The 144179-nt window shown below is 43.6% G+C and overlaps 5 protein-coding genes across 11 annotated transcripts in view; 2 read left to right on the top strand and 3 right to left on the bottom strand.

Moving 5' to 3' along the window:
• The window catches only part of klhdc3 (kelch domain containing 3), a 25892-nt gene extending 24151 nt beyond the window's left edge, over positions 1–1741 (bottom strand). Inside the window, exon 1 of the mRNA XM_084561980.1 lies at positions 1470–1741. The gene's annotated coding sequence lies outside the window, so the exon portion shown is untranslated. The remainder of the gene's footprint in view (positions 1–1469) is intronic.
• A 12082-nt stretch (positions 1742–13823) lies between these two features.
• On the top strand, positions 13824–41163 carry mymx (myomixer). 5 transcript variants are annotated; one of them, XM_084562347.1, is made up of 33 exons: positions 13824–14474; positions 14954–15043; positions 16343–16486; positions 19160–19306; positions 19754–19945; positions 20641–20727; positions 20987–21105; positions 21213–21327; positions 21412–21489; positions 21586–21701; positions 22923–23085; positions 26763–26908; positions 27010–27106; positions 27835–27984; positions 28246–28395; positions 28854–29110; positions 30184–30319; positions 30633–30827; positions 31274–31426; positions 32365–32582; positions 32918–33101; positions 33199–33354; positions 33554–33916; positions 35941–37872; positions 38377–38511; positions 38625–38699; positions 38780–38866; positions 38960–39051; positions 39163–39248; positions 39329–39386; positions 39493–39710; positions 40153–40293; positions 40401–41163. In XM_084562347.1, exons 1-33 carry the CDS (start codon positions 13971–13973, stop codon positions 40652–40654), a joined length of 7038 nt encoding a protein of 2345 aa, XP_084418473.1. In that variant the 5' UTR covers positions 13824–13970; the 3' UTR covers positions 40655–41163. The 5 variants fall into 5 exon arrangements, with proteins under 5 accessions (XP_084418473.1, XP_084418470.1, XP_084418472.1 ...); XM_084562344.1 differs by having other exon boundaries at positions 20644–20727; positions 21213–21489; XM_084562346.1 differs by having other exon boundaries at positions 21213–21489; positions 22968–23085.
• Positions 41164–48062: 6899 nt separating this feature from the next.
• On the bottom strand, positions 48063–52856 carry ntpcr (nucleoside-triphosphatase, cancer-related). Its single transcript, XM_084561485.1, has 5 exons — positions 52780–52856; positions 52236–52398; positions 52043–52145; positions 51242–51451; positions 48063–49172 (listed from the first exon to the last, which is right to left on the bottom strand). The coding sequence occupies exons 1-5, from the start codon at positions 52811–52813 to the stop codon at positions 49095–49097; spliced, it is 588 nt and encodes a 195-aa protein (XP_084417611.1). The 5' UTR covers positions 52814–52856; the 3' UTR covers positions 48063–49094.
• A 900-nt stretch (positions 52857–53756) lies between these two features.
• map10 (microtubule associated protein 10) lies at positions 53757–56439 on the bottom strand. The gene has a single exon (XM_084561356.1). It carries the CDS (start codon positions 56297–56299, stop codon positions 53807–53809), a length of 2493 nt encoding a protein of 830 aa, XP_084417482.1. The 5' UTR covers positions 56300–56439; the 3' UTR covers positions 53757–53806.
• Positions 56440–57885: 1446 nt separating this feature from the next.
• Positions 57886–139357, top strand: LOC311500482 (signal-induced proliferation-associated 1-like protein 2). Of its 3 annotated transcripts, XM_084561912.1 has the most exons (22): positions 57886–58149; positions 89599–91408; positions 94614–94747; positions 95907–96095; positions 100610–100784; positions 101027–101130; positions 103076–103233; positions 103826–104402; positions 110240–110514; positions 115578–115832; positions 118702–118848; positions 120290–120393; positions 120499–120587; positions 121839–122212; positions 124438–124713; positions 125807–125860; positions 127437–127575; positions 131045–131264; positions 132692–132823; positions 135051–135168; positions 136390–136468; positions 136883–139357. In XM_084561912.1, the coding sequence occupies exons 2-22, from the start codon at positions 89869–89871 to the stop codon at positions 137027–137029; spliced, it is 5286 nt and encodes a 1761-aa protein (XP_084418038.1). In that variant the 5' UTR covers positions 57886–58149; positions 89599–89868; the 3' UTR covers positions 137030–139357. The 3 variants fall into 3 exon arrangements, with proteins under 3 accessions (XP_084418038.1, XP_084418039.1, XP_084418040.1); XM_084561913.1 differs by lacking the exon at positions 125807–125860; XM_084561914.1 differs by lacking the exons at positions 124438–124713; positions 125807–125860.
• The last annotated feature ends 4822 nt before the right edge of the window (positions 139358–144179 follow it).

Genomic DNA, 144179 nt, shown 5'->3' with positions numbered 1-144179 from the left:
TCACCATATCTCTACACCCTCCCACTGCATTACAAAGCTTTTAAATGCAGAATAAGATAAATAAATAAATATGCACTCCCTCTGGGCAGTACCATATCAGTATCTTTGCAATCTAGCAATTAATGTAAAGTCAGTTTCATAGGTACTAGGTATTATGAGTGTAAAAGAAAAAAAAGAAAGTAACACTGGCAGTTGGGATTTCATTATTCTCTTGACATGAAAAGCCAATATTTAAGATGTTTAAAGAAAACTAAGAAAGCCTAAGGAGAACATGTTTAAAAGCAGCTGCAGCTGTCAGTTCAACACCAGCTTGCAGCGCAACAATAATTCCAGAGACAAGTTTGAAATTCAGACTGATAAAACTCATTAAAATAAAAAAATAAAAACTCTTAAACACATAGCCCGCCTCTTGCTAGCCCCTTGTAACCCTGCTGGCTTATTTTGTCTCAATGACTCACTTTCTCACTGACCTCCAACCTTTGTTTTGCTCTTAAAAATACAAGCTCCCACAAGAGCATTAAACATAGGCCTTTCTATTTTAAGCAAACATATCTCTGTGGAGCAACACAGTCCGGGTCAAGGCAACAGGCAGATCGTAGTCTTAACTTAAATTTAAATATTGTTTTGCCTGCATCCTTATCATTGTTTTGGTGCATATTTTACAAACTGCAGAGTAACTTAAAACCCCAACCTGAAGCCAGCACATCTGCATGTTTCTGCTTTTGTTTGCTGCTTTACATGTTTCCAAAAAGGGTTCCCTTCATAGTTTAAGTTTCACAGTTGCCATGCTGTTTGTTTTCACAAACAGGGACCTTTTTTTTTTTTTTTTTTTTTTGGTGAGGGCTGGGTGGAGTGCAGCTCTTAGCCTCCTGACAGACTGAACAGGATATTGTTGATATCAGATGACTAGTCCTGGCAGTGACAGTCTCGAAAGGCACACATCGGTTTAGCAGAAATGGCACTCTGTTGACAGACAGGAAAATCGATGCACGCTGCCGCACAGATCTCATCTGGCCGTGTCGAACAGATCACTGATTGATAAAGCTAATCTAGACCCGGTGACATTGAGCTTTAACACAGTAAAGGCTACTACACTACAGACCAGTTAACGCCTCACACACCAGCAGCTAGCCGTCGCTAGCTAACGTTATCAGACAGAGATAACCCAGGCGTGTACAGGACAGAGACCAACAGCCACTGTCGCTTTCAATGTCAACTTTAACAACGACAACAGCGTAAAGAATGAAGCACTACTCAGTCCAGCTGTTTAACAGCCAGCAGCAGAAGCTAACGTGGCTAAAGCTAATCAGTAGAAGCTAACTGCCTAATTTAGCTGCTAGCTAGCTAACGTGAACAGCATAGAAACGACCGGCAACATTTAACACAGCTGCGGTCATTTCCAAGCTCGTAAAAGTTACACAAGGGTTCGCCAACAGACAATAACATGAGCAGGTGTGTAATTTACCTACCTTTGAGTCGATTCGGCTGTGGTCGACTGGTGTTTGGAGAGGCAGGGCTGTCCACTGAGAGACTCTAGCGAGACTTCACGTGATAGCAGGAGAGGCTGCCGCTATAGCGCCCCCTGTCGGCTGTTTGCATCCTGAGGAAACACATAGTGAATATACACTTAGACTTAGATAAACTTTATTGATCCACAAGGGAAATTGCTTGGTCACAGTAGCTTAGTTGTACATAAAAAAACACACTCTTAAGAACCTCAGATAAAAAGAAAAAATTAAATTAAATAAAACAGAAATAAAAAAATAAGTACACAACAAACCACAGCAAAGTGCAGGGTGCTCGCAACAACAGACTGGTAGAACACCGATCAGCCACAACATTAAAACCACTGACAGGAGAAGTGAATAACATTGACCATCTTGTAACAATTCAGTGTTCTGCTGGGAAACTTTATGACCTGGCATTCATTAGTGTGGATGTTATGTCTGTGAACAAAGGTTCAAAAAAGGCAACTGGAGTTTTTTGACAAGATGTTTCACCACTCATCCGAGTAGCTTCTTCAAACATGTGGATGTTACTTAGACATGTAGCACCCAACTAGACCAGACCAGGCACCCCCACCCCATAGTAATGACACTCCTTGATGGCAGCAGGATGCAGCCTGACACAGACACACACACAAGAACAACTCGAAAGACGTGAAAAACAGCACAAGGTGTTGATCTGCTCTCCAAATTCCTTAGATCGCAAACTGATGAAGTATCTGTGGGATGGGGTCAGTAGGTAGAGCGGGTTGTCCACGAACCAGAGGGTTAGCGGTTCGATCCCCGGAATGTACCACGTGCCGAAGTGTCCTTGAGCAAGACACTGAACTCCCAGTTGCTCCCAGTGCGTGGTGTGTGTGTAAATGTGTGAGTGCTTGTGTGAAAGAATGGGTCTGTGAGTGACTGTAAAGCACTTTGAGTACCAATAGGTAGAAAAGCGCTATATAAAAGCAAGGCCATTTACCATTTACCCAACCCCTCAACCCATAGGACCCAAAGGCCCCTCACTAATAGCATCCAGTTGCCAGACACCACAGGACACCCTCAGAAGGCCCATGACCATTCTCTGATGAGTCACAGTTGTCTTGGAGGCACAAGGGAGATTTACATGATTTTAGGAACACTAAGTACTCCTTCCTCTGAGATCCTCTAAATATCCTTCAAGATTCTTCTCCACACCTTCAAGACCATTCATAACCTCGCCCCTCCTTATCTCTCGGATCTCCTCAATATTGTCACCCCCTCCCGCTCCCTCAGATCCTCCTCCTCTATCCACCTCTCTTTGCCCTCGGCCTGCCTCAGTACCATGGGGAGCAGAGGCTTCAGTTGCTCTGCTCCCCAACTCTGGAACTCACTCCCACCGGACATCTGAAATATTGACTCTTTCCCTCTCTTTAAATCCAGACTCAAAACCCACCTGCTCCAGAAAGCTTATCCACCGTGATTGCACTGTTCCATTTTTTTGTATTGTTTTGTGTCTTTATGTTTTTGTACAGTGTCCTTGTGAGTCTTGAAAGGCGCTTATAAATAAAATGTATTGTTATTATTATTATATCCTTCAAATGAAAATGTAATCAATTCACAAAAATGTGCAAACCGCTCATAATCTCACAACTATACCAACGCTCTAGTCTGTGATGAGGGCTTAAAAGTTTATATTTTGAGGTGTCAGAGCTCAAGAAGCCTGGAAACCACAGATGAAGCTGATCCATCCCTGATGCTGACGCCTAATCCAGGTGACTGTTTGTGCCTGGTACACACTGACAGCAGTAGATGGCGCTCTTGCACTGCTGAGACCCCCAAAACATAGTGAAGCCTCTTGCCCAAAATGTTCCTCAGTATATCATCTGAACCCCTTTATTACTGGTCAAATATTAAGACCAGAGTGCACGTAATAATCCATGTTGGCCCCTTGCATCCATAAAGACTTGCATGATTATTTAGTAAGAAGAATCTATGGAAATCTCTGTGTTATACTGTCAAGTTCTTTAAAATAAAAAAAAAAGTACACACACATCATCATGGTAGATGCATACTGACACATGCTGGAACCGAGCTTGTCTGGTACTAGGCCAGCGTGTTTCCCCACTAAACAAGCTTAACAACCTCAGCTTATTTCGGAGTAACATTGTGGTCAAAAGGGTAAGTTCTTGGGTATGTGTTTGTGTTTAATATAAAGAAAAGGCTTTAATGTTACGAGCTGCACTGCATCCAGCTCACTGCCGTCAATAAATAAGAATGTGCTCTTGGGCAGAGTGCCTGGGCCGGAGGACAATATCGCCTTCATCTGAGGCTAATATGGTCACGGCTGACCTAATCCTACTGTAACTAAGGTCCAGGTGATGGGGCCGCCGATTAATGTGAACAGCTCTGTTGGAGCTTTCTATTCTATTGTGTAGCATGTGAAGCCTATCCCATATACGAGCGAATTTTACTGGAACCCCTTAAAACAGCCAGTTTCACACGTCTAGACTGTAAATGGGACGCACCATGCAAGTTTATTGCACAGCCTAATTTTTTAAACGGATTGAATTACAGGGGTGGGTTTTAGCCTGATCAGCTTGGTTTCAGATATTCAGGCTGAAGTGAGAGTAAAGCCTCGTAAAAGGATTATGGCACTGAGGATCCATATTACAGCTGCTATGGATCTGCCTGTATCGCTGCCCAGGTCTGGTCCGCTCAGGAGGGGCTTTGATTGATTCATTGTGTGTCGGCATTCCAACACCACGCCAGCTGCACGTCACGCACAATGGTGAGATTGTGCTTGTGGCTGCCCAAACGACAGCTGGCCATAGCTGCCCCTTGGAGCTCCTTTAGGTGATTAGACGGACACTCACTGGATAATAGTGCAGATAATAGTGCAGTACGTTGTAAGTTCAGCAGTTCACAATCTTAAAAACAATCTTTTAAGATGTAGATAAAAAAAAATTTAAAAATGGAGCAATGGCAGCCTGATCTGTAGATTGCGAAAGCTGTCTACTCTGCAGTTTACTCTCGTACAACAGTGACATGACACAGTTGCAGTTGGATGATGTTATTGTCTGGAAGCAGACCCAGGAATTTCTGGAACTGGCTTGGATAAGTTTATTTAAATGATCACATGGCTGCAGCACAGGATGTTATTTATGGTATTTTTCTTTTTGCACTCCTTCTTGCACATTCAAACCCTGTATTTCATGTTGTGGGATATAATACACCAGTATAATATTCAGGCATCCATACCTTCCTTTTTATTAGATTCTGTGCCTGGCCTCAGTACGATATGCTGTAAATTCACTCCGGTCACCGAATAGAGAAACTGAGCAGGGCTGCCATTATTTAATCATTCCAGCGTTTGGCAATCTGATAAGCATTCAGAAATATTTCTATCCCTTCACCTCATTTTTTGACACGTGAAATTAGTTTCTGTAGAGTTTCTCTACGCACAGGAACAGTGAGGCCAGCCCATCCCAGTGAAAGTCTTTGTAATCTCTCGCAGTTACACCCTGTTCTCCCTGAAAAACTCATGCCTGCCGTCGCACCTGTCGGCATTTGCGCACATTGCGTCACCCATCTGCCCCGCCGGGCCACTCTTTGACACATTTGCTTCGTGGTGTGTTTTACAAACTTTATAGCCGACACATGTGGTGCCTGCTTTGACATCGAGAACAGGAGTTGCCCAACTGCAGCATAGCTCCGCTCGAGTCAACAACAACTGCTGAAACCAACTGTTGTTCGGTATTCTTGGGCAGGCCCCGGTGATGGAAGAGCTTAGCAATGCGTTGTGGCAGAGCAAAACACAGCCTCTACTTAGAAATGGCTCGTTTGGTTAACCTATTTCTTTACCATGCCACATAAAACCCTTAAGAGTGCTGTTATTATGAACAGTAAAACCAACTCCATGCAAAATAAACCAATATATAAAAGGAAAAGGAAAGGAGTGTTTGTTAATGCTGACATGAAAAACAAGCACCTCAGTAGTTTAGTGCACTTTTTACAGGATTATTTCCGCCTGCTTCTCTATTGTCTATAATTACTGCATGGAAATTGCCCGAAAATGTTGTTATTATGGTTTACATTATGCTCCTGAGGTTCTTTCATAGTTTCCACTACGTGTGTTCATTGCATGCGCCCTAAAGTAACATTCTCACTGTGGAAGCACATTTGTGGTGCTGTTAATGATTTCAAACCGTCCTAATGTCAAATTCTACTACAAACACACACATAAACAAGCTAAAGTCAGCGTCTGTCTACACTGTGCAGAGATATTCCCCGGATGTTTAAGGTACGGATTTGACTTCCGCCATAGCTGGGTTAGGTCAGCAGCATTAAGCAGTCCAGAATGATGTCATAGAGCGTGATCTAACTCTGTGGCCAGAAGACTGAATCATACATTTTCCTTTAATTTGGGGGGTTATTAAATGAACAGAGCTCCTCTCTGTGAGTTGCTAAAGAAGATGATTGGTATGCGCCTTAGCTCATTTTCTCGCTTATGGTTCATTTGATTCGCTCTGAATTAGGAGTAAAATTAGTACTTTGTAGAATCTTTTATTGGTCAGGCTATGTTTCCAATTACCAATTAACCAACAAGCTGTATTTTATAAGCAAAGTCATGTGGTGGCACGGGGAGGCGGGTTATTGGACAAAGCTTAAAATCCTAAACAGATGAATGATTTAATGGAGTATTATCATTTCCACTCTCGTCATGAGACACGCAAAAATGCTTCGGCAGATGTCGGGACTGAAGCGCAAACCCCTTTTGACTGTTCTGTACCTTTGAAAGTAATCTAATTTTCTGCCGGTTGATTTATTATCCCTGCAGCCTGCACCGTGTATGATCTTCTGAGAATTACAGCGAGTTCAGTTTGGTAAAAGACACACTTGAACATGAAGTGTTCGCTAAGCTTCATAAAAACCGGAGCTCTGCGGCTTGTTCTTCTCTTAGGAGGTTGGTTAGAGGGCTCCCATTAGACTGGGGCAGGGGAGACGTTTTTAGTGTTTGCGGCTCTCTCACTCCCAAACTATAAACCAAATTAATCCTGGGGAATGTTCCTGGTTTCAGTGCAACTGCACAAAACAGGGCAGGTGTGAAAGCGCAGGTTTTAAAGTGCACCTCAGCCCCCGTAAAAACACTTTTAGTTTTGTGATTCACACTCTTTCGACTATGCATGATGGTGGTACTGGTATTTATTATCACATACAGCGGGATATAATAATTATCATTCCACAGGGTCTCTCAGATTGACTGCGACAGACGAGAGAGACAAGTGGCAGCTAGAGGAGTTTTCATCTGTACTTTAATTATCACTTTCTATTTTTACCCTCAGGCAGCCCCCACCTCACCCCTCCTCCTTTTCATACGTTTGGGACAGTTGTTTCGAAGACTGCGGGCCACCTGTTCTAAACCTCGTTGTTTTCATCCACGGAGGGCTGATGGATAAGGCAATGCCTGCTGTCAGTCACTGAGCACAATTGTTATCCCACACCCCGTCTGAAGACGCTCGAACCCCCTGGCATTCCCTTAGGATGAGTGAATAAAGTTGGATACCCTTTTCTTTTATGCCATTTAAACATGCAGTGTGTAAAATACAGATGGACCAAGTGGCCAAAAAATTTACACTATGCGCCTTTCACAATCCTGGCATGCATACCAAAATCACTGCCAAAAGATACAACGGTCTGGGTTATCAAGGATTTCGTAAACACCAACAGCCAGCCAGTGGTAGCTCTGCAGGCAAAGACTAGTTGAACAGTAAAATATTTGCAAGTACTTCAAGAAACCATGAAAGACAACCCAAGCTCTTGTCTTTTTGGTGACCCCATTATGAAACTAGTCAAAAATGCTCTTTGAAATTCAATTTGACTTTTTCTGTGCAGCAAATTTTTAGTCAAATCTGACCCGGAGATAAATAAAATAATGCTTTACATGTAAAAGCGTACCACATAGTGTTGCTTTGTCAGTATGTCAGCTGATTTTTAGCGTCAGCAAACCGCGCACGGCTCAGACCGGTGTCAGCAATGAGCTCATTCATTCCACTAACAGGAGGTGACATGAGCGAGGCAAACAATAATGCAGAGCTTTCAGGTAGGTCCAGCTTGTTATGTAAAGGCCTCAAGGCCACGTCATATGTCAGTGCAGGAGCGGATCACGTTTGCCCGTCCTGTATTGAATCCAGACTCTTTGAGGTAATAACTATAACGATGCCTTCATTGTAAGTGTAATGAGTGCCAAAAACATCTGTTAAAGTTTTTCCAAGTAGTCTGTGTATTTATTGGTACCTTTTTATTTACCTTCTATTAGAAAGATACAGATAATAAAGGCAGAGAATAAAATTACCTCAAGCAAAACATTAAACTCATGTGAAGCACAATGGCGGTGGTCAAAAATGACTCAAGATGTACTTTGGCTTGCCAGTATTTTTCCATTTGCCCGAAGCACTCAGATGAAACAGTTTTCTCTTTCTTCTTCTGTTTCTCATGTTAGGTTTTGAAGTTGATCGTGTTTAAAGAGCAGATCCATCAAAAGGCCACACATGTAAATGGATAAATGTAAATATATAGGTTTATCTCTTCCTTGATTCATCGTCTCCGGACTGAAAATGTTTAACAAGGCTGTCCACTTGGCTGCACTTGCCTTTTCAGATGTCAAGCACCGAGGCTAGCAATATACCGCAGGCAGGCTGCGGCACATGATTAAAGTTCCTGTATGTGATTAATAAATCACACAGGCAGGTCAACAGAGTTTCCAAATAAAAGCTTGACAGCACCCAACTTGCTGCTGGAATGACATCAGAGGTCAGATGTTAAGTCTCCCTCTCAAGGTGATTGATACTTTTGGAGAGGGCAAAAATAAGGTACAGCTTTTTTCTGTTATTCAACCTTTGATATGGGAAAATTGCTTCCTGCTGCCGGAGCGCAGTTGCCATGTGAACTTATGATGTCACGTAATGGAGTGACCTCATCTAGCCACTCAGCCTGACTGCCACCTGAGGGTGGCTTCAAATTGCACCGAGAGAAAAGTACAATAACAGGCTGTATGACGTAGTGGGGCCCTGCGTGTTGTGTTCCTCACACTGGAAGAGCATGGCTTTCTCTAGAGCTCTGTTTTATTAAGCTCCATTACAAGATTAAAATGAAAGGTAAATGCTAATGTCAGCATGCTAACATGCTCACAATGATAGTATTCATTCATTCAATTTAGCGTTTCAATGCTGTTATTTGCAAATTAGCACCAAACACAAAGTTGCTAGTTTTGCAGCTATTTGCAGAGAACATTTCTGACCTGATGACAGTTACTACAATTTATCCTCAGTGGGAGAGGAATTTGTTTGCACGGCTATCGATCCAGCAGCTGTTTCTGTTACCAACTGACTAACAGAGCAACACAGCTTTCCCTAGAGGCATGCTCGCAGCACGGATAAAATTTAACATATTCAACAAATTCCAAAGCTATTCTCACACAGCCAAGGAAAGTGCGTTCATTGCCGGTGACCTTTACACTTACTCGATGAGAGCGAATAGTTCTGTGGATACCAATCGTCAGTCGTCAGTTGGGCTCCGGTCCGGAAACAGAAACACAAACTCACTGAGAAGCGGATACATTTGATCATCTGCAAACTCCCTTGCAAATCTGTTAATTCACTTGGTGAACAAACCTGAATGTTGACTTTGAATGATCAGCTTTCCTGAGGAGCCAGTGAAAGCCTCTTTAGATCTCGAACTTTATATAACTTCTCCAGAGCTGCCGCTTCCAAACTCCGCTGCGTGATGTATTTATCTAATGTCATGGTCAATTGTTATGGCAGGACAAGAAGTCCATTTAGGAGGACTGTGTTAAAACAAAGGCCCTCTTGTTTTAAAGCCGGGTCTGGCTTTATAGTTTTACATACAGTTTTACTTAGAGGCTCCCAGACACTGTTTTTACTCATGATACAACACTGCTGCCAAAGTTGGTGGCTAAATGGAACTAATATTACATGTTTGTATGAAGGGAAAGGAGGCCAGAGATCCTGGTTTTATTCATGTCAGTACAGGCAGTTTGAACAAGAAACAACCTACAAAGGAAAATGTTGGAAATAAAGGTACTGTCTTTTGGAACAAAGCTGCTTCAGTTAATTAGACAAAAAAAAACAAAAGAAAAAACACGTCACAACAGACGGTTAGGTTTCGCTGTCTCTGCTTGCCTTCTTACTCTGAGTGACAAACTTGGCACTGACTCTCCCTAAACATTGACTGATGAAAATGGCATTTTATTGCATGTGATGTCATCCACCAACCCAACCTGCTCTTTATGTTTGTGATAAGAGTGGACATGTTCAAAAGCAACGTGTGAAACAGGACTCCCGGGATGATGTACTGCAGGTGTGTGCCAGCGTCAGATGATAAGCACGCAGTCTCATCAGGTCAAATATAGCCTCAGGTGAACCTCACAAAATCGATGACTAAAAGCTTTGGTACTTCAGCTGACAGACTTCAAGCTTTTATGTTTTTAATAGGATTTGATGTGTCCTGAACTACACTCATTCCAAGAGATCTGGGGTGGGCAAAACCCATGTGGACGCCATGTAGCAAATGCTGAAAATGTGTCTTTTGTAATGTGTTTATATTAGGCTTCGTCCATAAACTGCAGATGTCATATTGTTCTATTCAAGCACAAATCATTTCACTTTCATTTAGCGGCCGACGCACAAAAGCCCTCGGGCGACCCAGCTGAGACAAGCTAGGTCATTGTCAAGATGTGGCTTCAAAGTTGTGAGCTCATAGCAAATGAATTTAAGGCTGTTTGGATCGGCAGATAAGCATCAGTACAAATACATGAGTTCACAATTTCACTGGCGCTCTGCCACACCACCATTTAGATTGTGTGTTTCATTTTCATTCACAGGCTTAACAGAGAAAACAGACATCTATAGTTTGTTGTTCCTTCCATTTAAACAAAATGAGGCTGTGTTGATTTAAAACTTGAACTGCCAAAGACTTGATGATGTGTTTTATGGTAACTTTAAAGCCTAACTCTAAAAAATAACAGAGACTTTAGAGAGACTAATGGCTGTAGGTTTTGAGTAAATGAAACTGATCAGGTTTAATTTTGTGCAAATCTAAGTTCAATGTTGCCTCATAAGGCCTGGCATGACACAAGACCTTCATTTTCTTTTCATATCAGCCATTTTTAAAACTCTCTTTTCTTTTCTGATCATGATCCAGAGCAAAAATTCAACCTTATCTGTACTGAAACTTGACCAGGAGGCTGATCATGCCTTTGTGATGACATACACCAAGTGGAAAAGTACAGACCCCCCTCTTGCTCCCATGCATATTCTCTCCTCCGCCGCAGCTATCACTCTCCTTTCATGCGGGCAGCCTCGCTGACATCACCCCTTGAATAAGTCTTCCAAGCCCTATTTACTGACTGTAGTAAAATGGAAGATATCTAACAAGGGCGATCACGAACCAGGCCTTGTGGTAAGAAAGCATCAGGTTTATATTATCCTCTTGGGAGGCAGTGATATCAGCCATCAGACCAGAACCAGCCTGTCTTTTAACATCCACCCTCGAAGGTGCACACAAAGGACGGTGGCACATTTAAAGTGCAATCAGATCAAGGCTGAGGTTTCAGTTATTTGCAGCGGATGTGGGCAGCACAGTTAACACAAGATGTGAATGAGAGCTGTGGGGAGGGAGCGAGGGAGCACTTCCAGGGTAAACAACATACGGAAGGTGTTACAGTAGCCTAATCTGACTTGGTTGGCAGAGATGGGACACCTGGTTCAAATCTAATCAGCCACTAACTCTCAGCAAACAACTTTCCATCCTTTTTAAATGTTTATGGTCTAAGTGGAAAACAGAGGTATTACACAGAAATCTTTCAATTTAAAAACATATATTTATATAAAATGAAATAAATTAAATACAGATTAATAAAAAGAAGGCGTGTATGGCAACTTTTAGCAACTCATAAATAATGCTAAATGTGTCTGGAACACACCATGCAAACTGAAAACGCTAAAAGTACCCTCAGTCACGCATGTTTTCCTGCATCCCTGCACAATTATTGTATTTTTTTTTAAAAGAAAAGTCAAAAGTAGTTGTAAAATTTTGACTTTTTGTGCAGAGAGTTACATGAGCTTGAGTCAGAAGGAAGGTTAGCTTAGGTTAGTTGAACTTAGCAGAAAGACTGATAGTCTTCCCACACCAGTAGAGCTCATTCGACATGTTAATAAGTGTCCTTTAAAGATGCTGCTAGGTCCATTACATTTGAAAATATACTTCAACATAGGATACTTAATTTATTCAGACTTGAGGTATGAGCATTATGTAAAAACTGAAGTACCTGCAAATGCAAAACACTTGAATGTGCTATTTTTAGTGGAGCTAAAACACATTTTCAACTGCATACAGTTTTTAATTGCATACCCTGGGTGACTTAGTGTTTTGGTGTAAATCTTCAATGTTATAAAAGTTAATTTAAAGGAGGAAATATGTGCGTTATGCAATTTTGATTACTCAATTACAGCTCTCAGTGGACTGTTTTGTCTTTGCAAAGTGTGGCTCGCTAAAGAACTAGATTCCTACTGAACACGATCAACAGTTCATCTTAAGGTGGTGTTACAGCCCCACAGGGCACCCACTGCACACATAAATCAACCACTTCAAGAGCAGCTCACCCGGCAATTGAGGAAATGTCATTTTCAACTGAGCCAAACCCCTTGAACTTCACCCATCCAGCCTTCCGTGAGCACCGCCCAGCCTACGCAGAATTTATCTCTGATTTCAAGCTGCAACGCATTAAAACTCTTCCTTAGATGACTTCATCGTGAAACCAGAGCTCTTTTTAAAAGCATCATTAACCATGCCGACTCCAGTCCTACGTCTGTCATGTGGAGCCCTGCTGCGATGGAGCCCTGCTGGGAGACTCTTGTCCGGCTGTTGGCCCAGTTTTGCCTTCCTCAAACAGTACAGAGGACATGAGAGGAAGTGAATGAATGTTTTTCTTTAATGTTTCTATTTTTAAATGTTATATAACTTAACTGCTTGTGTCACTCCTCTGTAATTCCAAAAAGCTCTGTGTTACAAAAGGCATAAGCTCAGTTTCATTATATTGCCTGAGTTTTGTCGTAAGTGGCCGCACCAGGTGCTGGGGTCAAGTCAGGGGGCAGCGGAGCGAAGAGTGAGAGTTCCTTTTTTGGGAAAAGCTTTCACCAGTGGAAGCAGATTCTCCCCTCTGCTCCCTGCAAATATTTTCTCTGCTGTTTGCACTCCTCAATAATCCTCCCCACACTGACACAAGCACGCCACCCCGGCCATTCCCATCAGTCAGCCTAACATTTGCTCTGTTGAACCTTGGCCACCATCAAGGAGTGGTAGGGGTCATCATCTGCTTGACTGCTTTTTGCTAACCCCCTCACCCCCCCACTCCACACTTGTGATGCCAGCAGTTATGAGGTTTAAGGAGCAGAGCAACAGGGCTGCTCTGTTCCATTCAGCTGTAACCTGTAATGTGGCAACTGCTCCTCACTGATGGAGATAGAAAAGGCTCAGAGCTAAGGAAAGCACTCTCACTCCTGGACAGACGGCGCTCTGACATGAACCTCTGATGCTGCTCCTTTCCTCGCCTCACATTTTTAAAAAAAAAAAAAAACGTTTTGTCTTGGAATTTTTGAGCTGGAACAAAGCCTGACACCTTAGGGCTGGATCTGCTCCTCTGCGCTTCAAAGTGGAGGTAAGGGAGAGGCGGTGTGGGCGAGTGTATGAGTGTGATTCAGCTGAGGATATTACCTCACTGAGGATAAGCTGTGGTTGAAGAGGTCTGACAGAGGTCTCTCCCTCTGACTCCATTAGTCCCGGCCTCTTATCTGGGCAGATTTTCTTTTCGGGTTCAGAGGGGAAGTTTTGACAGCCAGGCTTTACAGCCCCCTCTCCGCTCTGTCGCTCCTGACAGAGAGAAAGAGACAGAGAGAGAGAGACAGAGAGAGAGAGAGAGACAGAGAGAGAGAGACGAGGTGGTGACTTCATCCCTCTCTTAACCAACCCTCCTCTTTCCCCCTCCTTTTTCTGCGCTTTCGTTTTTTTCAAAACTTCAGCGCAGCACAGTGAGGCAGCATGCCAGCAGTTTTCATCTTGCTGCGGTCCCTGGTTATCAGGCTCCTCAGTAGCAGACTGGCAGGCTCAGTGGCACAGTTCCTCAGGAGAACCCTCTCGACGGGCGCTGCCCACCTTGGCACGGCGCTGCGCCACATCTGGGACCGCGTTCGATCCCAGGAGTCCAAGGAAGCCATCCTGGGCTGTGTGCTTTGCATTCTCAACATGCACAAGAAGGTGGAGAACTGATCTCTCCCTCCACTTGCTGTTCAGCCCTCCACTTCACAGAGACTGGACCACTGTTTAGTGAGGAGTGTGCACCAAGGGATGTGACAGACTTTTTTTTTTCTTTTCTCAGAGATTATTTGGACTTCTTTAATTTTGTTTTTCTTTCTTGGGACACTGGTCATGTCTGAAAGTATTGTGAGGAAGGTGCAGCCTTTCACCATTGGGACAAGGCTGTCAGTTCCCACTGTGCCAAAATGCCAGGACTTTTCTCAGAGTTATCTGCCCAGCGAGACTCTGGATAACTGCGTGTTACAGCACAACCTGAACTCGCTCTACCTCAGTCGGTCCCAGGTCTGTGCACATGGCCCCCGTCTCGTCCCACCGATTGTCAAGCAGGTAGCCCCCGTGAAACAGGACCAGGAGCACATGGCCGAAGAGGACCACCTGAACGAGAACGTGGCCTCTCCCTCCGCTGTCTCCAGATCCATTAAGAAGATCACAATCTCTGGGAGTAAAGACAGATCAGAGAACGAGACAGTGGCGGGGCGCCCAGAACAGCTTTCAATCACAGGGTCCACGTCTGAAAACAACAACAACAACAACAACATCACCAGCACGTCTGATCCACATCTGCCCAGGATTGTGGGAGTGAGCTGTGAGAATAAACCCAAATCTCAGTTTAAGGTACGAGACACCTGCAAACATTAAAATACAGAAAACTAAAGGTGAAGTTAGATTAAAAATTAAAAATTTCAAAAATATGTTTAACATGTTTTTGTATTAAATCCTTCACTTTTAAATGCTTAATGAAAAATAAAATATAACGTTTATACAAGCAAAAAAAATTAAATTTTTTTTGTTTACAGTTCAGTTATTTTTCCGTTTGAGAAAAATATCTTCATAACATAATGTTTGACGAAAATCTATCATAATAAACTGTAATTGTTAATAAAATTAATAAAAATCGCAGCTAACGGTCGAGATATTTTTATTATTGAATCTTAGCAAATTTGAATTAGTAACAGTCAAGGCACGTGCACACTCTGTACAAATGCTAACTGCAATTGGTAGCTTTCCTCTCTCCCCCTTTTCTCTCCCCGTCAGGCTTGTTTAAATAGTTTATGAGTTATTTCCGACTGCTTATTTTATCTGTGATATTTTAGGTTTTACTCAGAAGAGAGAGCACCGAGGAATTTCAGCCCACGCAGGAATTAACCAGACCGAAACTGAACGGAGAGAAATCCGTCCAACAGGTAAGACGTTAGCTAAATGAATGCTAAATTAGAGATAGCATAAGGTTAGCTTCAGATTTCAGCAAAGTCGGCGCTTAAAGTTTAGTGGAAAGAATAAAATTGCCTTTATTATAGTTATCATTTGGGGTCGTTGATGATAACTTTACTTTTCCCAACTTTTTACCCACTTTTTTTTTTTTTTTTTTTAAACTATACTTCTGTTGTCTTGTTGTGCGATGTCTTTTACAGCAGCTGCGTGTTCATTAATCTCTTGGCGTTTAAGGAAGTGAAGTCATGACTATGTTCGCCAAAAATTAAACAGTTACTATATTATACTTTTGGAGCAAAGTTATTCAGGGCTGGAAAAAGAGTTATGGGAGCAACATGTCTTTGTTTCAATACCTCACGGTCACCCAAAACACCCCTGTTGCTTCCTCTAGTTTATTAAAGAAACCATATACAGAACATAAACAGTAAAAGTATATCGTAGGATATGGTTTAAAGTCTGTTGGGCTTGGCCGCCTTGCTTCTCGTTGAAGTCATCAGTGTGTGTGCTGCGGATGAAGTGCTGTGTTACACCAGACCTTGCAGAGAGAGGCAGGGCTCACTGGAAAACATGAAGTCAGGGAGGATGTTAACAAAAGAAAAAGGCTCGCTGAAGTCCTCCTGGACTGGAGGCCAGTTACAATAACACACTGACACAGCAGTCAGTGGCCTCATTTCCCCTTTTAGAACTCTAAAATCCACACCAATATTTCATTTCTTAGTCTGTATCCACAACAAATACATTATCATTTCCCCCACTCATATATTAATCATGACATAAAATGGTTTACATTACATGCGAGAAGGTGGTGGTGACTTTACCTGTGCAGGTAAGAAAGAGTGAATATGATCCACCATTTAATGGTGATATGCTTACACGTAAAGCTGAAAAAAAAAACGTCCGAGATTCACGGATCTGTCTGTTCCTGCTTCCTTCTTGTGCCCAGATGTTTCCTGATTGGCAAGCAGCAGGAATGCCCGTCTATTAGTGAAGTTGTGCCAGTCCTGCTCATTTCATCTCACACAGTGCTGACAGTAGATTTTTTATTTTTTGTTAAGGGACCCCAGGGCCTTGGATGGTAAACAAAAAGCTGTAATTGACATGAAACAACACTTAGACGCTCCCTCATTGTGAGGTGATTATAGCTGGCGAGCTGTTCCTGTAGGGTTTTATCAGAAACAAGCATCATCTGGTGTTCTTATTAAAAAGGCCAGTGTTGCAGCCAAATTGCCATCATGCTTTCAACACTCTGTCTGTGCTGTTTGCTCACACAGCTTTCAGTGCCTGAGTTGCAGAGGAAAGAGCCTCAGAGGAAAGAAAGTCATCTGCACACACACAATGAGGCGTTGGCAGCTGTTACGTCCCAGAGTGACTGCTTCACTCAGCGCAACTCGCTTTTCAACAAGGAAGTACTGCAGGTAAAATGTAGCTCGCAATATCAACATCAACAGTTTCTTGTGGTATTTCAGGGAGTTCGACACGAGCTCTGTTTGATCTCCTCCTCATGAAAAGCTGCCCTTTTCTGCTTTCTGTATTTCGTCATATCAATGAATAAAATGTTTGAGGAGTGCTTTTTCCACATTTTCAGATTATGGATATTTAAGACAGAGCTGTTTTAAATTATTTTAAATTGAAACCTCAGTCACCATCTTATCCGAATCACTCATCTCTTCTGTAATAATCAAAAGAAGCTGGAGAGGGTTCAGCTGAAAAGCAACAAGTTATGCTGTTGATGAAATCAGAAAGGAAGCTGTCTGTCGCATGACCCTCCAAGGAGAACAAAATATGTATTGGTTCTTATTTTGTCCCAGCAACTGTGTGAGCTGTGTTCGGCTGAGGGAAGAGAGGGAGGGGAAACCGCCACAAGCAATTATTTAGGGATGAGATCATTGTTTGGCTCCATCGCTTCACGCCTATGGCCCAGAGAGACTCAGCCAAGCAGCACAACTGCTTGTGTTATCTCATCGCTGCGTCCACCCCGACGCACCAGGACATATTTCAGCGAGTTCGGCTGGGGGACATTTTGTCCAGTGGTTGGCTTTGTCATCAGACCTCTGTTGTGTAACCATTCAAGTGATAGTTTACTTCCAGGAGTCAGAATTTAATTTTGGATGTATCAGCCGAAGGAAAAAATGTGATGTATCTACAAGTATTTGTTGAAAACAGTTCTGTAGCATGTTATTAACATTCACAAGCTTAGCAGCCCTGTAAAGTGGAGCTTGGGTTTCTGTTACTTTTAGAGGAAACCGCCTTTTGTGTTAACTCTTTTTTTTAAAAATGGGTTTTAAATAGCCAGAAGTTTTAGAATCTGGGGACCCGCTTGTTTTACAGCGATTTGGTTGACTGCTGTCGCTGATGAAATTGTATTATTGCAGTATTACATTGCTGCGAAAGTGGAAGTGAGCTTTCCACGGAGAGACTTTTAAAGGCCTCTAATGGTTCAAGTTAAGAGAGCAAAGCAGGTCACCACATGGAGAAGCATGGCTTTGTCTAGAGCCATCTGTCTCTGAGGCTGCTCTGCGAAATATCTCGCCTTTCACCATTTCATTTTCGTGATAGAGAAAGTAGAGAAACTTTGACTCCCACTGTGTTTGCATGCCAAGTTGCATTACTGGAGAGCCTAAAAATTTGGCATGTTGAATAGACATTTTTTTTTTTTTTTAAAGTGTTAAGAAATAGTCTCATTTTTACTTAAAATGCCAAAATTGTGAAACTTGTAAAAAATAAAAAGAGATTTAAATAACTTCCAGTATCTGCTGCAATATTTAAAAAGGCGTTTTGTGTAGACTGCTGTAATGGCCACAAAAAAATCCAAAGCGGCATGCATTAACTGTCTGTTCTCTGTGGCTAGACTAAGGCCCGACTGTACATTTTGATAAACAGGCCATTGTTGTGGAGGGTTGACAGGAAGAAACAAGGGAATCTAGACTTCCTGTATGAGGTCATTATAATGCCATGGGAGCCAGCGAGAGGAGATAGGGGCAGGCCTTTTTTTGTCAAGCTCTTTTCCTTCTGTTCAAACCAGAAATACCTCCGCTGCCCCGGGGGCCTTGTAAAGTTAATGATCTGCCGCTCTGTTGAGAGGTGACATCACATTTTAATCTATAACAAAAACTTGTTTGGTGGTTGTCCTGTGTGGTCTTGATGTTTTACTGATTCAAACCTCTGGTTGCTGTAGAGTCTCTCATTTAATGTCAGTCACACTGAAATCCTTGGGAAACAGTAGTTTTATGTAATGTTACAATCACTTGTTTGTGTGTTTTACTGTTATTTGACTTTCTGCGATGTACACAAGAGGAACACTGCGAAAAATAAAGTTCAGTTGATTTCATCAGTTGTATGACTCATTTAGGATCACTCTGACAAGTGGAAGAAGTTGAGTTGATTTATTTATCCATTCAATTTTTGTGAATTAGGAGGTTCACTGACTTCCATGCTGAGGTATTTGCAGAAAACAAACATGTTCCTTCCAACACTTTCTGATTTTGGCCACCTGGTTTGGCCTTCTCTCCCGCATATTGGAGATTGCCAGAAAAGGCAGCTCTGCAAGACAAAGACTTATGCAATGAAGTCCAGACACTTGCCAAGAGAAACTTCTGCTCTGCATAACATGACACTGGAGAACAAAGAGCTGTTCTCGATGTGTGCCTTTAGCTCTGTATTGCCCTAAGGCAGGGAAGAAAACTTAGCCCTTTTCGCTAGATAAGTAAAATGAGACAGTGACGACCACTCTGTTGAGTGTACCGTCATACATCAGATATCACGCTACCCAAAGGGTGTAGACAAGCTTCGAGTGTGAGTGTCTTGAATTTAAATTTTATTGCAAAACACTGCGAAAAATCTAAAACCAGTTTCAGCACATTGCTTTCTATAATTTCACCAGTTGCTCTTCACTTTTTAGTGCAAACTAAAATATGCAAAATTCAGTTAGGGACAAATCTGTTCTCACACATTGTTACTTGATCGCGCTTTCTTACTGTATTGTTGTCTGAAGTGGATAAATTATTAAATCAATGAGGTCTATAAATTGAAAAAGTAGTATACACACTGTAAAGTGTATCTTACATCTGTCTGTCTTAATTGTCATGTAGGCAGAGGCATGGATCAAAGGCAAGCTGCAAGACTTAAAGGATGGATGTAATATTCAGTGCTGCCCCCTGCAGGACTGGGAGGAAGCCTCACAAACGCTTCAGAGGGACTTAAAAGACTTTGAGAACACCCTTATTCAACTAAACCAGGTAACAAAATGATCTGACATAACGATCCGGCTGAACTCAAACACACGAGAGCACACCACGTCCAAAACGAAATGTTTATTTTAACTTTTTAACACATAACGGAGATCAGAATGCAAACATTAATCACTGTCTTTGGTGCTAAAATAGTATGTCAGATCACATAACACATAACATAATGGCCCTGTAGCTACTTCCAGGCAAGAGGAAAGGAGACCATTAGTGTTCCAGACAGTTTTGTCAAGAGAGTTTATACTCTCCCTCAGGAGAAATGTTTGGAAATTGTACATTGGTCATAATTAACCTTCCTCGAAACTCAGGGTAGAAGCAGAACTGGGAGCTTTTTCAAGGTTATATCCAGACATGAATGTGCACTTTGAAGTGTCAAGCGTTTTCATACACTGTTCTATGGAATAATAAAAGAGTTTATGTTTCTTTATGTGTCAAAAGATGGGTGAGCAGTTGATCTGCAAGCTGAACCCCACATCCGATCTGGTGAAGAAGCAGCTCAGCCAGCTCAGGGAACAGTGGCAGACCCTGAAGCAGATGGCTGCGAATCAGACGAGGGCCCTTGGTGGAGCCAAGAACCTGCAAGAATTCAACAAAAAAGTGGATAAGCTGGAGGCATGGATTAAGGAGAAGGTAGGAAACTTTTCTGTCTTGCTCATTCACAAGACTTAACGCAGAGTGAAATTGGAAAACATAAATCGCTACTTTTATCATTTGTTTTCTTTATAACTTATTTTCTTGCTCCTCCATTTAAAGCATCAATAAAGCTCTCCAGCGGTAACAATTCTACTACAGATAGTTGGCACAGACGTAAATCTGGGTGCACGGACAGCTGTAATCAACAGTTGTCAAGATAATTGGCACAAAAAAAAACAGCACTTACTAATACAGGAAATTAGCTCAGCATCCTGAAAACATCTCTTGTTTGTGTACATTTGCCGGTGTAAAACATCTGCCCGTCATTATCAAAAAGCAATCATCTAGTGCATCTTAGGCCTGTGTTTATCTCTGTTCATGTCGGTGTCTGGCGCAAGGGAACAGATGATTGATAATAGACCTGTGGGAATGCAATGGAGGATGTTGCTTATGATGTCCATAAAACATCCGTGTTTGGAGGAGATGTATTCTCCATTTAGTTCCACTCATCCTTTCCTCTGTGCATTAGTATCAAGTTCAAAGTTTCTCTCCTCATGCTGAAGGCTATTTCTGTTTAGTGTCCTCTATGGCAGAAGGGCTGGTGTGGTTTAGTCCTGGTGGCTCTGAAAAGAAATAATGGTTGGGTTTGTAACAAATGAGGGGCTATAAACACCGACTTGTATGTGTGCCAGCAGGAAGAGGAGCAGTCTCTGGTGAATGTCCTGGGGGAAAATGTTGACAAAATGCAGTTGACCAGGAGAATTTTAGATCTGAAACAGGTGAGCATTGTAAAAGAAGAAGAAAAAGAAGTATTAATAATCAACAGAACTCTGATAAAAGCATTATACCTGCTAAACGGCATTCTTGAGGTAAATATATAAATATTTATACATCCCCATATGTTAATGGTTTAATTTACAACTTCTTAGAGGTTTCCCAAGTCATTTATCTATAGCTGACTGTAATTTGTCTCTCAGGGTATGTGTGGTAAAGATAGCTGAGGTCATAGTTGGATTGTGATCTCCTGTTTCCCTACAGGATGAGCAGCTACACAGAAACCTCCACGAGGAGATTAACAACTTGGCCCTAAAACTGGAGAAACAAGGGAAGACAGATGGCAAAAACATCTCCACCAGGAGGAAACACATCAATAAAATGTACATATTGTCCCTTATGTTGAACTACAATCATGCAAAAAACATCTTCAATCTATAGATAAAATGAAGACTGAACTTCTTTGTGTTCCTGTGTGTTTTCTGTGTAGGTGGCTGAAGGTCCAATCTCACCTAAAAAACTACCATGAAAACCTCCATCTGGCACTGGAAGTGTCCTCGTTCTACCAGCAGGCCGATAATACACTGTTTGCTATTAACAACATGGTAAAACTCCCTGAAAGCCTAATTATATGTTTCTGTTTTATTAGTCCTGAGATTTCCTTCCCCTCACTGTGTGTATTCTTTCAGAGGAAAAGCATATCTGCATCCAAAGAGCTGGACGGCTTTGGAGACAGAGAAATACGCGACATTGCCAGCCAAATCATGGTAAGAATGTTCACTTAAATCAGCACTGCTTGGTCAGATCCTGAGAGTGTGTTGCAGAAGCCTTCTCTACCTAACCTACAGGCCTGTGTGTGGTAGATGCTAGATGTGAGTGTGTCCCAGCTGTCTAATCTCCATCCTGCGCTGGCCGCCAGCGTCTCCCAGAAGCAGAGTGAGGTGAAGGACTGCTGGGCGCTTCTTCAGAAGGTTTTCAGGTATGTCAACTGGCCAAAGATACTACCAACAACTTTGGTGGCCCTGCATACATGGACCATTTCAACTAATAATTGGGCCTTCCAAGATTTCTATGGAGCTGGAACTATATTTTTTTTTGTTTTTACTCTACTAACACCCAACATTTAAAACATGCACTGGCAGGAGTGCACACAGAAGACATTTTCCAAATGAAACTAAGCTTTTATGAAGAGTTTTCTCGCTCTCTTGATTAACCTTGTTTAAACTGAGTTTGAATCTGCGAAATATTATAAGCAAAGAGAAGGACTGGTGAGTCTGGATGTTTGGAGACCAGCTACCACCCATAGCATCATTCACCAGCCACTTTTTGGTTTATAATATTCTGCTTTCTGCACTGCTTTGCAATTTGGACTGCAATAGTAGGTGAATAATGTCTTGGCAACGTGACAAGTTGGCAACGCAGTTTGTTTTCTTCTCACTGTTAAAATCCTGACGTCATGTGAAACAGTCTGCTGAATCTGAGATAGAACATGTTTACAAGAATATTTTTGCCATTTTTATGGAATTTGTAAAACAAATTTATTGTTACTGTAATAGCCTGCAGTAAGTATCCAGACGTTTACAGCATTAGACTTTTTAGGCTATCAGAAGCTATATGTTCATAATAAGTACAGCCACATTTAATTGGTGTGGTAAAATGGGACCAAACTGGAAGAAATTCTTCAAGGATTAGGACTTTGTTGCTCTGTTTTAACAATTGGTGTATAAGCTTATTAGTGTATGTAGTTAATTATTGTCAATATTCTGCCAACTGTGAATTTTCATGGCAAATATCACATTGGTCCATCACTTAGATAGGCAGGTCAAAGTGGTGGACTAGCCAGTTGCCAATAACATGCTTAATCTCCTGCCTTCCTCCCGCCCACCGAAAAAAGAAAAAAAAAGTTGTTCATAATAATAAATGCTGTTGGGAGTAACTCAAGTCCACAGTCCTGACATCCATCTCCAACATCTCTTGCCTTCCAGAAATGTCTTGGGCTGAGAGCCTCTCATGTCGGTGGCCTATCTTTAGATCCAAGTATTACATCATCTCTTTAGTCTTATCAGCTGCTTTTATAACTATTTAAATCAGATAACACAAACATTGGTCTGAAACTTCAGAGCCATAATTGGAGTTATAGTGTGCCTCTGAAACCCTGCTGTCAGCACCACAGTAATCTCCTGCTCCGTTCACCCTGCAGGAGTGACAGGACCACACTCTCTCCCTCTGGCTCCACTTTCACCAGGGAAGATGCTGACCTCATGACACGGGCTCGAGAAGCCCAGTGCAGCATGGGAGCGGACACACATGGGATCATGGGAAAGGAGGTGAAGGAGGAGCAGAATCGTCTGAAAGGCTGTGTGGTTAGTAGCTTTGGTATTTCATTCTTATACTGGAGAAACCACACTGTGGCTCGAGGAGAGAACAACTCCATCAGTGCTGGCAAAAGATGAGACCAGCCCCTTCTAGTCCTACGAAATCTGTGGCCGCAGAAAGTGACGCACTTTGTCCTTTGGTTTGGAAAATGCCTGATTTACAACTTAAGCAGGTTTTTCCAAAATAGAGTCTGACAGATGTACTTTAGAGCGGTGGCTTCTGGATTTGGCACCCAACATTCTCTTAGTTTTCCACCCTACCAGCTAATTAGTTCAACTTACTAACATAATCTGAGGATGTGAGGAAACTCCTAATATTAAAATGAGCATAGATACCAACTTGGTTCTAAAAGTTAGAGACCAGGGCTTTAGAAAATAGTGGAATGTGTAACTTTGCTCTCTGATTTCTGCCTGTCTCCTGTATCACCGAACAAGTACCCCAGTCTGAGGAATAGTGACCTGTAGGAGTCACGGGAAGAGCTTTTATAGGTGTTATTTGTCCTGGCACATGAATGACATAAGTTTCCATGAAACATGTCAAGTCGTGACTCTACAACATGGCTGAACTGTGGGCCAGAGCAAATAGTCTTTCCCTCCGAACCAAAATTTCACTTTATGGTAGAAAAAATATCTTGGCTTTCAATCATTCTTCAGCAAAAGTGCAGTCATTGTATTAGTACTATATTAATACATGGTCTGCGGTTGAGTTGAGGGTGAATGAATAATCTACAGAGCATGCAGATTCCTCAGACAGGACGTTCCTCATTTTGGAGGCCTACTGGATCTTTATTGAACATGTGGGTGCTCCTATATAGCAACCCCACTGCTCATAAATCTACAAAGAAATACTCTCAGCGTGTTTTGGAAGATGGAGTATCCTGAAATTTAAGTGTGTGGTATGTTAAAAACAGTAATTATGTGTATATTTAGTTTTTTAACTTAGCACATTAAATCTTTTCGTAATACGTAAGTGAATGCACAGTGGCAATTTGTGTTCACTGTACCAGTCTAGAGGTATCCCATTAACTAACACTCCTCTCCCCTTGGTGACCTTGAGCACTGCTGAAGCCCCTGCTCGGCTACGGGCCTCATGTCGCTTTAAGAGAAAGTGCCCAAATGCTTGAGGAGAGAAAACTTAACTGTTCTTCATTCAGTTTCTGGTTCAGTTTATTTATTTGCTTTTGTCTTTTGTATTTTTCTGGCTCTTTGGCTTCACCACCTGCGACAGGAGCCCAATGAGAAAGGCAGAACAACAGATGCATTTGGTTCTTTATCACTACCGGCGCTGAGCTTGCTGTCCCATCTGCCCTGAGTCCTTTCAGTTCAATGCAGTTAGTAGTCTTTATTGCAGTGGGAGCTGGGAGTTGCCTGGGTGCGCTGCCTGTGGGAGCCATGCTTGTTACTATTTATGGAAGGGTTAATAAGACACTCCAAACAAAACCCTGGAGCCCAAAGGCCGATACCAGTGCCAAGCACAAGCACCAGTTGAACAGTAAAAGTAATTTGTCACATACTTTCTCAGCACTTTAACTCCAGCTCCCAAGTGTGCGGAATTGATTTAGTTAGTTTTAAGTGTATAAGACACAGCTGCACAGGTCTGTGGGCTGATAGTGGCTCTGAGATATTTGCAAATGTGCTGGTAGGCGTGTGGTGTATCCGCTGTGTGCACATGCTTTCATTGTTGCAGTCTCTCCCCTTGGTGCAATTTGACTCAGTTGATTAAAGATAACTGTAAAGGTTTTAGTGTCTTGTATGCGTATGAATACATACATTATAATCTAAGCATCCATGTCTTTGTGTTAGCAGGAGTAAGGCCTCTTGTTTCTGGAGGTAAACATGGCTATCGTCTGTTTCTTTGGCTAATTGTAGCCAGATGCTGGGCCTGGAGACCAGATGGGCTTGGTGCTAAGTGATAGTTCTTGGCTGACATCATCTCATAGCACACTGCAGAAAGACACACAAGGGAAGAGAGGATCAGTAGAAAACAGATAAGAATGAACTGTACCCAGATAGGGAGAAGTTTGAAGAAATGGGAAATGACTGGCTGAGGCCTAAAAACATGGAACACTGTTGAATATGACAGGATTAATCAGTGAACATCTATTTTTTTATGAAGTTGACATTATTCTTTCTCATATGGCAGAAAGGGATGTTGAGTGTGTGCCTCGGCAGTTGTTTATAGTGGAAGCCACTGTGAAGGATGAAGGACAGGAGCAAATATCTAGGGAGGACACGTCAGCGATGGTTATCAACCCTGTCAAATGAATCACACCAGTTTGTTAGTTCAGCAGCTTTAGCACATAAATGGGCCGATAATGTGCCTCTGTGAAACTCAGGCGGGCCTATAAAATGACTGGCATGTTAGTAAATGATGTTAGACCCCTTCAATTTACTGCATCTCTCTCATGATTTGGGAGGCGACACTTTTCTCCAGCTCTCTGACTCACTTTTTCTCCAAGCCCAGTCAGAAAATAACATGGTCAAATTAAAACTACTCCATAAAACGCTATTATTATTAGCTGTTTTTTTGTATTTGGCTGTCGTTCAGTTTCAAATGTGAAGGCAATAACAGACACTTCTCTGTTGATTATTGCACATACATTACCTCAGGATTATATGTGAAATTAGACAACATAAGACAGTGTTTTATATTGTTTTAAATGATGATAGAGCAAATAGACTCAATATTTTCCAAGCTGTTTGGTTACGCAAAGCACATAAATCCTTAAAAATCCTTAATAATCCTTAGAAACAACACCAAGTACAATAACAAGTACTTACCAGAAAATAGCCAGTAAAACAACCAAATATAAGATAATAAATATAGGCACTAAGTCTTGTATGTGTATTCTTGCACTGATTGTCTTGGATCCTTGGAAAACAGGCAGGAACACCCCACTGTGCTCTCTGTAATGGTCCGGATGCATGTAGCTCTCGTTGGAAACCCTTCTGCAGAGTCCTTTGGCCAACCTTTAAAGTACTCACATGGTTGTAAAAGTGGCTTAGTGGCTGTTGACGTCTTTAATATATTTCTGCACATAGACAGGGTCTACAGCTGTGACATTGACCTTGCTAAAAAAAAATCAAAAAAAAAAACTGCTGCATAGTTCTAAGCGGAGTCGGGGTACATGGGCATGGAAATCACCTTCTAAGGCTGAAAAAATACTTTAATGAGAGGATAGGGGATTTAGTATTGGTTATACTTCCAACTACAATGGCTCTTTTACATCATCGGAGTGTTATAGCACATATTGCCAACCTTGTTAGACTTAATGTTTCATTCATAAAGTAATTTTAAGTTTTTAACTTTTTCTGCCGTTTATTACGAACTGCGACACTGTCAAACCGAAATAGCAGCTATCTTCAGCGTGGTCTGGGTTGTTTCACTGAAAAGAGGCCAACCTTTGTAAATATTCTTTGTGTCATTTACAGGAGACTCTGGGCAGCTGTCCATATTTTCCAGCTTCCAGCTACTTTGTAACATTAGCAGTGAGCTAGAGCAACGCCTCATTGTCTACTGGCTGCTCACGACATAAAATCTTCCTTTCTGTTCAATGTTTATGCATTCAGTCAACATTTATTTGGTGGATGGCTGGCGGGAAAAGCAAAACATTACTCACTTGACATGTTGCTGATCTTTTGGAGTTCTACTCTTTTGTCCACAGAGTACTGTTGACTGTGGGAGTGGTAGGCGAACACATAGCAGCCAAAGCCAGGAGCAAAAATCAGTGAACCACACCTCTTCACCAACGGGAGACGGCCCCGTCTTTGCAAATAATGCCGTCGTCCGGCATCAACCAAAAGGGGAAAGGTGACATTTTAGCCTGGCTTCTCTCTCAGTCTGTGACTTACATAATGAAAGGTCTTTATGTAAGTAATAATTGGAATCACATGTGTGTGTTTTCATTGCAGCAGTAAGCCCAGAGCTGAGCCCAAGCTTGCCACCGCCCCACGAGGCCACCCACAGCTTCACATTCAGCTTCAGAAGTTCACTGTGTCTGCTGACAAGGTGACCTGACCCCTGACAGACACACCCACATTTCTCCTGACACCAGAAAATCAATTTTCAAAACACGCCTGCGTACTCTGCACAACATATGTGGACATGATGTTGACAAATGGTCCATCTTGCGTTAAATCTTGTGACCTCAACCTCAGAATTCGTTACTGTGAATTGCCAAGTCAGCACTGCATTTGCACTCATGAGTTGTTACGCCCATTTCTTGTATTATGTCATGTTTTTAAAGAGACTAAATGCAATGCATTCAAGTGCAACATTTCTCATTTCCAGTCGAGATGCTCTGATATGGAATACAGTATATTAGAATAACCTCAAATAATCTTGGACTAATTCACGGTCGAGCCCTTAGCTCTGCTGATAGCCAGACAGGCTGCTACTGCATATAATATTTTCAACTTCACCTGAGATTCTGTTGCTCCGTCCTTCTACGTTTGCGTGACGCAGCTCAAGAGCTTCATGACAGAGCCGCAGTAATTCTGCGACACGAATTAAACTGTTCTTTAGTTCTTTATTGGCATATTGTGTATCCCTAACTTTCAATAGCTGCTGTTTGGCAGGTTTAAACGTCAGGATAAATAACATCACTTGGGTACTTATCACTGTGCTTCTTGTAGCTTTGTCAACAAAAAATACATCTATAGTGTGTTGTACAATCAGATGCTTCCCTTTTAAACTTTTAACCCATTTATTTTTTCCTCTTTTGTCTCCTTTCTCAGACTTTGTCTTGGCTCAAAGACAACGTCTCCATGGCTACACAGGTGTGTTCAATAGCCAGCTTTGAGGGGCTGGAGGCAGCCAGGAGATGTCAACACACTCTCGAACAAGAAATCCTCAAAAACAGAGCCAGGATAGAGGTGGTCAAAAGGGTAAGCCGAGACACACCGTCACATTCACAGTTTCTCTTAAAACATAAATACTGGATGAATGCCTTGAATGAAAATACCCTCCACATTTTGCCGACTGGGCAGCTTGGCAGGTCTGGTTTGTGTATTAATCAAATAATGAACTGACATCTCATCTGGGACTGCTTTACTTACCCAAAGCTTCAGATTAAATCTGTATTTCACAATATAAATTCCAGTTCTTAGTCATCACATGCTCTCATCAGTTTAACGCTCCTTCCTCAGGAGGGCCACGGGCTGGTCCGTGCACAGCACCCAGGCAGCACCAGGATTGAGGAGTTTCTCAGCCAGCTGGAAGTCCTGTGGGAAGAATTGAGGAGGAGGCACCAGAGGAATGCCGTGTTTCTGCAGGCCTCAGAGGAACTGGGTTTTAGGGTGAGATTTGTAAAATGTCTCTCAAGTGATGAGAAATTTATGGTTATGACAGATAATTCCTGATCAGTTCTCCCACTGTTCCTACTAGAACCATTATCCTGGGTCAGTGCCTAGGTTGTATGCATACACTCATGGTTAGATACTCATTTACTTCAGCAAGCCAAGTATTCAAGGTCAATTTAGGGTAGCTAAAATAACTTTTGCTTCCATATAATTTGATTACAAATTTGAAAGAGGCTGCAAATCCAGACTAACGAGTTACTTGGAAACCGTGAGTCTTTTATTACAAACTGTGTAGGTCGAACATAGTCTCTTTCTATTAAGTATAACTATTGTTGTCTTCTTTCCTCTGGTTGTTTTTATTTTGCACTAAATCACTTGAAAATCAGAGCAGGAAGATCTCAGACCATGACACATACCATGCACTTCCACAACCTCTCCGATTCTTTTCTGTATAGGTCGTTAAAGTGCTCCAGGCCCTTGGCAGCCTGGAAGCCTGGCTGGAGTCAGTGGAGCTTTCCATGAAGGAATCTGCAATAGCCGGTGACCCTGAAACAATGAGCATGGCTGAGAGGGAGAGCTGTCTGCTGGAGAGAGAGGTGGCAGCACGCAGCCTGGAGCTCAACACTCTGAGGCAGGAGGTGGACCGCCTCCATGGCCACAGTCACCCGCACACACGAGGCCTGCCAGCACGCATGGAGGAGGTGGAGAAAAAGTAAGTCAGAGGAGAGAGATAGGTCTGGGGTAGCCTCCAGTCTTTGTCATCATGGAAGATTTATGTTATATATCTGAACTATCTCACTCTGGGGCTTTTGCTCGTCATTGTGGTCAGGAAATAAAGTAAGTCAGTGTTTCCAAGAGGTCACAACTTTGGGCTTGCCATGTTTGTAATCCAACATGGAATAGTTTATTCATAAAGGCCCCAGTTTTTACTTAAGACAAACAATTTCACTCCATAAACCACAAATATATACTGTATATGTGTAAACATAGATCTCATAAGTTGCCTTTTCCTCCAAGTTGGCAAAAAACACTCTCCATGTGCTCATTAATTGCGCAGCACAAGTTTATTCATTTGTGATTCATGCAACACTTAATGAGGTCTACCCTGCAATTCTGACATACACTTCACCCACAGCTTGTCAGCGTTTGTCAGAGTCACCAATTCCATGTTTGCAAGATGACGTCTCTCTCTTTGGTTGGCCCTCGAAAGACAGGTTGTTGCCACGGACTGACGTTGGCTGGTTTACTGAATATACCTATGTCTATAAACAGAAGTTCAGGAACACCAAGCTGACCAAAGAAAATAAACACATGGAAAGGTCTCAGTTTAAGTGTTTCCAGGATGGTGGTGTTGGTGGTGGGGGGGAGATGGGGCAGAGATGGCCACTTGTGCAGTCTGAGTGACCGTTGTTGCAGGTAGAGACTCTCACTCGGCAGCTGTAAGACACTTGGGATGATGTCATTATTTAACACTACCTAGAAGCAACTTAAGGCTCATTTATTCTGGAAAAAATACCCTTTCAATTTGATCCCTTCACCATCACATATATAAACTCTGCACAGATGAGGTACCTTCATGCCCTGAAGTACAGGATATGTTTACTTGACACATGATATATGATAACATAAACAGGGCTCTAACATGGTAACAGGCCCCCAGTAAGCTGCTTGTGGCCTCTGTAATGTGGTTCTGCTAAAGGATGCGGGGTTGTACATGTGGATGTGGGTGACAGTTAAGGTGTAGCTTCTGGTTAAAACAGTCCTGCTGGTGTTTGTGCTTCGCAGATACCACCGTGTCCAAAGTGCCCTGAACCAGCAGAGCTCAGAACTGCAGGACACGCGCATGCTGACTGAGTTCCTGGAGCGTGTGGAGCTCGAGGAGAGCCAGGACCTGAGTGGTAGTCAATACGACCTAGGCCAGGTGAGAAAAGAAAAAAGTAATAATTAAATTAAACATTTAGCTATAGCAGCAGAGATAGGTAATTCAATTTTTAAACAACCTCTCCATGGAGACATTGAAAGGGCTGTCTTGTGTATATGGAATGTGCTGCAAATAAGTGAGTAACAAATGAAAGAGCTAGACACAGCTGGCCACGGGTGCAACCATAAATAGATATCCAAGTACCCCCTCTGTTGGAAATATATCAATAAAGCAAGATACCATGAGTCAGATATCATCGAACCAGTCACCAATCAGCTTGTCTAATACATCTTTCTCTCTGTGTACCTAACAGCATCTCCACGGTGAAATTGCCTCAGCAGCTACTTTGCTGGGACTCAATAGCAGTGGAAGTGGTGAGCCCCTGATAGAAACCATGGGAGACCCTGTGGAAGAACTGCGAGAGGCTGTAGAGATGCTGAACGACACGGTGAGGGAAAGAGGCCGATCGCAGAGCCACGACCAGGCCATCCAGGAGCTGCTGAGTAAGGTAAAGGAGATGGGAGTCAGTTTAACATGAACTCACCTGAAAGCATGTTTATATGGGAACTCTAGCTCTGGTTAATTATGTCCACTGATGCCTGCAGAGTTAAGTTTTAATGATCTTAGATGGTTCTGAATGGTAAAGTACGTCCGCTCGTACAATAGCCACATCTGGTTTCCTTTTTTCTGTGACTGTGTACTTTAATGGGCCCCAAACAAGCTTCCACTCCCCCTCGCATGAGTGTTTTTGTGTTAATTCGATTTATTTTTGGTCACAGAAAGCAGCACATATGTCAAAATACCACATACACAGATGGCTAGAGGGGACTCCATGACACGATTTCAAACACTAATTTGAAATGTGGCTCTCATTGGAAAACAAATAATTCACAGGGTAATATAATGACTTAATGACATCCGATGAGTACTCATGATGAGTCTGTGCCTCCCCAGCATGCCAGCCTGGCGGTCCGTGTGGAGGAGTGCTTATGCAGCAGCAAGGAGCTGAGCTTGGACATCCTGGAGAAGGAGACAGACATGGCCATCCAGTGTGAGCCAGACCGCTGTGGTCTCGAGGCTCTGCAGGAGAAGCAGGACCACCTGGAGGTGAGAGCAAGATGCCGGCAGATGATGTGATTATGGTGTAAACATCTGACATGATTCACTGATGTTAATACAGCCCATTATTCCATTCCTTCGACTTTGGATCGAGGACTTTTTGCCCAGCGCGATGAAAAAGGGGAAGCCCCCCTGTCTGCCTCGCACTCGACTCCAACACATTGTTCCACAGTCTGTTTCCTGTTGTGCCAGATTTTTTAACAACACAAAAAAGGCCAGCCCACCCCGCTTTGTGCTGTGTTTAATTTATTATATAAACTGCACTGTGCAATCACACACATACACACAGAGCGTGCAAAAGTTTATTATTCACACAGGATATTTATTTATGCTTGTGTGAGTCACTGTTCTGTTAGCTTTCAAATTGTGTGTGTGTGTGTGTGTGTGTGCGTGTTTATGAGTAAATCTGGTAGGGTGTGTGTGAGCGTCCAGGGGTTGCAGGGTTGGAGATGTGAAGCTGGGGATGGTAAAGTTTGGTGTGAGTCATTTTTGGGCAGTGTTATGTTTATCGCGCGCGCTCACACACACACACACACACACATACATACACAGCTGTCTGGACTTGATACCATTGAAGAGCAGAAATGACCTAATCTCCCAAACTGAAATAACTGTGCCGTCAGCAGACAGGCATCCACAACTCAGTGTTCTTGAAGCTTACTGTAGCTGAGAAACATTATGAAGTATTGCTCCCAGAGAACCCTGAACGCTATTAATTACCGACTCGTCAAAAGCAGAAAAAAAAGTGGTCAAGATTGCAAGCTTGCTATAGTGTGGCAGCCCCATATGTAGACCATATGGGCCTCTAACTGAATAATATGCATAACGCTATGGAGATGAGGTCATAGTCAGAGATACAATTGGTACAGGCTGTTTGAGTGATACTGGGGTTGATGGGAGATGATAGATACTGTGATTCTCCACAGATTGACTGTGAAGTCATCAGGGAGGAGGTAAAGGAGATGGCGGACCAGGCTTCGCGGTTGGAGGAGCTGTGCCCAGAGAGGGTGCACATTCTCGGAGTGAAGATCCAGAATACGCTGCAGGCCTGGAGCGAGCTGGGAAAGAGCGTGACAGAGAACAAATCACGTCTGCGAGAGTTTGTGCAGCTCCAAGACTTCTTCAGGAGCTACCTTGGCATGATGTAAGCTGGGCGTGAGGATGTTATGACCCGTTTCGGGGCCAGAAGTTCTTTCATAATCCACTTTGTGAAATCATCTACTCATTACAATATCATTCAAGGAAAGAACAGGACGTTCTCATTGTCAAGCACAGATCCCTGGTGAAATATATAATTTAAGATGTGCTGAGAAGGTCAGAGCAAGTTTCCTGGGCCGAATGTGACAAGCCGATGAATGTGCGTCCTGTTAGGCAGAGTCTGGTAATTCTCATGTTTGTGAATGTATGTTTTAGCTCACGGCCCTGTTCCTTGTCTCCTCCATCACCTCTTACCCCCCAACCCCCAAAACCTCTGAATAGCTCATGGACTGAAGACACCAGGTCAAGCATTTTTTCAGATACCGCCTTGCATCTTGGGAGAGATGGCCAGAGGCCACTGGCCGCAGAGCTGGACATGCAAATTGAGCAAAAGTTTGAGGAGTTCGATACGCTGGCAGCCACAGGGAAGAATATTTTAGACAAAGAGCACCACCTTACGCAGATGGTGAGCAGGGAAGACACACTTCTGACTCAGTGTGATCTTTGAATATATTGTTGGTTATAAATGAAACATTTTTACAACGTTTTTTTTTGTGTTCTAGGTAAAAGAACGCATGGAGGAACTGAGGAGTATGCTTGGGTGGATCTTGGTGCACTGGAGGGCTCAGAAACAACAGTGGCTTCACAAGAGGAGCAGAGAGGAGACTCCACAAGATAACATTTATTCTGAGGCGACTATGTGCCTTCCAGGAACCGAGGTAAAACGAATGCCCTTATATCTGCTCCTAGATGTGCTGTTTGTTTGCTCAGTGTACCAATCAGGTGTTTACAAAACCTCAATTAAGTGAGTGAATGGTGAGTCAATCTGTGGTGAAAACAATGCTGGTACTACTGCAGCATGTTTCCTGCTATTGGGAATAAGTATGCAAGTATAAAATATCCTCTCCTCCCACACAGAGTTTGGCTCCTGAGCTAGAGGCCGTCCAGTCGCAGCAGCCCCAAGTTATCAGCCCCTGCGAAGACACAACAAAGGCAGCAAGAGATAACCAGCCCTCACACGTGCTGCCCAGACATGTTGAGGAGCACGAAGACACGCAGTCAGATGACGGATATGAGATTATGAAAAGTGTCGGACCCCAGGATGAGTCTCCCAAGGCCAACATCGTGGTGCTCAAAGAGAGTAACAGCCCTCCTATAGGGGGCACGGTCAACCTCATCCTTAGCTTTGGAAACGCAGGGGACACCCAGGTTGAGGTGCTGGACCTTCCGTCTCAGACAGATGAGGTAGAGGAGGAGGAGACGTCTGAGCCTGTCCACAGGGTGAGAAGCACACAAAGCACTTCACACTAGCAGTCACCAAACATGATTATGGAATGCCACTGTTATTGGCTACACATATTTCTTCCTAAAATCATTGAGACAAATGATATGTTTATGCGTTACTGTTGCTGAAAGTCAGTGCAGTAACATTCACTCCCTGTAATGACACTGCATGGGATCTCCCTCTGTTCATTCCTCTCTCTCTCCTTTGGCCTTCACATCTCCCTTTTTCCCCGTTTTCTCCCTCAGCCCGCTATGCCTCAATCTTCTGCTTGTAAAAACTTCTGGAGGCGCTGCCAGGGGCTTTTGGAAAATACTTTGGGTAGTTTAAAGCGAAAGAGAAAGATTTATCGGCAGAGTGCAAATGAGGTAAATTGCGCTGTGTGAAACTGGACTTGCATGCTGCATCTCAAAGTGTGCCGGGACTGCATGCTGTGTGTAGCGGTTTTCTCGGGGGGCAGCATGCTCCACTAACCCCTTTACAAGGTAAAGAGCGAACCTGCAGCTTCCCCGGGCTGTTGCCTTCTCTGTAGGTCGGGCGTAAAACGAAAGAAGTCCTTCCAAAGTACTATCGCATTTGTACGGACACCATCTCCTTAATCCCTGTGGTTGGAAAATTTACAGCGAACATGAGAAAAGTGACAAAAGACAACAAACCATTTTACTGTTAAAACTCACAATTTCCTTCTTAGCCGCATTAAAAGGAAAAACCAAATAAATTCTTATTTTAATGAAGTACATTCTGTCATGATATTTAATGGGATGTTAAAAGAAAGGCGATATTTTTACTGTCCATCGATCGGATCTCCAAAACAAACATCTCCTCTGTTTTCAGAAAGAAAATGAAGAACTAATATAAACTGTTATGTCAAAACTATTTTTAATTGGTAGAAAATTACATATTTAAATATTTTTTTTTATATGCAAATTAAAAATTTAATTAAAAAATTGCCTTTTAAGGGATTTTATTTTAAAAAATAGACTGTTTATGGACCACCATATGGAAAGTCACGTGACCCGTCACACAAAAAGAGGCTATCTAAATAAGCCTGAAGCACTGAAAACAAATGTGTATATTTTGCCAGAGTGAATGTAAATATATCTTTACAATAATCTGTCAGCAGTCATTTTGTCTTTTCAGCTTTCGTCTTGTGTAAACTCAGATGAATGGTTAAATTCCCACCAGACAATGAATCACCCCCAACCTTTTCTGTAACTTTTCTTCGGATCTCGACTTGTGAAATGAGGCAGGATTTAAAAACTGCAAAGCGCCGATGACAGAGACAGAATGAGGACGATGAGTAAGAGAAGCGCAAGGAGTCTTCTCCCTGCTGTGAATGTTGACAGAAGCTCTCTCTTCTCCTTCTGTCAAATTCACCGCAAGCCCTGATGCAAACCTGGTCATGTCTGGCTCTCCGTGTCTGCGCCACGATTGTGTGAAATGAGTGACCTCACTTCCTATGAGAGTGGCTCCCAGCGGGAGTGCGTCCCAAATGTTCGCAGAGGTGCAGCCGTTAGACGGAGGACTGGTGCTGAACTTTCAAGAAAGTTCCCCCCAGACTGCACACAGTGATTTATAGTCTGAGGTTTCCACAGAAACAAGAGATTAGTCACAGAGTTGAAAGGTCAGGACGTTACAGCTGCAGATGACGACATGTGCAGCCGCATATGACTTTGATTAAGTCCTGCTAGTGTGCATTTTGCGGTCATGTCCGTGTTTGTTTGTCCTTTCATCTAATTGTTTTGTCTTTCGTTATTTTATTTATACATTTGCATTATTCCGTGGGAATCATATGTGCCAGTAATCCATTGTTTTCTTGGATGTGTAAAATGATTGTCTCATGTTGTCATCCATCTGTAACACATAAAACAGCTTTTCTCCTCACAGAGGGCTGCGAGGCTTCAGCCTGCAGCACGCATGAGTCTCTCTGGGGTTAACCATTTGCGAGTTACTATATACTGTACAGCTTCTGAAAAAACGAGAGCTCACACACATACCTAACATGCTTTTCTCTCTTTCACAGGTAAGTACCTACTTACACGTCAAGGATAACAACCTGGCTGTGTCCCCTGTGTATGAGAGTATCACCCTGCCGCGCCTAAAAAGTCACTCTGCGGCCTCGGCCTCCCCTACTTTCCTGCCGTCCTCCTCCCTGCCGTCTTCCTCGTCGCCTGTGCCGCTGACGGCCAACGTGACCTTCCACCCTTCAAGCGGCTCCATCTTCAGCAGCCTCAAGAGAATGGGCAAGAAGAGGAAGAGGAAGAGGGATGCGCGCCGGCACACTATCCAGAAAATCATGGGAGTGGAGGAGCACACAGATGGGACGCCTCATTATGATTGCGAAACAATCACATATGACACACGCACTTGGCCACTGAAGGAAGGTCGACGGAAGAAGAGCTCAGCAAAGAATAATGATGGCGTGGAAGCTATAGCTTATATGAAGAATCCCCTGCTGACGGACATTGATACAGAGTGTGCAGGAGATTACAGCATTAATCCGTATGCTATATCAGCGGGGCCGGCCACTTCGCCCTCAGCGGGTCCGGTGAGAAGTCACTGCAGATTCCTCTCGTTGGGCTCTGTGCTGAGCTTTGATCTACCTAAGGACATGAACCTCATCCCCAGCATTCAGGACATCATTACCATCGCCCCTCCGGAGTCCAAAAAAGGAGGATCAGCTGATCCAGACCCCCACTCCCAGAGACTCACAGTCTTGAGCTCTTTCAGACAAAGTCGACCTGGTCCTGCTGTCACACACACTGAAACACAACCGTCGACGACTGTAGCCACAGATCTCCCTGATGTGGACAAGAGTTTCCAAACTCCACCCCTTCCGTCCTTGAACCACAGTGAGGATCAGCCTATACCATGTCATGACTTATCTACAACCCAGTTGACTCTGTGTGAAGACGCAGAGCAGGAGTGCGACAAGAAGATATCAGAGATTAAAACTAGTACGGCTGAAGTGGTTGGGACGACCCAGCCTTCAAAGCTACCCATTTATGTGAACCAAGTCTGTACGTCCACCACAGCTGTACATAAACACGAGTGCCCTAGTGTCCATACACTCATTAAAGACCTTAAAGGACACCGGTACCATAGACACACAAGGCCCCAGAGTGTGCATGAAGAGTGTGCTGGACTTCAAACAAGCCAAGCCTCTCACATGAGAGTGAATCTTAAGTCGACTGTGAGCGTGAGTGTTCGACAGGACTCCGTGGACTCCGGCATCTCCACCTCCAGCAGTATCAAGCTTTGCACTGATGCTCCATGTCCAGATAACCTGCGGCCTAAGGGAGTGGTGGGGAGGCTCATATCTCTTGAAGTGGGAGGAATCGACTGCACTAAGACAAGAGAAAACGATGCGGCCTCCTCAGGTCCGTCTCCAGACTCAGCAGGGACAGAAACGGAGCCGGTTCACCTTGACCACCAGCAGTTTGAGGAGGACGAGGAAGAACTGGAGGACATCTGGAACCACACTAGTAACTACAGGCAGAGCATCTGCTCAGACATCATGTACCAGCCCAGTCAGGATGACTCTGTACCCACAGAGCAAGCAGTAGAGTCAGTTTGCCACTCACCTCCAGCTGCAGCCCCGACTGTGCTGTACAGGAACCTGGTCACAGCCTCCGCACCCAACCTCCTTGTGGCTGAGTTCAAACTACCATCCCACATCCAGAGCTTGCTGGGTTACGAGAAGGAGCAGAGTCCCAAAGATCACCTTCCTCCACTGGCTACAGGAGACAGGAGGTCCTGGGCGGCTTTTCCTCACCGGGAGCCAGCCAGCAAGACTTCAGTGACAGTGAACGAGACCGCATCTGATCCCGTGAAGCTGCCGGATGTAGGGGACAATCAGAGATACATTTATCAGTACAGAGAGGATGAGGAGGAGGAGGAGGTGGAGGAGGCGAAGGTGGGGGAAGAGGCAGACGAGCTCACGGGTTGCTTGAAGGTGAGGTCAGCGTTTGACGTACTGTGATGTGGCCACCTGTGAGGCTGTAGTGTTATTGTTATAACCTTTAATTTAATCAGGAAAAGGTTATAAATCTATTTTAAATCATCAAAATGTATTGTAATGGATCTACTATCAACTAAAATAATAGAAAATGATACAAGTACCCATTTAGTAGTTCGCTGAAATGTGAAAAGCACATAAAATAAAGCAGGGGTGTAGACAAGGAAATCCTCCAGAAAGAGTCCCCATGGCAACTGTTAATACAGTACATGTCTGGTGGCAAAGACACATACTGTATCTCAAACAATACAATCAACCCAGAACCAGTTAAAATAAATATTTAGTATTGATGCCAATATTAGTTTGAACCTAATGAATTTATGGATATTGAAAACTGAAAACTTGGTTTCGGCTGCTGTCAATAGAAGAGTGGTTCAAATAAATGTACCACTGCTGTTTTAGCTGTCAGTGATGACCGTGGACTCTTTTCATCTTGAACAGGACCAGTCGATGAGTCTGCTGTCAGTCCACATGGGTTTGGATGGAGCCTGTCAGCAAAGAACGGCCTCACAAACCCTGGAGGACACAAAGACGCCAGAAGGGCTGATGGCCACAGGAGGGCGCTGTTTCACCCTGGTGAGGCTCGACTGCAATCTGCGCTTCTCTCGGCCTATTAGAAATTATGTGTTGTTCCGTGAGTTGTTCTCTTCTTTTCTTGAATTTTGTTATTTATTCAAAAACCCATTTAGAGTGGAAAGCCTGAGCTGCAGTCTATGGAGGGAACGCTGGAGAGGAAGCACAAGCTGCAGCTGGGAGGAAAGAAGGTAAGAAATGTTCAAGCCAGCGTGGTCAGCAAATGTAAAGCCCACAGTCAGCAGCACACATTCTTATCTTATTTTCACAGGCAGCCTCCAGAGGCTGGAACTCCTACCATGCTGTCCTATATGGACAGACCTTGTGCTTCTACCAGGATAGAAAGGATACACTGAGGGTAAGCAGAAAAATTCTAATGAAAAGAGCCTCGGAGAACAGAATAATAATTGTAGTATGTGGTCAGTGATCATCTGTCTGTGCTTTGCTGCAGAGTTCTGCATGTGGCCTGCCACTGAACCTCACAGGAGCAGAGTGTTCACCTGCCCCAGAGTACACCAAAAAACCCAACTGCCTTCGATTACGGTAAACCTGCAGTAAATACTACATTAAAATGAGAGTGTAACGATAAGACAGCCGTGCGTCTAACGCTTCTGGCACCTGGATCTAAAAATAGTCGTGTTTTCTGATCTTCAGGCTCCGTGATGGATCTGAATATCTTCTTAATGCTTCCTCACGCTTCATGATGAGGAAATGGATGATGAAAATACAGGCAAACACAGGTAAGCTGAACTAACTCAGAGCTCACTGAATATAATATTGAATGAATGGTCCACTAATGTGATTCATTTGTTTTCTAAAGGTCAGACAGAGTCTTCAGTATCAAGTGTCCCTTTTGATCCAGACCTCCCCTTTTCCTTGTAAGATGGTCAAACAACTTTTTCTAGAGGGCACAAACAAATTCTGCAAAATACCTCTAATAATTTTAATTTTGTAATATTTTTTTTAAATCCTTGGTCTCTTCAGGAAGCCCTCCTTCTGCTTTAGATGTCACGGTGCAGCCAGTTGCCGCTGCTCCTCTCCGCATGATGTCACTCGCACGTTCCCCAGGAGCAAACCACCGGGCTCCGCCCAAACCAAAGAGATTGTTGTCCTCACCCGAGAGTTCAGTCAGCTGCCACAGAGTCACTTAAAAAGTTTGGACGAGCATTCGACCATCTCCTCTTCAGACGCAGCCTGCTGTGGTAAGGCTTTCTGCTGTGTGGACAAAAGCTATAAGTGCATCTGTTCCACATTCACACACACACACACACGGCGGAAGCAATACAAGCGCCACTCTCCGCTGCAGGCTACTGAATAGTCCCACTGGGCCGCTGCTGGTGGTTAGACGAGGCGCTCTGTGTCAGCTATTGATTTTCCTCAACGATGATTTCATCAACCAATCTGGTCTTCGGGATTTCATTTAGCTTCGTAGCGTTTCAGAGTGATTTGATAAATCATCAAATAAAAAGGGTTGTTGCAGGTGTAGCGGCTACCACTAGGGGGAGCTAAGGCATCGTTTTACTGTGTACATAACAACTGGAGTATCACATGACAGCACAGAGGCATGATTTATTTGCTGAATATGTTCAGCTTTTTGTTGCTCAGCTCTTCTGTTCTTCATTTCTGCTCATCCATCTTCTGTAGACGATGACAGTTCAAAGCAGACGATGACTCACAGACACTCTGGAGGATTCAGAGACGACACCTCTTCCTCCCCTCACTCCCCTGTGTTCAGCGGTCAGGAGTGGCTCAGCAGCAAGCGCCGTTCCCACTCTTTTACATCAGGTTAGTTGTGTTAACCTAAATTCAGTGATGTGTAATCTCTGATCGTAAACATCTGGGGTGTGGTTTACATTATATTATTCTCGATTCTTGTTTCGTCATTTTCCCAGCAACGTACCAGAAGATCAAGCCCATGTTGCACACCACCACTGGAGGAAAAAGCCTGGAAAGAGGCTCCAACTACAGCGTAACTCTGGTGGTGGGGGACAAGTCAACAGACAGAAGCTCTGAGCCTCCACTGCTGGCGTCAGCTGGATGGCAGCAGGACACGTATGAGGACGCTGCCCCGAGGAGCTACGCCAGCCTGCCGCGTCCACGCAACAAGTCCGTCTTCAAGAAGTTCTTTGGGAAAAAGGACCTCTGAGTGTAAATGATCGTTTTACTAGAGGGTTTTACACATAGTTTCTAACGTGCAGTGCACATATTAAGCAAAAAAAAGAAAAAAATAAACGCTACTACTGACCATATTTATGATCCAAAGACCTACCACAGTTTTATTTTTGATGTGTCACTAAATGGGCTGAAGAGTCCTCATAATAGTGTTTAGATTACTTCTTTACTGTATGCGTGTGCACTGTGTAGCTGCAGATTTGATTGATTGATCCCAGTCTTATTATGTTTTTCTTCTTTACTTTTCTTCCAGTTATTGTGTTATGACCAAGTATTAACAATATCCTGAGCTCATGACGCTATGCATCACCATCACTTTGCTTCACACGTCCTGTGTGTGGTGCACTAAGACATTTTACTTAACCACAAATCAGCAGTTTGATACTGCTCCGGCTTGTTTGATATAAATACTTTTTAAATACTAATTGTAGAAAAGACTATACATGAAAATAAAACATGAAAAAAAACAAAAAACAGTTTGCTTTGGCTGTGATTAAAGATATTTATTTTTTAAGACAGTTGTGGTGAAAATGTCTGTTATTCAAGTTTTGTTGTGATCGCTGGAGGCCTTAAAAGAGAAAGAGGGGGATTAGATTAGATGATCAGAGAGATTAAAGGCCCAGTCAGTCACATCATTAGTCTTACTTCTGCATATTAACACCTGACACCATCCAGAGACACGTTTCAAGCCAATGCATAATCAGCGTTGAATTTAAGGAACCGGGCGCGCTCTGCAGACGCATAATGAGTCGTATACATGCTACTGTTTAGCATTACTAAATATTCAGTGAGCCCCTACAACACGTCTGACACTGATCAGTGACGGAGCGGAGGGACAAGTTTTTGGGACGATTTGGAAGAAAACATAAAAATGGATCTTTAGTGCAGGTGAAAACAAACAAATCTTAAAGTGTTGAATTGTTTCCATGTGGGAGTTGTGGTTCAAGTTTAAGCACTGAAAGCAGATGAAGTGGAAGCACTGACAGGACTGAAAACAGTTTTGGTGTAAGTACTGAAAGAAGTGTCGTTCTGTATGTAAACACTGCACGCTACAACTTGTAGGTCTACCTTGTGCCTCCTAAACAGTTCTGACTCATCAGAGAATGGACATGTCCCTTCTGAGGGTGTCCTGTGGTGTCTGGCAACAGGATGTTTTTAGTGGAGGGGGGCCTTTGAGGGGAGGGGCCTCTGTAGATCATCTCACAGATACTTGATCAGTTTGGGATCTAGTGGATTTAAAGGCCAGGTCAACACATTGTGCTGTTTTTGTACCCACGTCATCAAGGAGTGTCTTTGCTACGGGGTCGGGGTGCCTGGTCTGGTCTAGGTGGTCTAGGCTACATGTCTAAGCAACATCCACACTAAAGAATGCCAGGTCCAAACGTTTCCCAGCAGAACATTGAATTGTCACAAGATGGTCAATGTTATTGACTTCTCCTGTCATAATATTGCGGCTGATCGGAGTATTTCTACATATTAAAACCCAACACCGTTCAGCAAATACACAATGAGCGTTTGCATTTACGCTGAGAAACCAGGAACACTCGGCAGACGTGGTCTCATAATGACCAATCCTGTGCGCGAAGCATTTGTGAAACGCTACTGTTCAGGAATTACTAAACATTCAGCGAATCCCCACAGGGTGTTGGACAGAGATTAGGACCACAGCTATTCTTCTTTTGCTGCCGTTGTTGAAACATTTGGAACGCAAGAAAATAAGCGTGGATGTGTTTACCCTGAAAATCTCAAGTGAAAACAGTAAAAAGGTTGGCTAATGTTGCAGCTGAAGAACAGTTTTAGAAAGCTGTTCAACTCTGAGACCGTCGTGCAGTCGCTGTTCATACTATAAAAACCTTTAAACCATATACCCTTCACACCTGTAACAGCGCGGGCAACCTCCACGAACACACGTGCAGAGCAAGCGCCATGGTGGATGTTATTCATACGGTGACTGCCAAATGTCACGGAGCTGTCTTGGCTCGCACACACGCATACATGCATGCACACGGCAGCTACGGTAGCGTGTGGAGTGGGGAAAAAAAAAAAGTTTTTGCGTCTGTGGTGCAAATTTGTCAAAAGCATCCAGCGGAGGCATTAATCACGGGGCCGGTCGGCAATCTGCTAATCATTACCGGGACGTTGTGGAGCTGAACGCTGCATGACTCAACTCCCTCGCTTTACTGTAAATACCCCGACACATGTGCTCGGCTCATAAACAAAATCTCCATACGAGTCATATTCATGCAGCGCTCCGATCCTCTACGTCTTATTAATGCGCTCTGTGCGAGCTAACGATGCACAGTGACATTCGGCGCATGACTCAAGAGATTCGCGTATAGCGGCTGCGTGCACATGTGGCACCCATTTTCTTGCTATGCATGGACTACAAACTTTTGGGGTTTTCCCGTCTGTAATGAAGACATTTTTGTGTGTTTTTCCTCTCTTGTCAAGTTTCGGAATGACAGCCACATCCTTCGTGGCCCCGGGGGGGACGCAGCACCGGCCAATCAATTGATCGCCGCGGCCTCCGATCTTTGTGCTGACCTCTGACCTCCGCATCATCTGCTGACAGCTCCTGCCGCCGCTGCCTTCACAGCTCTGGGGGATTCGGCCTTCCCCCCTGCAGAGACGGCGGTGCTCTCATTCTGCTAGCGTGTCACCACACTCTGGAGGCTTTACTCTCCCAGTGTGGGATTGTGCGACACACACATATAGAGGCGGCGGATGCTCGCTCCGGGCCGCTCGTTGTTTGCCGCATTTTCAAACCGCGTGACACATCCTCCCAAAGGTGAGGCAAAGTCCACGGTGTGTTTAGCAGCTGAGTGACTCACAGAGGTTGCCGCAGTCACTCAAAGAGATCCGGAGGTCACGAGGAACCATCAAGCCGGTGTAACAGGAGAAAGACGTCCTCGGGCCCTGACCCCCTCCCCTGCTGTTGATGGGAAATGGTCTCCGTGCCTCTGGAAAGATGCATCACCTCTTCACACGATTGCCACAGAGGATAACTTAGCCGTTTCTCTTAAAAGTCTCAGTGGAAGCATTAGATTTAAATAAATTTATGCAGTCATTGTGGTGTAAATATATGCCAAAAGAAAAGTATAGTGGAAAGCTTTTTCCTGTTTCTTTTAGACATGTCTTCCAGCATGCGGGCTCTAATGTTTGAGTTGTGCTAGCGGCTCAGATGCATGGCTTTGAAACCCAACACGTCCTGCCTCCAGCAGCCCCGGGGTGCTCCTTGAAAGTGATGTAATGGGAAGAATGGTTCAGGATCTATCAGTGGTGGGCAGCGGTGGGGTGGGCGGGAGGGGGCGGCTGTGGTTAAGAACCAGGATCAAATGGCTTCACTTCTACAGCATCTGACATCAACTGCCCACCTGTCAAGATCGGATAAAGACCTTATGCTTATTAGCACGGTGGAGCGTGGGCTGACCCAGGATTTCTTCGCCGCTGTGGAGCGTCAGAGTGCACAGATGCTGGACTTATTAAACTTTACTACAAAAATGCTTTAGGAGCAACTCAGAGCACAAGGTGTTGACCTGGCCTCCGAATTCACTAGAGCCCAAACTGATCAAGTATCTGTGGGATGATCCATAGAGGCCCCTCCCCTCAACCCATAGGACCCAGAAGACCCACACTAACATTCACACCATCAGAAGGCCCATGTCCATTCTCTGATAAGTCACAACTGTTTTAGAGGCACAACTATCTCTGTAACCGTTGACTAAACAGTCTCTGCACAATGTTTAAGGTTAATCTGTATAAGGTCCCCTCACAGTGACGGAGAGAAACCGTCCACCTCTTGGCACAGAATGTCTGGACCCCGCCTTTCCGCTGCTACAAGATCATTTTCCTCGTTAACGAACGAGCCGCCAGAGGCTTCCCTATGAACTAAAGCTCAAAAATAGCATTTGGGGGAATTTACAGTATCTGAAATTGCAGCGTCTGGCCGGTCATCCTCTGGGGGGGCCGAGGAAAGCCTAGCGGCGGACCACGTGGACACTCACACACTCGTGGCCTGAGCTGAGAAATGACCTTGATTTTAAGGGAGCGTTGCTGAGTACTTACCATGTGCAGGCTCTGGCACGGGGAAATCTGACAACGCACATGCTAAGAAGCTTTAGCTCCACATCTCACCATAAATCATACAGTCATCTTGGGAAATAAAATTTGAGGTCTGGCTTTGGGCGGGTGGGGGATGGGGGGCGTTGTTGTGTGTCTCCCGCGTGGTCTTTGAACAATATGTGAGATCTTTTTATTTATTTTTTTTATCAGCTGTGTTTGGCCTTTTGGCCGGCGACTTCTCGGACAATATATCACCCGTCGCCACCGCTTCAGATGTCGGCGTGCCTCCTGGGCTGGTACCACAGTGTGCAATAACTGGAGAGAAATATCCTCATCTAAGCGCCAGCTCCACGCCGCCCCACACCCCCACCCCCTCCATCCCTCCATCCGTCCAGAAAACTCCCCTTTGTCCTGGATTGTTGGTAAGCTCCTTGCATTTCTGCCTCCTCCATGTGAGAATGGGATAAAGGGTACAGAGTGCAGACATCTGTCCCCCAGATAGGCCGCGAATGCATCTCAGCGATATGGATATTAATTCACTCTATGTTCATTCTAACTACTCTATACGGCCCTCATCGTCCCCAGACAGTACATCCAATTGTTCCGGCCGCACAATGGTTGTGTATGAGCATACGCGTGGGGTTTACAATGCAAAACAGCCGGCTTGATAACCACATGTCTGCATGGCATTAGCATAAGATAAAGTAATGAAATATAGATGTTTGTGTAAATATGGAAATGGTTCCTCTTCTGTTGGAGAAAGAAAATCCTTCACGGCTTTAGATTATTTGCTTCTGTGTCTATTATTGAACATCTCATATCATGCTTATCCAGTAAATCAGAGGCTCCTAGTGTATCCCCACGGTCCCGTCAGATGAAGCCCCTGATCAGGATAGAATAAAATGAACTAAAATGAACCCTCAGCTGAGGCAGGCTGGACAAACATATGAAAGGTCAGCTCATCTGGTTAAAATGGAGACATAAATTGAGGCTATAGTTCTCCCCTCGCTATCACTCCATAATTTCCTGTCCCCATCCACTAATATCTATCATATAAAAGGAAAATAGGCAGGTAGAACTGTTAAATCGTTAAGACTTTTATGCAAATCAGACACTGCTTATCATTTTAGCTTTAATGCATGCATTCATTTCCATCTTTCATACGGGATAAATTCTTGGTCTCAAGCCGTCAGACTCAAGCTCTAGCAAAGACACCATCGGGATTTCATTCGTTTTAGTACTTATTGATATCTAGACTTCAACATTCTTCCATTGTCTCCTAAGGTGTTGACCTGGCCTCCGAATTCACTCGATCCCAAACTGATCAAGTATCCACAGAGGCCCCTCCCCTCAAAGCCCCCCCACTAACAACATCCTGTTGCCAGACACCACAGGACACCCTCAGAAGGCCCATGTCCATTCTCTTGATGAGTCACAACTGTTTTGGAGGCACAAGGGAGACCTACACAATATTAGGAAGGTGGTCATAATGTTATGCCTGATCAGTGTACAGAATTGGATATGTTTTTTTTTTTTAATCATGGTTTAGTAATGCTCATTAAAGGACTGGTGTGGGAAATAGGCTCAAGCCAAACACACGTATACCGCACATCGGACATTGCTTCTGCACCTAAAAACGTTTCTATGTACGTCTTTCTGTCGCTTACCTACTACCTACTACTACTTCCGATATCCACTCCAGCTATCTATAGATCACTTCTAGGTATTTAATTATTAAATCTTTAACCGTTTATCCTCCACTTGACGGCTTTTAGCACCGTTAGCCAGGGATGCACCGTAAAGACGTTTAAGCTGAGAGAGGAGAGAGGCCCTACAGTGTATAAACAATACTCCTCAAGCTCCTCTAGGCTCCTCTAGGCGCCCCCCCCCCCCCCCTTTATATTCACCCTATGACACATGTTGCTAGTTTGGACCTTTAGACTGTATATAAATATGGACAAAGCGTCGCCACTTCCTTCCATTGGCCAAACTGACGCTATTTTCCTGGGGATACGGGAAAATATCTTGCTGGTTTGGAGCCAGAGTCTGATCAGTACAATCCGAGAGTGGAGCCACACTTGAACATGCATCAACATTATATTAGCTACCTGAAATGACAGAAACTATCCTTGAAAAAAATGTATTTAACCTGTATTTTATTGTTTTAGTTTGGCCCAAGTCCCATCCACTAACATGGAGGGGGTGGAGCTTATGACCTATACTGCAGCCAGCCACCAGGGGGAGCTCTACTTGCTTTGGCTTCACTTTAGAGGAGCAGTTCAATCTTTATACAGTCTATGGCTTGGGCTGATGTAATCCATTACTTTCTTCATGTGTGTTACTAACTTTACTTTTAGCTAATGATTTCCATGTATTCCTAACTTTTAGTATTTATCTCTAGCTCTACCAACACACGTGGTGTTCAGGTGTTAGAGCTGAGCTCAGAGGAGCTGCTCCACAGCCTCTCCCTGTAATCCCTGGCAGCAGCAGAAGTACCCCCGGCTGGGAATCATCTACTCCTGTCAATGATATTCCCATAACATGACAATATGGACAATATGGCAGCTAATTACATCACAACACATCGAACGCAACCACACACACACACACACACGCCCTCCACCCGGTAAAGCTGGCAAGGTCTTCGTCACTGTTACATAACCCATCTGCTGCCGGCCCTGCTGCAGGGTGCTGAGGATCACCTTCCAATCGGGACTGCCAGCTCCCTCAGCAGTAACGCTTGGCTTGCACCACCGCAAACCGTACCATCAGCTCTAATTGCCTGTTAAGTCTGTGCCTACAACAACTACGCAAACGTCAAATTTCCATGTTAGTCCCAAAAATACGAACCATTGCTAATATTGACTTTGAGGCCAAGTCGGTGGGTGCTGCTGCTGCCAGATGATCCAGCGGCACGTCAGCGGAGGCCGCAGAGCAGATGCTGGCGCAGCGGCGCGTCTGACGCAGATCGCAGCTGGCAGCTCTTTCTGCAGCCAGCCTGACAGGTTACATCAGTTGTACAAGCAGAAATAAAAACAAGCCAAAGACAAGCCTTCTGTGTATTTTCACTTTGAAATGACCTGAAGATGCTTTGGAGTTGGAAACACGTATCTTTGCCAGAGAGTTTTTATTAAAAACCTTGATTCAAGTGCCAGAATGTGGAGCTCACGCAGAGCGAGTCTATAACGCATCCCCTCTGATCTACCAACGAACTCATGAACTTTGAATGTACTTCAGCTACTTTGGCCTTTAGAGTCCAACTTCACTTCATCCTAATAAATATTTATTAGCAAACATTATTAAAGAGTCGGAAACAAATGCACATGCCAGATTTATTTTATTTGCCATCCACAGAGAGCTTCACTTCTTTTTCTTTAAGTTTGAACGTATCCTCTCCTATAGCGTTAAAACCCTTCACACACCTCTTTCCGAGCAGAAAAATCCTCCACATATGCACTCTCAGAAATCCACTGACAGATTTATCCTTTACTGTAATCTGACTCCACGTGGATAGAGCGTCATCATCTCAGAAAGACAAAGCGTATAATCCCTGAAACAGGGCTAAAGCATATTTTTTTGTGCTATTAAATATGAAAACAACATGGAGGCTTATCCTGGCTGTGAAAACAACAGTGAAGGAATGAAAGATGTTTTAAATATTAGATAATGAATGACAAAGAAAACCAATCTCATCCTTGAAAGGCTGTTTATTTTTCAATTTATTTTTTTGTTCATGCTAGTGGATGTATGAATAAAACATGAAAGGATTGAACATAGTTACACCGTTAAATATTGATTGATTTTTCGATGAGAACAGCCTCAGGATGACAAGACAAACGCAAGGGAGGCTCACATGGCAAAAAAACTAAATGAATCAACAGGGGCTTTGGCTTTGTTTGCACGTTAATTAAAAAAAATAATGCAGCAGCAGCACTTGTCCTCAGGAACAAATTAATATCACGTACTCATACACGAGGAATGCCTGCTGGTGTCTCGCTGAGACACAGTCAAATAAAGAGAGCTGCTTCGAGGACCGGGCGGTCTTTGACTTGGGGAGTATTTACCGAACAATCCTCCCGCTGTGTTCCATCTCACAATCAATTATTCAGCATGCAATCCATTTTGAGGCCGTGTGAGAAAGAAAGAAAAATGAATTGTGTGCATAAATGCATGCATGCGACACACTAACCCTTGCAGCAGCCCGGGATGCACCTCAGCTTAGGTCGAACGGGAGGCGTGTGTAGATCCACTTAACGGTCCGGGCTGCGTAAACTGTACACGAGGTGACGTGCATGAAACTTGCCGTCAGCAAAAACGCGCACAAAAGACTGCGGGCGTTTTCCCTTCCAGCATTAGGCCGAAGGTTTTAAACACTCTTGTAGTGTTGCTAAAATGTCTGGCAGAATAGCATTTCTGTTCTCCTTAGACACCTGAGTGGAAAAAAGAAACAAGTAAAAACAATTAAGAACACAATTAAATAGGCATAACATTATGACCACCTTCCTAATAGTGTGTAGGTCTCCCTTGTGCCTCCAACTCATCAGAGAATGGACATGGACCTTCTGATGATGTCTTGAGGTGTCTGGGTGTGGGCCCTTGGGTTCTATGGGTTGAGGGGAGGGACCTCTGTGGATCATCCCACAGATACTTGATCAGTTTGGGATCTAGTGAATTTGGAGGCCAGGTCAACACCTTGTGCTGTTCTTCATGTTTTTTTAGTTGTTCCTAAACCGTTTTTGTGTGTGTGCCTGTGTCAGGCTGCATCCTGCTGGGGATGGCTGCTGCCATCAAGGAGTGTCATTGCTATGGGGTGGTGGTGCCTGGTCTGGTCTAGGTGGGTGCTACATGTCTAAGTAACATCTACACGAATGAATGCCAGGTCCAAAAGTTTCCCAGAAGGACATTGCACTGTCACAAGATGGTCAATGTTATCTACTTCTACTGTCAGTGGTCATAATGTTACGCCTGACCGGTGTATGTCACATATAAAAAAAAAAAAGAGTCCAGTCTCCAGGATTAATTACCAGTTCCCTCAAACCAAAAGCCTCTCTTGTCTTGACCTAGTTTAACTATTGGTTTTATTGATCACTCAGTTTCTGAATAAAGGTTATGAACCTCGGTGGCGGTGACTCCTGGCTGCGCGTGACTCGTCCTAATGCTGTCTTCACACTACAAGCAAAGTGCCCCAAAAGCGGTCAGCTGCACCGGCCACGTCACTGAAGCTTTTGAACAGAGTTGAAGCAAGCTCAACTTTGATATGTCTCATGTGACAGTTTGCCGTTGCTCTTTTGCCACAGCTTAACTCCTGACGCTTTAAGCCTTGATTTAACTCAAAGTGGTGAGTTATATGAGTGAGTTACATGGTTGTGAACATGTTTATTCCTGCTGTAAATCTGGACATTTTAACATGGAAGTCCATGAGGATTTACTCACTACTGGAACCAGCATCAAGTGGACATTTGAGGAACTGCAGGATTGGTGTTTTTCACACTTCAGTGCCTGCTTGGTTTGAACAACACCACATCACCCCAATCCTGCCGTCTCTTCACTGGCGCTCACGTCAATTTAGAACTGATTTTAAGATCACTTATGAAACATATCTGTGTCTGGCTCCAAGCTACGTGACAAAAAGGTTGACCCTGTATGAGCCTGCTCACAGCCTTAGACATTCAGAAGGACCAGTGCCTTATGGCTGTTACAGAGCGGAGGCTTAAATCTAAATGTGACAGTGCTGTTGTCGTCAGTGCCCCTCGGCTTTGGAATGACCTTCCCAGTAGATAAGGTTTGCAGAAGCACTGACTTCTAAAAACCCATTTCTGTAGACTCTTTTATTATATCCTTACCAGTTCCTTTTATTCACTGTATCCAGAATATTTGCTATATATCATTTCATACACTATATTTCTATATGAATCTTCTCTTCACTGTATTTTTTTCTCTCCTCAACATTTGTCAACTTTAAACTTCACTGGCTCTGTGCTGTTACACTGTCTTCTCACAAACCGTTAGGCAATCATTACAGAGATAAATAACATGAGACCCGTGACAAATGCCTAGTCCTGCATCATCTAAGCTTCCCCGACTACACTGTCCATTTTGAGATTATTGAACCCTAATCTCTGACCTACTGGTTCGTTGTAAGTAAAATCACCAGTCAGATGTTTTCAGTAACTGCTCGTACTGCTTCTTAGATATAATAACTACCCCAGCGTGAGGAGTATTTTGCATGACAATGTCCATAACTGAGTCTTCCGTGATGAATCATTTTGACATCTGAGACCACCCTTTGTTGTTGAATCAGTCACGCATGATTTACAGTTAATCCTGCTGTAGGAGAGGGATAATGCAGGGCATACCCCCTCTGTGTTGCTGAGCAGACTGACAGCCCTCCTAAGAGTAAACACTGTCCGATAGCTATTGTGTGACTTAAAAGCCCCTAAACTGACCTAAATCTCTCTTTCTCCCCCCACTCTGAGAGTGTGTCAGTGCTCATACTCACAGTGAAGACCTTGACGTCTCTCCTGCTCCGTACCTCTTCGACCAGAGCCAGCGGTTTCCCCTTGGGGATGGGGATGGTGCCCAGGATTGTGCAGGTAGAGCTACCTAAAGTCTGTCTCACCGCCCTGATGAACGACTGGCTGAACAGCTCCATTTTCCCAATCTCGTCAATGACGAACACCTTCCTGCCGCTCCCATCTGCTGACCCGATCTGGAGAGGTAATATATAGGCATTAAGCTCATGTAATGCACCAATATAAGCTTGATGTTGTCACAAACCAGAGAAAATCAGTGAATCCTCACATTTTTAAAGCCATAAACAACAGTATTGACTCTCCCAATCAACTGGTTGATCATCGGACTGATAATTAAACACTAAAATCTACTTTAGATGTTTAGTTTGCATAGGAAAGCGAACACAGGACTAAAGCTCATCGTGTCAATGTCTCATATAAGCAAATCACGCAGCCTCACAGAAGATTACATGCAAAAGCCGATCTACTGTGATCACTGAGACGTTTCAAGTGAGATGAAAGTGGGATATGTGCCGCCAAGGCGCAGACACCTTCCTTTACATGTGTAGGCGTCACTCCAGGCTCACTTTACATGCCGGATTAATCACGGTCAGTGACAGCCAGACGGCACCGTGAACACTAAAAACGTCACTGTGGAATTTATGTGTTTGCAAGCTTCCAATTATTCCATCAATTCTGAAAAATCAAAGGTTTGATGATTTGTAAGTGGGGAGAAACGGGGACTGTTTTATGCCTCTGTGATCTATTTTAGACGGCGGCCGTCTTACGTTTCTGAAGAGGGGGAGAGCCAGGTTTTCAAACGAGGGCAAGTCAACCACGTACTGTCCAACCGTGTACTCCCTTCTGCCGTGAGACACGCCAGCGCCGTCCCTGCGAGTTCAAATGAAGAGTGGGTGAGCCAAAACAAAGTGAGAAAACAGAGCAGGTAGTGTGGTTTGGACAGGGTGACAACCCCGCTACCTGATTCTGGACAGGTGGCCCCGCTCTCCTGTCACTGTGACGACATCAAAGCCCACTCTCCTGCCTCCCTCTCTGACCTCCTCTGTGTAAAACCCTTCAACTCCCACTCCTGACGATACTAAGGCCTCACAGGCTTTCTGGACTAGGGTGGTTTTCCCCACACCTGTACAGAAAAAAAAATGAGACTTTCAGACAACTGCAATGTCATAATTTTAAGCCAGATTACATCAGTTTACTGTAATAACACGCTTAAATGTCTTTATTTCTTCATTAACACTCTCTGCCAGACTGCTACACAACCTAATAGGCGGTATGTGAACAGGAATGACTGATTAGGAAAATCCTGTTTAAAGTTAAACAACACATTTTAATTTTCTGAATGACTTAATCATTGCTATATTATCAAAACACATAGCTTAGCTAAGCTAACTTCCATTAAAGGAAATAACGTCAACATTTAACGCTTCTTTCTTGAGACTCTGGTGTCAAGATAGGTGCATTTACGAAGGCTTTAACTTCATCTGCACTCTGAGTTAACTGTTACCTGGAGGTCCTGTCAGAAAAACGTGTTTGAACATTGTCGTTTACACCATCCGACATGCTGCGGCAGCGCTTCCGTACACATCGAGACCACGCATGCGCGGTAAGTAGCTGACTTCATTGTGTTATATTTTAAGTCATTTCTCCCTGATTCTGTTTATTTGAGAACTTTAAAATACTAATGAGGAATATCTTAATTTATATTTTAATTTTTCTTTGTAGGAAAATCGCCAATTAAATTGCTTATTTCGTTTTAATATGGGAAACAACGACTGAGAATAAGAATTAGCAGCACAAAGATCAGTATTTGTTTTACAGGATAAAGGAGCAATTTAAAATGTTATCAAGGGTATCAAGAGGGAAAATCTCACCATGCTGAATGTAAAGATTACATTGCTGGACTAATTTCCAATACACAACTCTAAGCATGACATTAAACTTTTACCTGTATGTTATCTAATTTTTCCCATGGGATAAATATAAAATAAATCTATCTATCTATCCATCCCTTCCTTGTCACTGTATAATAAAGCTGTCAAAGTTGCGGTGTAGTAAATGTAAAGCTGTAATTAAACGTAAATATTGCCAAGTGCCGTTGTACAGTTGTACTATGCAAAACACACCACGCCCTTTATAACAGGGACGACACAGCTGTCCGTTTAGCCGTGTTTTGCTAATCAAATAATATCCTGTACAAAATGCAAAGTAGCAGGTGGCCTTTAAAGAAAACAGCCTGGAATCAGGGGTGGCTCTAAAAGCTCCGGAGATTTTCAGTGACAAAGTTACTGGAAACGAGGGCTTGTAAGTGATGTGATTTGCATGAACAGTGCAGAGAGAGATTTTATCTAGTAGATTAGCAAAAACTGAACGGAAAATGGTCAAAATATTTCCATAAAAAATGTCTTTATTAAAAAAAATACATAAGCAAAACAAGTTACTCATTTACAAGTTGTCCCATTTGCTAAAGTGTATAGTACTCATGTTTCACTTGGTTATAGAAATATGGTAATACCATAATGTGAATTATGTTTTTACATAGTGTAACCGGGGAGTTTGTTGGCCACGAGCTGAGAGATGTGCTGATACTCCTTCCTGAAATCCAGAGATCCGAGCTCATCCTCCAGTTCCTCTGCCTCCTGCGGTTCGAAGGAGGACACTGACTCCGTAGAAAATACTCGAACGGGTCCGCTGTTCTCGGCCGACTCACTCCTCTGACCTCTTGATGATATCAAACTCTCAGCGCCGGGGCTCTGTTCCACTCTGCTACTCGTGGTCATCTGCTTTCTGGAGCACACCGTTTGTAAAGAAGCTGACTGGTCTCTGTCGCCGTCGTCGTCGTCGTCGGAGGAGGAAAAGCTGAGGGCCGAGATGTGAGCGCGAGGTCGGATGACGTGCGTGCCCCTGAGAGCACGCTGTGGAGAGCTGGGGGCTTTGACGGGCACAGGGAGGACAGCTGCTCTCCTCAGGACGCCTTCAGATGCCGAGTCGGAGGTGCAGAAGTCGAAAACAACAGGAGACTTTGGCGTCTTGGCCCTAGAGGGCTCGGGGCTACTCACAGGGTCAGGGGAGTAGGCATCACTGGGTTCAAGGCTGTTAAAGTCATCAGCGTAGTCTACTTCTTCATTTCGTTCCCCACTGGAGTCTGAAAATGAAGACTTTGGGCTGCTGCGTCTGCTGCTTCCCCAAGATTCAATTTTCTCTCCAACCCTGTCAGATCCAGACTGTGATTGATCTGATTCAGTGTGAAGCTTGTTCTTGTCTTCGCTTTGGGGAAAACTTTCACTATCCACACTGGGGACGTGAATAAATTTCAAGTCTCTTCGAGAGGGGGAGTGTTTTTCTGAAACGTCTCTGTTATGTCTACCACGAACTTTCCCATGCTGGAGTTTCTGTTTTAGTGTGACCGCTTGTTGTGACGCGGGGCCCGCTGTCACCCTTTGTATGGCAGTCTCAATATTTTCGTCGAGATTAGAGCCCTGATTGTATGCTGATTTTCTTTTGCTGGACTTCAGAGTTTTATTTCCTAACTTTGTCTTTCCTTTCACCATATTTGACTGCGTTTCCTTCTGTATCAAATCCACGCATTCACGGTGCTTTACCAGTTTGAGAGAAGAAAGTTGCTTCAGCCTTAGATTAAATGTTTTAGTTGTTCCATATACAAGCTCCTTCCTGGGAGATTTACAAGAGATTTTACTCCTAATTAAAGCTTCTTTCCCTTTTACAGATGCTGGCCTTACTATAGGCGTAGAGCAATTTCTGGGGGGGTGTATATGTTTCAAATGGGGACTAGTCCCCTGTCTATTTTGGGATTTATTTTGTGCCTTGTTCCCGCCCCCAGCTGAAGGCTCTGTGGAAGCAGGTCTGTAAATCCGAGCTAAACTGGGATGAACGGTCAAGGACTGGTTTGGGTTCGGCCCACTCAACTGTGACAGCTCAACAAGAAGAGCATTTAGTAGAGGCATCTGTTGTAAAGCTTCCCCGAGGACATTTCTAGTCACTCCTCTTGTCTTCTGGTCGTCTGACATTTCTGCATTGTGTCCCTCTTTCGAGTGCACTACCGGAGACCTTCGACCTCCCGCTTCCTTTTCATCTGCCTCATCCTCGGAACATGATTCCTCAAATGTGAAAGCTTCTGAGTCAAAATTCAATAATTTGCAATCGCCTTCTTCAGTTTTGCTTTTTTCTTCCGCAGAATTGCTGTAGTAAAGATGTGGGGGACAGAATGCCGTTAAATCCTCCTGAAAATAGTTTTCGGTCTGGCTTGTCGGCCCGTGCTCAGCAGCAACACATTCAGCATCACCATCCCGCTTATCCTCGCTTAACAAGATTTCTGCATTTGCCGGTCTGCTGCTTTGGATGTCTCTGCTAAAGTTCGACTTGTCTGTTGTTGGTAAATAGACATCTACAGAAACATCCCCGAGAGGCAATGACTCTGTAGATTTGTTTCTCTCCTTCACGCATTCTTGTTCCTGTTGTCCTCCAGACACACTTGTGCTTTCAAGGCCTCTCCTCTCCGTGATGTGTGGCAGTAAACTCGCTCCCAGACACAGCAGTTTATAACTCAGGGACATTGTTCCAATTTTCTCCCCCTTGAGGTTAGATATACCAACAACCCCCCTCTCCCTGTGCGAAGAGGGACAAGAGACACCGCGTTCAGACACATCCTGTCTGATTGTGTCCATCGCTTTAGCCAGTGATATCAGAGAGGAGCCAACCAATCTGGGGGTCTCCTCCTTCACATCCAGCACCATAGCATAGAGAGGAGTGTTGGAGAGATGGATGTGCAGCGAGTTCAGGTTCATTTTGAAGAAACAAGACTTGCCTCTGTTGAAGGTGTACTCTCCCGGCCCGTGTCTTTCTTTCTGTTCGGGCTGATAAATTAGCAGAGTTGGAAAATCCAGTAGCCGTACCCCAAGAGCCAGCTCGTCGGAAACCTTACAACGTTTCTCGATCCGAATATATTCCACCAGGAGCTCAAATGAAAACAGAGTCTCTGGGTTGTCGGTGTTTTGTTGTGCTGACATCCTGAAAAAAAGCTGTTTGGCCACAAAAACAGCTTAAGCGGCCAACTAGCAAGCTGTTAGCTAATCCGAAAACTCGAGCTTTTAGCTTCCACCGGCTCCATGGAAACACAAAGCCGTCGCGGGTATTTTACGTCACACGGTGACGTAAAATGTATATGTTAAATATAGTTTAATAGGTCAGATCATACAGTCTGTGGGTCAGATCCGTGTTTTAAGTTATTTTTTTAATCATAATCGATCTGTATTTTGTGTCAGATGTATAAAAAATAAAAAATATTTTATTATTCAGAATTAATTATCAGAATCAATAGCTAGCTTATTAAATAAGTCACCAAAGTTCATGAAAAAACATATATTTAATTATAATTTATTCACTTATTTATTTATACATTTTATTTTTTTATACTTTTGTCACTGTCTTTTGTTTATATTCATATTGTCTAACTACTGTGACTTAAAAATACCAAAACTATACAATGGGATCTAAATAAATAAATTAAAATAGCAAACAAAAAGTAGTTTCATATACACTAACTTGCCAGTTCATTAGGTACAGTGGTGAAAGTAAATATCCTCTAATATAACGCTCTGACACTCTTGTTATGGCTTGTTTTTTTTTTAACTCTAATATTCCACCCCCTCCTCATCCACACACATCTACGCAGGACTGCCCCACTAAGGACCCAGACTGTGCAATATTTTAATCTTTTATTTATCTTTTTGTACAAACGCTTTTATATGTATATGCATTCTGTTTTTGTATATATTGTTCCTGCTGTACTCTGAGCCACTGCACTGAAATTTGATTTTGATGTAAATCTAAATGACAAATTAAGTCTATCTAAGTTTTGTATGTCTGTTTCAAAAAAAACTCTCTCGTCTTATGAATAAGAGTATTAATCTTCATTCAGCTGGTTTGATGCAGGACTGCTATATTAGATAGATAGATAGATAGATAGATAGATAGATAGATAGATAGATAGACAGATAGATAGATAGATAGATAGATAGATAGATAGTTCCTTTATTAATCCCAAACTGGGAAATTCCTCTGTTGCAGCAGCAATGTACAGGCATTCAACCATACATAAATATAACAAAAGCTAAAAATCAACAATAAAAATAGAACTAACAAAAAAAGAACAAAAAATATACACAATAATAACAGAATTATAAGATAAGTGAATAAGTGAATATTAAATATATATATATATATATGTTAAATTAGATTGCAATGAGGAAATGCATTCGTTTTAGCTTTGCATAAATATGATGTAGCCCATTACAAGACTGTTCAACTTCACAGCAAAGAGAGACGGTTAACTAAATAAACACAAGAAGTAAAGCCCAATAATTATTATGAGGGTGAGAATTTTACTCAGGTAATTTTTGGGAGAGAGCAACTTTTCAGCAGTTCACCAGATGGTGCCACTGTGGGGCTGACTGGGCTCACGCACTAAAACAGCCTCGCAGTGTCTGGCAACAATAAGGTCAACCAGACTGAGTTAACACGACACGCTCATTGTTCGTCTGTAGTCTGCAGAGGACGTTAAGTCTGCCGGTGTCTCTTCAATATCAGCCTATAAACTTGTGTGTGTGTGGTGATTTAACGGAGTACGTCGGAGTGATTTTTCTACAAGCGTCGAGTGGGCGGAGCCTGTCTCTTAGCGTGTTGTCATCATAGAGATAGGTGCTGGATGGCAGTAGCTGCTATGTACTGTGCCCCAGTCTGGAAGCTGAGACTGAGAGAGAGAGGGAGACCGACTACCACGGCTTCACCTCGCTTTTAAAACATTAAGGGATAACTAACACCGCGAACAACCTGGACGACGCGGCGCTGACGCTTTGAGGTAAACCCCGTAATGTTTTTTTTTTTTTTTTTTTTTTATCATAACGGCAGAGAAAGTGAAAAGTGGGACTGTAGCTGGAAAAGTGGGGAGCGCTTGCACGCAGTGAGAGTAGCGAAAGGAGCTCACACACAAACTCACTTGGCATATATATCGCATGCTGCTGCTGGTGGTGGTGAACAGTGAACACACAAAGGATAAAGTTGCTTTGCGGGCGCCGAAGAAGCCGGTGTAATTTTAGCGAGGAGGATATGATGTTTCAACGGTTGCCTATCTTTAGCCCACGGTGTTTGTGTTGTTATTCATAAACTGCGCGGCTCGAGCTTTAAAATTAATTCATGTTTGTTTATTTATTTACAGTGATAATGAAAAAAAAAAATGCATTCGCTTGCTTAATTTGATTTATTTTTATTTTTATGTTATACGTCTTTATTTATTTGTGGCTAGCTAGCGGTTGCAAGTGTGTGTGTGCGCGCGTGCGAGGAGAGTGTTGCTAACTGGTCAGAAATATTTTTGAATGGATCTGTTTGGTGTAGTACCTCCGCGCGACAGTAGGGGGCGATGAAGGCACCATTGTACAACTACAGAATCCCACAGCTGTACTCTCTCTCGTCTTAAGCCATATTTTTTCTTTCCTTCTGTGAGGCCCAGCTAGAATATGCTTTTATTTATGTTAGCAATTTATTGTTGTGCTTTGTGTTTACTTGGGTTACCTTTACTTTCATATTGGAGCCATGTGAGCTTGTTAGTAAGGCCAGACAAAGAACAGCTTCCCCCTAACATCATAGTTGTTTGGATTCTTCATAAATAATATCTGGCGGTATGCTTGTACACAGTGTACACAATCCCGCTTTACTGCTGGCTGCTTCTGGGGCCTATTCAAAACTACAGTGCACTGTTTACTCCACAGGGAGAGACTAAGTCAAATATTGTTTGTCTTCCAGCACCATATCCTTTGCTGTCTTCCTGCAGGAAGTTTAGCCCCCCATTCCCAATAAAGGGAAATAAATGGGCCCCGTCGTCAGGCTGAAAACACAACTAGGTGCTGTTGAGTTTAACTTTCCATTGCTTAATTTTCACCTCTCCTGATTTATTTCCTGTTGGCTTCACAGCTCCCGTTTGAACAGATCAAGCATGCAGACTCCTCTGCAGACTTTTCTTAAAATCAATAAGACACCATTATTTTTAACAGGGTTATATGTCTGGGAAAGATGAGTTTTCCATGGGCCACAGGAGCGTTTTAGGATGACTAAAGTGTGATCTGTTGTAATATTTAACGTCTTTCCCCCCTTTTTAACACAAAAAAATGCTTGGCTGACTTCCAGCTGTCGTAGGTCTGCACATCAGAGGGGAAGTCTTTCAGCTGACCACTAACCTGAATGGAGACATCACTAGTGATGTGTGAAAAACCGGCTATTATTGTGCACAAAAGCGAAAAAACATCCCCATTAATCTGCTCATTTTCCTTGTCATCATGGACACATTTGTATTAGCAAGCCTGTTTTCTAATTGAGTTCGGATAGCACGCATTTCCTCGTTGAGTTTTATCATCAAGTACTTGACCTATATGATCTTCGATTATAAGTGTTTCAACTGATCTCTGACTTGCTGGACTTTCTGTTTTAATGTCAATTCTGCTTTGTTTACAACGCAAAAGTAAATATAAAGGCATATACACAGATGAAAGATAGATTAAAGTCAAGACTTATGTAGATGAAAATGAGGTGCTGAGGTACCCCATTTTATCCCCTGCCAGCTGCTCACTCTTGAAGAGAAACCTACTTGATAATGAAAGTGCCAGGGTAAGTCTTTCAATCTTAGTTTGAATGGAGACCTGTGGTATCCTGCCATCAGCAGAGTGCACAGAGGGTCCAGAAGAAGAAATATGCTCTCGTCTATCTCTAAGAGCTCCTTCTGCACGGCTAACCAGACAATGGGTAATTGAGCTGGATAGATATGTCTTTCAAAATAAAGTTATGTGCGCAGTGTGTGCTCAGCTGAACAATAAGGCACCTGTCAGGTTTGGAGGAGAAACAGCTTCCTGTGACATGCCCGCGGGCCAAATCCAGTTGTTATCACTGCGGAGCTGTTTAGGATGTCTCCTGGCCTGGTGGGCTTGGAGACGCCCAACTCGAGTTACACCCGTTATCCTTAGTTTGCGACGCCGCCTGTAAAGATATTGCACAAAAACACTTGTGGTTGATTGCAGTCAGTGACGCTTACATTGCTGCCTGGTCTTGTGATCTTTCCCCCTTGTTTGTCTCTGTTCCCACGGTGCTTTGCCACTAGAGTGCTGACTTTGGATTTGGAGAACGGTCTTAAGTTCAGACCACGTTTTTTTTTTTTTTTAGTGGCGATGCATTTCTCCTTATCGCACCATAGAAACATGCCAAACCACGCTGGAAACTAAGATCACACATCCCATGCATGTGACGAGGATCAGGAAAACTGGTCTGGTGTGTGCCAGCTGACCGGCTGACTGGCTGTCTGGCTAGCCCGGAGCCACAATAGGGCCTCCCCAACCAAATCCTGTTGCCTCAAAACCAACCAACCAGCAGACAGGGGGGATCACATGCTGCCTGCTCCTGTTGTGAGAGCCGGTCTTTCTCTTCGTCTTTTTTGCCAGCCTTTGTTTTGATTGCAGTCTGGATTTATGGAAGGATTTAAGCCCACTCATCATTGTCAGGGAACGCATAGATGAAGTCATTAGGATGATGGTTTTTCATGAAAGTATCCCTTGCTCCACTAGGGGTCTGTGTGTGATGGATGTGGGTGATTTTTCGGGCAGTGTTCATACCGTGCTCGGAGTAGACAAGGAATGGAAATAAATTCGTCTTTTAATTTGGGATCTCATGTTTGTAACATTGATGAGCACCAGATCCATCTGCCTCCTCGGTGGCAGCAAAATCATCCATTAACATTAAACATTAAACCTTTCATGTTGAGACAAAGCTATTAAAGGATCTTGCTTCAAGATCAGCGTGTTGGGTTCTCTTAGGGCCATTCATCGTGTTTTTTTTTTGTTTTTTTTCCTGGGCTGCACACAATGTAGTACGTCTTCCCATGTGTAATCAGTGTAATGGTATTAAGATGCCATGTTTAACAGCTTGCTGAAGCACTGGCATTATGTCAGCCTTCATCTCCCAGAACAACAGGAGGAAGCCAACGGTCCTTCCTAGGACCATAATTCCACGTTTTATGTGATATGCACAGATGAGACATTATGGCCTGTGGTGTATTTCTTGGCCACATATATGGATTGATGCCCTCGAGTGCCACTTATCTTACTTATTTGTTTCTGTCTACTTGATGTATTATCGGCTTATGAGACTTTACTGATGTGTTTTTGCGCTGTTGCAGATACATTAGATTAGACGCAGATGGACGAACATCTGAATCTCTTCATTATAGTTTGCGTGCTCTTCAGGGATGGATGGGAGATTTTTTCAACATCTCCATGGTTATCTGAAGCAGATGACAGTGGTATTAGTTAATGCCATTTCAGTGAAACTGGATGAAATGGCTGCCACATCAAGTCATCCTCTACATCTTTTTTTATTTGTTCCGCTCTTCAATTTCCCACCCTTATGCTGCTCATCCAGTGGACTGGCTTCCCGTCGTGCCAGGCACATTTGAGTGAAGAAGCGGTGTCGTGGCTGGAGGGGAAGCTGTTGGATGGAGCAGATGGTATAATGACAGGAGTCAAATGCTGATCGCAAAATTGCTTGTGAGGACTCTGTCAACCTCTGGCGACACTACAGCCATGTTTCTGAATGACTGAAGATAAGGAGGTGGGATTTGAGGGCTGAGTTGGGGGGTTGAAGGTTTCAACCCTCTGATGACCAACTTTGCTAGCCTGGTCGTTACCATCCTACGTTTCCGCCCAAAATTTGATTTCGGTCTCGCACGTAGTCTGGCCCAATGTAATAGGAATCTGTCTCCGTAATGGGCGGATGATTATTTTGAGGTTTAAAATCATTGGAGTTCCCTTAACCAATCAGCAACGTTTGGTAATGACGTATATTGTGCGCCGGAGTTCAGGCTCTTACGCTTACCACTTCTGCTTCCAGTTAAATAAATCAAACTTTTCCCAAAGCCAGTTGGAAGGAGAGCTACGACGTCCTTGCCATTTATAAAATTGACACGACAAGCCTCTTGTTCTGGTTTTAATTCCGCGATGCTCTCGAGAGTTGAGACAACTTCGCGGATGGCTTCTAGCGTCTCTTCCTCCGTCGCCATTGTTGCTATGCTGTTGAACTACAAGCTTCGCTGGACTACAAGCAACTCGGCATGCGAGTTCTGCGTCATCACTCAACTGTTCACTGATTGGCGCGGTTACACGCGAACCGCGGAAGTGCAATTGGGCCAGACTCCGTGCGAGACCGAAATCAAATTTTGGGCGGAAACGTAGGATGGTATCGACCAGGCTACAACTTTGCCATCACTGCCTGCCTATGCATCACTCATAGACCACTAAAGGAACGCATTATGTGTCTGATAACTTCATCCAGAGCAACAGCCTGTATATGCCTCTTTATATCCTCCTTATTATCAAAGGCAGTATTAAAGCTTTTGTCTTGGAGCAGACGTCGAGTAGGCAGTGACATATTGTATTTATTCCATGCATAACGTTATTACGGCTGAGACTCCATGACCTGCTTAGACCGATCATACTGTTTAACGTGACCTTTTGAAATCCCACATCATTTTCTGGATTAAGCTCAATCCTACATAGATGGAGCCATATGCGATATTTACTGTATGACAGTGGTTTACACGTGTAGCTCTGCCAGTCACCATGGATATACACCGATCAGGTATAACATTATGACCACCTTCCTAATATTGTGTAGGTCTCCCTTGTGCCTCCAAAACAGTTGTGACTCATCAGAGAATGGACATGGGCCTTCCTCAGAAGCAACACAGTGTTGTTAGTGGGGGCCTTTGGGTCTTATGGGTTGAGGAGAGGGGCCTCTGTGGATCAGGCATGTTCCAGTGCATCCCAAAGATACTTGAGCACTTTGGGATCTACTGAATTTGGAGGCCAGGTCAACACCTTGTGCTGTTTTTCATGTTTTTTTTAGTTGTTCCTAAACCGTTTTTGTGTGTGTGTGTCTGTGCCAAGCTGCATCCTGCTGGGGATGGCTGCTGCCATCAAGGACTGTCATTGCTATGGGTTTGGGGTGTCTGGTCTGGACTAGGTGGGTGGTATATGTCTAAGCAACATCCACACGAAATCCAGATCCAAAAGTTTCCCAGCAGAACACTGAATTGTCGCAAGATGGTCAATGTTATTTACTTCTCCTATCAGTGGTCATAATGTTATGCCTGATCTGTGTATAATAGTAAAATTTCACCTGAACAGAAACTCTAAAATGTCTAGTTTAGTAAAGGAGGAGTATCATCATCACTATTTGTCATTTGCTCACCTCACTCCACTCAAATACTTGTTTTCTTATCTGTTCACAAGAATTTCTCCCCAGTGGACGGCGGTACAAATACCACTTGTCAGAGCTGTGAGCAGGGGAGGATAATTCTTTGTTTCACCAAGCCAATAATTCAACAACATCACTCCAAAAAAAACATGCATTATGGATTCGACGTAGTGAAATATATCAGAAAATGCGTCTTGCCAAGATGAATTATGTCTGCACCCCTTGTTCCCTTAGGGACTCATTAGTGTCCATATCAGGAATGTTGGGGAAAAGGCCACCGAAAGTTGCTGACCCTCCCTACATGTTTTGTCTACATGTCTGTCACTGGTCCACAATGGGGAGAATGAGCGCTGGCCAGTCATTAACCCGATGGCCACCGAGTCCAAGGACCAGCAGTGACCCGCGGGGTTAACTCGGTCTGTGTTCCCCTCAGCGAGCTCAGACAATCGGGACGACTGACCTCTGCAGTCACAGCCAGCCTCCAATGAGAGATAAGAAGGGATTTGGTTTAGTGCCGCTGTGCATACCTCCTCCCTACTGTAGCGAAAAAGAAAGGGTCTGTCTGAATAGATGGACAGGGCTGGGTGTGGGTGATAAAGCCAGAGTCCAGACTGCGTGCCATTACAGACTCTGTAGACTTTCCCTCTCTGTGTCTGTCTTTGTCTATTCATTAAAACGTCAGGATATGTGTCACTTTGTGAAGGTTGTGGTAGTCAGCATTTGTGTAAAATAACTAACAGAGCTGTTGATTCAACTGTGTTTTCATTTTGGAGGCTGTGGTTTGTAGTACTGTTGAACTGTATTGTGACATGACACATGTTTCTGTTACTTTGACAACCCCATTGTAGTCGGTGGGCTCGGCCAAATAACTGAAACACTGCAATGTTTAATTCAATCCAGTTTAACGGCACCGCAGACTGCATCCTCCGTAATGATCATACAGTTGAATTGCCACCTTTTTATGCAATCATAACAGTCATAAAGGGGGGGGTTTAGTGCAGGACTGTTACATTAAAATGCATTTGTTTTCACTAGTGTACCTAATAAACTGTCTAGTCAGTGTATATACTGTCGTTTGCTTTTGTTTGTTGACCCACTAGAGGAATACACGGAAACTAAAACTGCAGGAGGATATCGTCTATAATTTGTTTAGGATACATAACAAAAAACAGGCATCAGGGCCGAGACAACTTGTCTTTTTAAAGCTCAACGTGTCATGTCATAAAGAGGGATTTAGTGAAGGACCGTTATCTTATAATGCGTGTGCCTAATGAACTGGCAAGTGAGTGTATGTATGATTATCAGCAGTCACTTGGAGATATGAAGTAGTAAAGATAAAATAATGGAACAGTGATTTCATTTCACTATTTGTTGCTGTTTTTATGTTTTTCCCATTATTATGGGATCTTCTGTTTCATAATCTACATTTATGTGATATTAGTCATGCTGTGCCTCAAAGGTAGCCTGACGTAGCCATACTCAATTCTAGTCAGAATGTGAGTCTGGTACCGCTCCATTGGGCTGTGATTATGGGGCGTGTTTCAACCGAACCAGGAAAAAAAAAATGCCTCTGCACTCAATTGGATAGACCTATAACCAATCAGAGCAACGGAGTGTGCGACGTATGTTAAGCGACGCATAGTTGTCAACGGAACTCAACTGCACGCACGCTGGAAGAAGTAGAAGAAGAAGATGAGTGTAAACGATTTTTGCCGGTGTTGTAAAAAGAATTTAAGGATACACGGAGTACTTACCAACCACGGCCATCACTTTTGAGATAAATATTAAAGGTGAATGCGTATACGAACAAGTTCTCAGTTTAGGATTACATCTCCACAAAACAGCAAACAAATCGTGTCGCATTTGTCGGTCCTGTCAGTCCTTTAATAACACGGTTGGGACGCGACATGCCCGTGTTTAAAAAAACGGCCAGCTGATAAATTAAACTTTTGCTGAATCCCGTACGAAGGACGGCAAAAACATCTTTCCGATTAACAAATGCCTTGATCGCATTTATCTGCTCCTCTTTTAAAATTAATGCGCTGTCGATATCTTCTAGAACAGACTCGATGGCAGAATCTACACATCTCAGTTCTCCAGCGGCAGCCATCTTTGTTGTAAACAAATTCAACCCAAGCGCTCTTTGGTGACGTGGTTGATTATGTTACTGTTGATTGTCTGTCCATCATCGTATAAAGCCCGCCCTGAGAATCTGATTGGTACGAACAGCTCCTGTTAGAGCATAATTGCGCCTTAATGGAGCGATGCCAGACCGAACTTCCAGACCTCAAATGTTGTGGGCGGGACTAAGTTCGGCTGGCACCCAGGCTACCTCAAAGGTACAATAACCTGGTTCTGTGTAGTCTTAAAATGTAGGCCAATACGGCACAACCCCCCCCCCCTCCCGTCCAAACATCTGCGCCCTTGACTGTCAAATCAACCTAGGGTGAGCCAAGGAGCGAACATCCGTCGGATGAGTTGTTTTAAAGCGTAAAAGTACACCGACGTGTTTCTGATAGAGGATAATTGTAATTAACAACTCAAATGGAGCAGAGCCGTGACAGATGTGCCATAAAGAGCTGCGCTTTTAGTGTGTTTGCGTGTGTGTGTATCTGAGCCGCTGAGGCGTCGCTGCTGGGGCCAGTATCCTTCACTTAACCTCACCAGCGCACTGCAGTGCTCCTGCTCCGTTGTTGAGCACAAGGTTGTGACAGAATTCAGTTTAATCCACATTAGAAGGAGGATTGCTTCAGTGGACATGACACTGTTGTGCCTAAGGAGTAACAAACAGCTGAAGTAACATACAATGTATGTTTCATAGCAGAGTATTACTCCTTTGTGCTTTGTGGTTGAGATGTTATGCTTTTGTTCCCACAGTGGAATGTGCAGCGTTTTTCTTGGTATCAGCCTTTTTACAGGAAGGGGCCTTTTTTTTTCTTTTTTTTTCCTGTATAGCTCTTTATCAATTATGAGAAAGCGTCTGTATATTTGTGAGTTCCTTTCATGTTGCCAGCCCACTGACATGAGAAAAATTAGAAAGTCTGTTCAAGGTCTGTAGGCTGTCATTGTGTTGTGTTGTTTTTCTTTTTTAAAGTTCTGATGAGACGCACACAGAGGAGGATGTTATTCTTGTTTGTGTTTCCACTGGTCCATAAATCAGATGATAATGAGTTTGCTTATCCCGGGACTTCCCCCCCAAACTTTGTCCATTTGCATTTTTCTTTTCACAGGGACATAGTGTGACGCAACATATTATTTTAACTGTCATCTGACAACAGCAGGGGAACTGTCAAACTCATTTTACGGTTGGCTTCTCTGAGAACTTATAGCGTTCTTCCAGGAAGATTATATTGTTTTTCAGAGCTTCATTTGACTTAAATAAACTTTGCACCCCCTTGGATACACCTTTATATATAAATATTTTGATATTGTTCAGTTGAGATTGTGCTTTTGAATTATGCACACCATTAAACCAGGACGTTACTGTGTAGCTTTCTTTTTTTTTTTTTTATCCACTTACCGAAGCACAAAAATGTCTGTACACGATGTTGCCTTTGGGCTGTGCTTGTAACTTTCTATTAGCAAAGACATTGTAGTCTAATTCAGACAAGCCTGAGATCCTAGAGTTCCTGGTGTGTACTGGAAAGTAGAGAGCCCTTTTTGCACAAAGTAGAGCGGAAGGCTAAGGATCTGAACAGTACATGGCTGGCAGTCGGGCTGGCCTTTCCTTGTACTCGGGGATGCGGCAGCGGTATGATTTGTTTAAGGAGCACTGGCCCAGCCAAGCAGAGCTAATTTGAAGCTAGAGTAGTATACGCCATCTTACTAGTTTTTTTTTTTTGTTTTGTTTTGTTGTTTTTTTTTTACATCTTTTCTTTGCGACATCATTTTGACTAGCCTTCCTTTTATGCGATTTGTAAAGGCTGTTGACAGAGGATAATGATCTGGAGCGACAGTGGCCTGAATTTTTTTTTTTTCTTTTATTATCTTGCTTCTGTAATCTCCCCTGTCTGTCAATGTGGAGATCAACTGCTCCCCTCCTCCACTTTGGCCAAGTGTATTGAAAGCTGCTGTGGATGTTTGGAGGTTAGCCACAGGGGGTGGGATGGTTGCGGGAGCCAGAGCTGGAGGGGCAGTGTTGAAGCCTTTATATGGGTTTGCTGCCTTACAAGAAGAAAGAGCAAAGGAAAAGATTACATAACAACAATCGGGCAAACAGTGTCCCAGGCAGATTTCTCTGGATGGGATTCTTACAATGCCCAGCAGCTACACTGGGTTCATTCAGTGCTTACCTTCCCCGGGCTATGTTTACTGGAAGCCCTCGGAACCTCTCTGAAATGTAAACAGGACAGTAAGGCCACATGCAGTTCAGCCCTGAGCTGTATGTGCTGTGGGACAAAACACAGTGAACACACGACTGCTGGATACACAGTCAGGTGCTTGTGTATCTGACCACAGGAGCAGCTGTATAATTACACTGTTCTCATCTGTCAAGATAATCTGTGCTTAGTAGCAACACACAAACACCAAAGTTCAGAGTTCAAAGTAGGCCCTCGGCACGCTGACAGACAATTCACAATGAAGTATATTTAATACGCTTAACAGGAAGTTAAAAGTTAGTTATTCGTACAATAGTTATCACAAGGTCACAAACAAAAATGTAGTCGATGATGTCCTGATATGTGACATTTTCAAAGGGAGTGCAAAGAGAAAAATTCAATTCATTTAGTTTAATTTTGACTAAAAGGCAGTTTAGGTCCCAGAGGAGACATTTTGCATTTCCCTCTGCTCAAATAAATCTGGTTCCAACGTTAGACCATGCAGACATGCTATTGATTGGTCACCACTAGGGTTGCAAAATTCCGGGAATTTTCAAAGTCGGAAACTTTCCATGGGAATTAACGGGAATATATGGGAATTAACGGGAATTAACGGGAATATATGGGAATAAACAGGAATAAATAAGAAATTTACAAAATTGAAGGTTGGCCCTTAACAGGGAACTTAAATATAGTTGGGGGGAATATATTGTAGCATAGTCTTGGCTAAAACAACCAGATTTAATGCAAGTACACTCCTCAATCACATGCACACAGCACACTGCTTACTGCAGGGCTATTGAGGCCACGCCCCCTACATGCACTGTGCATTCCTCCATCACATGCACAGGTGATTTCTTGAAGCCTGGAGGCCACACTTTTGAGCTCAAAGCACAAGACTATTGAAGCCACACATTTGAGCCCGCGGACTATATAAAGTCAAGTAAGTTTTGATAATATCATGGGGTAAATATATTTGATCTATAACGTTATTAATGTTTAACTTGCAAATATTAAATAAAAATGTATTAATACAGTAGCTAACTATCTGGTAAGTTAGGTGCTAAATGAAAGATTAAGAGTATGGGCAGCACAGCCAATGGTTGTTATATATGACAGGGGCATTCTCTCTGGAGAAGAGATTGTTGAAATCTCGGCTGTTGAAATGTCATGTTTTTGTATTATTTTGCATGGATGTCTGCTTATGACAAAAAATATTTACATTTATGTTTGGATATGATACAGTTAGTTTAAATTACCCCCAATTTCCAGTTAATTCCCATAAATTCCCAATAATTCCCATAATTCCCATAATTCCCATGGAAAGTTTCTAATTTGGAATATTTCCAAAATTCCCCAGTTTAACTTCCCATGGAAAGTTTCTGGAAATTTACCGGAAATTTACCGGAAATTTTCCACCCCTTTGCAACCCTAGTCACCACACTTTTTTTTTTGTCGCTCTGCACAATCAACAACACACCCATGGTTAGTTAGTGTAGAGAATGATGGATTTATGAAAATTTTTCCTGTCAAATCTGCTGAAAAAGAAACCTGTATGGGCGGTGGCCCTTTTTTGCTTGACGGGATTTTGCCCCAGGTGTTTCATGTCAGAAGTAGACTGTTATTGATTTAGTATTAACTATTATTTCTGTGTGTGGTTTCTCATGGGGTGGTAGTATGCTGAGAATTCACATTCACTAAAAGACTGTTTGTATCTCTTATTAACCAGGCACGTTGACAAAGATTTTGTTTGCAGCAACAACTTGTGGGTGTCATTCACTTTACAAATTCCTGCAGGGTATAATGTTAGCAATCCACCAAAATGAAAGCATGACTTTCGCCTTTTCCGCCGAGCGGCTGCAAGTTATACCGCTTCCAGCACCAGGTGCTTCTCTCCAAATGCTTCCATCTTGGTTAGCATTCTTCAGAGCCTGCTGCAGTTTAGAGATAAGGAATAAGGAAATCTGTGCTTATTTGGGATGCCGTTGTTAAGTCAAGGGAAGCGCTGTGATTAAGGTCAGAAACCTTCTCGCGCACATTTTTCATCTTGCGTCTGATCTCTGTTCAAATGAGGTCAAAGTACATTAAAGAATCTCACTCCTGGTCTTTTTATGTCACACTCAATTACATAAATATTAATGCCAAAGGATGTCTGAGTGCATTCACCAGGAAAAGCCTCAGTGTGCAGTAGAGCCATGCTTCCTTATGACTGTGGGGATTTATACTTTTTTTTTGCCCACCCCCCGTTCTGCGTATACCACCCTTTTTATAAGAGCACCTCATCAGATCGTTGGCCTCGATCAGTTCTAGAGGTCAGGGGTCACTCGATCACTGGAGGCCCCTCATGTCAGGTCGCATCAGTGCACTTGGCTCCTGGTGGAAGAAATGAATTCATTTGCGCTCATCTCCCTGGACACTTCTGTTAATTTAGCATTCAGAAAGGGGGGGGTGGGGAGATGGTGGTGTATCGAGGAGAATAGGGACAAGACGTGGAAGTAAGAAGAAGTGAAGGCATTCATATCCTTTCCTCCTGTCATTACTTTTTTTATGGTTGATGATGTCCTGTTGACTGGAGGAACGAGATAGTTGCATGTGTTGGGAGTGTGCTTTTTTTGTTCACGACAGCTGACTCCTCTCTAAATCAGCGAGATCAAGGATGTGTTGATGAGTGGATGTAGAGAGGGAGGCAAATTTCAGAGCGCAGCGTTTCCCCTGGCGCTTTGATATGTCGTTAACGTTATTAAGCTGTAAATGGCCGTAAAAGCATAAAAGCGTGATCGTAACACATGCGCATTTGTGTGTGTGTGTGTGTGTGTTTACGCAAAGGTGTGCTTGCGTGGGTGGCTCTCAGTGGGAGGTTAGTCTTTGACACCCTTTTGCTGCCACACCTCCCTTAAACACACCCACCACATGCCATGCCAGCTGCAGCTGTTGCGCCTCAATGCTAGAGATGTAGAAAATTCCTCTCACTCTGCAATTAGAGCCGCGGATTGCTGAATAGCACACATTGCGATGTCCTAAAATTGCACTTGGTCCCCCTTTCTGCTCCCGAGAACACTGAGTAAATAGAAACTGATGAGAGCAAATCATGAATAAACTGGCCCCCGTCGGCCTCTGAGCTGACAGATTGTGTTTTGTGCCCCTTGTGATGTGCTGTTACCCCGGTTAAAGAAACCAAAGGGTGGAGAAAAAAAGGCCTCATTGATGGGGTGGGTTTCTCATGCCTGACTGAGAATGTTCGCTTTCCATCGAGTCAAGTGCTGCATTGTGATCCCAACCAAAGAAATGCAAATATATAGAACAGATGTACTACTTCTTCTTTCCCGTTTGTCGACAGGAGTAATCCCTCACTGTGAGGGAGATTGAGTTGGGTGCACTCTGGGTGCAAGACTAAAGTGTTAACAAGGGAAAAGCCATGTCACCCTGGCACATGCAATGGCCGCCCGCCTTTCAGGGTCTTTTCTCAATAAGGCTAGATGCTCGGGATAGATAAATGGGGGCTTTTGTGGCCTTTGCCAGAGGGAGAACCGCACAATGAAGGACACACACAGAGGAAGGTCTTTTCCAGAGAAAACAGCTAAAAGCAGCATTTCTGCAACCCCCCCCCCCCCCCCTTCTTTAACTCGCTCCTTTACTTTCTCACGTCTCTCACTCTTACTCACTCACTCCCCGAATCTTTTCCTCTTCCGTGAGAACTGAACCTTGCTCCCATAATATTTCCATAAACGGGCTGAGGGAATGGAAATAACTCGGACCATTGCCTCCCTCTATGCGCTCTCCCCCCCCCCACCAGCAGTCTCTTTACTGGGCTGTGGATAGTACTTAAATACACTTCCCTTAATGATGCACAGTGTTTTACACTGCTCTGAGCACTAGCAGAGTGCATCTCTTACGACCTGGACACAGCAGCCTTAATATAGCTGTGCTCTTGTTACTTCATCAGACATTACCAGGCCCCTCCACTAACAGGGCTGCTTTGAACAGGATGGAGGTCAGATCTGTTTGCTGTCATCGCACCTCCATCAGTGTGGCCTTAGAGCTGCTAGTAATTCTCCTCATGCTTGCTATATCCCATCATCTCTTGTTCTCTGTCTTTGTTCATTCTGTTTAGACCTATTTTATACATTTTCAGTGTAATCTTGCACCACTCTTTGTATTTTCTGTCCCACTCTCCATTTCATTTTGTGACTCTTGGCGTGTTGCTTCCTTAACTGTGACACCGCGGCTGTCTGGGGTTTTTGCATGTACACGTTGTTGCCTACATCTGCAGGCCATCCTGCCAGCACTGGGCAATCTCTCATGTGGGTGGCTGCCCTGGAAACAGATGTTTTTGATGCCACTTGTAGGGGAATAGCTTTGAAAGTGACTCCATGAAAGAGATGCCAGCTGCATGACAAACCAGGGCTGCCTCGTTCTCAGGAATTCTATCAGAGTCATTTCTCTAGGAGCTCTGGAAACGTTGCCTGTGGAGAATAAGAATAGTTTTCACTTAATCAGACTGTTCCCTTCGGAGAACTTCATTAATTACAGAAGGAAGTTGCTTTACTGGAACATATGCTCCAGATGGCCAGATTTCACTTCACAAAAATTCATATTTCTTAGATTATCTTAGATGTTTATTTTGTCCAATCTTATAAGGGTAGTAGGCTTTCACTATGAATACCTACAGCCTGTCAACAGGTTGGTGGATTTGTAGTCTCATTAAACTGCTTGTTTGTTTGCTTCTCTGGCCATCTGAGCTGCAAACACCTGACATCATCTACAGTGGCCATCTGAAAAAAAACTTTGCCCATTCTACTGTTAGAAATGTGGTTTCCAGTGTCATCTTTCCTTTGCATGAACGCCTGCTCTTTTAGCACAAATCCGTAGTGCAGCACCCCTGATTTGGTTTCCAGCACACTCTCTCCACTCTGCCAAACTTCCAGTGAAAAGCAGCTCTCTGGACAGTGATTATTATGTGCTAATTTTAGCCCCTGCAGTCATCAGAAACACTTATTTTGTCCCCCTCTGGATGAAGCACATCATCTGTGCTGCACACCAAAAGTGCACAGCCGGAACTGCCTGGCAACTCTCCGCAAAGTATAGTTTGTAGGATGCAGTAGCATCAGTAGCTCTCTGCCTCAGGGGGTTCTCACTGATCCTAATCATATGTTCACAGGTAATGAAAGAGCGTGTTCAAAACTGCAAAAAAAAATATATAAACTGGGCTTAGATAAGACATCCTCAGCATGCCCAGTGGCAACAGGGTAGCGTTCAAACATTAATCTATTAGTTTGCTCTGCAGTGTGATTACAGAAGCAGAAATTAAGTTTACTTTATCGGGTATAAACAGAGTTGCTTAAAGTAATCACAGAATTATTTCAAAGCCACTGTTTGTGTGTTAAAGAATATTTTGTTCCTGACCTTTCTAGGTTGGTAAAACCTTTAAAGGACACATATTTTTTTTTTCACCCATTGTGTCTGACCAGGGCAACTGTTGTAATTTAAATGGAAGAAAACATTTTGGCAGCGCTTTTGTGTTTATTGGTTCTATTAATTATCGCACAACCGCACAGATTTATCTCACGACCCTTTCTAGGTTCATATATGTGTGACGTTTTCTCGCACGTCTGATATCATCTTGCTTCCCCTTTATCTTCATAGGCTATTGATTTCGTCCTTTCAGTGTGTTACGTTTGTGTTGCATCAAACAACAAATGTGTTTTCCCCTGAAAGCGCCAGATCGCCACTCATCTCTCTGCTGCTCTCCGCTCCCCTCTCCTGTTCTCCCCCCTCAACTTTCCATCTTTGTTCAGAGGGGAGGTCTGCTGTCACTCAGGGCTGTCATGTGCAGAAAAAGTTGCCTAGCAACAACACGGAAGGATGCGACGCCACTGTTTACTCTCCACCCCCTCACCCCATGTGCCCGCTACCCCTTCCTCTTTCACGCTCTTCCTCTGTCGTGGAGATGGAGTGGCAGGGATGGGTAGTGGAGGCAGCACAACCTCCCGCTCTCTCGTGAATTCAGACAACAGATACAGGACAAAACCGAGAGGAGGAGAGAGGGTGGAGAGATGGAGAGCAGAGGAGGCGGTTGGGGAGGGGAGAAGTGACATTCAGAGATGCTGTGTCTGCCTGTTGCCTGCCAGCTGCTATTCCTGCCTCCCTCTCTGCAGGAGGAACTGGCTGTTTCCCTTAACAGCTCCTGTCCCTCTCTGCAAAAGAGAAATTTGTCTCACCACAACATGCCGTTATCAGCAGGTCTAAAAATACTGGACAGCAAATGCGTCACATGCCTGGCTTTCGTTGCGCACTCTCAAAAAAAATAAAAATAAAAAGGTGCAATCTAAGGGGATACAGGTGCCTTTCGTTCCCTGGCTTATTAAAAGTCCCCTGGTGGAAACAATCAAGTAAACGTCTTTGTTCCTTTCCACATTATGCTCTTTTAACTTGTTTACTGTAATTACGTACTGTAGCAAGCCTCAATGGCTTCCACACCACCGTGCTGAGTTTAGTCGGCTTTTCAGGTTGTCCACAAAATGACAAGAGTCACCCTTAAGAGTATACTGAACTCCACCTAAATATGACAAACTATGAGTTTGTGTTATATCCCAAGAGTGGTAATCTCAGTGTTAAATGTACCTCCCCGAGCTGCTGACAGGTTTCTTTTCTTTCACAGTATGGTGACGTTTTGGAAAATACATGTATTTGCTTTTTTGGGAAGAGTTAGAAGAGAAGATACCACTCTTAAATGAATGCATTAAAAATGAGCTAGTGTCAGTGTTGCGTAAATGGAGCAGCTACCCTGGTGCTGCTGTGGATGTTATGTGTGGGTCTCTCCCAAAAGTACTACTATCATTACTAATTTGCACAGTCCAAATCAAGTCCAAAGTTTCAGAAACTTTGAAACTGCATGTATGAGTCATCAGAGATGTATGCACAAGTAGTGACGTTTTGTTAATTTGTGTGGGAATAAAATAAATGGCAGATTATGGCTCACAAGAAAAAAAAAAAAACAACACTCTCTCTCTGAAAGATCTTTTTTAAAACAGTCGAAATTCTTTGTGCAACATCTGAAACATGAGCTGTGAAAGATGTTGTTTTAGGGTTGTGTGAATGTAGATCGTTCTGCATGTGTATCCGTTTGTGTAATGACTAGCCTCGGTATGTAAATTACCCATCAGGCCCGGACGTCCATGTGCAAACGAGCAGCGTTTTGTGGGATTGTGTGTTTCTCTCCACAGGCCCTGCTGCACACATGTGTAGGCTGATGAATAGTTTGTCTGTTTGCTGGGACGCAGTGACAAGAACTCCTTAAGTGTTACCTCCTGGGGCTTCCCACTCTGCAAATAAAACTCGCTCCTTCCCCTCGACTCAAATCAAAGCCGAGAACCTGCCTGCAGAGGCTGGATCAAAGCAGACCGTGGCACAAAAGACCTGTACTCGCTGCAGTTCATTCAGCCGGATTAAAGTCTGTCATTTCCTGCTATTAACACGTTTCTACCTCCAGCCAGAAACAGACGGAGCAAAGCAGTCATCAGGAAGTGGCTAGAATGACACTGTTTTTGTGTTCTTCCAATTAAGTTCCCCGAAACTCAATTATGTAGCATTATACAAGAGGAGAAATATATAATCAAAACTGAGTTACCTCACTGAGCTGTTCCTTATTTACCCTTTATGTGTCCAAGGAAGACTGACTTCCTCTGAAATAACTAGCTTCACATAATCTTACACATTCATTAACTGCACAGCACATTCAGCAGCTTTTCACCAGTGGTTGTATGTACCTCACTCAAAGATAACGGAGATGTTTTTGAGAAACGTCCACATTTCACCTGCTATCTCACAAATCTCAGACCCACAAGTGTCCTTCAGTAACTAACTCCATGTTAGAGCCGAGCTGACTGATCAGTTGCTGTTTGTTTATGAGAGTTTCCTGCAAACACACACTTTGCGATAGACGGCTGATGTTACCTGAAGTCTTCTGTTAAAAGTTGAATTTTACAGTAGCACATGTAGCTTGTAGATAGGCTACTGACTTATCTCCTGCCAGGCAGGCTCTGAATGCACAGCGGTCAGCCTGCTGTCGGCTTCACAGTGTGTTTAAGTGCAGCTTTTATCAGAAGATGTGAGGCAGTACATCAGACGGTCTTTGCCGGTCCTACTTCTTTGGCCTGGTGTGTGTAGACCCTTAAACCTGTAACTGTTTTTTTTTTTGCAGTGGATTGAAGAGCCCTGCAAAGTCCTTTCTCATATTTTTCCTCCTTGCTCTTAGGACCATAACAAGCTCTCCCATTCCTGCCTCATGTCTGTTGCTCCAGCCTTTGCTGAAGTTAAAATACATGCTTAGCATATGGTATGTGGATAGATGGGTTATCAGTTTTGAAAGAAGGGCAATATTGCTCCCTGGTCATGTCCTTCTCCCCTTATCTCAGCGTGTTTAAGATGGTCAGAGTTGCACGCTGTGTTTGTCAGACAGACCTTTGTACCACGCTGTAGTTCATAGGACAGGGAATAGATTAGTGGATTCTTCCATCTCCTGCCGCTCCAAAATGTCAGCCGTGGTAAGGAACTTGGAAGGTCACGGGCTTGACCTGGGGATCTTTTCTCGGGAACAATAGCTTTTCCCCCTCTATTTTTCTTTTCCTTCCTGTCAGCCCGAGAAGCCTTGAATGTCATGGTCCACCCCCCCCCCCCCCCCCCAACTACCAACACTCAGCAATGCCCCCCACCCCATAAGCACCCAGCATAGCCACCTACTTTCCCTTACATATGCTAATAATGCCGTCTCATTCAGCTGTTGGTGGCTTTGTCACAGGGGGAGGGTTGTGTGCATTAAGGGGCAGCTGTATGCATTTCACTAAATTGACTCCCCAATGGCTGCCAGACTTCTCTCTTTCCTCCTTTTGCAATGTACTTTTTCCATTTTCTTTCCAAACTAGTTATTGGATAAAGGAGCAGAAGGAAGAGTTGTGGTTTTGTTGTTTATTTTAGAGGCTTTCTGCTGTGACGTGTGGTGTATTTCTCTTTTCTTTGTGTGTTTTTTGGCTGGCTTGCGCTCAACAAGTGGCTGATGGATTTAATGCATTTGGATAGCATCTCCACAGTGGGTTCATTACCACAGTGACTCACAGGACTTTGTGTCCCCTGCTCTTAGGATGTATGGCTCTGATGAAAAGGGACTATTTTAATCAGGTAAGCATGGCAGCTGCTGATATCTAATGTTTTTTCCATGTAATGACCTCTTAAGAATAACTGCAATGGCAAAATAATTAAATTTAGCCTTGTTTTTACTTGTATTTATTCGCAGCATCATATAAAGGGACTAAAGTCTTTTAGACACTGGTATGAGTGGTGCTGCCTATAGGTGTAGGGAGTTTTCAGTGTGTGAGAGTTCTTGCAAAGTGAATAGAATGATTCATCTGTGGGTCTGTGCTCTCTCCTATCCTCCCTGCAGTTATCTTCCTCTCGCATCCTCCAGTTGGCTAAACTTTATTCTGTGTCAGCGGTGGTGCTTTCAGCTGCTGCCCAGAAGTCCAAACTATCTCACTTACTCCAGATTTCTGTCAGCAACACCAGGCAGAGTAAGAAAAACAAACTTTGTAAAGAAAAAAAAAAAAAGAACTGCTGAAGTGAGTATGAGGAGGGAGAGAAGGTCCATGGCATTGACACATGTTGAAGTCGGTCTGCGGGTAAGAAAGAATGAAAGCTGCTCCCCAGATGTGTGTGTGTGAACGTGTTTGTGTCACTGCTTCGATTCTCAATCAGTGTCACACAGCTTACCTACTTCCCTCCTTTGCTGTGCTGTTCCTCAGTGATAATGTGACAATATGGACTCTGACTGACCTCGGCAGAGTAGCAGAGGCAGGGATGTTCTCAGAGCTTTCGATCTGAACTCCTCACTCTCTTAACAGTTTTCCTTTTGCATGATGTGAGCGCTCTTCTCACCATTTCTCTCAACGTCTCCCTGAGAGGCCGCTCTCTGCCGACAGGCTGTCTTTGGTGTGGAGGTAGCTGGGAAAGCGGCGTGCTGCTGGGAAGTGACAGAGGGGGGATGTGTGCTGATGGAAATAGGTGGTGGTTTATTCTGGAGGCCTGCTGGGCCACATCAACCCTGCTCGTCCCTTTCTGTCTCCATATAGCAGCGAGGGCCGGCGTGGCTAGGCCCAGTTTGGGGGACAGATGGTCCCTTTTGGAGAAGGGCCACAGCACAGTGCTCTCTGTTCGTGGGGCTCCGCTGGAGCAGCCAAGAACAAACACGGTCTCCTTCTGTTGGGAACATTCAGGAGCTTCAGTCTGTGAGACCTGAATAGACTTATGGAGTGACATCTAAAACTATGCAAGTGTGTCTCGGGTGTGATGCTAATGCTGCTTGTTGCATAATGTTAAGGCACATTTAACTAAGTGCCTCGTGATAGCACTGCTAGTCACTCTCAGATAACATGATATTCCATTAGTCATTATAGTCGGTATTCATTAATGTTGTATCTGAATGGGGACTCTCTACTTTGTCATTAGCCAAGTTTACATCACCACTTAAATCTTTTAACTCGGTGCATTGTGCACGCATGTTCACTGCACTTCTGGCTCTTTGTTCCCATGTGATTGAACAGGGAGAATCTGTTGTCCTGTCTATTTTAATTCTCAGATCACCCTGAAACAACTAAAGGACAATGGCAGTGTGCTGCCTGGCAGGCGCTGGGCAGATAGCCAGTTGGCAGGGCAACGGGGTAGGTCGGAGACTCCCATTTTCATTGGAGGCAGGAGGAGGCCTGCTTGTCTCCTGAACCGCATGCAGCCAGCACCGCCGCTATTGTGCTCTTTTATATTTCAGTCCAACTAAAGAACAGGGGCTCTTTTATTTTCAGAACATAACTTAGACGCATAGCTCAGCTCCACACCTTGTCAGTGTGATTATTTGACACTACCATCAGTACAGTGACTGCGGTTAGGCTTCCACTTGATGGATTGCTGTTAGTAATTATGTTAATCTTGGCAAGCAAAGGTCATCATTCCTGAGCTGCAGCTGTAATTTTATTTTATCAGTGGCTGTCATCCTAATGCATTATCTGGCGCTGGAATTTAGGAACAGTAGAGCGAGTTCACAAGGTGCTTCGTATGTTTGCTCTAGAAATATTGTTACAAATGAGTTAATGAATGAAGTTGCAACCTAGCGTCAGATCTTTTGAGTCGTTTTAAGATCTGCTTCTATTTACTGCATTTGAACCATTAACATGCATATAACTAAACATAAATTACTACACCACAATACAATCAATAACTCTGAAAGACCTAAGTGACGTTACCAGAGAAACGGATGAAAGTTATGTGCAGTCATGTTGAGAGGATCAGTATACACATAATTGGATTTACCTTGACTCCCCCCTATTTTTGAGTTCACTGGCTCGTAGACACAATTGCAGTGTTTTGAAACCTATTTCTTCTGGCTGAGCCTCTTCGACTTTAACAGAGCATATGGTAGATATTATGAGATTTAAATGTGTGGAGGAAGTGAAAAGAATTTACCGTGTTGGGTACATACTTACAGTTCACTGAACCAAGTGAAATGGAGTCAGGTCATGGATGACCCCTGCGCTTCAGACCCGGCTGTAGCCAGCACATTCCAGACGGAGCTACAGCTAGCACAAAGCACAGCAGACTCGGGGGGGGGGTGCGGTGGTGTAGGAATCCAGACTCGTGTTCACGTAAGCTGCCTCCATGATAAGACTTTAGGCTAGAAATAAACACCGGTCCAAACCGCAAAGTCTATGGCAAAGCAAACAGCTATCTTTTGTTTAATTTTACGTGTGAGAGACTAACTGTTGACAGATGAGGTGTGGTGAGATGATTGTTGGAGGGCAGTGACCTCGGGTTATTTCTGCAGCCACACAAGCAGAAATCTTGTCTGTGAAGGTTCTTCTCATTCATCCAGATCACGGTATATCCAAAAAAAAAACCTGAAACAAAGCCAACAAGTCCACTTGCCTGTGTTTTTTGGTTATGCTATGGTCTCTTGCATTGCAGCATCTATATGTCTTTTATCTGTGGAAAGCTGTTAAGCTGCCATGGAAGTACTTTATTTGTATAGTATTTTTTTGCAGAGATTCCTGTCTAGTCTTCTTGATCCAGAAGTGAAACAGGTGGAAGAATATTTACTTGGTTTTTTTATATAGATCAAAATGCAGACAGAGCATGAAGAAACTTCTTTTGAAGCTGCATGCAGGCCAGAGGTTAGACTCCTGCAATAGATGAAGTGTTTTTCTTCTTTTTTTTTTTATTTGAAAGATGCATTGTTCCTCAAGTCTGTACACCTGGGGCTCTGGCCGGACATTAGAGAATATGGTGCATTTCCCATGGTGCATTGTGAGGCCCTGCGCTATGGGAATGATGAGACGGTGAGAGTATATGTTTACTCTTTGCTGTCTGACCTCCTTTTTTATCTCTTCCACTGATTGTTCTTCTGCTGCTGGGTCAACTCAGGTCTGTGTGCACTGAGATGTAAACAAAAAAACCTCTAATTGTCTTCCTGCAGAAGCTGTTTCCATTGAGATCCCAGTGCAAGCATACACACATATGTGCCCACATCCCAAACCTTTTTGTTGCATTTTGTGTGTACTCTAAATCTTCGCTGCTGCTGTCATGCCCATCATCCTGTTGGCATGAGCCTGCCACATGTGTTTGTGAGATTGTGGGCAATGCGTACGTAAATTGGATCATGTCAGGTTAGTCACTCTTCCTTCAGTGGGAGATTTCAGCTCGGAGAGTCACGGCGCACAGTGCACACACACACCACACACATGCAGACTGTCAAAGAAAGAGACGCGATTGCAGTTGAGCAATAAAAGTTGAGCGACCTAAGCTCATAGTACATTAAAACATGGAAATGTTCCAACAGGTGGTAATTCAGGTTTGCAACAAAACTGGGCTTTGATTTACACAATATTAAAAGTCAAGTCAAAACTTGTTGACATTATGTCAACGTCTGGTTCACTGGGTTTTTAACTGTTTCAGATGTTTGCATTGTTGTGCTTGGATCCTGTTGTGCTTTTACACAGCATACGTACTGGATGAACCTGTACATACATATCATGGTCTAGATATACCGTAAAAACCAAAAAAACACACAGATGTTGTATTTCTTAGTCCAGGTTTGCTCACTAGGAGTGTTGGAGTATTACCTGAGTGTGATAAATTGTCTGTTATAACACCGTAAATAGAGGAAGGTTCTTAATAAATAGGGTCACTTGTTTTGGCACATCATCAAAGTAGCTGGCATGTGTTCCCTCGCTGATCGGCACCCTACTTCTGTTGCTGTGAAAAGAGTAATCTCTCAGTTCTGTCTCCATTTTGAGTTTAGGGAACAAACCTTTGTTAATCCCTCCTGGGGAAAATCGTTTTCGTCATTCAACCCATCCATTCGTATTCACAGTAGCGAGCGCAACCTGAAGAGTGGGCAACCATGCGTGAGCCACCTGGTGAAAAAAATGGAAAGCTTATTTGCTTTTTGTTGTTGTAAAGCAGCGCTAAGAGCAGTTCTAAATCATCTTCCCCTAAAACTTTATCGTTAAGCTAGATCTGGGGCATCTATTCATTTTAAATTTCATTGTCAGAGTTTCTGGCCGTATGTCCCTGCGACTTGCAAATTACAGTTACTTCCCGAGCCTTTGAGGACCTGCCAAAATTTATTTCAGATCGAGCAGAGCTCAGAATGACAGGCAGATAGTCATGAGAAAAGAAGGGTGGGCTACAGGATTGAGTAGTGGGCTAATGACTGTTTGGTTAGTTAGATCCCTAGATCCTCTCTAATGGATGATGCAGTGAAATTGCTCACTAGTGAAGTATTATTTTTAATTCTGTAGCTTATTACTTACGCAACCCCACTTAACCTAAATAAACATTTAGCATTTGTGGTTGTTAAATTCTCGTCCAAATGAACATTTTTTGATGGATCACACGGCTGGATGTGGTTTTATGTTGGTTTCCACTTATCAGACTTGATAAGGCAGCTGGCTGGAACTCATTTCATTGGTTTCCTTACCTCCCACTGAGGGTGTGACCCTCCATTCACACTGGCCATTAAAATCCCAGCATTACTCCCTGCCGGCAATATTGGCACATCAGGGTGTGCAGTTGGTGGTCTAAGCACAATGAGAGAGGGTGGAGTTAGATGATTGGGTTCTTACCATCTCCGATTGACTGAGTTACCGTGGTGTACAGGAAGGGGAGGGTTTGTTCTTTAATGGCAGGGCTTTAGCATCAGTGCTAATTTGAGTGTCAGCTGGTGGGAGATTCCTCCCTGTTGTGAGGTTGAATTGTGGAAGCAGTAGATGAAAGAGGAAGACGTTGAATAGTGCATTTGGTTTTCTTTGGTCCCTACTTTCATAGCCCCAGTTAGAGTGAGCAATGGCACACACACACACACAGTCTTAGCACCCCTTTACAAGTGTCCTTTCTGGTTATGGAGGCACTTGGGGAAGGTGGTATGCCCAGTTTCCCAGGCCCCAGTAATGAACTCCCAAGGATAATATTGCCCAATTAATTGGATCTGCGGTTTAATTGCATGAATCTCTTTGAGCTAGAGTTTGGCAAAACTCCCGTTCTATTTTTTTCTCTTCTCCCGCTTCACCACTTTTACTTCTCTCCTTAACCTCACATGCGTCTTTGCAATAACCCAGTTAAGGTAAAGAATCACTCCAGTGAAGCAGAAACACAAATGTTTTCATCAGGTTGGAGATGCCCGTGTCTGGTTGCACACATGCACCCCTCCTTCACTTAACAGCAAGTGTGATGAATTTAATATCTTTCCTGCCCAAAACCATCGCATACACCCCTCCCATTCCTGCCACAAGCTCGGAACAGCTGCTCACAATGGAGGATTGAAAACCGAGCTCCCACGTTGTTTTAAATCAGCTCCTCGGAGGGCGAAATGCTAAGACCGTGTGCAGTGCGGATTTGATCACATTTGAGTGGGGAGTGACACTGAATGTGATTCGTTGTTTTCATTGTAAGTTTACCGAGGATTCAAATGACGGGCAGTGGAGCATTAAAAAACCTGCCTTCAGGTTTGTTTGCTTTCTGCCTGGATTTTTTTCCTTCCTCTGTGTTGATGATGAACACAGTGTGACACATCCAAATGTCTGAAGGGCTGCAGCTCCTCAGCGTTAAACAACAGTAGGCAGGTAACAGTGAACCTAAATAAATGGGCTTGTAAATGCGCCGAGAAAGACTTGTAAATTTACTCCACATAGTAATGCTGCCTGACTCATTATATGATGAAGTCCATGAGCTGGAAAATTGGTGTAATCATCTTGGCCTCTAACCTACACTGCACCCTAATTTGACTGCGGGAGGGGTGGAGGACTGCATCATGGCTTGGCCTCAGCTCCTGAGGTCGAGGCATCTTGGGGACAGGGCCAGCTACTACTTCCTGACTGCGGAGAACAGAGGAGCATTAATATGGCTCAATTACACAAGGCTTTATTAAACATAATTGGCCATAATTACAGCCCTGTGTTCACCCCAGGGTCCTGGAGTGGCCCCGCAGCTTGTTTGGGGCTAAATAAACATGTTCGACTTTGACCTGAGGTGCAACAGGCTGGACACTGTGAAGGACTCCACATTTTAGAAGAATGTGAAAATTCAAGGAAGTGAGAACCGTAGTTTGAAGGTAATTGTCTCTTTTGAAAGCCATGTGCTTTCCCTTACACACGACATGTTGTTGCTTCAGCTTTGAAAATGTAGAATAAATACAATACGGCGCTATTATAATATTCTGTAATCGTGCACAGAGGTTGTACTGGCTGAAAGATATTGTTAAGTTGTGCCTGTGATGACTAGACATATGCAAATGGTGACATTTTGCTCAAATAATTGAGACTTCTTGGCGACTTTCTGCGTTGGCAACACCCAATTTATCAAATCTGTGCAAGATCAGCTTCACCGTGTTATTCAGCACAAGATATTTTGAAAAGGTAACCGTAGGCCTAAGACATGTCATTATATGACATGTTTAGCTTTTCAGAGAATCACTGCTACCTGAAATCATAACTTGTTGCTAACATTCCTCCTAAGAATACATTTTAAGAGGGAGCACGGTCCTGCTTTCTGAGCGTACACTACGTGCCTAATTTTCCTGAAGTGCTGTCATCTCTGAGTGGATTAGTCTTAATAATGTGGTGCACAAAAAAGTGTTTGCCACCGGCGTGGAAAAGCGTTACAGTGTTAATGTATGCAGGGCTGTTTTGTAGAACATCCTTGTATTATGACTTCATTTCCATAAATCTAATTTGCAAAATTTCCTCTTTTTTTTTTTCACTAATAGCTCAAGTAGCTGAGGAGTGGGGTATCACACACATGAATCTCAAACTATAAACACGGGAATCGTTTGCATAGATGCAACTGAAATCCAACAAAATGGGATTTGTTCAGCGGGACATCCTCCTCATAATATCACTGACAGGGTGAGAGAGTATAATTCAGACAGTCTAGTGTCCTGCTTTGGTGAAGCAGCCTATTAGTAAAAGAAGAGTATTAATCTCAGCGCGGTGGACAGAACGTGTTCACTTTTCTGACAGCGTATTAATATCTCCAGGGCCTTTAATCAGGCCACAATGTCAGAGGATTATTTTAAGACCTGGTAGAAGCACTGGGGCGCCTCTCTGGATGAACCAAGATGAAAGACAGACTATACAACATTAGAGACAGAAAATGAGTTCATTACTGTAATTAGGCCTCTATTTCTCTCCCATCTCGCCTTCTCCGGTCCCTTCCCCCAGTTCGCCCGGGCCTTTGCGTCTTAAACACCCATAATGGCGATGCATTACTCCGGTTAGCAAAGAGCTGTTAGTAAAGAAGACCGCCCACCCCCCTCCATCTGCTACCTCCCTTCTGCAGACGGACACAAAGGAAAGGACAGAAAACAGCCTCCTTCAGGTCACGCCGAAGCAAAGATTCTGCTGACCAAGTAGCTCGTGGCACTCTCTGTTGGTTGAGTGAGCTGGGGGTTGGATGTGGAATGAGACGTGGTACAACTGTGTGCATTAATCACTGTCACAGGGAAAGCAGCTAATAGAAGAGAGGAAAGAGAAACCACCATGTTCACAGAGTTTTCCTGCCGTGTCCTCGACATTAAAAATAAAGGCCAGCTCGCCCTTTCTTGACCCCGTGTAGCAAGACAAACAGGGAGACTGGACTCTATATTGTACATAAACAGACTAGTCTCCTGGATTTACACAAAGATGTTAGTCCCATTTTTAATATGAAGCAATGACATAATGCTGTATTCCTTCCAAAACGGTAACAATAAACACTGAGCTCCGATCCCCTTCTGGATTTATCAGTGTTGACAGCATTACTCCCCTCTATCTTATTCAGCTCTGCTTTTTTTCAGACAACAGTGAGAAGTCATTCATGCTGTTTTGTTGTCATGCACTGAGATTACAGTATGTCAGTTTCTTTGTTCTTCTTGTTCTCAGTCATCCGGAAAAGCCTCAGTTGGAGTGTCACCGTCGATGAAGCTGTTTGTGCAGGTGGCACATTTTGATGTCACTTGCTCTAATTGTGAGTGTGAAAGGACAGTGCTCAGTCAACAGTTGACATTTGGGTGCCGGCCAGTGGACTGTTATCGTCACATCTCCCTGTCATGCCCGAGAAAGAGGGCTGAGATGAATTTTGGTTGATCGGAGAAATCTAAACTAAATTTCCGTCAGTGAGAATTTAAACATGTGATCAAGTACTTAGGGATTTTCCAGGGTTTTTTGTTTATTTTGGCCTTGAGATCATTCACATGTTGTCTTGAGGTTTTGAGTATTTAGTGGTGGGAACAGCTAGGGATCTGATTTGAGATTTCAGTTTCTGAACAATTTTGCTTCGTTATGAAAAGAGATTTCCACAAAACAATTTTTTATTGGTTTCACAGATTTGTGGTATTTCCACAGTGTTTTCCCTCTGGCTGGCACATCTTGCACATGGCTTTACTTTCATCTATCCTTTCTCTGCTGTCATACTCGAAAAAATCCAAAAATGCTGCCACACATCAGCTTTCAGGTCCGACTGAGCTCTCACAGTTGTAGCTTCTGTCGTGTTTTGGATCCCCCTTACATGTGGACTAATCTCGTTGCGCGGTCTCGCTGGGCTAGTCATGCGAAACCAGTCTCAAGAGATTTCTCATGACAGGATGCAGGAAATGGTATACATCTAAAGAATCAATCCAAGGATTTTGTGAATTGATTTCAGATAAATTAAGCTCGATTTAATCAGATTCAAAGTCACCCTTATAAAATAGTTACCCCATATGATGGACGTTTTACAGAAGGTAAAACGTTAATGCATTTGTACACCGATCAGGCTATAACATTATGACCACCTGCCTAATATTGTGTAGGTCTCCCTTGTGTCTCCAAAACAATTTTGTCTCATCAGAGAATGGACATGGGTCTTCTGAGGGTGTCCTGTGGTGTCTGGCAACAGAATGTTGTTAGTGGGGGCCTTTGGGCCTCGGTGGATCAGGCTCATTCCAGTGCATCCCGCAGATACCGCAGGGAATTTGTAGGCCAGGTCAACACCTTGTGCTATTTTTCATGTTTTTTGAGTTGTTTTTTGTGTGTTTGCCTGTGGGGTGTCTGGTCTGGTCTAGGTGGGTGGTACGTGTCTAAATAACATCCACATGAATGCCAGGTCCAAAGGTTTCCCAGCAGAACATTGTATTGTCGCAAGATGATCAATGTTATTTACTTCTCCTGTCAGTGGTTTTAATGTTGTGGCTGATCAGTGTATACATGTGTTTCACGTAATGAGTTGTGGGTGTACCACATTTTAAAAAGGGAGAACTTTTGTTACTCCGCTTTGCTTTTTTTAGAAATAATAAAACCAATCTTCATACGCAGATCTGCCGCTTTGGCTCTTCAAACACAAGGCACTGTCTGTAATTAAAAGAAGTGGCTGTGGTATTGTTCGCTGTGCTGCAGCCAGTCAGATACTACATTATTCATCGTTTGCTGTTTGGAACAGACAAACATTTCCCAGAGCGGTTCTCATCGCTACATTATGCATTCACATCACACAACACATTGTCTTGCTGTCCGATCTTAGCCCTGTGTTAAATACAGTGTCACTACATTATCCTGCTTGTTAACGAAGCTCTGTTCGTAACCACACTGATCCATAATAGGACAACGTGGATATTTTGCCACTAGACATAGCTGAGAGGATGTCCCTACCGGCCTATTCCTATGCATTTAGGTCATGCATGCATTAACCTGTATTTGGCCCATGAAGAAGTGAATACTTTATTATTAAAATGTTTCCAACTCCCCCCTAGTGTATTTGGTCTAGTCTGGCTTGCAGCTAATCTTGATGTGGCCCACATTTTTTTCCCAAAATAGTTTATCCTCCTCCTTAACAGCAAATGACAGAGAAATGTAAACAGTTGCTTGGAAGTAGAAGTTATCATATTAAAGGTCTGCAGATGGAGCTGAAGCAAAGACTGGGGTGTGGGCCCGCCTTTGTCTATCAAGTTCAAATCTTACAAAAAGAGTGGCTTTAGCGAAGCTTATCGTCTTCCCTGAGGCAAACGCTAGTGATTCTGTGCTCTGTTCTGAATGATGTGGAGGGTTTGCTTGGTAACTCGTGGGGTTTTCACATGTCTGCAGAGCTAGAAGAAATGAAGCACACCGCTAGCCCTAAAGAACAAGAAAAAGACATTTAGGTCAATGTCGGAAGTCTCAGAGTCTGTACTGCAGAGTGGTTTTGTGTCATCTCCCATGCCGACCTCAGTGTTTGAGGAGAGGCATCCAGTGTAACAGTCCTTTACTGGCTCGGAACTCACACTATGAATGAGATCGATGAAAGGAATCTTCATGTTTTCCTGGAAGTTGCTCATTTCTACTTAAATCTTTAAAGGAACAGTATGTAAGATTGTGGCCAAAACTGGTACTGCAATCACTTTCAAAATACTGTAGAAAGGTGTATCCCCTCCAACCTCCCCCTGACTCGAGGTTGCCAGGTCACCGAGGTAACGTTAGGCTACTCAATACGTCTCAATTACGTTTCACATTGCCATAATCGACGTGCTAATGTTGTTTTCCTCGGCGTTTCAGCATAATGACAGAGAAACGGGCTCATAATGCATTGCTAATGTTAGCAATGACGACTCGCCGTTTTTATTTCCCAAACAATTCCTTACCTTTTCAATTCGATGACCCACCTCCTCTGTATGCGCTAACGTAACGTTACTTTGCACGAACATGCATAACTTTGTTCGACTGTTGTGAATATTTGAAATGTCCATTTACATTATGTACAAGTAAGTTAGCCAGGAGAAAATTAGCAACGTTGGCGTCTGTCTTCAAATTCTTCTCCGTTTTCAGCCGTCTCCATCTTTCAAAGGCATCTCCTATACAAATCCTTGTTTTATTTCGGACTTTGTCACGACGTAGTTCGGATTCATAACGAGGTCTTAGGTTTCATAACGTTATACATGTTTTATCCGACACGTTCGTAGCTGCAGCTGCGGTAACTAGAGCAGAGCTGGCAACCCGGAAGACGAAACTCTACTGACTTCGTGATTAGTCGATAGGTGGAGGGTGGCGCCTCAGACCAAAACACAACATGACAACAATAACATCAGTTGAGGGCTGCAACTCTCACTTTTAAATGACAATATCCTGGCCGGACCACTGTTGTCAGTGATATAAGTATTTGAAATGAACATGATTTCTTCATGTCTAGTGACATATCAGGGCCATTTTATGATTAATTGAAATACATTTCTTACATACTGTTCCTTTAAGTAAAAAGTGTTTTTATTTTATTGACTGTGTCGAATTGTCAATCCAAGTCGAAAAAGGCTGTATTCCCAACCAGGCTTTGTGCAGGGATACTACTAGGGGTTAAACACCATGTGAGTCTGCAGCGTGTCTGTATCTTTAATTCGTTGTGTTTTAAGGACAACCAAACCAATGTTTTCCCTTCTCTCTGTCCTCAAATGTTCAGGTTAATGAATAAAACTGCTGACATCAACTGTTTGTCAGTTTATTATTTCCACAGAACTGAACAAGCGGGATAGGGAAAACTTTATCTTACGGTAGTGGAGTAGATTCAGCCTTATACATCAGTGAAATTTGGCTATTATTACGTTTCTGGTTTTTATTTGTCTCTTCAGGTCCTTGTTAATTTTCTTCCCAACCAACTACATCAGATAAGAAGACAAATTGATGTTGAATATGCAAACGTATCCGTCCTGTACAATTTTGCAGACTTGATGATGCTGTGAGCGGTTGGATCAGATATTGGTACATGTGAACATTTAGCTGAACATCTGCCTCTTGTTGCTGTAATTTGCTTCACCACCATCTGTTAGACATTGGCTGGAAGCACCAGCAAAGATATACATCTATCTTGTTATAAACCCATAATGGCAGCCTCTCCTCCCAAATACACTAATTAACCGTATTCGATGATATGCTCTATATAGTTCCAAAACTAATACATCCCAGTGTACCCCATGGTGAGACTTTATTACAAGATAACAGGGTACAGACAATTTAGGTCAGAAGTATGATCGTTTTTGCAGCTGAACTCAGTGTCCCATGTTTAGCTCAATTTTCAGGAATACAGATTGCTTTTCTTATGTTTCAAACGGCAGTGCCCCACTTACAGTGTTTCAACCCACTTGCTGTGAGCTAAACATTTTCTTCTGTGTTTTTGTTTCTGTGCCGTAGATCCAACTATTCCAGCTGTCGTTCTGCATCGCCGGCACGCTGTGAGAAAAGACTGCGCTCCGCTGTGCCTCAGCGCTCCTCAGACACTTGTCCTTGACATCCAAATGTTGTGTGTCGATTGCCATGCCACCCGCCCTCTATGAGTTATGACGACGGCTGCCTCCCTGACTCAGGAAAGAGGCTCCTCCTCCGCTCACCAGTGCGCAAATCACATGATGTAATGAAGAAGGGTCTTGAAAGTCTGCTCTTCAAGGAGTCTGCCAGCAGGATATGAGTATTTTGAGCCCTTTGACAGATAACAAATCAAACCTTGTGGGAATTGTGGGAAGCCCAGAAGAATACTCCAGAGTCATGCAGTCAGAGGAGCTATTCAGCAGGAAACTCAAAGCCCTGAATGGTGGCATGGGACCACCAGCCTCCAGCATGCAGGGGAAACCTGACGGTGCAGGCAAAACAAATGGAACTCCAGCCATGCCTAAAATGGGTGTCAGGGCCAGGGTGACAGAATGGCCACCAAGGAAAGATGGATGGGATGGGCGGCCTTCGCCAAACTATCAGAGTGTTATACCAGTATTTCAAAACGGCCAGCAGGAACGTACAGTGGAAATACTAGAGCAAGGCGAGGCCGTCTGTCTGGAGGTGGACTACACTGACAAATACACACTGAGTGACCTTCTCAGCCACTCCCCGCTGAAGGGTCTTCACCCTATCCGCCAACGTAGCAACAGTGATGTCACCATAAGTGACATCGACTCTGAGGACATAATGGACCAGCATGCTGTCAACCCAAACACTGGAGCTTCGCTGCACCGTGAGTACGGGAGCACATCCTCCATCGACCGCCAGGGCCTGAGTGGGGATGGCTTCTTCACCATGCTCAGGGGCTACCGAGTGGAAACCCTGGACCACCGTAGCATACCGCCCCTGGGTTTCCCGGAGTTGTTGCGCTGTGATGCATCCCTCTCCCCCAGCTTGCAAACGGCAGCACAAATCGCGAGGGGGGAGATAGTCCACATTCCAGGCTATGACTGCATAGATAACCCTTTCCTCTACAGCCGTGAACCGGAGAAGTCTTTCATGAGGCGTCTTAAATCAGAGTCATCTGAAACATCTCTGTTCAGGAAATTGCGGACCATTAAGAGTGAGAGTGATGCCTTGCGGCTCTCAATAGAGGATGACCGGCGACCGCTGAGCTTTCAGAAGTGCTTTGCCCATTACGATGTCCAGAGCGTGCTTTTTAACATCAGCGAGGCGGTGGCTAGCAGAGCTAACCTGAGCCAGAGGAAGAACACTACGACAGGTGCTTCGGCAGCCTCAGCTGGAATAGGGGCTGGGGCTTGTGGAGTGTCCGGAGCTGGAGCTGGAGCTGGACCTGGACCTGGACCTGGGACTGGGCCCGTAGTGGGGGCAGATGGCGGAGTACCAGGATGTAGCAGTGGAAATCCTCCTATGTTTGAGTCTCCACTGGGCAGCAGGGAGGACTTAAACCCCAAAGAGAACCTGGATGTGGATGAGGGGGACGGGAAGAGCAACAGCTTAGTGCTGAGCTGCCCACACTTTCGGAATGAGATCGGCGGAGAGAGCGAGAGGAAGATCTCCCTCTCCAGAGCCAACAGTGCCAACTACAGTGGTATGTCAGAGAGCTGCTCTTTTGAATCATCTCTAAGTTCCCACTGCACCAACGCAGGAGTCTCTGTGCTGGAGGTGCCACGAGAAAACCAGCCAATCCACAGGGAGAAGGTCAAACGCTACATCATCGAGCACATTGATCTTGGAGCATACTACTACCACAAATACTTCTATGGGAGAGGTAAGAACAGCTAATAATAAATGTGTGATTTGGGAGTTAACAGGTTTCATTTGATGATTCAGGAGGATTAGTGTGACTCAGTGTTGAGGATTATTAAATTTTCCTGGCCAAGTCCATTTCCTTGAAACAATACTACGCACACTACCCCGTGAGAGGAAGTTCCCAAATGAAACAGCCTCTGCTCATTGGGTCAGATATCGTGACGGCCCAGTTATTTTTGTTAGACCGCATGAAATAAGGTCCAGAACAATAGCAGGCTTGTGTTGGGTGCGAGGGTGTGTGTTTCACTTCCTTGGCAGAGGAGCGGTCATGTCCTCCCTGTGATATTACCCCGGACCCTGTGGAGAAACTGTGATTAGTCATGTGAGCGAGAGAGTGTGCTGCAGCTGTTCCCAGTGGGGACCGCGGGGTTATGAGGACCCCTCCTATGAAACTTTAGGGTCAACGAAACTGCGCCAAGGTCCTTGTGCTCCTCTCATTAAAACACCTATGTGACTGACGCTGGAAATACCACGCCGACCCCGACCCATCACCACACTATACATATCTGTTTTTCCCACTGTCTGTGGGCCTGTGCTTGCAGCTCTCAGCAGATTGAATTACCCCCCCCCCCCCCCTTAAGCCCTCCCCCAGAAAACAGCTGCTTCACCTTTCACACCCTGAGATTCCTGACCTTCTTCTAAAAGATACTAAAAAAATATTCCTGGGTGTGACTGTGTAACATCTCTCAAGGCTCTGCTTACAGTAAAGCTGAAAAGCCCTTTGAGCTTACTCTGATAATCATTTACTGTGAAATGTCCTCATTCACCACTCATCCTAAAAGTGGTGCAGTTCTGTTGTGTGTTTAACCTCTTTTTTGTAGCGACGCAGGACAGTTTATAGCTGAAATGCCCTGCCATACTGTCGGTTTCCATTTTGATGTTATGGCTTTTAATGGAAGTTGTCTCTTTCACAGTATGTGGATGTAGCTTTTGCCCTTTTTTTCACGAGGCGTTTTATTGGATAGACAAGTCTGTCATCACCTGTGCTTCACTGCATACACACTCTCACACAGACATGACCATGTGTCACCACTTTAGGGGCAAGCTTTTATCAGCCTGGGCTAAACATTGATCCTATTGATTGCCTAAAGCCCGTCTTCCCATAGCAACGGGAGTGTTTTTCCACAGGCCTACCTATATACAGGTCACGGTTACATATATGACCATAAAGTTCAGAGCCCCAAATGCAAAATATGAGGGCATACGGTGTAGGACTTTTTAAAACACTTTAAAGGCACTTCTGCAATGTGGAGTGACAGGATAGTCAAGGAAGAGGCATTATTTGACATGACAATCAAAGTCATCCACTGTGAAACCTTTGGCAAATTGTCAACGCCATGTGATGAGCGCCAGTGACATGTTTAAAAAAAAAAAAAAAAAAATGTGTTGACAAAAAGCTTTCCTCTACAGTCAACACTGTCTCACTCACTGTGCTGTTGGTGTTTGGATGCCTAGTGGCCTCCTATGCAAGACAACCCTCGTACCACCATTTGACCTTATGCCTCACAGAGCATTTCCCCTCAGTCCAATGTCCCTGACAAACCATGCATTCCTCAGACAGTTAGCCCTGTTTTGCCCCCGTTCAGTTAATTTCTTATTCATGCTTAAATGAGCGTTGATGCGACAGTGACGAGAGCCAGCACATTTCCACCGTTTGTGCTGCGTGGCATGGATGCAAGATCTAAATTGTAGCATAAATCTCTTTACGAATGCTAGTACTTTGTGTCCCCATCGAGTTTTTTTTTTTTTTTTGTTGGCTGTTGGATCCAGGTCTTTTCCTCGGCTTTTGTCCGGATTAGAGAGTGTTTGCTCAAGGCACAGCTATGTGTGTGCAAAGCTCTGCTCCTGTCCGTTTCCTAAACACATGCGCACAGCTATAATAATAATAAGGTCAATACAGAAATTAGCACTGGCTCTTATATGTAATGCGTACAACTTGCAAGACTAAATGTCTGAAACTGTGCTGGTAACCCCTCTAGTGTTCATTGAATGTTTCATTATATCACACCAAAAAAAACACAAACCACATTCTTGCAAGGATCTGCTGGGAGCTTTAGTATAATCAGTAAACTTCATGGCAGTCTGCCTGTTAGATAAATTTACTGTGAAAATTAGCATCTACACCTGAGGATGTCAAAATGGGAAAATGTCACTGAGTGAACGAAAAAATAATTCATCCTCCAGGAGAATAAAGGTGATAAAGAAAAGACATGAAAATCCTCTGCCTGTCATGTTAGTCATGTTTGTGTAGACTGGAGAGGGGGGGCAGGGTTATGAAAAGATTAGGCGACAGGAGTGCCATGAGTATCCCCAGGATATTTCTTTAAAATTTGACGATCAATATTTGTGATAACGTGCCAGGGGACACATTACAGATTATAATAGTGCCCTGTAACATTTTATATAACCTCTTGTGTGGGACTAATGGATGCACTGATGAACATACTCTTAGTGGCAATTCCATTAATAAAATGGCAAAATAATGGTTTCCCGTATTATTTAGTAGTCCCGAGGATCAACTTTACTAAACTAAGCATGTGTAGGCATCACGAATGGCTAATTTCAGCTGAAATTCATTTTTTTAATTCACATTTACTTTGACCCAGTGAGCAACAAATCCATCATTAATACTAAATATTAAAACAAGGCAGCGTTTGGGTCTGTAATGATGCTCTCTGTTGTCTGTGTGTCAGTACTGAGAGAAACATGAGGCTGTTGCTGCAGTATCTGGGTCAGGGATGGGTCAGAGTGTGTCAAAAGTTTCTGGCCTGAATTTATTTTTACCTTTTTAGATCCCAGCACCACAAGCCAGAGATCCAAGGTTCTAATCCTAAGTGAATCCATTTCAGATCTGCACTAGACCCTTGTGTGTCTCTCTGTAATCTGTGTCACAGCTCGGCCATGGTCAATCCACAAAGCATTTTTATGTAATTAAATAGATAAAGCTACATAAATAGGACTGTTGAAGCAAAAGCAGTGATTTGATTTAGACCTGAACAAGGTTATAAATTATAAATGTTGAAATGCAATAGCTTTCACAACTGTAAAATTTCTTAGACATAAGATTTTTTTACACATGAATAATTAATGTGTTCCTTAACGTGTGTGTAGTTTGAATTGAATTTGAATTTATTTATTTATTTTTTTTTCCCTCCCACCTCCAGAACATCAAAACTATTTTGGGGTAGATGAAAATCTGGGACCGGTTGCAGTCAGCATCCGCAGGGAGAAGCTGGATGATGGCAAGGAGAAAGAAGGAATGCAGTACAACCATCGAGTCACCTTCAGAACCAGTCAGGTAAATGTAACGCGTCGATGTGCATTTTTTTTCCCTCACTGCTCATATTAATGATGCATGGTAGGAGAAACCTGCTTGACTTGTCACTCTGTAAAGAATTGTTTACCGACTACAACTTGAATGCTTCTTATTTCTCATATGTTGCATTCACAGAGACACGTTAAGGTCACTCAGCTCAAGGCTCAGTCAGGCAGTGCAAGGGTCTAGGAATGCTTCAGTAGCCCTGAAAACAAGGAAGTTTCTCGCAGCTCTCTGTACTTAAATCTGCTCCAAGCACCCTAATGTGTCCAGTGATTCTGTGCCAGTTGTGACTCAGATGGCCAGTCAAGCAAACAAGGAAACAGTCTACCAGAGTTCACACTCCCACGCGCGCACACTCATACACACATATGCACACGCACCATGATTAATCAACAAACTTGGATGCACAGTCTCGGTGTCCCTGGTGGCTCCGAATGCTCTCCTTGATTGATGTTGGGTGGTCTCATTCACTGAATAATTCAGGTGCAACAGATGCATCAGGAAGGAAAATGTCACTGATATCCAGTACCATTCTTGGTTTAAAGTACCACTCCCATGATAACACAAACTATCTGGGTCATGGCAGTCCTGCAAGTAGCACGCTGACTGTGTTTTAACTCCCTTACCACTGGGCCGGCTATTTGCATGTATTCCTATCGTTTAGCGTCAGCCCTCTCTCTGCCTATCTGTCCCACTCTCACTCTCCCTTCCGCTCTAAGTCAGTTAAGTAATCTGCTTTTCAGAAAGCCTCTCTGTCGGACAGCCATTGACTGCTGCCGCTCATGTCCACAGGGCTGTGCTGATGGAAATGAGATTTACGAGTGTAAATGTGTCCGCTATGTTCCAAACAACAACGCTGGGATATAGAGTGGGTGATTTCAAGCTGTTTATCTTACTGGAACTGTGGCGCATTAATGGTCTTTATAGTGAAACACCACTTAACATCTAGTGCTCAGTTAGCCTGTCTTAATTATTTAGAATGTGACTTCCAAATGCTAAAGCTGTCATAATACAGTAATTGCCCTAAATAATAGGTCAGCATATGAGAGTACACCCATACTTTATGCAAGAATGACTGGACATGCCACACTACAGACATTTAACTGGACAAATCGTAACCATCTGTCTTTCCCGTCAGCTGACCACCCTCCGTGGAGCCATCCTGGAAGATGCCATTCCATCCACGGCAAGACATGGTACGGCCCGCGGGCTGCCACTCAAAGAAGTGCTTGAATATGTCATCCCTGAGCTGAATATCCAGTGTCTGAGGCTGGCCCTCAACTCTCCCAAGGTCCCGGAGCAGCTCCTCAAGCTGGACGAGCAAGGGGTCAGTACGCTTGAGATGTCCTGTTGCACTCATTGATTTTGAATGCTACCACAGTTAACAGCACTGGAGTCAGTTACCTTGATGCTAACAGTAGGAACAGCTCAGGATATATGGCTGTTTTGTTTTCTGTAAAATCTACCATTTGTGGCTTTATAAATGTTTCCGTGCAGGACTGTTACTCGTCCAGACACAGTGACTCGCTATGGAGTCAGAACGATGAGGTTGCCAGCCAACACTCACGCACAGGAAGTCACTGCCCCCTTACAGGAAATAGTTCATCCCATAACCTCCTCATAAAACCGCTATTTTGCACAGATGAAGCAAATAACATTTAGCACATTAATTAGGAAAACGGAGTGGTGCTTCTTATGCTAAGCGGAGCATGACAAACGGCTGCTGGTTTTGCTTCTTATTCAATCTGCAGATATGAGCGTGGTACGTTCTCATTTAACTCTGGGCAACAAAATACACAAATCCAAATACTATCCAAAATGTCAAGCTGTTCCTGTAAGAAAGGTACAGTCATAGCTCATTCACCCCACAAGCATTTTTAGATGTCTCATTTGGAAGCCATCAGTTCCACATATCTGCATTAGAAAGAACGTTTTGGTTGAGTAAAAATGATTGTCTGTGCTTATATTACAGTATATTTATCTGTCTCTGACATTTGCACAACTGGGAATGGATTAACTTCAGATAGCAGGAACCTTTGTCCTATATGTGGGCTGCTTATTTTAGATAGATTAACACAGGCTCCCGGGTGGAGCCTGTGTGCATAAGGCAGACAGTATCACACTTAAATAGCGTCAATGTAAATCCCACGCTCTCTGTAGCTCTCTGACACACTTGTTCTGCTGGTTGGGCACTCAGACACAAGCTGAAGCAACACACTTCTGACAGCTTACTTCATCTGAGAGCAGGTGATTTAGTATTCTACCTAGATGGCGGAGGGTGTCATCTTCTATTATCTCTGGATAAAATTGCTAATAGTATTATGGGCTCTCTATATTCACATGTGTCAGAGAGATTCATTGTGTGATCTTAAGACCTTTAATTTCTCATCTAATGAAGTTGCACGACAGAAAGGAGGGTGGCAGGATTAGCCAGCGGTGCACTGCTTATTAGTGCAATTTAATTTGTTAGCATGTACCTATTCTTTGTAGAAAGCACTAGCTCCTGTTTATTAGGATCTGTTATCCACATAAACAAGGGCAGTATAGTGTCCTCTCTAAAACAAGTTAAATGCATTTTGGATGGCAGAGTCCAATTATGGCAAAGGGACTTTGTAAGTTCTCTCTGACATATTTTAAAGAACTGATACAGGATATGTTCACCTGCCATAAAACTTGAACTGCCTTTGGTATGAGAGACTGTCTGCAGATACAGACTTTGATAGAAGAACGAAACTGACACTTGAGGGGGGGAAAAAAGCGATGAAATAATATAAGAAACTGGAAGGCTTAATGCTCTTCCAACTGGCACTCCTCCTCATAGACCTCAAACTAAACGCCCAACGGAGGCCAGTTTTATATTTGGACATCACTAGTTTTGTACACCCCTGTTTTAATCATTAATGTCCTGCTTGCAGTGCAAATGTTTGATATGTGATGTAACCCTTAATCTGCCTTTTAACCAAGCTGGACTTAAATGCCCCCCCTTAATGTGTTTATGTGCGGAGGGAAGCTAATATTGGACAAGAAGAACTGCAGCATAGAGATCTGTGCGGCTGTTTTTTTTTGTTTGTTTCAGTGCATAATTTTCTTCTACCACCCGTAGAAAGCTTTATCTGATGTGTTTTTTTTTGTGTGTATGTATACATACACACGCTGCTTTGGAGATGTTGCACTTTTTTGTGCTCTTGAGTGTGTTAAATGGCTTCCTTTGCTGTGAACTGAAAGCACGCAGAGTGAGTGAGAGTATCCTGGAGCGAGGCGGCCTTCACAATATCCTAATGATCAGCTCTACAGAAAGAACGTCCCTGAAAGCGGGGCTGTAGACTCTGCTGTAATGGCCCTGGATGTAAGAAGAGAACAAAGCATATGTGAATGCATTTTAGATCACATTGTAGATCACAGCGGACGGGATGTGTGCAGATGGACTGGAAAAGCCATTAGGCGGTCAATCAGATTTCGAGATGTGATTTTAGGTGATAGAAATCGCAAAGGACAAATGTTTTCAAAAGAAAGAAGTTGATATTTAAAGTGTATCTGTAGTTTCCATCTAAATACTAAAATCTCCTAATGACAGTTAATCAGCTTCCGAATTAAAATGTCATATTCCACTTTAATTCATAATTCTTCATAATAAAAGGAGGGATGTAAACCAGAGAAAGGCTTGCCTGCAGGCGTCTGCGTGCACTGTTAGAAAATGAAACATGTAATGGTGTTTGATGACTGCAAAGACAACATCAAGGAGGTCAGAGAAAGGCTACTAATCTTTGCCTCTCAATACTGTTGAACAAATTACCTTCTTCTTAACCTGGAAAGCTAATCTCGGCTGCAGCGCTTTTAAACTCGTTCAGCACTCTCAAAAAAAACGGTCAAAAAGAAAAGTCTTTGCAGGTCCATGAATCAATCCAGACGCCCAAAGCAACACGGCTCAACTCTGAAGTATAGTTCAAGCTTAAGTGCGATTTGTTCCGCACGTTCAAGAGAGTAATCTACCACCTACGGAGGCTGTTATTGCGCTGTAAAAAAAACACCGCTCCTGTATGTAAATCAACACCCTGTCATGATATTGAAAGTTGAGGAACCAGGATATTCCCCTTTCTAGATATTTTTGCCGCAGGACGTAAACAATTCAGCTCAAAAAAATCCACAAGCATTTTGTGTAATGGTGCATGATGATTGTAGCCAGGTTTTTCTGAGCTATGTTTCGGATTTCTGCTGCATCAGGGCACTGCACTGCAGAGACAGATGCTACAGCGGTGTTGCATGTTGTCTTAGGACACTGTCTTATCCCTCAGGTGCTTCTCAGTGCTGTCTAGGGGGAACATTGGCCTAAATTCTCTCCCAGTCTCCCTCTGTCTGTGTGTGTGTGTGGCTTTTTCTTTTCTTTTTAAAAGGAAAAACAAAATGCAGGGCCACCATCTGTGGACGGGGTTAGGGATATACACAGAGAAACAAAATCACTGCTTCACATAACTCGTTTAAATGGGATAAAGCTGTTGTTAAAACAGCTGCTCCACCTTATCAGAAGCCGATGCCACCAAAAATAAAAAGAGACATCAAAGGCAGTTACACAATGAACTTCACCTCACTAATCTGTATGTGTGTTACGTGTCCTGATGTGTTTGCACTTTTCAAGCAGCGGCAAATTCGCACCAAAGGGCAATGCGATTGTCCTCGCCACCGGCCAGTCTGTCAAGGGGTTAAGTGAGTCCATATAATACAGGATGAAAAATAGAAGACCTCATCATTGCACATCATACCATTTCCACTGGGCTTGATGGTATAATAGCCTTCCCTCACCGCAGGAGCTTTAGTGCAGAGCAGACTGCCTGATAGAGGAAGTCACCATGACAACGGTGTCAGGAGCACACTGGGAAATGATAACCTGTAACAGAGGAAAAAGACAATACCAATTTGTTCCGGTATATAGACCCCTCATTGTCTTTCACGTTCAGGGGAAAACTTTCCAACGTGACGCATTGACCGTGGGTCCAGATAAAGGTGCAGCTGTGAACACTGGACAACAGGTGCCAGCCACAGGGATCTATTTTTTCATATATTTTTTCCCCTTTTGACTCTTATTCTTGGCCGGCATTAGAGTGCTGTAAGCCATAAAAGATTCATATTGGTGGAGAGGGCTTGTGTCTCTCACCACAAGAAGAATCACTCTGGGTGTTTTATTTCTTCCTGTCTCTTCAGGAGACAAGTTCATATCACATCTGTCATTTCCAGATAACATTAATGCGCGCAGAGAAAACCTGTGAGATTTGGCCGGCTTTTCTATGACTGACTGTTCCTCTTTGTGAATGAGACATAGAGTATATCGGTACCAAGGCGCACTGGTTGTGCAGTGACTAAATCAAATGTATTATTATCGGGGTGCTGTTGCCATTTGAGTGTTTCTTCTTAATACTTCACTGCTACAGAGAGGATTTAACGAACACGTTTTTCTTTCTAAGACGGAGGTCTTTCAGAAAGGATTTAATACCATTACTGGCAGTTTATGCAGTGTTCGTCCATAAACCAAAGCTATTCCACTATATGTCTGTAATTCACTCCCTCGTTTCTCCACAGCTGCTCTTAAGTAGCAGCTAATAGCTCGGCTTGATTTATGCTCCTCAGAGCTCCTGAGAGTTCAGAGCTTGGCTTTGCAAAAGGGGGATTTCAGCTCTCTCCTGGAAACGTTATGAAGACCTTCTGCTTTAGCTGTGACATGATGGAAAGTGGGCACTCGCACGCTTTGAGCACCTAATGTACAGTATTCATGAGTGTGGTGTGTGATATGTATCAGCGACAGGAAGCGATGCTTACTCACTGAGTGTCTGTGTATGTTCCTCATTCCAGCTAAGCTTCCAGCACAAAGTAGGAGTGCTTTACTGTAAGGCGGGCCAGAGTACAGAAGAGGAGATGTACAATAACGAGAGTGCTGGACCGGCACTGGAGGAGTTCTTGGATCTGCTTGGCCAGAGGGTGCGCCTCAAAGGCTTTACTAAGTACAGAGCTCAGCTGGATAACAAGAGTAAGCTAAAACACACATCACACACACCAAGATAAACATTCACAAAGTGCAAGCCCACACACTTCTAATCTTGCTGAGTGCAGATGCGCTATGTTTCATCTTACTTTTTGGGGCATAAGTAATATTTTTTTAAGCGTGAGTATCTTTAATCTTGATTTCTGTTCAATTGCATCATCAGATTATCTAACACAATGCTCTTCTAATGAGGCCTATGCCCTTGACTACCCTGTTGTCTCTTACAGCTGACTCCACAGGCACACACTCTCTTTACACCACCTATAAGGACTATGAGCTGATGTTTCATGTGTCCACCATGCTCCCCTACACGCCAAACAACAGACAGCAGGTCAGTAAACTATCGACTTCACACTCATACCACCAGGTTTGCTCCTCTGTATGTTGAGCCAGCGCCTAATGGGTGTAAAAGTCCCTGAGCAGCTTCCTTTTTAGGATATCTCCAATCCCGACTCCTGCCAATCTTCCCCAGAGACTCAATTTGCCATGGTAATGACCCATCAGTTGAAAGTATGAGCGTTGCCATGGCGACGGTACCCCCATAGTAGGATTTTAATCAATGCATCCCCAGGGGCTGGACCTGGCGTGGTATTAGATGGGCCCCTGTGTCCGTCTGTGCTAACAAGTGGAATTAAGTGGATGTAGCGGTGGACTTGTGAGCGATTGGGCCGATAAAACTTAGATTACAGGGGTTCACCTTATTAGTTTCTGCCCTACTTATATGAAGTACTTTTTGAGCCCATAATAAAACCTGGGGGTACAATCCTGTGTACTGAAGGAGGCGGTAAGTGACGGAGTGGAACGAGGCAGGAGCTACAGCAAAGACATCAAGTGTCTCTGAAGGCTGTGACACACCAAGCCGACTGTCAGACGTTGGCTGGTGTCATGTCTTCTGTGTCTATGGCCCTAGTTTTGGCAGTGTGTCCCGCACTGTTGGCGCTAGTCAGACCCCTGATGCCTGCTTCTTCAGCCGATTGAACATGTTGAAATGGCAGAGGAATGAGTCGGTGAAGTCAAGAGGGTATACGCCTCTTGTTTTAACTCTTTATCTGATCTGAACCTTCAAATACAGAAATACTGGCACAACATGATCACATAGAATGAATAAATTGTAGACCAATTGATCAGCATGATTCAAGAGAGACCAGCACTGTAGGAGGGAAGGAGCTGACAGTAGCTCTCCTTGTTTCCTTTTCAAAACTGAATAATGGTAAGAAGCGTTATTTCCTCTGGCACAGGCACAGGACATATGTGCCAGCTGGCCACTGGCTGCAGTCTTTGATAGTAGTAGTTTTTTATGTTGGTTTGGCATGCCCTTGTCTTTATTTTGATGTTTTTTTTTCCCTCTCTTTTCTCATTTTCCAATTGTATTTTGCAGAGTAGCATAGTTTAATTTAATCCCTACTGGTAATCTTCCAGCATCCCCAAGCAGAGTCTGCACCACTCATCCCTTTTATCCTTTCCAATTCACCTCTGTACCTCCTAATCCTGCTTGTTTCGGGGCCTTGCTGACCCTCACTGACAGCCTAATACCAAACAGAGAATGAGGTTAACTATCTGCACAATTCAGCAATACCAGCAGTAGAAATTGAATTTGGTCGAGTGTGTCTCTTCATCCAAACATCCTTCATCAAATTAGCTGATTATATCTCTTCTACCGTAAAAACAAATAAAAGGTATTCTGGAAAGAATATTTCAAATATAGTGATGATTCTGCCAAGGACTAAAAGTGCAAGTTAAATCACAGGATTGGTTTCCTTCTTGTGGTTCTTATACCACTGCCATTACATTCAGTTGTGTCCAGGAGATGCTCCTTTTAAATCGGGTAAAATTAAGCTGTAGAAATAACTTGGTAATGTCTTTAAAAACAATTACTTAAGGTTTTGATCCAAAAATGACTTAGAGACACTTGAAATCACATTATGCAACAAAATCTTTTATTCACAATTATTCACAAGTAAAAGATATAATGTAAAACTAAAATTCAGTGTGTATAAAGGTTTGTTGTTGCCTTACTCTGTCCGGTATTGACCAATAGCTTATCATGGCTCTAGCTAGCAAATGTTTGTTAAGTAAAGTTAAATATTTTTCTATATCCTCTGGGTTATCTCACTCTTATCTTCTTTAGAAAAAAACTTGCATAGTCATATTCTAACATAGATGTTAAAGACTAAATGTGTTTCTAAACCCTTGTACTCTTGACTTTTACTACATTCATCCTTTGCATGACGCCCTTTTCTTGTTTTGTGATATAATGTTTATTCCTCTTTTTATAGTTGTTAAGGAAGAGGCACATTGGCAATGATATCGTCACCATAGTATTCCAGGAGCCCGGGGCCCTTCCTTTTACTCCAAAAAACATCCGCTCTCATTTCCAACATGTGTTTGTCATCGTCAAGGTCCACAACCCCTGCACCGATAACGTCTGCTACAGGTAAATAGAACAAGCATGCACCTTGCCTGCAGGGCTCTTCAGAACTATTTTGCTCTGTTTGGTGAAGCAGGCTGAAGAGAAGAGTTTAAAAAGATTATATTCAGGACTATTTTGGTGAATGGGTTAATCTTTCAGTGTGCTTTGGATAAACGTTTTCATGCCAAATGGATCTGCATGAGCTTTTAAGAGAACTTAATTTGAAAGAATAATAATAATAGCTTGCAGAGCTCTTTCTGTGGTTTTTGTCATGACTTCATAGTAATGTGCGGAAAAATCACAAGACTCTTTTGATCTGTTCAGTGATGATACGGTTAATTATCTTTAGAGACACCTTGAAATTATGACTTATGGCTCTGTCCCAGAGTGTTTCTAAAGTCAAGATGATACTTGCTAATAACATAGCAGTTGTTGAACAGAGCCAGATTAGTCTGAGCTCCTCAAAGTCTCACTTGAGATAATTTTCCTAAAGGCCATATAATTTCAACACTCCTCAAATTCATCATCATACGTATACGCAGTTCAACACTTTTTCACTTCTTGTATTTTTCTGTCGCCACCACGTTTAATTTATCGATCCATTCTTCTTTTCCAGCGTGGCTGTGTCCAGATCTAAAGACGTGCCTCCCTTTGGCCCCCCCATCCCCAAGTCCGTAACTTTCCCAAAGTCAGCAGTTTTCAGGGACTTCCTGCTTGCAAAGGTCATCAATGGAGAAAACGCTGCGCACAAGTCAGAGAAGTTCCGAGCCATGGCGACTCGTACGCGGCAGGAGTACCTGAAGGACTTGGCCGAGAACTTTGTTAGTACGGCTACTATAGACTCTGCTGTCAAATTCAGCTTCATCACCCTCGGAGCCAAGAAGAAGGAGAAGGTGAAACCCAGGAAGGATGCACATCTGCTCAGTGTGGGAGCCATCACCTGGAGCGTCCGTGCCCGGGACTTTGGCCAGTCGATGGACGTGGACTGCTTGCTCGGTATATCCAACGAGTTCATTGTGCTCATTGAGGAGGAGTCAAAAAATGTGGTCTTCAACTGCTCGTGTCGCGACGTCATCGGATGGACCTCAGGGATTATGAGCATTAAGATATTCTATGAGCGCGGGGAGTGTATTATGCTGTCCGCCCACGACAACTGCGGGGAAGACATCAGGGAAATGGTGCAAAGACTAGAGGTAAGACCCTTAAAGACTTATCTGTAATAATCTCTCTGTCATCTTAGAGGTCTTAATGTCTGCTGGATTAAATCTTAGAGACGACTCGCTGATTCTTCGCAGCGTGCTTTGTGCCCTCTTCAGTATTATTATCAGATCCTGCCATACATGGAGGTTTTAGTAGAAAAAATGGCATTAGATTAGACGCCCTCACAGAGGAAGTCATTCATCCAGCGTCTGCACTGTCACTGGCTAATTGAGGGTTTTTGATAGGACGAGCACATTACTGTGGAAATAATTAAGCCATCTACAACTGGTGCGTCAGACACTGGGCAAGGTGCTCTACATGTTGGCATTAATACACAAAAAGAAAAACTGACAGTCAGTAAAGATGATAGGTTCGACATTTGCAAAAGTAATGATCAAAGCGCATCTTCGTGATGTAGGACAGCTTCAAACTTTTAAAACATCAGTCTACTGCATCTATATCAAATCTAACGTAGGCTAATCTCCCTTTGCATTCTGCATTCATCTTTACTTGGTGCACCTTTGCATGGGTTTTCAATGCCCTTTCTTGTCTGCTCACTTCCATCAATCAATGTCTGTTTAAGAAAGGAGTGAAATATGAAAGGCGTTATTCTTGGCCTCTTACTAGGTAAATTCCTTTCGATTACAGCCATGTTGAATAAAGATTATATGGCCTTTTCTTATGGATAAAAAAAACTCCCTTGTTGTAATTTTACTCCTGTTGTATTTCTATATAACAAATACACAAAGGAATCAATCAGTTCTTCTTGCACAAGGGGGCAATTCTCATAATACATGGAGAAGTAATCTGTCATCCGAATGGCCCAGTAAATCTGTTAAACAGTTATTGTCCTCTACGTATATGGCTTATGAAGGAAAATGACTGCCTTTACTTCAAATCGTTTTGCTTTGGATGGTTGTGGTCTCTCTGTGGTGAAACAAGGCATTCTGCAAATATTGCTCTTGCCGCATTAGCTTTACAGCTCACCGCAATCCTTGTTATGTTATTTCCATCTTTATGTCAGCAAAACTGTTGTTTACTTAACCTATATATCTGTCCTGTCAAGTCTCGTGCATTGCAACTCTATACTGGGCTTCCGCTGTTGCAGTTGTCTTTTTCCCCAGCTGAGTGAGAATGTGGCGGCTCACTGAATTAACCCAAAACCCACTTGTTTGGATTGTACATCGACGGGAGTGTCGTTCGAGTGAGAAGCTGTAACGCACACTCAAGAGTCCAGAGGGGATTATAGACCTCCTGTTGATAGCTTTCTTTGGCTCATTGCACAGAATCAGCAGAGGTGCACACTCAACTGTTTGGGCCACACATTTGCAGATGTTGTCCTGCTCCCGATCAGGATAAACCATTATGAAAATTCACAGCCTTTTAATCAAAAAATACTAAAGCCAAAGCCACTGCCCCGCACCAGACAGTTCATTTAATGGAGTGAGAGATTACAGATGATAGGATTTTGGGCCACTCTTGTATTGGAGGGATGTCTGGATGCAGGTAATGGAGGAGGCAGTTTAAACAGGACACCAACCTAGATTTTAAAGGGGAGGAAAAGAAACGCATTTTTGGGTCTGACATACTAAGAATAGAGGACACTTGGCCTCATACTGCTTCACTCCTATAGAGAGCTTCGCACTTAGGCCTCTCATCCCCATTTTGTAGTTCAGCCTTGGCCATCTGTACAAATCCATGGTTACGCTCTGTGATTTCGGGGCCAAGTGGGTCTGGGTGTCTTGAAGTCACGAAAAAAAAATATGTCTTGCCAGGCTCCTCAGTCTGGGTGCTGTAATCTGCTCCTCGTGTCGCTGCATGCGTTTGTTTTTCTATTTTCCACGCTGTTTTTACCGCACCTCTAATCAGACAACCTTTTGTTTCCTTTAAATAACATTGAGCTTGAATCAAGAAATCCAAACCTGAGCCGCACCTGGCTTTATTCGTGCCGGCTCCCCTTGCGCTTATCCCTCATAGTCCCTTTTTGGCAGCCTCATCAATGCTCTTGAAGTCTTCAGATAAACTGCGGCCAACAAATCAGTGTTTCAGCTATCAACATGGGAGTAACAATGATTTACCTGCTTACAACCCTGAGTAAGGTTCCTTTGAGGATTGCAGCAGGAGGAGATCATTTTTATTATCGTGTTTCGCAATGAACGCAGATGCTCTGAAGAGCTTACGAACTTGAATGAGTAAAAGTGAATACGCACATGAGCACACGAGATTCCGCTTATCCAAAAACCCACACGAACTTGAAGAAGTATTTAACATAATTAATCTTTGAAGGACACAGGTGTCATTCAGTGTCTGATCCACTCATCATACAAAAGGACGTAGCAGGATATATTAGCATTTGTGATTAGCCAAACGACACCACTTCCTCATTTACTATGCTAATCTCCCGTCACATTTACTGTCCACTTATCCACGGGATTTGTGAGGAAAATTTCTCAGGAGAAGCTCGGGATAAGTATTAAAAAGTGAGTGGCTGTTTGTGTTGCTCATCCAGACTGTGGAGCAGCAGCAGCAGAAGCAGCAGCAGAAGCAGCAGTAGGCACATTTGGGTATGAGCTGACCGTGCATACTCCCAAAGGTGTCTGTGTTTTCCTAAATGTCCCAGAGGTTGACTCGAGTCATGTTTCATTGGAAGGATTTACAGGCTGCCGGACCTGTGATGTAATGTGAACTAGAGTGAACAGATTGCCCGCTGTAACAGACAAAGGAGCCCGGCGGGAGAGGACAACTAAAAGCTTTGTGATGGGGTCCTGCTCTCCAGGGTGTTGCTGAGCTGGGTGGCCACATGTTCAACTTTTATAAGACAAGTTATGTTGGCCTTGGTGTCTCAGATGCTGTTTTTTTTGTTTTGTTTCTTGGACAAATTACAGTATATTAGGCACAGTAGTAAATCTGTTTCTAATAGTTTATTTATGATTGTGGCATCTTGATTAATTGACAGAATACTTTATGGCAGAACTGAAACAACAAAGGAAAAACAATGACTATTTTGCTCAGTTTTGCTAGTCGATTACTTTAACTATACTATTGCTATATATATTACACAATTAATCAGTATTAATATGCATCATTTTATTTTATTTACGTATACATCAAATGCCTCTGTCTTAGATTTATACGTTGATTCCTATTCAGCCCATAGGAAACGACTGGCTGTCGATTTAGCAGTCCCGTTTCTGTTTTTTGACGTCCACGGTTTTGTCATGTCTGTGAAACGTGCCTCCACAGCTGGTGTCATCAATGTCAAACCCACGTCAGACCGCTCACTGATCAGTGCCATCAACTCTACTTGACAGATTTGAGGCTGATGATGTTTGTTTCTCTGGGGCGGTGTTTTATGTCACCAGTTATTAAAGCCTGTTATTTGTTTCTGGAAACAAATAACACTTTGACCAGAAGGACATATCCACACATATCCACGGTGCCTGACGTCATGTCACCGTTCCTATCAAAATAACTTTACAGACCACAAATCCCTCCTATTAGATAATGAATGTCGCGTTAGATCCAGTATTTTTATATTTGAGCCATTTAGGGGAAAACCTGAGGAACATTAATTTTGTAGTTGGACTGAACAAAAGCCCCTAATGAAAGCATTTAGAAAGCTATTATTCAGGCCTAATGGATTTCTGACAAAGGGCAGTTTGATTCATGGTCCGTATCACGCCAGCCAATGTCTTCCTCATACACAGGCCATTTACTCCGGAGGACTTTAGGTTTCATTTCATTTCCATGTGATGTTTTAAACAGAGTGGTTGTTTAATCTGTGTAAAACATGTCTTTCAACTCGGATCCAGTACACATCTGGCATTACACCTAGATCCTGGGTGATCTGATCTATAAGTACAAATGTAAATGTGTACAAGACGCACTGAGGTCGATCAGTCCACATTCTTTTAGCAGTGCGGATGAATGTGTCCAAGGACGTATTGAAGGACCGACTAAACTGACATTTTTCTAAGTTTTGCCTCATTGACTTGGTTCTATAAATTCACATTTATTACAGACTGAAGTTACAACAAAAGTAAAAGTGCAACTGCAACAGGTCAGATGAACAAGAATCACTAATAGTGAATGCAGTTACCAGGACCTGAAGTTTAGTTTTTCTTCCAGCTGATTGTAGGAGTCACTACTCCAATTTTATTGCATACCAGCAACATATTTTTGTTTTTTGTTTTGTTTTTTGGGCATATGTATGAGAGAATTCTGTCTAACTTTATGAATTAACCTATTTGCAAGTTATAAATGATCCCTGGCATGGAAAATATGATTTATCGGGGTTCTCACAGCAAATGGCATTGTGAAACACCGCATCAAGCTTTTTATTACATAGATTTTTCCGTTTCACAGTCTCACAGCACTCTGTTTACAGCAGTGACATTACTGTGCTTATGAACACTTCTCGTATGATGTTCGTGTTTATTTGCATATAGAGAGCGGAATTGAAATCCTATCACAAGTGGTCATGCGAGATGCATTCTGACACCAGCTGTGAACTGACGCACTGAGGACCTTTCACTTACGTGCCAGGTGTAAACAGGGTCTCTGTGAAGTGGATGATCTTACAGTTTGGATTAAATACTACATTTTGTGTCCTTTTCTAAGTTAAAAAAAAACAAAACACTTTTAGCCTTGTGACTTCGCAGGAGAGCTCAGTTGTTGCACCAAGACGGCCCATCACGGGCGTCTCGGTTCCACTCTCGCAGAGTGGGGCAGAATTTCTGACAGTGTGAGAATCTGGAGTGTTGACAATCCATAGTCTGTGTTAATGTGCCCCTGAAGCCAGCTGCCACTCTGAAGTAAATGGAGGCAGTCACCCACAACTGAACCAAGACTAATCTGATGGATGATTAAAGCTCATTGGAGGTAGTCTGATGTGGGTTTGTTTTCCCACAGTTGTAGCCATGTGACAAATTATATGCAACTATGCTTTTTTTCACAGCAGTGTATCCTCCTAAGTCCATTCACTTCACGTCATCTAGGTGCACATAGACAAACTAAAGGTGCAAGTGCAGTCAACTTGGTTTTAACCATGTAACTCTATAAAGGCTAGGCTAGGCTGCCACTGAGCAAAGTCAGCCACTTCATTTGCATGCAAGGACACAATTTGGACAGGAAAGTTTGACCCAGGCATGCAATTATGCATTTGAACAAACCGAGTCTGTCCACCAAGAATGTATGGGCGACATGACAAGACTCCAAAAATACAGCATCGCGCTGGATATGAGCAAAATGTGTTCATTAACTGCAGGTCGATGCAAATTATGTGTTTGCGCATAGAAGTCCTTTCCCAGACATTACCTCTGGCTAATAGACGCTGCTCAGTGCATATCTCAGGAGCTAATTAGTTCCTCATTCCCCATGCAGCATCCACAGTGCTACTGTAGCTACTGTCCACAGAGACAGGTGTGTGTTTGTGTGCGGTGCATATTTTAGCTGAGCTCCGTGCAGCTCTTTCACTAAATCAGTTAGCTCTGTGATGTACCCTCTTATTAACTTCAATTTTGAAAGGCTCTTTGAATTAGCAAAACAAACACGTTTCCACACTTATGCCTCGGGACGTGATTTTTTTTTCACTCTGCTTCATATGTTCTTGTGTGTCTGGTGAAATAAAACCCACACATTGTTACGTATTAGCTTAGAAAGCCCTTAAGATTACTTAACTTCCAGTATTTCTCTGTCCATCGTGTGCAGGGCTTCTGTTTATGTACCGTTCTTCCTTATGTCATTATGTCCATGAATCGGTGCAACTGCGACAAAAATGATGTATTGCTATTGTAGATGATGAACACATCCTTTTTGATTCTGATTCCAGATCACCACCAGAGGCTGTGAGACTTCAGAGATGACTTTGCGTCGGAACGGCCTCGGCCAGCTCGGTTTCCACGTCAATTTTGAGGGCATCGTGGCCGACGTGGAGCCCTTCGGCTTTGCCTGGAAAGCAGGACTGAGACAGGGCAGCCGACTTGTGGAGATCTGCAAGGTGGCCGTTGCTACGCTCACTCACGAGCAGATGATTGACCTACTGCGGACATCTGTCACTGTCAAAGTGGTTATAATCCAGCCTCATGAAGATGGCACTCCCCGAAGGTAAATCTCACTGTTGTCGTATTGTTTCTTTATCTCAAAACAATGCTTCACAAACAGGAGCAGGCTCCCCAAGGTTGCAGGTTTGATGCCTGTGCACCATTACTTCCTGTCTTTCTTCACTGACAACTATCCAAAAAAATAACGGAAAAGAAGAAAGTATGCAGACTTCCTACTGTCATCAGTGAGACAGAAGCAGGTGCTCCTCAAAAATGTATGAAGTCATAACAGAAGAGTAGCTTGTTTTTCTCATCTTTCCATGCAGCTGGGACAAATTAGCTTGACATTTGCGCTCATGTTTGAGATGATTAGCATAAAGAAATGCTTACATACTGTTAGCGAGGCACCAGGGTGGATGTAGCTCTCCGCTGATTTCTCTGGAGAGTAGACTCTTTGTCGTGAGAGAAAACGCCTGTAGAGTCAGAGTCGTGGACAGTCAGCGTTTCTCACTAATGATAATGAGAGGAGCCGTTTGATTAATGGCTCAACTCTCGCTGCCATTGTTTGACAGCACGCATTTGTAGATTGCTTTTTTTCTAACCTTGCACAATGTCCTATTCAGCAATTAGGATGGGAGTGTTCGCCTTTTTAGAGACACACACCCATAGGGAGAGTCCATCGCTCTTGTAATAAAAAGGCAGAAGCATATTTCAAACGGTCCTTTGTGACGGGAAGAGATGAAGGTCTGTGTAAAATGCTTGTTCTGAAAGCACATCTGCTTGTTTGTCTGTGAGAGACAGACAGTCCTGTGAAATCATATCCGTCAGCCTTTCACACTCACATTTTCGACATCTTTGTTTTGCTTCTGCTTCGGGCTGACAGATTTGTGTACCAGCAAATGCTGCTTCCACTTTGTCACAGGCAACCACAGCAGAACGGCTTGACAGTGTGCAGAAAAGAATACTGTAACGTAATCCCTTTTTCTCGCAGATAAGGCTAATGTTGTAAGTTAAATCATTACAATTAAAAACATGTGGACGACAACAAATAACGAATCGCAGTGTGCTTCCATTCTTTGTATGTACTTGTGTGTTGATCAGTGCAAACTGTAGCTAAATCCCTGATGGGAGATGGATTTTAGAGTAGATGTCTGTATACAAGACTGCGTCTAATGTATATTTTTGGGGAATCGTTTTAATGGCAGCCATGTTAAATATTATGAATAAACGTGAGCTCGGACAGCTGTGTGTACGCGGATGTCATAATGTCAAAGTCTGCATAGTAGGCACGCGTTTAACTGTACTTCAACTTTGCGTCCTTGTCTGGCAACAGAGTAGTAACATATTTGCTCCCCCAGATGGTGGGCTAACATGCCTCGTCTGTGAATCCAACACAGCAGCCTCTCTGGCAGAACTGACGTCTAATCCTCTTACCGCGATCGCCGATGATACATGATGATACAATCATAATCGCAGTTCAGGGAAGCAGAAAGCAGACATAACAAACATCTTCCAAAACTGGTTCTGTGTGTTCGCAAATGCTTGTCCAGCTCCCTGTAGCTGTGCTTACAGTCTGGAGGATTTGGTAAATGGAAGCTTTTGACATGGTATCTGTGCCAGTGGCTTGGTTTGATTGAAACCACTGACAGCTGTGAAGATAGTCGAGGCAGCCAATAAGACGTGGGTTTTAAAGACACACATGTTACCTACTATTGTAGTCAAAAATATGTATTGAGTGAGTATTGTATCATGTATGTCCCTAAGGAGTAATATGATGCATAACAGACTGAGCTTGACCCATATATTGCATTTACAAACAGATGTATATGGCAGATTAGTAGGTTTTATACTAGAAGACCATACTGGTTAAGTGCTGTTGAGCCTCACCGCAAGATTCCCCCCTATCTTTCCAAAAAAACTATTTCTCACGCGGGTGTCATGAGAATCAAAAGACTTCATCCTGGGTCCTGTGAATTTTCTCCCAAGGCTCCAACAAATCAAGAGGTGAGAGGTCAGGTGAAGAATCTCGAGAGCCCTCAACTATTTTCTCTGCTCCGAGTTGCTGAAGTGTTGCAGTCAACAATAAGTGCTCCAGTTTCTCCGCTATTATCTCAAAGGAAAGGAATTCAGCAGGGGCTCGAAAGCCCCAGTCAGTCCCCCGTGGCCAGAGCGAGATGGGGGTTAGTCTAGCAACAATGGACAAGAGTCTCATGACCTACAGACAATGTACCCTGGCTCCACGATGCTGCCACGACAAGGAAAAATGTTTTTATAAGCACACGCAGGGGCCAGAAGTAGTGTGCTTCCTCTCTGCTGTTTTTAAATTCTCAGACTTCCTAATTTAATGATTACTCCACATTCATTCAGGGCCAATGTTGTCATCTTGTTACTAAGATTATGTGGATTTTTTTAGTGGAAAGGAAAAAAATAAAAATTTAGACCACTTTAGCTCTGTGTTGTGGCAAACCTCCTAAAGCTGTTTATGCCCTAAACGGTTTTAACCCCCTGAGCCTGAAGCCAGAGGAGAGATATGCCTCTAATATTAGCCTTAGCCGGTACTGTATTTATTTACACCGGGGGCAGGATGTGGTTTTAGCTCAGTGCAATACCAGAGGCTTTTCCATCACCACTCTGAAAAGCTTTAAACAAGTTCAACATGTTAGCCTTGGATCAAGCTAATGAGAAAAAGATGACAAAGATTAGGTCTTTGAAACAAGAATGCGATGCACAGAACATGGCAGTGATTGCATGTTTTGGTATGTTGTCATTATAGATGTAAAAATAAATAGAAGGATTTGTAGAGTAGGGAGTAAAATGAATGACTATTACAAGACATGCAAACATAACAATAATATGTCACAGAGACGAGATTTTTTACTCTGCTTGCTGGCAGCCTTTTGTTTTCCGTTACACATTTTGCACATTCTGTGTTTTCATCACAGAGATTTATGTTGGAAATTGTGGTTAAGCTGAATTTTTAGCGGGTTCAACCTGCACCAGAATACCCACTGATAATGAGTATTGCCTATGACATTCAGATGGGCACTTGTGACCTTTCCTTTGAAGTGTCATCAGACTTGTCATTGTGGATTTCCATCTGGAAGTAGAGCCAGATTTCTCACTTCTAATGCCAACAGCCTGCGAAAGGGTGCGCCGCCAAACCAAAAAACCCAGAGAGCATACACCGCAAATCACTCTCTTCAACCCGCTCACATTCATCAGCCGTCTTTTTTTTTTTTTTTTGCTTCGTATAAGTTTGCAAAGAAATCATTAAAAAAAGTTTTTCTTCTTTCCACTCATCACGCCTTTCACCTTGTCAGTTCTCGGTCCTTCTGGTGCAAAAAGCACAGCAAGAGACAACGGCTGAGACCTTTGCTGTTGACAAGCTGTTAGCTAGGTTTAGCCTATGCAGAGGGTAATGATGTGTGGCAACCTAGCACGACCACACACCCTCTCAGTTAATCAAGGTAATGAGTGGATTAGCAGCCCTGTTAAAAAACAATTGACCAGCAGTCTGGAGGATTTAACACTCCTGTTAGCATCCTGAACAGAAAAGTGATTGAAAGACCTCAGGTTACACAATAGAAGTAATGGGATAATGTTGAATCACCAGCCCCTAAGCTCTTGTTCACATACAACAGCTTTGCTCAATAAGATACATTCCTTTCTTTTCTTTTCTTTTTTTTTTACTCACGGACATCTCTGATCTTTTCAAGCTGTAATGCCATTCATTACATACACTGTCCCATATATCAAATCAGTGATGCGTGCAACAGATAAATTATGTAAAATAATGTATCTAGAGGATGTAGTCCTTTATCCATGGATGACGGCAGCTTAATGGTGACATAGACCAGATGTGAGAGACATGGGTGGAGGAGGAGGAAGCCCAGGATGATCTTCTAGTTACATCTTCTAACACCCACAGCTCCAGAGGGAGGCCAGTTGTAAACAGCCCAGCCACCCATGGCCCAGTTTGATGAAAGGGCCTCTCTGAGAGGGATTACTTGCCCCCTTCACCACAGCCTTTGCAATCATCCTGTGCACCCTCCTCAAACCCTACTATGTGTACATGTATGACCACAGTAAAGTATACAGAGCTTTCCAGTGGATCCGGGAAAATGGACTTTGGAGGGGGAGGGCAGTGTAATCATTAGAGTCATGCTTGAGATGCTTTTGGAGAGCTAGCAGAGCACCAAGGCTGTTTAACCCTGACCCGCTACCCAGTAAACCCCCCACCCTGTCCTTCCAAATATACACACCAAGCCTCTGCCGAGCCCCAAAGATTAATGTTGCATGAAATGGCATCACAGGCCCTCTCCATCCCGGAGATCCTCAGTGTTGTTAACAGTTATGGGATGGAGATGGAGGGACAAAAAGCCTCCCGCGTGGAGCGACTCGGGGGAGACCATCACACTATCTGGTTGAGTGGCAAGAGATTTTCAGCTCTACTGAACTAGTCAAAGTGTTTTACACTTTTTATTAGTACTCTAAACATTTGTCTGTGTTTACGGTAGTCAGTGTACAGGCATGTGTGTGTCGTTGGCGTACATACAGTATCTAGACGTCTGCCTCAGGCTAAATATTTCTGACTGTATTTGTTTGTGTTTTGGTGTAGTCATGGTAACACCAAGTCTAAACCGGTTACTTCCCCTCCTCATTTTTATTGGGTCATCAGGGTTACCTAATGGGTGACAACACAACACTGTCATTAAAGTGTCAGTCTAATTTATAATTAAAATTGATGTCATGCTTTTTTTGGATGTATTGAACAATTCATAATCATAATGAAAGGCAATAAATCTAACTTGAAGTAATACGTTCTTATTTTTCTAACCTATTATATGATTAATAATAAATCTATTATTCATGCCTTTTGCATTACCTGTAGTTAACTTGATATATGTGCATTACCAAAATGCTTTGGTACAAGATAAATAGTGTTCCTCATTGTAATTACTGGCATTTTTCAAAAGGATATTTATGATCTTCTTCAGTTTAAGAGGTCAGATGACATTTTAAACGCCGGTATCATTAAGGGTACATCTCATAAAACCTGATACTCTCGTAAAGCCTTCATCCAAGGCTCATTGCCGGCCTTTAACCTTCCCTATCCTCCTTTTTCAGGGGCTGCTCCGAGCTCTACCGCATACCTATGGTGGAGTACAAGGTCGACAGCGAGGGTACACCCTGTGAGTACAAGACACCCTTCAGGAGAAACACCACCTGGCATCGGGTGCCCACAGCTGCAGGACAACCTCTATCCCGGGGCTCGCCCACTCAGGGCCCCGACCGCCTGCAGTGCCAGCAGATTCTCCAACAACACCAAGCAGCTATCCCGCGAAGCACATCCTTCGATAGGAAGTTACCAGATGGGTCCAGGTAAACTCTCTCCTCTCTGTACGCTGTTCTCTGTCTCTTGTCTGGCTCTGACCAGTGTTATATACTGTATAAAGTCTTAAAAACTGCTTGTAGCTGATAAAGGTATTTCACAATTTAGTGCAATCATGACTGTAAGGGTGGTACGAAGCTCTACAGTGGTGCTCATAAAATATTATGTGCAATAATAATGTAATCGTTCCTGTTGGGATAAAATCAGAGGAACGTTGTATAAAGTGGATGCAACAAAACAGCTGAACAAAATTGTGCTTTTAAGACAATTTTTGAAAGTCAAGCTTCCTCGTCAGGGTTTTTTTCAGAAGGCTCGTCACAGCAAAACTTCACGATCAAACATCATGGCGCTCAAAAGACCCAATCCTTTGAGACGAAATCTTTGAACTCTCGGCCTTTCTCGTTTGAAAAAAGCGCCGCGGTAGCACTTTGAGGGGCTGTTATTGTGTTCAGCTATTTGCATACATATAAATGGAGCATTTTAGTCAAATGAATTCACAGCTTTGCTTTCATGTCCTTTTAGATGATAAGGCCACACTCAGACTTTGTTCCTGTCCTACACTGTGTCTTTTTTGGACATCTCCATTGAGCCATGTAAAGCAGTGATTTGTTCATTCTAATGAAACCCCTACAGTCTTGATAACCTTTCCAGTGTGTCACACCGACCCCCCCTGGTGTTGCCTGTTCTGACTATACTGGGATAATGGTCGCCTTCTCTGCCTAATCAGAGTCCCTGGCAGTGGGAGCCCTCCATTCTCCCTCGCTCCTTTTCTTCCTCTCTCCATATCCCTCTTACTCCCCGCTCCCTCCCTCTTCCTGCACCCTGCCGAGGAGGAGGTGATAGGGACACTGACACGGCTCAGCTCATCTCATCCAATTACGGCAGAAACAAAGAGAGTGCTCTTCTCTGGACCACGATATGTAGCACCCCAGAGGGAGCGGGAGTCGAGGGGGGGGGGGTGAAGGAGTCACAGATTTAAGAGGGAGAGAGGGAGACAGCAGGGGAGTGTTATACAGTCACATATCCTACAGGAATAAAACTACATAAATGATTTGTCATTTCTTTCAGGAGCTTGACTAATTTTAAAATAATAGACCATTTCCATAACTAGAGAACTATTTTAAGTAGGTTAAATAGATGGCTAAAGATTTCCTAATGAATAAATGTTTAATAGATGGTTACAGTTATGAATAAATGATTGAAACATACAGTACATGGTTGAAACATGAATGCTGCATCTTTATGGCTTACAAAAAGCATTTCATCCACGCATGTAGCTGGTTCCAGACCTGGCACCATAAAACATGACTCCTACTATGCAGCCAAATGAGACCAAGCCCTAATCTCTGCGCCTTCAAATGCTGTTGCAGCGAAGAGAGAAAAATCGCACGCAGTATCCCCCTAGACCTTTTCATGTTACGGGAAGAGGAGAAGGAGTAGAAAAAACAGCAGCTGCTATTAGACCTAAGAAGTGCCTGGACCCGGCCGAGGAGTCTAACTCATCAGCCAGAGAGGCGATGTTGCAGTCTAGCCGGTGTATCTGATGATGTGTGCTACGATTGAGTTACTGACAGTTCAGCTTTCAGTGGAGTTCGAAAGGAAACCTGAAGACAGAGCAGGAGGTGTGGATGCTAAGATTGTGTCGCCTTGTGAATACGTTTTTATAATTAATATAGTTTTCAGGATTATATTAGTTATATTTATCCGTATATTCACATGCTCTTTGGATGTTGCTGCTTCAAAATAAAAGTAGTATTTCTGGTGCGACTTCACGCGAGGAAAATAAATTGTAGAAAGGTCAAGGCTCCAGTAGCACTTGTAGTAAATGGAACAACTCTATTAGACTGGCGCGTTTCGGATCGTGGCCTTCATTGGGGTCATTGCTGCTTTGTAACAAAGTGTTGTTTAGATTTTAACCAAAATAATTATTTAATCAGCTGGGAAATCAAGTGAATACAGACTCAATCCCAAAACTTTTAGATAAACAAATATATAAGCAAAAAAAAAGAAGCTGATATGAAAAGTGGACTTGGCTGGAGACCTAATGTAAAAGCCATCCTGCCTATGTTATTGCAGTCTTATTTCCGTCCGGTCTTCTAACCTACTTTGGTAGGGAAGGCCTCAAGGCAGCAGACATAACTCGCATCTAGTGTTTATTTTTCACTCCAGACCAACGTCCGCAAGTTTTTCCTGGCCAGGGGAAAGTAAGCAAAGAAAGCTCTTGTCTCAAGACATTAAGTCAGACCAGGGCAGTGAATGCTCTTTGAAAAGGCTGAGCTGAGATGGTGGTCAGACCAGTTTAACTAGATAAATGACTCTTCTTCATAAACAGCCCATGTCTGTGAAGACGGTTCAAGAGCAGAAATCTCAAGCTTCCTCTTAAATTGTACTTAACACACAGGGCGTCGCCATCTGGATTACTCACCGAGGCGTATTACCATAACTAATCTTCTTTTCTGTTTGTCTTTGGCGAACAAGACACCTTCTCCCTCACTGACAGTGCTTTCATTTTCTTAGAGATTATCCACGGTGCTCACGTGCAAGCGACTTTTCCCTGGAGTGACACCCAGTAATAATGTTATTAATGTGAGGGGGAAAGACGTTTCTCCTGCTTTAGAAATTCCCGCTACAAATATCTGATATAGACGAGGTGTAAATAACAAATAGAATGATGCTTAAAATACTGGAATAAGTTACTAATCTTTTAAGCTTCCCTTCATATGCAAAAATGACAAAAAATGATTCATTGATTCCTGGTTTCCTTTCTGTTGATTAAACAAAACAAGCAATTTGGAGATGAGCTCTGGGAATTTTGCTCAAAATATGATGTGTATTTCGTTTGCCTTTCTGTGTTTGCAGGACAATGCAGGACATGGAAAATCCACAGGTCACCTCATGTAACAAGGGGGACCAACACTACCGCAGCTCCCCCAGCAACCAGTCCTCCTCCAGTGATCCAGGACCCTGTGGCAGCGGCACCTGGTCCCAGCAGCCTGGATATGACGGGTACAGGACCACAGCAGCAGTGTTACTTTTTTTGAAATAGCCTCTAAGTAGTCCCTGCAGGATTATGCGGTTTTACAGTAATGAATGCAGCTACAATCAGCCCCGGCACTATTTCGGAGAACTTGCAATTTTGCAAAATGACAGCAATTTTTCCGCATGAAATGACCAAATCATCGGTGCGCCTTTGGCCAGTCGGCACAGTTTTTTTATTTTTTTTATTTTATTTTACAGGAAGTGATCTAACAAAATAATAAAAGTGTGCCGGTCGAAGTATATAATGCCGCACCAGAACATAAAAAAGGGGGAAAATGTAAGGTGACGAGTTTCATGAATGAGATTTTTTCATTTAACACCCATCATTATAGTTTCCATTCAGTCTTCTTTCATGATTTCCTCCAGAAAAACATGAAGGTTTCTTCAAACATAAATGGGCACTTTGTGAAAATAAAGCATACAGTTTAAAGCAATTACCAGTCCAAACCAAATGCAGTATTTATCCTTGTTGTTACTGTGTCTGTTCAGAAGACTTTAAAGTATAATAATAAGTAATTATAAAGAAATCTATCTTGTACTTTAGTATCTCCTACTGCGACTGAGGCACCACTTTAGAAAACTACTCTGCAGCAATTTAGGAGAAAGCCACTGAAAAGATTTTTTTTAAGAGACTGAAGTTCTGGAGAATCTAAGAAGACAAGGCTTTGTAGCATCCGTCAACATGATCACTGTCACCGTAATTTCTCTTTTGTCATCAGATTTTCCAGTTCACTTATTACAGTGCGGAGCTCCTCTCAACGTGTTTCTCTTTATCTTACTCTAAATTATATAATGGTTTGTGGGGCTACACAGCCTGTAGACCGTGCAGGCCCAACGTCTGTCAGGCTTGAGTCTTGTACATGAGCAGAATCCATCACAGATCACCGTCTGTCTGTAAGTGGTTGCAGACCATGACAAGAGGCTTAGCTTCCCACCGCTGCCTTTCTGTCAGAGGCCTCAAAAGTGCACTGAACTCTGGAGGACCAGTGTGCCCTGTCAGAGGTGTCCCGATGCAGAACAACAGACATGTTGACTAGCCGACTGATCTCCAGTCACGGCCTTTGTTGAAGCTCACGAGGCACTCTGGCTTTCGTTCGTCTGCTGCAACTTCTATTAGCTCGGGGTTTAATTAAGACCTGCATTGAAAATTTTGCTGCTCTTTCTCTTTTGTCAAGAGCAAAAGAGCGCCTGCCATGCCGAGTTGCGTGAAAAGAGGTTTCTTGTCGGCATTGTCTGGCAGCTTCTTTATTCTATTATAAGCTCAAGTGATTTGACCTTAAATTATCTTGAGCTAATTACTGTACATCTGTGGTACATCTATTGAAGCCTTTCTCTGACTGGAATACAGAGCTCTCTCTATAGACAGGAAATAATTTACAGCTCATTTTCCTCCTCTTTCTTCCTCCAGGTGTCCATCCCCTATCCTCCATGAGCGGGCAGGGGACATCCAGGGAGGAGACGGAGAGATCCACAGGGAGAGAGAGCCCACGCTGGAGAGGACCAGGTCTGCAGGTGAGTCATGATTCAAGTTCATATAATGTAACTCAGACCTCTCATGGTTTCACATTGTCTGTTCACACCAGCTGCTTCTCTACCCCTTTCTTTCTGGCTCTACAGAGGCCAAATGGCACATACCCTCCACCAAGATCCTGAACCCTCTGAAGCAAAGAGAAGGAGGAAAAGACTCACCCAACAAGCTGTCCAGGGTACGTGTCTGATCTACTTGAATTTCAGCTGACAAAACAAAATCTAACATTTAGAAAATCACCTTTTGTGAAGCGCTCAGTATTTGAAAGAGATTGATGCAGCCTTAACCTGTGCTGTGACTATAGTGGAGTGTTTTGCGCTGCACACCTCTGTCAGACCTGCTTTACCGTACATCAGCGCTTGAATTGGGGTGAGGTCAGATTGCCCTTGTTTATGGGCTCCGCAGCAATCAGTAGAGCAATTGGGGTGTTCAGTCGGGATGTTCATGTCGTCCCCTCTAGACGCTCTTTGCAGTTATCACTTTTCCCTTCATCAGCATGCTAACGGGCGTCTCATCTCATCACCGCTTCTGGTCGCCTCTCGCACACTTTTGTAGGACACATTTTCCTAGAAGGTTGAATATATTACATGCTTTAGCCTCTCTTTTCCCTCCTCTCATTTATCTTTTTTTGCCCAATACCGGGTTTTTTTTTTTTCCTCCTTCGATGTTGGTGGCTGGCAAATACACCTAACGGCGTCTTTCAGTGCTTTCAGCCAGTGTTGCATTATTCCAAGTAAATGGATGAAAGTTTAAAGGGTCCTCTTGGCTCTGTATGCCCCTTATGCACAGAGCTGTTTTAATTTAAGTTTTGCCCATGCAAATTTTAGCATACTATAAAAAGATACAGGACAGTCCTTTGTAATTCATAGATTTAGCTGAAGTTTTATCTCAAATTAAACATTTCTGCTAACCTACGTCACCACAGACCTGTTTCTCCCGTCAGCAAATTGATTTGTAAGGCTGCAGATTCACTAGAGTCAAGTTGACCTGACCTAGAATATTTTTTCAGCTTGGTAATGAACAAATCTGGCCCTGACTCTTGACTTGACGAAAACAGTTATGCATCCCTGTTAAACCGATTCAGGAGTCAGATTATGTGGATTTCTCAAATAAGTACAAGAATTTAAGAGGTCAAACACAAAGTGTGTGACATTCAGCATATTCTGTTTGTATTCCTTCCTACTTATTGCTGTCAACTTGCCAACAGTATAATAGGCCTCAAGAAAACAAGCTGTCGCCTCAGTCAGGGACACATGAACACGCTATGTGGCGTAATGGGTAAACCCCCACCCCCTACCCCCGTCTAGTGTGCCATGCATGTTAAAGCAGCCGTAAGAATTATTTGCAGCTGCTACTTGACCTCGTTTGATTTACTGTATTTTTTTCTTTCTCCTTCACCCCTCTTGCTCTCTCTCTATCCCTGTACCAGACGGGTGATAAAAACTCAAGTCACTCAAGTAGCAACACTCTTTCAAGCAACGCCTCCAGCAACAGCGACGATAAGCACTTTGGCTCTGGAGACCTGATGGACCCGGAGATGCTGGGCCTAACTTACATCAAAGGGGCATCCACAGACAGCGGCATAGACACTAATCCCTGCGTGGCCCCTGGGGCCCGGGTGTTGCTGCAGAGCAGGGTGGGGGAGCAGGGACACCCCTGGGTGTCGGAGCACCACGAGGACGGAGCGTCAGAGGAGGATCATGGGAAACTGTACCTGCCACAGGGCTACGCTTCTGCCATTATGTCAAGTCATGTGACGGAGGGCAGCATTGGAGACCTGAGTGAGATCTCATCCCATTCAAGGTACGGTACTGACCCAACTTGTGTGTTTTATTTGTTTATTTTTATTTATTTATTCTCTTCAAGTAATATTTGTATTCCAGCTATGTTTCTGCACGTTGAGTGCGGGATAACAGAAACAGATGTGTGACAAGTTGAAGGAAAAACTTGAATGAGTGGAGTTACTTACATCCAGGGCCAAGTGGGCAAAGTCACGAGATCTTAACCAAATTTAAAACTTATGGGAGATTTTGGATGGCTGTATTAGAAAGCACTTCCCAAACCATGAAAACATCAAATGAGGGGATGTCTTGTAGAGGAATGTCAGGGTCATAAAGAGTTCATGCCAAAGAGCATTGGAGCTAGTCCTCACTGGGAGAAGTAAAGGTGCCTTTTCACTAATTTCACTGGTGACTCTGATCTTTATTCGCATGCTATGGTCAAATACTTTGCTCTGTTCTGCTTTAATTCTATCTTGCTGGGTGCTTTTCCACAGTACATATGTGGTTCAGGGCAAAATCCACTTTAAATCCGTAGATGTACATTCGCACACATGGCAACAGACTCTCTGCTGTGAACACATACAGAGACAAACACATACACAAAGGAAAGGTTGCTGGCTGTTAACCGACCTTTTCACCCAGCCATGCTCCCTCGCTGCTGACCTGCAGCCTGAATCATCCAGCTGTGCGGAAGGCGGTGGGTGAGACCGTTGTCGGGCTCTAGCAACATGGGGGGGGGGGGGGGGGGGGGGGGGGGGGATCATCACACTGTCTTCCAAGGTCTCCTCACCAGACTGGGGCCCATCTGGGAAAGAGAAAGGGTGTCAGAGAGGGTTGGCCCTGCAGCCACTCACAGTCTGCCTCTGCGAAATAGAATGGGTATCTATTTGTTTATGCTGTACAGGATTATGTTCCCACAATCTGTTCAGATCATTGACCTGTTTGGGAGGCGTCAGAACTGTCCACTTCAGGAACATCGTTCAGAAATGAGGAAATAGCCCGTGCCATCATCTTGACTGCTCTGACGCCTCCCGCCTTTTACGTAATGGTCTTTGACACCAGGATGTCACCTGAGCAAACAGTGAAGCAGCAGGGGCACATCTTGCAGGGTGTGGCCCAGATGGTCATGAATATGGAAAGAGAGTGTGTTGCACCTCCGGATAAAGCCAGCTCTCACGTCTGAGGATATTTTAAGAGGATGTTTTACATTTGCTAAAAAGTTTTCTAGGAAAACCACAAGACACCAGTAACAAAACCAACCGTCTCACGTGGGTCTGGACATGTGCTGTTAATCCAAATCTGAGATCCATTGAATCTGCTAACGTATGAATCCTAAACACACAAGAGACATGAAACACAACGATAAATAAAAGAAACAACGGCAGATGTGGGATTCTTCTTAAAGTTAAAAATAGCTGTTTTAAGTCTAACAAGAGCAAGTACAGGCGAGTAGTCTTCTTTGTCTAATGCATGGCTCGTTTTCATGTCACTGTCAAAGACGCTGCTTTCATCTTGCACATTATTTGGATGCAGTCATTCGTAGCATTCTCACTAAGCTGAAACAATCACAAACAAGGTAGTGTCACGTTTAAAAGAACCGAATTTTGTTGTGAATATATATCAAAGTTGTTGCTGCTTTTCAAAAAATAAATAAGAGTATTCACTGTAATGAGTATTTTATCAAATTTTCACAGGTCAGTTCACCCAGTTTCCCACACACTTCACAGTCACTTTATTTCTTATGCTTGGAGAAACATAAATCAGCGTAAGCCAGGGCGGCAGATATCTCAAAACAACTCCTGGATAGCACAGAGCGTCCGTGGGGAAAATGCTGCTTTGTGATTTGGATGCACGGACTGTTTAATGTGGTTTGTCAGTTGATATTTGACTAAATACAGAAAGAACAAAGTTCAGCAGGAATACTTGCACGATTGACTGGAACTGAGTCATCTTCTATTGTAGGTTAAAGGGGAACTAGCTTGAAAACAAGTAATATGCATCGGAGGTTGTTTAATCCTGTCTAAGCCAGCAGAATGGCAGGGCTGACCATTCATGAATCACAGTTTAAAAGAAATCATCCTATTAGATTCTTTCTATGCATCTAACCCAGCTGTGTTGGTAGCAGCTGTTCTCATGTTTTTCATCTTTTGTTAATGCTTGCTTATGCTTATATTATGATTTTCTCTATTTTTGTTTCTCATTCATTTGTGTTTCATTATGCTTTTTATTCTTTTGCTGTTTGATCAGTGGCTCACACCACTCTGGCAGCCCGTTGGCCCGTGGTGCCCGATACTGTATGTCCGCTGACTCCTCCAAGGTGTTCACCATCCCCCAGGCGAGCAGCTCAAGCCCAGGGCCAGAGCTGGGACCCGAGCCCGGGCCCAGCTCGGAGGCCTGTGGACAGACACGTACACAGTCCGATTGCAAACTCCCAGTGGGCATGAAGACGGCTGATGATGATGGTGAAGGTGATGATGATGATGCCCACAGCACTGAGGGACCTCCCAACATTTCAGAGTGTGGGTGAGTGTGTGTGAGAGAGGAAGTAAAACAGAGACGGCATGAGAACATCAAAAACAAAAACAAGTTAGTGCAGTTTGGTTCCAGTTCACATGGTTCACATCAAGTTCCTTGCTAGCTATCATGCAAAGGATGACACACTTTTTAATTATGCTCTTGTCAGCACTGTTTCTGTCCCTGTAGAGCTGTTTCCTCTCAGACTTATTGTTACCCCCCTCCATCAGCCCACCCAGAGTGCGTAAACTGGCCTTGATTGAAGCCGACAGCCACAAAATAAATAAGCTCAATGAAGCCGCGGACATAATACACTTGGCACATGTCACTTGCGGTTATTGATCGCTCCTGTGAAGCCGGGTCCCCGTGGACTGCCAGGCTGAACCTCTACCAGATCAGCATCTCTGCTGGGAACCAAGCAATGATCCACACACAGCAAAACACTGCTGTCACACACGCAGCCCAAGGACACCATCCGCAGAACAGCCTCTAGAAATATCACACAGGAAGAGGAATGTATGTTCGGCCATGTTGGGAATGTCGACTCTCCTCAGACTTTATATGAGCACTGATGACTGGCTGTATCTGCCTGGCGATTAAATGGTTTTGCTGTAGAGAACCGAGAGCCACTGATGATGTGAGAGCAGATGTGTGTGTGTGTGTGTGCGCTCGCTTGAAGGTGATTGCGAGCGAGCTCTGGGCATGTTTTGGAGGACAGAATGTGAGATTTGCCCTGGAAGAAACCCCCTGCTCCGGCTCCAAAGTAATTCCATTTAGGCTGTGAAATTTGCTACTTACAGCTGTGTGATTGATCGCGTGCACTGAAGTCATCTTCTGCAGACTTATGAAAAAGCTCTGTAATTCAGTTACCCTCCCCATTGTTTGTTTATATATTCCTACCGTTTTATTTCATCTTACATAACGGTCCCTCATGATAAATGGGCTAATATTACTCCCAGATATTGTTCTAACATAATGAAGTTTCTCTTCCCCCTTTTCTAAAAAGTTTTCTCATTTGCTCTAACACTGTATGTAATGCAAGATGTGTAACAGTGCTTCTAACCTTGGGCTCTTTCTCTATTGCTTTTGCTTCTCGTTCCAGAGGAGCAGAGAGCTTGTTAGCCTTCCTTCTCAAAATGCTGTCTGAGCGTTCAAGGTATAAAAATTAAAGTCAACCCTGTGGCCCTGATCTGACCCAGCCTGCCTCCCCACACACCTCCTCACCCCTTTTGTCCCAGACTACCACCACCACCTCCCCAGTCCTCTCTCTCTCATGGTGTTGAATGTGGCACGTGCTGAAAGTGGAAGGGCAGCCAGCTGTGCGTCGGTAGCTGTGACATTTCTGCTGTATCTCCTACAGAAACCTACTGCTGTGACCCGAGCACACAACACCCTCTCTCAGTATCTCCAGCTAAATGTCTGTTAGAATTAAACACACACATTTATGCTCATAAAGTGAAGAGGATGAGGGAATGTCACATAGTTAAACGAGACATCAACAACATTTATTTCAGTTTCTCATTTGAAATCTCTTTCCACCCTAGCCTAGAAACATGTTATTAATTAACTGTTTGTCTTATTTCTAGCAAGCAGAATTGTATACAAGATGTAATAAATGTGTGAAAGCATAGCATCTTTTTTTTATCACTCATACGTGAGAAAACATGGATTGCACGTATTTAACAGAAGCCAGTTTTTGCTAAAAATATTGATCGATCGTCTAGGTACAAATTGTACAAGCACTAAATCAGGATGGAGTGAGAAAAGAAGAAATGTTCCCTACGCTTTTAGGATAAAGTTTTAGTTTGCAGAGCTCATATTTGTTTTTGCTGGATGCAACATTCAGAATAGAGGGACTGCTTTTGAGAGATCTCATGCCCCTGTCAGGCTGGTATCTTGCAATCAAACATTAAAACGTGCAATATCTATGTTTTTAGGGCTTGGCTGCCATGCCAAAAAGCTTAAAACAATGCAACTCTCAGCAATAGTGTATCCAGGTAACCATTACAGCCAGGCAGTCCCATCATCTAACCATCTAGTGAATCCCCTTGCGGCCATGTAACACCCTGCCAACAGCACTCAGCGTGTCATACTCTGGCTGCTCACTTAAAGCAGAGGTCTCACAGCCACACGACTTCACCAGCCAGGTCAGTCGCATCCTCTGTGCCCTATACCCTCCCCCATAAACACTCTACACCCTCAGAATCATTTAAATGTTCTCCGACAAAACCCTGCTGACAACCACCGACAACACAACATATCACCTCTTGTGGGTCCTTCTCCAATCCTGTCTAAGAGCTCTCTTGTCTTCCTCTGTTGTTGTGTGAACACTCCTTCAGAATCCGTCGTTTGCACTTGTCTCTGGATGCCCAAACACTTGTTTTTCTTTCGTTTCTATCTCTCGCAGTGCTTGGCTTTGCTCTGTACAGTGTCTTTAATTGTGGTTTTTGGCAAAGTGATGCGGGACAGGGTGGGATAAATAAGTTACCTCAGTAGCTCCTTTCTGTGTCCCCGTTTCCCCCACATTGATCTGACTAACATGGAGCAGAGAGGCACCTGATGTTGGCATGCTAACATGGATCCTCCACCTGAACCCTATGTGTGAAACAGTCAATATTCGCAAAGTAACTGGGGCTACCGCTGAATCCAAGCTCACCTCCCTCACAGGATGTGGTTCGTGTGACCCTTGTTGATGAGCTGTGCTCTTCTGTGCCCTCTGTTTTTGTCTACAGGCAGCTGTACGCACAAGAGGCTGCCTGCCGGCTCCAGGCCGTTGATCTGGATGGAAAATCACTGCAGAGACTTTCGAAAGAAGAATATCTTAAAATGATGCTGCCCGACAGCCCACCAGGAGAAGACAGAAATCGGAAGGTGAGGTCAATGTGATTGATTGACTGACTGATAAATTACACAAGACTTGTGATGGTCTGTGTGCAGAGAGAAATTAAACCTCTTGCAATGACTGACGCCAATATTACCTGACATTTTAAGCTTCTGCTTCAGAATTTAAGGCTTTTTTTGCTAATGCTGACTACCAGGAAAAGTGCATACAGGGACAGGACCAGAACAGATAACCCTCCGGCTGGGAAGCAAGTAAAAGCAGGACAAACATCTGCTGCCTATCAGCTGGCACTGCTGCTGCAGAGCACCACAGCTGATATGGCTCCTCTCTCCGGACACAAGAACCTTTCAGTCCCCATTGATTGGCACAGTGTTTGGTTAATTTAATTTATAATGTGGCCTGAGTTTGCTCAGTCGGGATGTCATGGATGAAAGGCAGGAAGTTGTACGGAGTGCATTGATGTTTGATGTTCCTGAGCACTGCAGACTCAATTAATTGCATCTCGAGTTCCCCTCACCATCCCCCGTCCATTATCTACCATGAAGGGACCCTGGAGACGTACAAATGGGTTATTTTTGGATGCTGTTCAATTCTAATACAAATGCACTTCACTTCCCTAGAGAAGACAGGCACATGTCCTCTGGCACAGACGGGCCTTGTCCCTCGCATGAAGCAGTTCGGTGCACTGATTAGTTTGTCTGTCGTTCACTGGGCTTCAAGCTGATACACCCTTATTTGATTGTGTTTTGTTTCCCACAGAGAAGGAGAGTGCAGTAACAAAAGCACAAAGGAAACTGTGCTAGTTTATGAAATTAGAGAGCTGTAAGACCTCTGCTTTAATAACACTCTCCTGTCTGATTCAGCATGATAATAAAGTGTGTGGACAAGCAATCTGGGATAGAGATTCATCAGGGAGGGCACCGTGCCAGACTCTCCATATATTCATATACACATATGATCCCATTGAACACATACTGTTCTTTTCTGGGAGCAGCTTTACCGGGGCTGCATGTTGTCAATCATCAGCTGGCACATAAAGGCATCAGTAATACCAATGTTGGAAATGTCATTGACTTATTTCTTATTCACATAATACGGTCTGATTTAATCTTCTAACTGATTAAATAGAGTATATAGTAAAGGTCAATGTGTGTGTCACTTCCGGTAGTCACCCGATGCCATTCTTTTGTGAGGGTGAGCAGGTGCAGAGAGATTTTCCTTGCCAGCCGCAGCGTCCGCTGGGACGCCCTTCTACAGACAGACAGACCATTGTGTAGCTGACGTAAAGGAAAGGCCGCTCACAGCTTTTTCGCCCACAACGTTCCTCGTTTCAACCTCCTGTGGGAAAGAAAAAGGCATCTGAATAGGTGGTTGTCCAACACATCCTCCCAAGTGGCACGTCAAAGGGTTCCAGTGCCGCTTGTTCTCTTTGTTCGCTGTGGGCAGCGAGGAAAGAAGTCAGGGAAATCAGGAAAAATCTAGGTGGATGTGTCACTGCTGCCTCCTCTGATAAGAGCGATTCTGATGTATAAAAGACTCCAAAGACCTTAGAGCTCGAATCAGGCTGAGACTCTTGCCTGCTGAGGTGGATTTTTGACACACTAGAATTGACAATAATCTTGCAGTTTTTATTAGTAACATTATTTTTCTTTGTAATGTGCACAGCAGGTTCAGTTAACCAGCACCAGAGTATATTCAAAAAGCCTGGTTTGCTGCTGTAGATGCAATAAATAGATGGCTTTCTAAAAAACCATTAAGCCCTTTTGGAAATGGTTTCATTTGCCGTGACTCCATTTATAGGCGCTCAAAATGGGTGCTATTTTTGCTTTATATAAGAGAGAAAGCAAATCCTGTTTTAAGTTGTTTTGATGAGCGAGAACCTTATGGGTTCTAATCTTGTAAAGCTGGGTGGGAAGACTCGCAATAAGAGACAACTTTGTTAGGTTAAAGCCTCTGAGATGTTCTTTAGAGGCAGTATGTATGCTGCTTTCAATTCCAGTACGTATCTCAGCTATAAAGACAGACTTGATGTTTGTTAAATTCTCACCGTGGGATTTGTGGGAGATCTGTCTTTGAAATGGAGATGGCTGGGTGTTGGCTTGCGGGGGATACCAGTCTAGTGTTGGTTACAGCTGGGAAGCCGAAGGCAGACATTTACCCATCTGGGCAGCTACCCCGCGTATCATTTGTGGCTACTTTTGATGTCACTCCTGCTGTATTTATGTTAGCTGAACGGGACAATGATGGATGGTATCGGTCTTTGTGGTCTTGTGTGTTTAAACAGGAGATCCTCTGTCAAAATTCTGACAGTGGTGAAACACTAGCAGAAACACTGCAGTGGTGTTCTGGGTAATTCTCCGTGTTCAGGGGACATCGCTTCGGGGCTGTGCTTCTTCTGCAGCCTTTGCAGCTTTTGTGTTTGTTCATCCTGACCTTGTGTTTCCCTTTGACCTCGGCATTACTTTGCTTTTAATGGTTATGTGAACTTACTGGTGGCCACCATCAAAATGCTGTGTTAACTCTTGCAGCAAAAAAGCAAAAGGCTGCAATGAGTTCTCAATGGAAGCTTCGGGCTGACACCTACTTGATGCTACGTGGCGCTATGTAACGGATGTAACACGTGGCTCAAGTTTGTTATGTAGCGAGTCCGGTCACATTTTTTCAATGCGTTTGTTTCATCAGCTGATGACGACATATGACAACGTCAGCAAGTGCTTGAGCAACACCTGAACAGCAACTTGGGTCAATTTGGATCAAGAAATGCAAAGTCTTATTGTTTGCAGATACATTTTCCTCCTTCCTTCATTCCTTCCACCTCTAATCTGACTAAAGACAGTTGGCCAGTAAAGTGAAAGCACCCACAATCATCCACATAACAGTCCACAAGACAATCAGCTAAGTACAAGTGGTTAGGTCAACCAGAGTGTTGAGCAGTGAAAGTAACCATAATGGCTATTCCAATGAAAGATGAACGTGCAGTTTGTTTCACACCAACGTTTTCCCTGATTTTCTGCAAAGCTAAAATCACAGAAATGTGGTATCCTTTGTACCTCCCTGAATATCGTACATCAAACATCTCATCTTGCTCATCTTTCGCCTCGTATTCTATCTTTATATCTAGTTTTGTGGGACCTACACTACGTCTCCTCTGCAGTTTCTCACACTAGGCTCAGTGTCTACTGGCTGCCACAGCACAGTGACCTCTGTCAACACCTCCGTCTGTCCCTTGTTTTTCCCACTCTGTCAGATGTCCTCCAGCTGTGTTCAATCCATCTGCATTTTCCAAAGAGCACAGACTGTAATTGATTCCTGACATCGCTCCCCGATGTTCCTTACTTACCCACCCAAGCGCCCGCTCATGTAAACCTGCTGTGCCGAGGAAAGACAAAGTGCTGGGAAGGGGCAGACTGGTGGGGCACTGGTGGAAATTTGGACCTCGGACATTTTCTTTTTATTGTTGTGTCTGTCTCTTGACAAAAGCTGTTCTCTTTCTCTCAGGTGTCAGCAATGGACAGTTTGTCTCCGAGGCGCTCCCTATACCGAACACTGTCGGACGAGAGCGTGTGCAGTAACCGTAAAGGCTCGTCGTATGCCAGCTCGCACAGCTCCATGCTGGACCAAGCCATGCCTAACGACATACTGTTCAGCACCACCCCACCTTACCACAGCACGTTGCCTCCTCGCATGATCCATAACCAGGGAGCATCCAACCTACGGAGTAAGTATAGACAACAAAACTGTCAAGATTGAGGAAAAAGAAACACCTATAATGTGTTGAATAGTTGACACAGCTGCGGTGAGACTGCTCTACTGAAAACAAACAGAGCTCCTAGAGACAGGAGGGCTAATATACACTTTCTCTGCATGTTGATCCTGGATTATCATTCCTCCTCGCTGGCACCAGATAAGAGCCAGGATATAGATACTTGTTTGAAGAGCCTCTTATGCTCTACCGATATCATTAGCACGACTGGTACACACTCTAGCAACACTCCTCAATATAGCCAACTAATTGGAAATGGGTGAGGCTGCGTGCTACTTGCAAGGAACCTGCCACTCCGTCTGCATTAAGCAGACACCTGTCACGGCTGGCTAGTATTCCCTTCTCTTCTGTTCTCTCCCTGCATCCACTGAATATGTATTAGTGATGAGAGGTGCGATGTGTCCTGCTTGCAGTGCTGCAGGTCTTCAAGATCTCTGACATGAACATGCCTATTTGTCCATCAGGAGTGTCACAATGTCTGTCATACATAATGTTTCATTCACTCATCAGTCCCTGCCTGCCTCCCCTCTCTGTCCCTCCTGTCTCATTTCCATACCGCGTCTCACCTGTCTCCTGCCGCCGTCGCCGGATAGAAAATGGCTTTTGGAAAAGATGTTTTTCTCTTTAGCCTCTTCTGGCTGTCAACCTGATGGATTCCTGATTGTTTTGAAGGGTAGTTGAGAACACAGGCTCTCTCTCTTTCCCTTACTGAAACAGCCCAATTTGGTAAACAGTGAATCACTCAAGCTCCAAGACGCTGGGTAAATTGAAAGGAGAGTGTCAGCGTCACCTCAAGCTCTCTCTGTCTCTTCTCTGCTTCTCCACTCATGCTTTCCTAAATGCCTCTCTGCAGAATGGGGGCTTGTTTATTGCATTCCCTGTCTTTCAGGGCTGAGCGGGGGGAAAAGTGGGAGGGACGGGGGGGGGAGGTAAAGGAGATATTGATTGAAACATGAAGACATTCACTTAGACAAGTCATTTATTGCCCCTCAGACTGTGCCTTGCTTGTGCTATGCAGAGAAGGTGCCATATGGTGCTTATCCTGCTGTCACGTACATACAAAACTTTTGTAAGTGTAATAGTTTGCAAGCAGCAGGAGGATTTGTTAGTTTGAGGCATCCAGATAAGTGTTTACTGAGCATAGACTAATAAAGCCTGGTGTTCTGACGTGTACGGCTGTAGTTAGGTTAGATAAATATTATTCTTTTTCAGCAGCAATGATTAGTTTAAATGAACTCCCTCCTTTTTCCCCTCTAAGCTCCTCCATTCCTCCACCAACCCCCCTCCCCTTGTCTGATACAAACTGATGGGTGACTCAAATCTTAGCCCTTAAACTCAGGCCAGGCCCAGACACTGATCGGAGTGCCTGCCTGTCTCTGCAGATGAGTTTTGGTTCTCAGACGGCTCCTTGGCGGACAGGTCCAAGTTCAGCGACCCAGGCCTCATGCCCCTCCCAGACACTGCCTCAGGCCTGGACTGGTCTCACCTGGTTGATGCAGCACGAGCCTTTGAAGGTAACCAGCATGGCTGAGGCTGCTGGCACCTCGTGTGACACCCCTTACTTTCCCTCCTGGCTTCTTAGCGCGCGCCCGCGTGTGTGTTTGTCTGTCTGCAGTCTGCAAGTGCTCGCTCGCTTGCATGTGTAGGTTTGCGTGAGCTGTGTGTTTGTGTTTCTTCTAGTGCCTTCTAAGTGCTGCAGGAGGTCGCTTCTGGGAATCGTTGTGCTTTTTGCACCTCTGCTCTGAGCCCCATTGTGATTCCCATCAAGCGCTGTTATCTGGAAAAAGATGAGCGATCATTTCTCGGCACAGACATGGGGCCAATTTTCACACCATAAAGCCCAGAGAGTCACCACCCAGGGAGGATTCTTATAGCGACGCCATTTATCATTAAGTTCTTGGGTTGTAACCCCGAGGTAATTTAGGCTCCTCTCTTGGACTTTTGTCTTGTCTCTGAGTGCGGGCCACTTGAAGGTACAGATTCTTTCTCTAGAGAGAATATTTGGGGGTTTTGGTGTTACCTAGTCCGTTCATATATTCATATATTATGCAGACTTCAGGCGTGTTGTATTCTAAAAAAATAAAAAACTCAGTCACAATGTGTTTTCAGTTACATTAATTCACATTTACACATCTCAGGCACTTCATGTTAGCATCATCATTTGTTTGTGTTTTTTTAATTACGATAATTTTTCATGCCAGCGTATTTCCCCGTCTGTCACAGAATCTCTTAACATGCCGTGAGGTGTTTTCCACTTGAACTCCATCCGACCCGGGACCAGTGAGCAGGCAACATAGCATGTGACCATTCATTTGTCACAATTAATGAGTTTTCTGTTTCCTCTTTGATACGTTTCCGGCTGTATAGCCCGCAGCCTATCATTGAGCAAGAGTGGAATCAGTGGAGATGATGCAGAGTCTGACTGGCAGCAGCAAGGCAGTCGTCACGGCAGCCCGGCTGGCCCACAAAAGCGCTGTGTGAACGGGATCCTTGTTGCCGAGCAGAAAGTGGCTCCAGGCTGCCATTGTGCCATGTATGTTTAACCAGCTCTGTTTAGAGCCAGGGGACAAAGAGGTTGGCTGCCGTGGAAAGCATTTATAGCATTCATAACCTTGGTCATGTGGATCCAGAGAGACTGCTCATTTTCATGATGTGAAAAGACAGTTTGGATTGGCTTGCAGCATCCACACAAAAAAAAAAAGCGCTGTGCTCTCTTGACTTTTGAAAACAGGGCTTTGGTAAATTGCAGCAACTAACGGCTTTTGGTGCAGTCATTGAGCGCTCCTTTCGTCCAACATCGCTTGTGTTTTAATATTCGCTCAGAGATAAACAGAATATGTTCACTTACACAGATTGTCCTGCTTCCGCTTCACTGTGATCTGCTCTTCTTTGATGTGTCCAGTAAATCTGGACACCAGGTCACGTAAAAAAAAAAATTACAAGCAGCTTTTCTGAGCCCATCTCTGCTTTGCTCGAAGTCTTTAATCTTTCTGATGCAGCCACCAAATATGAGGAGAAATATTCATTCATATGTAAATGAAGGCCTGGGCTCCCTTTCCTCCCTCGTCTGAACAACCAACTCCCGGCTCGATCAGCTTTTGTCTCGGAGTGGATTAGCTTTCATTTGGGGGGCTAAATTAATGGAAGGGTTTTCTTAATCTTTCCTATGAATATGCAGATCCTCCTATCTTTAGTCTCAGACCAAGGGCTTGAGAACGAGTGGTTTCTAAAGAAAAGAGCATTACGCCTTAAAACTGAGCAGTCCCCAAGCGTAACATGCCAAGTTTGGGTTTTCCACGGGGCTTTTGACAAAGCTTAAGGGCCTGATATGGAAAAACAAGCATGACTGGTGTCTTACAGCTCCCTGGGTTCCAGCCCATTATGAGCCAAACAGCTGTCAAAGGAAACCCAGTGGGGTGAGGGCACTGGAGCAACAACCAAGGGACTGACTTATCTGTGATGTTCTAGAAATGCCCTGTTTGCCACCTTGTTCCTTATTGTCTGGCTATAGACCTTTTAGTGTGGGAGGACTGCTTTACGTGGCTTAAGCCGGATCCGTCCATTCACACAAACCATGAATGAATCACCCCATCCTGTCAGGAATGCGTGCATGAGAGTGTGCTTTTTGTTCTGCTCTATTTTAGTGGCATGTTAAGAGAATGAAATGCACTGCTGAACACACTCCCTGTTCTGATGTCAAAGGCAGATTATGACCCGTTACGTCATCTGCTCTGTCTCCAGACCAGCGCGTGGCGTCTTTCTGCACCATGACGGACATGCAGCGGGCCGAGGCTCTGCAGATCTCCAGAGAGCTGACCAGACGGGTGGCGGAGGCGGAGGGAGCAGCACTGGATGCAGAGTAGGCAACAAACACAAACCACCAACACTCCAGTAGAAAATACTGACCCCAGAGCACATCATTGTCCAGTCACATCTTAGCTGATGTTACCGGGCGTGTCAAGTGTTGGTTTTCTCCACATGATAAAGAAATGTGCTTGAAACTTTAATAGGATCGATGCTCTGTGACTCCAGAGCTTGGGAGATGAGGAATTTCTCTTTTGTCACCTTTAACGAATGCAAAAATGCATGCAAGAGTGTAAGAAATAGCTTAAACTGTGTGTTTATCAGCTTTAAAGCAAGCTGCAGTTTAATTTCTTCGTCTTTTTTCTGACTGGATATGGAGTTGATGCTAAAGAAAGGCTAAACCTGTGCAGGACTGAAGCGTCTTCTGGATTAGAGGCCAACTACTGAGTATAGAACTGTATATAAAGATGCACCGGTTGCAGTTTAGAAGCTTGGCAACGCCCAGTCCCTACTTACTCTTGACTAATTCAGGTGTTTGAATGGGCAGACAGCTAGCAACCAGTGACTGCACAGGTCTGTCATTTTTTTTTTCTTTAACTATGCAAAACTTGAATAAGCCTGAATACAATTTAAATGACAACCATACAGTTGTCATGAACATGGAGCCGCAGATAAAAACATTTTAGTAGCAGGCTGTAAACATGTTTATTTCTGTAAAGTTGAGCATTTTAACACGGAGGTCTATGTGATTTCCACTCGCTCTTGAACCAAGCCTCAGGTGGCCCCATTTGAGGAACTGGCAGGTGGTGTTGGCTCAGCCTCAGAGGTGGCAGCTTGGTATAGGATAATACTGGAAGCTGTTGATGTGGTTTAGGAAAGTTGACATGATAGAAACTCCAGCCAAACCTTTGTTAGTGTCACGTTAAGAACGTTATTTCCCGTTTTTAAATTGCTTTTTGCATTAAAGCAGAAATGTAACAACGGTGTCACGTCTCCAGATATGTTTTAAAGAGTAAGCATCTAAAGCAGCAAGACGTATTGCGTGACTCAGCTAACTAGCTCAGTAGGAGACACTGAAATGTTAAGTGGTATTTTCACAGCTACTTAAAGTCTAAATCTGCCTCTGTTGTGTGTAACATTATAAAGACTAAAGCATCAGTATCTAAAGTGTGCAGGCCTGACCTCATTTAAACCTAAATTATCATTTAGTTCAATTCATGTGATAAACGAGTCCTTCTTGAGTCCTAACAACATCTTCTTTATTGTCACCCAACAGCAGCTCTCCCTCCACACTAACTGGCAAAGTCAACCAGCTGGAGGTGATCCTCAGGCAGCTGCAGCACGACCTCAGAAAGGTAAGTTCGCATCCATCCACCTGTATGTTTTCATTTTTCACATTAGCAAACGGTGCATGTCTGTGTCACGCAGTTGTGAAGAACAGACATTGAGTAATGGGTGCCCTAAGGTCTGTGTAATACAAACTCATCCACTTAATTCAATATCCTGCTTCCTTTCCTCATTGTGTCCCAGCCCAACGTTTCCTCACCTCCACTAATGTGCTTAAAATGGAGAGAGGAAATGCACTTTTATCGGAGCGGCAGAGGAAAGGCTGCTTTACCATGTTAATGCCTCCCATTTACACCGCGCTGACGAGTGACGGATGTTCTTGTAATAGCAGGGCTTTTATCAGCCTCTTTTGTATCCATTTATTTTTGCCCCGTGTCCCGTTTGTTGATTGTTTGTCTGTGTGTGTGTTCTTGTGTGTCCAGGAGAAAGAGGATAAGGCGATGTTACAGGAGGAGGTGCAGCACCTGAGACAGGACAACATGCGGCTGCAGGAGGAGAGCCAGACGGCAGCAGCTCAGCTCAGGAAGTTCACAGAGTGGTTCTTTCACACCATCGACAAGAAGCCCTGAGAAAGAGAGAGAGAAAGAGAGAGACCTGCAGAAACAGAGGGAGTGAGGGAAACCTAGATGGCCTTCACTCCTCCTGGGCACCCACTCAACTCCTACTTAAGACTCCCAAATGATCCACAGCCAAACAAAGTATAAAACAAACCATTACTGCCCCCAAGAGTAATCAAAGCCCCATGCTTAGGAGACCGTCGTGCAGCCTTGTGTGTGAGACCTGAAACCCCGATGTGGACGTTAGCTTTTGGATCCTCCTCAGTTTGAAGTGCAGGGCTGTTCCTGACATTAATGCTTTCTCCATCATGGCAAACGAGACTCTTGGGAAACCTCCTCATCTCCGGCGCTGGAGAGGAATTAAGAAAGGCAACCCCCGGGAGCCCCTCCCGAGTCCCTGGGATCTTCTTACAGTAGTGGAATGTAAAGCTCATTTACTGTAGTCAACATATAATCTACCTACCTATGTCGCGTCAGTCTACTGTACTGTATGCTCAGCTGTACTGTATCATACTGCACACACTGTCACAGCTGTTTCTGTGCCGGCCGTCACGGACACAGGAAAGTAGAGAGGGCGAGGCGAGAAGGAGGGAGGAGGAGGAGGAGGAATGTACTGGACAAAATGAAGTGGTACTTACTGTCAGCTTGCACCAAGAGGAATCCACATGTGGAAGTCTTGAAACGAATGGAGGGGGGGAGGATGAATGTAGCTCAACTGAGACCCTCTTCTTTTTTTTTTTTCGTTCCTCTGGATTTTCTGGTTCCCAAAGTCGCAAATGTTTTGAGGTTTGATGTTCGGAGCTTTTTCTTTGAATTAATTCCACCTTTTTTCTTTTCCTCCGTGTTGTAACGTAGGGTCACATGGCAGTAATTTTGATGTTTAAAGGTGCTTTTCCCTACACACGTTTGTCAGTAGTTTCCATTCACTGTCACAATGTCCTAGCAATAACAAAGTGGTAGTTACAAAACTGTGTTTAAAATAAAATCAAAAAAATAAAATAAACAAAAATCAAAAAAATAGACGTTAGCACAAAAAACGTGAAGAGTTCCTGTGGAGAAGCAGTTGTTATTTGACACGTATTTATAAAAACAGGAAGAGACTGTGCCTAAAACCCTTGGTTGTAAATGGATTGTTTCTCTTTGCTTTTAGGTCTCTTTTATAAACACATGCCTTGTCTGTGGCTCACTGATCTGATGAAATCATGTGTGTGAATGTGTGCGTGCGTGTAGTTTATCACATCGAAAATGTGTTCTTATGCAGTGGTTTCTAGAGCAGTAGAGCAAGCGCCAGTGAACCACACTTACAATGCCAAATGTGTTTATTTCTGTACATATCTGCCACAGAAGTGTCTTGTATTTAACACTATTATTTAAGCTTATTTAACCTAAAGTTGTTTATTTTATTAAGGGCATTTGTTTTTTTCTGCACTAAGGACAGATAAAGCTCTGTGTATGTTGTAAAGTGTGTAGCTTGCCAGGGCAAAAAAATAAAAAATAAAAAAACCTATATATTTAAATATATAAATGAGGATTTTGGAGATTCCAACATTTGGATGCTGCTAGATTAACATTTTGCTGGTTTGTATGCTTTTAAAAAATGTCTCTCTCCATAAACTTGTCTCATCCCTGGTGGGACATTGGTCGCTTTTTTTGTTTTGTTTGTTTTTTTAAATAAATGTAGTTGTAAAATTAAGTGCTCTTTGTCTTTTTTTACACACTTCTTCTCCCGGCGTTTAGCTTCACGTTTTTTCCTCAAAGGATTACTTTGACATTTTGAGAAGTATAAAATAATCACTTACTCACGGGGCCAGATGACACGATACATTTCCACTCTCACATCTGGTAAAGCCATAGCACAAGACCTGCATACAAATGAATGTCCGTTACGTTCAAGGCCTTAACAGATGAGTTTACACGATGCTGATTGCGTTAATCAGCACCAGGTTAATCTCTCTGTATTTGACAACATAGAATTTATATTTCGATGAGTTTTACATTAACCAGCAACAACAGGTTTCCCAGAGCTGAAGAGGGAAGCAGCCGTAGAGACCGAGTATGACTGAGGAGGAACAATGGTTACTAATGTAACCTGGGTTATATGAGTTCACTGTCACCGCTGTCAGGAGGAATGAAGGAGAACCAAGGAAATGAAAAGCTTTCAGAGGAAGGATTACACTATAACAAAAGCAATCGACCAACACGGTTTACGATTGGTTTGACTATTCCTCTTTGGACAGCCCTGAAGTAAGACCTTCTCTTTTTTTCCAGTGCTCTCCAAAGAGGAAAAGTGTCACCAATTGTAATCCATTTTTTATCTTTGCAGACTTGTAGACATAAATCATACACACATGTCAACAGGTTTTTACTCTCCCAACCAGAAGGATGAGACCAAATTTATGTACTGTAGCTTTAAATATGGAGATGTAGCCGAGACTGTTAGCTTAGCATAAACCATTTTACAAGGTCTACCATGTTAATCTGTGAAATTTAGAGGTGTTTGTAGGAGGACTTTACATTTGTGTAGATTTGAGCAAACTGTTTACTTTTCCAGTATTTATGCTAGGCTAAGCTAATCTATTGCTTTATGCTAGTTGTGAAAGCAGACATGCATCAGTCTTCTCTTCTAAATCTAAGTAAGAAGACAAATAAAGCATATTCCCAAAATGCTAAACTCTTTATTTATTACTGTATTCACCTGTAAAAGTTCTAATATCCCAGACTTACTGGCTATGAGAAGAGAGCTTCCATCCTCATCCTGTACAATCATGAACTTTATAAATTAGGCAGCCTACAGTAAGCAGAGACAGTATCGTCTACAGTTACTGTCGTCTGAGTACGACAGTCTATTTTTACCTTACTATCCCTCCATCACCAAGTTTGGTCCGGATGTTAGAATCCATCCACTTGACCGAGTCTGTCTGGTATCAGCCTCATTACAGCTCAGAGAGACACAGTGTCCAGGAAAGTTTTGCTGCTTGATGGGAATCTTTACATAGTTCCCGCAAAACTTATGATAGGAAGTCCTGTCAGAGTCTAAGATTTGCACTCCATTAAAACCGCCGCACAGGTAATGCGTCAACATTACAGAGGACAGCTCTGAGTTTGTGCACCTAGTGGCAGGACTTGTGGACAGAGTACTGTGTGTGTGCTCATCAGCCCCTGATACACGTCCCCGGGCTCTGACAACAGACAAAGAGCTAATTTTAGGACATCACATTCGCTGAGCTCCCGCAGGAGAAAACATGGATGACAACATTCTCCATGAGACTTTTTATCCTCTATTTTGTAAACAGCAGGTGTGCTAAGACTTTCGATGGGAAACATGAAACCATAATGTGTTTGTGACTCGATTCCCTTTGAGTTGGTGTGCTTTAAATAAATGACAGATGTTGCTTTTGCTGCAGGGACGGCGAGAGCCCCGCTGAATAATTAATCATGAGCCTTTTTGGGTGCAGAGAGAAAAACAATTAAATTTGTTTGCTACTTCCTACATAAACCTCCAGCCCAGCTGCTGGAGTGTGGTCCAATCTATCTTGTCCTCATGGGAGATGGTGAGTGTGCAGCTGCACTGAATTGTGGGTAGAGCTGTGCTGGACATGTCTTTCTTGGGTTACCTCTGAGGCAGTTAGTTGCTGTTAGCCTCGTTTTAATTTTTCCACCGCTTTCCAAGTCAGCTGTTTTGTGTCCGAGGTTTTCAAAGCACTTTCAGGGAACATAAAATAGCTTCATCTCAGTGTGAACACTCCATAAATCAACCTGGAGGTTACAGTGTTACCAGGTCTCCATTTGTGACCCTCCTGGGAGGCTCCGGCTCTCTGTGACCTCTCCATGAGGCCAGAGCTGCCTCTGAAGATGCTTGGATGGTCATGTACGTGTGTTGTGTGTGTGTGTGAAGACGATCTCTGGGTTTGGACAGGAGCAGCATGCACTGAGATGAGGTAGTTAATCTACATGTGTGTGCACGGTGCCAGGACAACAGATGGGAGCTCACGCTGGCACAAAGCGAAAGTGTTGCCTGTTTCAGATGGAGGAGGAGGAGTTCAGGATGTGTTGTGGACTTTGACCAGCAACTAAAGAGAGGTGCCAAATGACTTTGGCATCGGGGGGAAATCTGGAGAAGGTATCGCTGGGCAGCGGCAGAGGCTGAAAATGAAGAACAGCCATAGATGAACCAATCCAATACACATTGGAATTTCATCAGCCCTGCAAAATATGCTGACAAGCAGCGAAATTAGACCCAATCCAATAGGCCGACTGTCTCATCTAACCAGATGGTGAAAGCTTACAGTCACACAAACCGTATTGATTTCTAATATTTGGCTGTGTCAGCACTTAAAGGAGCAAATGCTGCCGCCTCTCCCCCTTGTCGAGGGGCGACGGTCAGCTACCCAGCGCTGCACAGATTTGTTCCTCATCACACATAATAGCATGTGACTGGGACACAGTTGTCCTACAGCAGATGCTCCCCTGCTGTGAGTGCCACCCTGATGGTGATCATGTTACCCAGAATAGGGTTCAGGGTGCCCAAGGCGCAGCTGGCACGGCGCAGACGGAGGGGTGGCGCTTCATCGACCGCGCGTGTAGGTCAACCGATAGTAACTGCCTGCGTATATATCGAATATCAATATCAGCTTCTGCAACCAGCTACAGACACGGGAGGGATTTTTTTTTTTTTTGCATGTGGAAATCAGGTCTAGGGTTATCTAGAGTCTGAAAGTCTGTCTCTGCATTATTCATAATGACTGCGTAATCCTTGACTCAATATCTCCCACTTTTTGGCAGAAAATTACACGAACACAGTATTGACTGCCACTATTAAGCATTGATGGGAGTGGAAAGGAAGGAAAACTCCATAGGTTTGTCTTTGCTGTTACCACATCACTATTGTGTTGTGTGCCTGCGAGGCGTAACGGCAGGATTAGCTCGCTCACCTGGACTGCTTATCGGCGCAGCTCATCTCTCCCCTACAGACGCTTTGAAATTCCCTCTCATTCACTGGGGAGCTGCAGCTCAGCACAAAGGAAAATAAAAGAGAGGGGAGTAAATATATATATAAAAAGAAAGGAGGGAAGAGGAAAGATCCTCCAAACCAGCCGACAGTCATCTCTCTCCCCCATCTGCCTCTCAGGTCCCCATGGGCCGTGTATCTGTCAGTCAAGTCACAGGTGACCACCCTCCTAGCTGAACCTAGTGAAGGTCGACATCTTATAAGCTTCTTGCCTTTCTGCCCGCCTGGCCTCAGTAGGAATCAGAAAGGGAAAAATAAATAAAATAAAAGAAATCATTTTCCGGAAAGGTCATTGCTGGCATAAAAAAAAAAAAAAAAAAAGAAGCTTGACATCAAACATCCAGGAGAGACAAAATCTGAGCAAACCTCATGTAGGTGTGAGAATAAAAGGACGGCTGCTCTCTGCGTGCGTTGTTTCACTGGCAAATTAGATAAAGAGACAGGAACAAACAGATAAGACAGGGCCGCTGAATTATCTTCATTTGCCAAGATGTCCTTGTCTGCTGTCCTTTTCAGCCTTCGAGCAGCAGCAAGCTCGGCTATCGATTCTCAATCGGCTGCTTTCAGAGCAAACAGGCCCCGGCTGTGAGGAGGCATTCAAGGCGCGGGGCAGGTGGGTGAGTGGGTGGCAGCTAGGAGGAGTTCAGAACCAAATCTCTACGCTGGCTTTTTCTCTTTTTTTTATTTTTTTAAAGAATCTCAGATATTGATTATGTAAAGTTGCATTAGTCTGACTGGGCCCGAGTGGCTGAGTAGAGGGGTTGTTATGGAGGGTCATGGGAATATTGATGTCTGGAGGGTGAATGGTGGATGTGAGAGTGGGGGCGTATAGCACCGAATAACAAACAACCCCCACTGACCCATCATCAGCAATAAAAGCTTAACTGGAGAAGCGATCGATCCTTTTTGTGAGAGGAGGAGACACACTGACACTGAAGGTCAAATGCGGAATGTGTTCGTTGGCACGGCGCGCTCGGGAATGAGCGACGCCAGAGTTCAGTCACCGCAAACCTGGTCAACCGGCGCGGCTCTGTCAAACAAGGCTCATGCTGCGCCCACGTGCATCTAATAAGAACGGGCCGATCATTATCTGCTGGCAGCGGCGGATGAAAATCTGCCTCTCACCTGTTTTGGTGAACGTCATCGTTTACGAATTGGCTGCTAAACCGTACAAGCTACGGAAATACAATCCTATGGAAGGAAACCAGGAATTTGGGTCAAGCACATGAGGCATGATAAGAGTTCCTGTCCTTCAGTATTCCTGGCTGACCCACACTACAACACACGTCCAGTTTCTTTTCAATCTTACCTTCTCTGCAGCTGTTATACATCTAAAAGAAACAGATGTCTTACAGATGTTATAAATGTCAGAGCAGGAGGTAAGTCCTTTTTTTCCTCTTTATCCACGCATTAAATAATTTTGCACGGCAAACGATACAAAAGAGTCCTCAGTCTTATTAGCATCTCCTCTAGATTTAGACACAGCTTTGGTCTAAATGCATGAAATGTGGTTTTGCATGTATTTAGTCATAAGCCAAAGATCAGTTGACGTTATTGACATGGCACCAGGGAAATATTCAGGGGATAAAATTCCTTTGATTTTATCCTCTAGGGACCATGAACGTCATTTCATTAGTATTTCAGTCTGGACCAAAGACACACTGTCATCATCCACTCTCCTACAGTTGGTACCAGGTCATTGTCAGTATTATTCATTAGATTAAAATGTTCTTGGGTGAGTATTTTTATCCCAACTTATCATCTTCCTTCTCGGAAACTCGCAGAGAAGCGGGGATTAGTCTCCCGCCTCACATGCCAGATGGTGACATTTATTCGTCTGTATTCGGCGTGTCAACAAAAGTAATAAACGTTTGTCTGTGAGCCCTAATAAAACTTAAAAATTGGAAGATTCTGATTTGTGATTTTAATTAGGCTGCTTAATGGCGGGACGTAATGTTCACCAGGAGCGACGAAGCAAACACTGAATATTGGTATTTTGCTGAATAGTTCATTAGCCGGTTCAATAAGTACAAATTAATGTTCACTTCTTCCGCTCTCGGTGACAGCTCAGTTTATGGTGTGGGAACCGAGCTCCACTACAGCAACCCGTTGTAATGAGGCTTCGGTCTGGGTTGGATTACTCAGCTGGATTTG

This window comes from Chelon labrosus (assembly GCF_963514085.1).
Source record: "Chelon labrosus genome assembly, chromosome: 15".
Classification (NCBI taxonomy): Eukaryota; Metazoa; Chordata; class Actinopteri; order Mugiliformes; family Mugilidae; genus Chelon; species Chelon labrosus.
This window is presented reverse-complemented; position numbering and strand designations above follow the sequence as displayed.

Bases quoted from the DNA above. Each gene is read 5' to 3' on its own strand.
- LOC311500482 (XM_084561912.1), top strand. From the start codon at position 89,869: ATGAGTATTTTGAGCCCTTTGACAGATAACAAATCAAACCTTGTGGGA. The intron at 96,096-100,609 runs GTCAGTACGCTT...TCCTCATTCCAG, and splicing joins TCAAGCTGGACGAGCAAGGG to CTAAGCTTCCAGCACAAAGT. The intron at 110,515-115,577 runs GTAAATCTCACT...CTCCTTTTTCAG, and splicing joins GAAGATGGCACTCCCCGAAG to GGGCTGCTCCGAGCTCTACC.
- mymx (XM_084562343.1), top strand. From the start codon at position 13,971: ATGTCTGAAAGTATTGTGAGGAAGGTGCAGCCTTTCACCATTGGGACA. The intron at 21,702-22,922 runs GTATGTCAACTG...TTCACCCTGCAG, and splicing joins CTTCTTCAGAAGGTTTTCAG to GAGTGACAGGACCACACTCT. The intron at 33,102-33,198 runs GTGAGCAGGGAA...TTTGTGTTCTAG, and splicing joins AGCACCACCTTACGCAGATG to GTAAAAGAACGCATGGAGGA.
- ntpcr (XM_084561485.1), bottom strand. From the start codon at position 52,813: ATGTTCAAACACGTTTTTCTGACAGGACCTCCAG. The intron at 52,399-52,779 runs GTAACAGTTAAC...TTTTCTGTACAG, and splicing joins TTTTCTGACAGGACCTCCAG to GTGTGGGGAAAACCACCCTA. The intron at 51,452-52,042 runs GTAAGACGGCCG...TTACCTCTCCAG, and splicing joins CTCTCCCCCTCTTCAGAAAC to ATCGGGTCAGCAGATGGGAG.
- map10 (XM_084561356.1), bottom strand. From the start codon at position 56,299: ATGTCAGCACAACAAAACACCGACAACCCAGAGACTCTGTTTTCATTT.